The 130,812-nt window shown below is 37.4% G+C and overlaps 2 protein-coding genes and 1 long non-coding RNA gene across 4 annotated transcripts; 2 read left to right on the forward strand and 1 right to left on the reverse strand.

Moving 5' to 3' along the window:
• Positions 1-54,012: 54,012 nt before the first annotated feature.
• LOC149791862 (S-adenosylmethionine synthase-like) lies at positions 54,013-112,602 on the forward strand. The gene is made up of 8 exons (XM_089970363.1): positions 54,013-54,156; positions 84,000-84,200; positions 98,530-98,642; positions 99,701-99,844; positions 102,099-102,317; positions 105,272-105,454; positions 109,635-109,768; positions 111,007-112,602. Exons 1-8 carry the CDS (start codon positions 54,081-54,083, stop codon positions 111,107-111,109), a joined length of 1,173 nt encoding a protein of 390 aa, XP_089826489.1. The 5' UTR covers positions 54,013-54,080; the 3' UTR covers positions 111,110-112,602.
• LOC149791863 (uncharacterized) lies at positions 62,677-67,003 on the forward strand. 2 transcript variants are annotated; one of them, XM_089970362.1, is made up of 3 exons: positions 62,677-65,610; positions 66,296-66,371; positions 66,836-66,967. In XM_089970362.1, the coding sequence occupies exons 1-3, from the start codon at positions 65,448-65,450 to the stop codon at positions 66,840-66,842; spliced, it is 246 nt and encodes an 81-aa protein (XP_089826488.1). In that variant the 5' UTR covers positions 62,677-65,447; the 3' UTR covers positions 66,843-66,967. The 2 variants fall into 2 exon arrangements, with proteins under 2 accessions (XP_089826488.1, XP_089826487.1); XM_089970361.1 differs by having other exon boundaries at positions 62,680-65,610; positions 66,289-66,371; positions 66,836-67,003.
• On the reverse strand, positions 66,381-71,754 carry LOC149791864 (uncharacterized). The gene is made up of 2 exons (XR_016423429.1): positions 69,667-71,754; positions 66,381-68,888 (listed from the first exon to the last, which is right to left on the reverse strand). It is a non-coding gene; the product is annotated as an uncharacterized LOC149791864 (long non-coding RNA).
• Positions 112,603-130,812: the final 18,210 nt, after the last annotated feature.

Raw genomic sequence — 130,812 nt, forward strand, 5'->3', positions numbered from 1 at the left:
AGACTTCATTAGTCTACTTAATGTGTATGTTTAATTGTGATATCAATTTTTTCCCGAAATTTGTAGGTAAAAAATTTGAAAATGTATTTAAAAAAAGTGAAAGATATGGATATTTAAGGATATATGGATGTACAGATATATAACACCAATAGAACATTCCCTTTCTGCTATTTTGGTAGAGGCATACAAAACAATCTCTAAACTTAAATGAGTTGTAATCATATATCAAATCTGGGACCAGATAAATGCAGTGCAAGTGTCCTTGTGCTTTGCTATTTAGACCCAATGCACCATGATTAGGCACCCTTGTTTATGGACGAATGGTGGACTTTTTTAATGTCCTGGGTAAGAAGAAAAAAAAAACTGAAAAGAGATTTGACAATGAAGGAATGTTAAAACATTTTAAAACACTTTATTACTTAATACATAGGAAAATACAGACTTATAAGTGCCGCGAGTGGTCTAAAATGTTCTCCGTTATGGATCACTGACATTTCACCTCTATCTGCGTGGGTTCGAGTCTATGATTCGGCCAGTGTGGGTATGTGAGAAAGCTTGCCATTAGCTTCTCGTGGGTCGGTGGTTGTTCCTGAGGTTTCCCAGGTTCTTTATCCACCATTAATACTGGCCGCCCTGAACAGCCTATCTTGTGGTGAGAAATGGCGTTCAAACCCCACAACAACAAGAACATAATTCTAAATTAAACTTAAAACCGACTTAAAGGAATGAAAAATGTTAATTTTGATTTTGACCCAAACAGTTTATAAAATATTACTATATGTGTAAATCTTGTTCCCAGATATGCAAGGCATTCCTCTTTTGCATACTTTGGTAGAAAGTTAATGTCATTATAACTGTTTACATCCAATACAAAAAGATCTGTGAAACACTTGTTTACCTTTAGTTATCTTTCAGTAAACATCTAGATTGTAATAACAGTAATAATTTTAGGTTTAAAGCATTTCTAGGAGGTTAATCAAAAACAGTGTCTAATGTGACCGATAACTATACATTGCACTGTATTTATACAGTAATAATGCTTGTACTGTATTTTTTAGAATTGCATTTCATGTTCATGTACAGTACTATTGCAAGTTAGTGGATTTTTATTGCAGGATTCTGATTTATGAATAAAGTTGTACTTAGGGTAGGACAAATAAAATTAAACTAGATGAATGATTACCAATTAAGTAACGTAAATATGCCACCTTTTTTCCTGCATCCCAACACTTTCTCATGACGGAGATGAATATATAGTCAAAGTATAAAGTGCACAACTCTTCTCAAAATGTTGCAATTACAAGAGTAGTTACATTCAGTATATTTTATCATAACGTTGCATTCAGCTGTTAGGTGAAAGGGGCATTAACTCAACAAAATTGGTGAGTGATATGTGTAGATATGCACATATTCATGTGATGACCATATTGTTTAGAAAGTTTGATGGCAAACCATCAAAAACTGCAGGACTAGTTGTGTTTACAAGTGGCTTATATACGTTGTGATTTCTGTACATCCCTGGTATAAAGGTATAACAGAATATAATATTGATTACACACTTCAGATTCATATATTGACTGATCGTTATATTGACTTTTGTTAATTCTTAATCCGTGTGCATACACTACTGTAAACTTATTTTTTGTCATTCATGTTTGCATGCAGTACTACAATGACCTTTAATATTATGGCTTATGGAAACTTTCACTCACTGCATTTTTCTGCTTTATAAACTGTTTATATTCAACATAGATATTTAGAAAGATATGCCATCGTATTAATTTTCTTTAATCTTAAATAAAAATTCATTGAATAATAAATGAATATTTTCAACATTCAGGCAACATAACTATAATAAAGTTGTACTGAAAGAACTGGAAATATGAGAATGGTTCAAAATCAGTCGTATTAACTATACATTTGCTTTTTAATAAATGTTGCCGCAGTTATTCTGAATCATTATTATGCTGATGCCATGAAATATAAAAGGGACTTTTTGTTCATTGTTATTTGCTTGTGTTCTTTTTCCTTCATGTAACTGTTGCATTGAATGGAAGTGTTCATGTATATGGCTTTTTGTCTGGCCTGTAAATGTTAAGAAAAATAAATCACATTTCTGCGAGCACCATTGTTATCAACAGTGTTTAAGATATCTTGTTAAAAGTTTTGAATGTTAGATGTGTTTTGCTTGATGTAACTTGATGTATTCAAATAAAACCTTGGAGTGAAGTTTGTACTCTGACTTGCCAGGAGCTTCTGTCTCTCCTACATGAACATAATTCTGATGGCATCAACTTTCTACAAGGATTTTGAATGTCATGTGCCTTTTCCAGCAAAACTTTGGGATATTACTGTATGTCAAATAATGCCTCTCAAAAGTAAGATATTGCATTGCATTCAACCCATTTGTTTGAGATTCTCATTATTTTACATATCTTCACTCATATATTCACTCTATTCTGTTAATATTCACTCTATCATGTTAATATTCACTAGTATGTTATCAAGGATCAGAGCTTGTGGAAAACGGTATATAAAGTTGTAAAGTTGTGTGTATTTTCACCAATCACTACTCTTACAGTTTGATTTCCATTTTAAACTTTATGGACCTAAAATTTGTTGAACTAGGATCTTGTTTAATACATACTGTTATGAGTGGTTATCCAACCCTCAAGGTCACTTGGTCCAGCTTTCATGAATGCTCCAACTGGAAAATTATGTTTCGGTGCCTAACCCATACGTTAGTGAAATAAGTGAAATTCCTGTTTAATTTCAGTATTCTACTGTTTAGGATTGAGTGGTGAAAAATGATATGACAAAATTAAAGGTGTAGTTAATAGTTAAGCCTTGATGTGAGACTACCATAATCCAAATCATGTTGAGAGATTTTATTTTATCAACTTTTTTGTCTGATATGTCAATCAGGTAAAGAATACCACTTTAATAGATTCTGTGCTCGGGTTACATTATTTGTTTCCCGGCAAGGTTCAGTTGTATGGGGAGAGAAATGATGTAACCCTGCGACTGGGATTTCCTTGTCTTGGTACAAACACAGACATAAATAATTTGTCTTGCCCAATTTTTTCCAATAAAATTAAAGTAACCCTGTAATTTTGCAATATAGTTAGAAGATTCAGTGCATATTATTGTTTTTTCAATACTATGCATTGCTATGAATATGTTAATGGTGGAATTGGGGTGACATTTATAGCCTGTATGTCTGGAACAGTGTTTTCTGTTATAGACTGTTCCACACAGCATCTCATATTCTCTCCCGCTTGTAGGTCAGTGCATTTTCTGGCCAGCATCATTAAATGTAGCAAAAAGTACATAATGTGTTTCACATGAAGGATTGAAAATGAATTAGGTACTTTTAGATACATTTAATGATGCTGACCTGAAAATTTACTGAATTACGTATAGGATAAAATTCGCCATGCTGTATGAAATGAATTGTTGTTTATAGCATAATAATGAATAGCTCCACTTTATATGCGTGTGTGTGTCTATTACACTTAAAATGTTTTGTAGCATATATACACCATGACTGAGATGACCAAGCGAAGATTAATAGAATCTGGTTTGGACCGAGACAAGGAAATCCTAGTCATGGGGTTACATTATACAAATAATATAACCCCATGACTGGAATTTCCTTGTCTTCGTATTAACACTGACATGGAATATTTTTCTCACCCAGATTTTTCCAAGTAAATTAAAATAACCCTGCACCCTTGCAATTTAGCTAGAAGAGTCAAAACACAGTATTCATCGGGTACTATTATTGCTCCTCTACATAAATACAATCAGGTTTTGTACTCTTTTATGAAAATCTAAATAATTATCTAAGTTGAATCCAGCTATATATGCCGCCCTTTGAAAAGAAAAAAAAATACTTGAAAAAAGTTAGCGTTGCTATGTGTTGGAAGTGTTGCACAATGAGCATCTCAAGCCACATGCTTTTGTTTATAATCTGCATTAAGACGAATATGTCAATGTAGGAAATGTTGTGACCCGTCTACCTTAAGTACACAAGTTCTGCGCATGAGAAAATAGAAACATAAATTCATTTTATATTATTACTGTATTCTCACATTTATTAGATGGATGTCATATGAAATTGACAATAAATAATTAATGTCTTTTATACGGTCAACTTTTAACTTTCATCAGTTCGAATTTGGAAAACGTTATATTTTAGGCAATGGTACGATTCTGTGCAGTACATTATGAGAATGCCTACAGGGTACAGTTCTGACGAAGTGTATAGTGAGATCAGGAAATTTCTAATTTGTGATTTTATTGGAAATGTACATTTGCTGTCCTGGAAATATGGCAAATGTGGATATCACTTGTGTAATAATACACTGCATGGAAATCTCAATGGAATAGCATGTGGATTGATGAATTAACCGCTGTGGTTAGTAAGCGCATGAGTTTTCATTTGCAATTGCATTATTATATTTAATTCAACTGGGGCATATTGCTGGTGGTCAACAAAGAAGAAACGAGTTTGACATAACACATTTGTGGTGCGTGCGGCTTTGCAGTATCACTTGAGAGAGTATGGTTTTGAGTGGCCAGTGATGTGTATTGCTTGTGTACGGAGCTCTATCAAATAGCTCGACTTTTGTGTATATGTGTGTGTGTGTGTGTGTGTGTGTGTGTCTGTGAAAACGTTTTGTATGGTGTTATCAAAATTGCAGAAACCATAAATTACCTTATGAGTGAATTTCATTTTGTTGTCTATCTGTTATTGTTTTTGTTGGATTTATAACAACTCTATCAGGCACAGCAGAATACATCATAGGTTTCATTTTTTAAAAGTATTACTTAGCGCCTGGACACCATGACTGTGACGACCAGTCTGAGATAACCAGACAAAGATAGAAAAAGTATGGTTCACAAAACTAGTAGATTTCTCTGTCGCATAGGTGAGAAAAGACAGGTGAGTTTAGCAAAACAGATATATATGTCATATGGGTGAGAAATATTTTGATATGCCTACCATAAGGTGGAGCATATTTTGTAAAGATATCTGCCCTTCTGTCTGTCTGTTACCAATTTCATTTCTACACCGTAACGAGTTGTCCACCATCTTCAGTTAATAAACTTTATAGATGACTTACACTTGCGGTAAGAAAGAACACTGTCAATTCTGGGATAAAAACGTCAGAAGTCCAGATTTCTGTGACAAAGGTAAAAATGTGACAAAGGAAAAAAAGGAAAATATGATTTTTGCAGAATAACCTAAGGTTTAAGATCGCAGACTGGACCAAACGTTTTGTAGATGGTTTGCACTTGGGGTAAGGTAGAAGCCTATTTATTCTGGGGTCAAAAGATCCAAGTCACTATCTGAAAGAAGAACAAAGGTGTAATGTTTGTGTTTTGTAATGACAGGCAAATACCTTTTTCTACAGATACACGTTTATTCCAAGACTGCTTGTATTGGTTTTCCAATCGTCTTTATAAACTTTTTTGCTTTGCTATAGGCTTTAGACCATAAAGGTGTGATTTTCCTATTCTTGAATCCCATGTATGCTGCACATTTTGTAAAATCCAGTCTGTTAAACGTGGGTTCCATTATCCAGTTTCACAACTTTGATCTTGAAAACATTGAAAATATCTTTTTAATTTGTCAGACGACAGCTTTTGCTGATGTGAAGTTCATAATTGAAACGACTGGGTATCTTGAGTAGTTGTCAACAAGTACCATTAAGTAGACTCCAAATTGAAGAAGTACACTGATGTCCTTGCTCGCTTGTCGCCAATGGTTGGCGGTTACAACTGTCATTTTTAGCATCTCCGCCATTTACTACGACGTTGATGCAAGGCATGGTATACAACTTTTACAGAAATTCATCTACTTGTATGTCATTACCAGGAAACCACACTTTCTCACAATTTTGTTTTGACTTCGCCAAGATTGCCACCATTGGCTAGTTATGTTACTCTGTCTTGTAGTCTTTTTGGTATTACTAGTTTCCTGAAAAAAAAAAAACAGTAGGACAGCACCATTTGTAACTGGAGCAATCGTGAGTTCATGTCAAAGTCATGACAATTTCTCCAGGATGTTGTTTTGTTTGTATGAATGTTTCCAGTTTCAAGTCTCTATTGATTTGATAATCTGTTTAACATCCTGGTCCTCTCAAATTGTCGAATGTTTACAGCATTTAGTTTCAGCCTCGGTACGTCATCAATGTAATATGCTCCATTTGTTTTACCTGGCATGTAAACTACTTTTAAATTGTATACTTGTAATTGGAATTTCCAACTCTCTATTCTTGTAGGGGTCGTGAGTTTGGAGAACATTGCAACATAAAGATCTACTGTAAATTCCTCTATCCATAGTGTGATGTTTCTTTCACATTGTACCACTTCGTTGAGCAAACAGATATGAATGCGCATCCTAATTAATCAGGATTCTTGGGTTTGGTTGCTACAACAGTTTGAGAAACCAATGAAGTTGGTCTTTCTACCTTCTTGATAATATTCAATTTTGCAAGTCTTTCCAGCTGTATTTCAACTTTTCTTCTGAATTTTTAATGGCGTCTGTTCGTGGGCTTGTGTAACAGGGACTACATTATCATCTGTGTGAAGGTGTATCATTTAATTTTCCAGTTCCTTTGAAGATATATGTGAACTTCTTGCATAGTTCTTAAGATTTGCTATTCAGTTTAGCACATATTCTTTGAATTATGTGTAAGTGCAATTCTTTCATAGGTCAGTAGATTTCCGAAATTTCCTTTTGGTTACGTAGAATGGGGCAGTTGTGAACTTAGTTTTAGTCTCAGTCTTGGCTTGAAATTTGCCAGCTATATCTAATATGGTCACTGATTTATAGGCAAATACATCTGTTTTCTGCAGTTTGAACTCGTGTTTCAGCTTCGCAAAATGTGTGCTCATCTATGACATTATTGATTGATCCTGTGTCAGTCAGTACCCCTATCTCTTGCTTGATCTACTTCTAGCATTGTTTGCAGCTGTTTTGGTTTGAAAGTATTGACTTTGTCCCGAGTTTGCAGGCCAAATGTGCATTCTTTGTCTGAGCTCTCATATTGTTCTTCAATTATCTTGTTGACTTTCTAGTTGATTAACTTTGGGTTCTCTTTTGAGCCGAGATATTCAAACCTTTGCAACATGGTTTTTTATTCTTGTAAAAATGGCATTGTTTCCTTTTCGCAGGGCACTGTCCATCTTTGTGTGGATACTTGCCAGCAGAGTTTCTGCATATTTGGTTTCAGTATTGTTGTTATTTACTGCCTTTTGCTTTCTCCACGAAGCATGTCTTGCTTTCGTAATGACATCTTGTCCATCCATTTATTATTGTGTTGGCATTATCTCTTTCGTGCGCTTTTTATTTATATTGCTTGCCTGTCAAAAAGCTCAAGAGCTCAGGCAAATGTAAGAAGATGCGCCAGGTTCATCTATTCAGGAAGTGTATTACATCAAAGATGTGTTGACAAACACCAGTGAATTGCTTGTGACCTTACTCCTTTATCAACAGTAGCATACCCACTTGTTGTAGCTTGGTGAGGAATTGCTCACTTTGTTGTTTTTCTTGATGAAATTTCTAGATTTCCAATTCGTGGTTCTTCATTGATGCAAAGTAGATCGACAGCTTTTATATTGCATTGGGGTAATTATCCCTTGTCTTGGAGGGTTTGGAAAATATAATGTTCTTTTTCTACAGCATACTGTAAATGTAGCGCACACAAACGTTTTGTGTCTTTTATGTCCATTTCAATCAGAAGGTCATCAGGCCATTTTTACCCACCTCTTCCATTGGAAATCACGTGTGTATTATTGGACTCTAAATGACATGTAATTAGGCAAATTTGCTAGCATTATAAGAGGTGAAGACTTTTTCTTCAAATGTACAACACAGTAGCAAGCCTGTAAATAATCATCTAAGTAGAATGAGACAATGTCATTATGATGTCTGAGGTTTGTAATGAGAGGCAAAACCCTGTTTCTACAGATAAATGTTTACTCCATGCCATTTACATTATGACTGACTCACTTGTCAGATCTACATCTAGCATCATATATATATCCGTCTCATTTCTGGTATCTTGGCTGCTGAACGGGCAAAGGAAAAATTTATATCACCATATAACACTTCTTCTAGAGAACTACAAATGGTTTTTGCATATTAGCTTTAGTTCCAGAAAGAATACCTTGACCAAAGTTTGCGTACATATTGCTCAAGGAGTATATAAGAGGCTTTAATTTCAGTTGATGTCAGACGCTGATTCTGAGACACGGATTTAGGTGAACCACCAGAGAAGCGAACACTACAGACAAACGCGAATGATTGCCTGCTTTATGATAAATTTTATCATAAGGAGGTTCATGTGTTGAAAAGCAATGGATCAAAGGCAGTGGCGTGCTAAGGGTAAATTAACCCCGGGGCGACGATGAAAGCCCAATGGGCTTTGGCGCCCCAGGACCTCAGGCACCACACACCCTATTCTCTCTCCCCCCCCCCCCCCGTTAGTACGCTACTGACCAAAGGGAAATCTTCAAGTGCTTTCATATTCAGAGCTGTTTGCATTCGATGCATTTATTACATTATGCATCCATGACCAATATAGCTGTAGTGAATATGAAATTAGAATACGGGGTCGCCAACCATTGAAGATGAGTCATTCTCAAGTCTGGAATCAAACTAGAACAAAGATTTTATCATTTCACTGCGTTATCACATTTACACGATTTCATTGTGGATCTTCTTTCTTCTCTGAATTAGATGTTGATCTTCGTGCAGACAGCCTGTATGATTTTATTTCGTGATTGGTTGGTAAGAAAGCATTCCAGAACATTTCATGTAATAATGGCCAGATTGCAGTAGCAGGAAACTTACATATATACACAGTTTAATTTGTCACTGAATGTCATATGATGAAGACAGCGTTTGTGTGATTTGGAGTTTTAATGTTGTTTTAACAATTTTCCAGTCATATCGCTACGATGTCTTCATTATGGCAGTTGATGGTGATGTCTAACACTAGGGCAGCAACATGTCCCACCCAGTCCAAACACTAACCTCTTAATGCTGAGCGCCAAACGAGGCAGCTGCTAATAACATTTGTATAAGTCTTTGGTATGACTCAACGGGGGTTCGAACACGGGACCTCCCGCATCCGAAATTGACGCACTGACCATTTAAGCCACAGGAGCGGTCTCATATGATGAAGAAGGACAGTGTTTGACAGGAGTAGCCACCTATCATATGTCACATAATGTGCTGATATAGCGTTCAACACTGGTATTAATTATATCCATCAACCAATGGATTCTCAGGACAACAAATCAACAACACATGGCATGGTCATTGTTTAATTTCTTTGTCATATACTTTACCTTCTTTCCGAATTCTTTCTCTAACCAAATATACTGACCGCCATGTATAGCCTATTTTGTACTAAAGATTTTCGTTAAGCCCATCAAAACAACAACAATTACATTACCTGATCATATGAACACTGGGAAATTACATTCTGCAACCTCTAAATCCAGTCCCCACCCCCAACCCCTCCGGGCGAGAAAATGTATTTCCGTCTAAAAAACCTATAGGTAAAGGTACGTAACTCTTTAATATCTATACTCGGTGGCGGCCCGTATTCCTGCTGTAACCAGTTTAAACTGTCGCTTCCAGCTGTGCTTCTGAAGAATAGATAGCAATTTATATTTAATTTTGACTCTTCAACATTTATTTTCAGCAGCATGGCTAGTTATAAGGTTGATATACCTGGTGTAAATATTTTCCGGTGTCACATACGTTTTTGCTGGTGCAGTTGTATAGCTCTTTTAAATGTCGGTCTATCATCCACAATTGTTTGTTGCATGTACAGTTTCCTTTTCTTTTCACCTTAATTACAGAGCTGTGTGATCAACTACTAATGCTTTAAAGTCGTGGATGACACCCTACTGAAGTGACTGACCGGTACAAAATGTACTTCCTCACGCTAATAGTGCGTGTGAGCAATTTTGGGTAAAGAGGTTTGGCCCATCGTCTTGAAAAAACAATTTAAGCGCCGCTAGATAAAGGGCACACCTTCAAGTCGTTCATGACGTATTAAGCATTTATCAGAGTTCGTAATCGTTGACCTTATTACGGGAATATCGAAATGCTGCACTGCTCCCCCCACGAAGATACATACAACTGCGCAAACTATCACGGTTACGTCAGATCCAGTCGAAGCAGCGCCAAACGATTCCTTTCAAGACATATTGAAATCGCTTATGATACTCATAAACAGCAAACACCGTGATCTAGAATATCGAAGCGCGAGTCGGACGAAACTAGGAATAATTTTATCGCATTCGGTAGACCACTGGAAATAAGTTCCTATCCGGCCCATCCGTATTATTAGGAACCATGAAGCCTGGCGTGCGAGATTACCGTCAGACCGTGCCGGCCGACCCAGCCGGCAGTTATATATCTGCAATATCCCGTCTCGGCTGTCGACCAAATGGTACAGCCGTCCAGACAACCAGTATCCGGTTTCACTGGTCTTGAATTTTAGTCGAACAGTACGTCGCTCGTCATTTCCCATAACTACGACGTCCTATCCGCAACAGAGCAGTCTGACCGACAAGCCGGATAGACCAGTACACGGTGAACTGGCATCGCATTTGGAACCGTCTGGATCAGCCAAAGCGACCGCACCGAGCCCGCATACTGCAGCACGGACCACGCTCCGTGCTGGACACGAGTCGGTCGAAACCAGTCCTGCTATATTCTATTAAAATTCGCCGTCGTTTCCCCTTATCTGAGAAAACAGAGGGTACTGCCATTGCCCTTATGATCTTCGTGCAAGCCCCTATTTCTACGCTATTCCGTCTGGAGGCGTAGCAGAAAAGGGATGTAGGGTAATTCCCAGCAACAACGGCAACCTTCTCGTGGCCGTGCGACTTGTAGGCAGCCATATGCACCTCCTTCCACAAACCTGTAGCCAACCGTCTATAACTTGCCGTCCCTCCCGCCCACTGGCTATCCTCCGTCTGTTAAGCCAAAGATGGGTCGACCAATTTCCAAAAAACTATTGGATTGTCTTAGTCGTTTCATAGAGTTTCTCGTCGTTCATCCAGCAAGCTTCATGAATGAGATCCTAAGCGATCCAACGAAATTGTACTTTTTACAGGAGACCTTTTTCTTGCAAAGAGGACGGTGGAAGTAGTCTGAAAACCGGACTCTCCAAGTTTCTGTTCCAGACTATTTCTGGTTACGAAGACAAACGGAAAATTGAGACCTGTCGTAGACTTTTGCAGACCCAATCAGCTTATATACTGCTCCGAACTTAAAGACTGAGACGATATTCCGTCCATCTGTTTGCGCGACTTGACAAATACGGGATTAGTCTCGACTTACATGACACAATTTATATTGGCCTATTCACAAGATATCCTGGAAATATCTTCGCTTCGGCTACATGATTACATCTGGTCCAGATAATTATGACACATCGATGACGTCAACATCTCCAATGACACCTGTAAATTCATTGATAGAACCAATGATGCAAATTTGACAATTAATTTAAATAAAAGTTAATTTTTTCAAGTTCAATAGAACTTAATATCAAGGCTATCTCTAAATCCCTGTGCCTATCAGTACAACGCAGATGATGCGATTTTTGCGTATAGCTAGATATTATCGGACATCTTGCTCCAGTTTTTAGAAAATTGCTGAACCAGTTACTGATTGGTTGAGTAAAAAAAAAAGTTTTCATTGGTCTAACAATTTCGGAAGGCTTTTGATAAATTAAAGACCGTGCTTGAGAGTGCATCAATTCTTTCATCTTCAAACTTTTAGGACTATCTGGGATTTAATTCAAAATAGTGTATTTCTTTTTATAAACTTTTACTTTGTATTCTATTGAAATAAATTATTTGTTGATTTTAAAAAAGAAACTTGTTGCTCGCTCTTTTCTGTTCCTTAGTTTAAAGAATACGGTTTGGAACAGTGTGTTGATCTAAATAAACTGAATTATCGCCCTTCAAAGGTATGATTATCAACAAATATTGATAGAACAGAATAATGAAATCTTACACGATCTTTATGACTTGCATTATAGTACTGACACATTCGATTCATAATACAATATGGCAAATTTAAACTATTTCATGCTCGTATTTTTTTAATACTTTGTCTGACGTGTAGCCTAGTCGCAAGAAATCTTTCCTTTTTTACAGATAACTTATTGGATTGAGGCTGTTATTTTTATATTGAGACCGCAGCAAAGAATCTCAGCACATGAGTATTGACTATTATCAGAGCCTACCGGAATTGTCCATGCAAGTGCGAAGCGTACTTCTGGTTACTCAACATTATTTACGAACATGCAATCACTATGAAAGACCTGGTACCCCTGATAAAAAGGAGAAACATGCAGTCAAATCATTTCATTGCTTGATCATCCACCATTAAATCTATATAATTTAAAATAAACTAGCGTATGAAGGACGCCATCTTTTCTAGAACATTCGGGAACTCGACTTAATTTGGATCTGTACCAGTAGACTGAATCAAGTGCGCCCAATCAGTCAACTTCATGTTTTTCTAGACACTCACCATTTTGTTTGGAATATCTTTACTTTCTTGTGTAATGAGGAGTCGGGGGATATTTTCCTAAATCAAATAAATGTAGGTTATGGGTATGTATGTACTGTTCTTTTAACAATGGACAGTAGGCATATAGTTGGAAATATGGTGTTTCGGGCTAGTGTTGATCTTAAAATTGATCTGATGCATGTACGCATTTCATAGTATATGGACAAAGAACATAATTAATTTTACTATATACTCTCTACATTTGTTTCTCAGTACTGAACTATCCACTGTGGACGAATCAATTCAAAGTATATGTTAATCTAAAATACATTCAAAGATGACTTCACGGTGAAATTATTGTCATAGGTTCACCAATAGTTTTCGGAGAAGCTGGACTGTAAACAAACCAAAATGCAATGGAATACAGATTTCACTTCCGAAGCATTACCATAACCTTATTACTCAGTGTACGCTGTCGCCGAAACACACACAGGCAACCACACCATAAGTTCATATTCTAAAGAATAAACACTTACCTTGAAATCTATAACAAGAATGCCTAAATCTATATATGGTATCACCACCTAATGGAGAAGGAACAAATGCTCTAAAGATAGACTTGGAATACATTGAGGGGTACTGAACCGGAACTATTAATTGTGGTCTGATTCCTAACAGGCCAATTTGTATAGCCAGTATTAGTCAAACTGTTATAGTTCCATGCCTCCTCCATTTCAACTTTATACATGAAGTATTTTTTGCGTTTCCTTGCAAACAAGACATGTAACATATACTATTAATTGTCTAGAGCTGGTGTTCCACAGGGTGCAAGTTTTAGTCCAAGTGCTTTGGAGAAACCAAAATTTAATTTGCCATATCTTCCTTAATGAGGCCTGTCTGAAAATATGTTTGAAATCTATAAAAAAAATTGATCAATTAAATTTTAATGGAAATTTTAATAAACGTTTAAATTTGGAAAGATACATTTTATTAAAAAATTAAATTTTCATACAAGTTTGAAGATTAAATTTCACAAATTTTAGACAGCAAATTTGACCAATGAATAATATTTCAAACAAATGGTAGCTTGGGTATGTACAAGTTACAATATTGTTCCCAGAGGTAGTGAAGCAAGATAGCTAACATAGATTTTGTGAGCTAATTGCAATATGCCTATCCAGATACATGAAGTACACACTAAAGAAACAATGATAGGTGCTATGTTCCACATGTATCGTGTCATTTACTTAGGCAGTTGTTCTTATAATAATAGCACACTCAAATTTAAAGTTTTGATGGGACCACTACCAAGTTTTGTTGTAAAAATGCATTCAGTTTCAATGTCGATAGCTACTAAAGGCGACAATATGATAAGAAAATACAGTTCCGGGAAGACTCTACCTTAATGGACAATGGTGCCAATTTATCTCATGAAGACCTAAGCCATGTTAGTGCTTTGCTGTATATCAGTGTGGTGATATGAACTAATATTGGTTACTTATGGCAGTACACTGCACGTTTCCTTATGAAACTTGCATTCACCAACGGTCTACTGGAGAGCGTCCTAACTGCTAGAACTTTAACATATTGTTCAAGATACCAGGCTTGACCTGAAATGGTAGAACATTTTGCACTTAATTATATAAACAGTAATATTTAGGTAAATGAAGTTAAAATGTGTTAGATATGGACATTTCAAAATAATCTTAAGGTTGCAAGAACGGGGGAAAATATTTAACTTGCCAGAGTGACACTCTGAAATGTAAAGCAATAGGCATGAATTAAAGCGATGCATTCATCCCAACAATGTATGAGGTCTCTATAGGCATATTTAGCCAGCTACAGGCTAAACAACTCATTAAGTAGACTATATATCATAACGTTTAAGGCAATGTTGGGACATTGCGGTTTGTTCCTTGGTGCAAACATTAATTCATACCAGTACATAGGAAAGTCAAGTGACAATGTACTCAATTAAAATATATTACTATAAGCAATCGTATTCATGAGGGAATTTTGGATACTGCAAGTGAATAGAGCCAAATGTTGCCACACAGATCAGCTATAGGTACCAATATATCCGATATCATCAACTAAATGTGAAATTCTGATCCTCAAAACTTGTAAACAAGGATGGATATTGGCATATGTGGGACATATGCAACGTAATTGTTAAGATGAAATGTGCAAACATACTTCAAAATGATCTGTTTTGAACATATTTAGTGTATTTTTAAGAGTGTTAGTTACCAATTATTAAGTTCAATGATTCAATGGAATCAGACATAAGCTGATGCCACAATACCGGTATCTGTCAAAGTACTAAATTGAAATATGTTACAACAGATAATCATAGTAGTGATGAAAATAACATTTTGGGATATTATAAGTAAACACAACCAGATATGTGCCTTACATATTCATTATAGATACAGTAAGAGCGTATATCATCTATCGAATGTATTTTTTGCATCCCAAACTTTATAAAATATAGGGATATTTGCTCATTTTTAGAGTGTCAGTTAAAAATGTTATTAGTAATTGATAATACATAAAGCAAAATAGCTCGTTAGAATTCCCATAATATCATATAGGCCACAATGCCGCGCTACATCAATGAAAACCTTAACCAAACTGAACAATAAAATGGAATGCATATTGCGTTCAAATTTTATAGTTTGACTGTTTTCTTACATACAAGGGTAGATATAGCTGGGGACAGTATATTTGATCCCTTTGACCTGTATTTCATTATCTGACAGTTTAAAATGATCTAGTAGAGAACTTGAAAATTTTCTAGTATAAATTTTGTATCTCTGTCCTCTCACTAAATACCCTTTGACTATGTTTATAAACAATTACATTACTGAAAGCTATATAAACAGGTATGTGTTACTCAGGAAATTACCTCACCATAAACACATATATTAACTGCTTGGACCCCAACACAATAGTTTGAATGTCCTAAAGGCACAATACCAAATATAATTTTGTCTTCGTGTATTTTGAATAAAGTCCTCATTTTGACTTACAACCATATTTTCTCTACATTTGTTTCTCAGTACTGAACTTTACACTGCGTGGCAATCAATACAAATTATATGTTAATCTAAAATACCTTCAAAGATGACTTTACTGTGAAGTTCATGTCATAGGCTGACCGTAAGTTTTGGAGAGGCTGGACTGTAAAGAAACCAGCGGTGCAATGGAACACATATTTTACTTCCGGACCATCACCAGTACATCATTACTCAGTGTACACTGTCGCCGAAGCAAACACAGACAACCACAGCAAAAACACTCATTTAAAAGAATAAACAATTCCATTTAAATCCATACCAAGAATGCCTTAATCTAACTTTTGTGTCACCACCAAAATGAGAGCGGAAATAAATGCTCTAAAATAGACTGCGACTGCAATTGTGGGTACTGAACTGGAACTATTAAACGCGGTCTGATTCCTAACAGGCCAACTTTTTATAGCCAACTTTAGACAAACTTTTATATTTGAATGACACGCCTATTTCAACATTTTAACTGAAGTCTTTTTGAATGTCTTTGCAAACAAGATATTTGATAGCTATCAGAAAGTGTGTAGTGCTGGTGATCCACGGTGTGTAAGTTTTCGTCCAACTCCAGTTGAGAAACAAAGACAAAATTTGCTACATCTTCCTTAATTATAGGAATATTTCAATGAAATAAAACCCTAATTGTAACACAAGATAAGGTCTGACTGAAAGTTTTCTGAAATTAAGAAATTGGATAAATTAAATCTATTGGAAACTTAAATAAACATTTGAATTGTAAAAACTAAATTTAAAAAAAAAATTTTCATACAAGTTTTAATAGGCAATATAACAAGTTTTAGACAGCAAAGTTGACTAATGAATGATATTTTAAATAAATGGGAGTATGGGTCTGTACACTTGATAACATTTTCCCGAGGGGTAGTGATACAAGATAGTACACAGTGATTTTGGCAGCCAATTACAATATGCCATTCCAGATGGATATAGGTTTACACACTAAAGAAACAACGACGGGTGCTATGTTCCACATTTATTGCCTCAGGTTCTTAGGCATTTGTTTTTATAACTAATAGCGCACTCAGTTTTAAAATTCTAATGCGACCACTACCAAGTTTTATATTTAAAAAAAATGGATTCAATTTCAATGTGGATAGCCACAAAAGGCGACAGTGCGATAGGAAAATATAGTTCCAGGGAGGCTTTACCTTACTGAACAATGGGGCTAATCTCTCTCATGAAGACGTAAGTCATGTCTTTGAGGTGATGTATATCAGTGTAGTGTTATGAACTAATAATCTAGGTCACTTATGGCGGTAGACTGTACATTTCCTTATTAAACCTTGCTATCACGACCGGACTACTGGAGAACTACCAAACTGACCCAACTATGTCACTTTGTTCCCGATACCAGGCTAGACCTAAAAAGATATAAGATGTTTCATTTAATTCTAGAAAACAGTGCAATGTAGGTAAATGAAGTTAAGGTGTGTTGGATTATATGTGCAAGCGTGGGAATAAGTATTAAACTTGCCAGTGTGACGCTCAGAAATTTGAATCAGTGTGCATGCTTTAACATGATACATTCAACCCCAACATATGTAAGGTTTCTAGAAGCAAATTTTGTCATTTGCAGGCTATAGAACTCATCAGGTAACCTATGTATCATACATTTTAAGGCAATGTTGTCACAGTGAGGTTGAACGTGAAATATGTTACCATACATAAGCATATTCAAGATGAAAGTAACATTTTGGGATCTTATAAGTAAACACAGACATAATGTACCTTACAGATTCATTATAGGCACAATGACAGCCTATATGATATACTGAATGTGTTGTGTGGATCCCAAACGTTCTAAAATATATGGACATTTGCCCATGTGGGATATGTAACCATGCTAAGATCAGTTGTATAAATTAAATTCAAATAATCTGTTTGAATATTTCTTGTGTATTTTTAAGAATGTCAGTTAACAAATAACGTATAAATCATAATGGCTCATTAGATTTCCCATAATATCATATAGGCCACAAAGCCGCACTGCATCAATTAATATCTTAACCAAGCAGAACAATGAAATGGAAAGCATTTTGTGTTCAACGTACATCATTTCTCTGTTTTCTTACATCCAAGGGTAGATCTATCTGGGGAAAGTATATTTTATCCCTTTGACCTGTATATCATTCTCTGACAGTTTGAAATGATCTAGCAGATAACGTGAGAATGGTTTATGGGGATTTCAAAAGAATGTCTCAGAAAACTGTATTTCAACTTGTGATATCCCACTGAATCATAATCAAAACATGGTTAGTATGTCATAAAGAAAGTATTAGATGCTTCAGTGATCAAGACTTACTCAGGATATGTTAACATTTTATATCTCTATTGGATCAATGCTCTCACTATGACATAATTATAAACTTGTTAAGTGTATACAGATAATCCGAATATATCCATTCTGCATAATTCATACCGATGAACGTGCATTAATAATAATAATAATTCATAATAATAACATACTTCATACCAACGAATGTTTAATAATAATAATAATTCATAAAAATTGCATAATTCATACCCATGAATGTGCGAAAATAACAAATAATACTGTTTTGAAATGGAGAAATATGATATCGTACAATTTGCTTAAATCTTAACTGTTAGGTGTTCTTTGAATACAACGAAAAAATCTGTAATCATTTTCAATCAATTGATTTTTATAAATTAGGTAAATATGTGGTTTATCAAGAGCTTAGTGGTTTGAATGAATGTCTGACATAAAACACAGAAAAGCATTGAAATCAATACTTGGAAGAACAAAGTTGTTACAACATTATTTTTTTAAAAATGGTTAAAATAGTTCATAAATCTATAGAGCCACCACCTTTTCATCACAATCAGCTAACTGACTGTTCTGGATCTGTCTATAATTGAGCTACAGAGTTTACTTATAACCGAATTTAAAATGTTCACTATTAACACATGAAATCAGAGTAGTGTAAACAATACATTATATGTATGAGCCATATTTAACAGTCCTGTGTATGTACTAGTACAGACTAGTTGACTCACAAGATTATTGACTAGCGGGTATTAAATGACTGGGACCTTTATTCAGGTCTATGTGGTTTTAATCGAAGTATGAAATTACTTTGGAGAAACCATTTTCTTATTAGACTTAACATGACCATTAAGGTCAAGAATAAATATATGTGTTTCCTATGATAATGGTTTTAAAATTAGGGTAGGCAGGTCAGATTTTAATTAAAAAATACATATATATTTAATGCGATTTATAAAAAGAAATATGTTTTACCCTGGATGCAATAAGTGCTAGGGTAGGCAATGAGAAACAAGGACGGTCGGACATGTGATGTGATTTTTGATTTTTAACGTATCTTTAACAATGTTACAGTCATATCGCTACGATGTCTGCAATGTGGCAGTTTATAGTGATGTCTAGCACTGGGGCATCATGCCGCAGACATGTAGCATGATGTCCCACACATTCACATTATCCTGACACCGGGCCGACCAGTCCTAACACTAACCTCTTAATGCTGAGCGGAAAGCGAGGCAGCTGTTAGTACCATTTTTGTAAGTCTTTGGTATGACTCGGCTGGGGATCGAACCCACGAACTCCCGCATCCAAGGCGGACGCTCTAACCACTAGGCCACCGGAGCGGTTCGACAGTCGGACATAACAATGACACATATTTGCTTTTGTTTGGCAATCTTAAAACTACAACATCTAGATGTTTCTTTTTGTGCAATGTACAAGCATTCCACATACTTTGGTCAAGATACGTGGTATAGAACTGAAGTTTTCATGCAATAAGTATTCTTTTTAAAGTCAGTGACCTTGACCTTTGACCTTATTACCCCAAAACCAAAAGGATGTTTTCTTGCCCAAATTGTATATGCTTACATCACTATTTGTGCAAATAATTTGAGATCGTAAGAACTATTTCATTAAAAGCCATATATCTATATGACTCTCCGTTCAGAAAGAGTAGCAATAACAAGACTTGTAAGATGGCTGATGTTGCAGCCATATTGGATGACCCATCAACACTTTCATGTAAGACCAACTCGTCCATGGGATGAACGTGTGTGTATCAAAAAGTTTCATGGCAATCACCCAAGTAGTTTAAAAGAAGATAATCTCATAAACTCTTCCGGTCGAGGGCCTGAAGAGCTAAAACTGATTTGTCAGTGAGTGATCTTGACCTTTGACATTTTGACCACAAAACGATAGACAGTATCTTTACCTAAAGTGTAGACTATCCACAAGCTTGATCCATCTTTGTGATGTTGAACATATATTATTGTATCAGAAACATTTTACTACTTCCAGTCAGTGACTTTTATCTTTAATCCTTTGTCCATGAAATGAATGGGCTTTTTCCTAACCCCAAATGCAAGTCATCAGCAAGGCATGGAAGTAATAGTTGGTATATAATTTGCGTCATTGTGCAGAAACGAAATAGTGAACAGATTGATGGACATCATAACACAGTATGCTCCACATTATGTCTGGCATACAAAAAAGGGCATAAAATCTATTTTGACCCAAACTGATTGACTCGGGAATTATTTCCATTCCCCATCCGCTCAAATTTCTGGTAGGTTTCTTTTAAACTGATATTCATGTGTCATCTAACTTGTCATATTTAATTTCATGTAAACGAAATGTGCTTTCTAATAAAAATATTAATCGAAAGATTCTCAGACACAATACACAATTTTAGTGAAACAATATCATAATTATGTCTAATTAATCTTAATGATCTAGAAGACTGTGGCATTTCGTATGCATCCAATCAATGATCTATCATAACTATATCAGACTTCTAAAGTCTTTAAAACAATAATTAAACATTGATAGCGATGACGTCATCACAGCCACGTCAGGAAAAAATAATACTAATGTCTTAGACTAATCCTTATTTGATCCTTTATAAACCGCCATCAAAACTATATTCTTTTACGTAATTTTGCGTGATAAAAAATAATGAGTCATTTAGACTCACCTGGTTTAGATTAGTTCGAAAATTGGAAGTACACTTTGTACACTAAATTCAAATTGAAATGTGTGAATCAATTAATGAAATTTATTTGACTTAAGGGATTTGGCTAATTGCACAAGTGGCTTACATATTATTGGTACTTTAATTTGTCTATTAGAACAGCTGGATTAAATCTGATTAGAGTACTACCCAGGTTTCAGCACTTCAGTTGGCGCTTGTCGCCTCTTGCCCACTCGGACCACAAAAGGACGAAATGTGGGACCATACCCACTCTTCTGAGCTACAGGTTCCAAGATGAGTGTGTAAGCACGGAGCCGGGGTGGCGCAATGATAGAGTTGACAGCGGATATCATAATATGTAATCAATGGCAGATCAGTGAAAATCCAATAACTAACCTTTAACGAGGAACCAGGATAATAAAAATAATACCATCATCTTGCCTTCTGTCCAGTGTTTATTTCTTGCAAATTTGATAATTTTCTCTTCGAAAATAAAGAAATTATGACGAGTTTGAAACAGGTACGCAGCTGTTTTGTTTTCAGTCACTACGAATGTCCATTGCGGCTGGGTCAGCGACCTGCTAGTGAACAGTATTGATGCTTCGTATTTCTTAGAAAACGGAAATTTGATTTGCTTTGTGCATAGAGGTGTGCTGGTTTTAAAACATGAAATTGGGTTTAACATGGAAATACAAAGAAATTTTAACGTTTATTTCTTTTTACTCCAGTATTGCTGGTTAATTTAAGGAATGCTCTGTCAAATACAGTAGTTAAAACTTTTCTTTCTGCATTGAATGAGCCCAAAATCTTGTCTTTTGCAACGAGTTAATATGCCGGAGCTTGAATTAAAGGTTCCACGATAATCAGTCCCCTTGAGTAAAATTGCAGCTATGGCTCATCTCATGTTTATCAATAGGTTAGTGATAATCGGTTGGTACATTATTTGTTTTCAACGGACAATTAATTCAGGATGCATTAAATGGAAACAATTTGCACAGTTCTTATAAATTATGTTAATAATAACGTTGTTGTTTCTAAAGTTTAATTGGAGATGCAGCTTTTACGTGGAAAATGCAATACGCATTGCACAATAAATAGCCATAAGCATGAATACACAATCTGACCGAAGGTTCTTCTATTTTGTGTTATTTTATTTTGATATTTACTGTCAATTTAATTAATCTAACCAGTTATACATTAGTTTATAGTTTCAAACCCCGGTCTCTATGCCAATTTCAGTATTTAAAGATTGGATGGGCGTTTTGCAGCCCACCACCCCTCTAAATTCATGGTAATAGTCCTTGTTAGTAAGCATTGCTGGTTTATTAATGAATTTGCAGTGAGTATGATATATAGGAAATATAGAATGCCCTTGTCCCAAATAGCTCCTACAAGAGTTAAAATAATATTAAAGCCAAAAAGAAAATGAAGATGTGAATATCGACATGAACAGCATACGTTCACAAATTCATTTATCAACAAAACTCAAATGACACTTTTAACAAGTTTGATAAAAAATAACATTTACTAATTCCATACAATTGCAATAATTTTTGAGCATAAATTGTCTTTCAGATGTGTAGTGTTACTGAAGGTGATATTATGTTTGAAGACTCGAGTCATCCCATTGCAAACTGGCCATTTCAGTCTTTGGAAAGTTTGTACAAACTTGAGCCACCTGTGTCATCTGAAAATTTGGATTATTTTTAGAATCTTGTTTGTCAATTCATGATAGTTTGGTCACGTTTTGTTTTAGGCTTTTTCAGGCACTTTGTTGGGGAAATCATTTCTATGTTTGTAGACCTTGTGTCAGAATGAACAAGACTAGTATCTGAACATTTTTCAATTTTTTTAACTCTTTTTTTGTTGTTGTTGTTTTCTTAATATTTTTTATTCTAGCAAATTGTTTTCCTATTTTTGTAGAGGAACACAAATTAATAATGGTTGCTTTAATACGCATATGTGCATATGTTTAAGATTATAACTGGCAGCCGCAGATTTCATAACCTTGTGAAAACTACAAGATTGTAAATTGATACACACCATGCTGCATTGTACAAAATTTAGCAGACATTTTCTAATTTGAATTTAGTGAACGGGTACATGCATCTTGTTATGCTTTTAATAAGAAAAATATTTATAATGGTTTTTATTATTCAAAGAAAAAAATATTAAATTTCAAGAAAAGTTGGGTCCCGAATTTTGGGGATTAATTCCCTTTAAAATTCTGAGAAAAGTGAAATAATTTTTCAGTTCAATATATAGGAAATGTTACTATTTTTGAAACATGTTTTTGGTGTTTTATTTTTTAGGCAACATCTATATCACGTTGATACAGAGTTTACTTTGATTAAAAGAGTCTTTATATTTCCTGGTGATAGACACTCGGACATAACATAGAAAGAAAAACTCAAACATGGCATTTTTAAAAACATCTTGTCTCTCTGATTGCAATGTTGTACATCATAAAATTAGTATTTCCTTTAGTAGTGTATGCATAGATGAAACTGTGTAAGGATAACATACACATCTGTGACAATAAGTAAAATATTTTGGTTAATAAACTTGAGAAAATGCTGGATGTTTCGTACGATTTTGTTTTTGTTTTGTTCTTCAGAATTTTAACACAGTTTGTATATACAAGTAAAGTTATCAGAGTTGTTCTTGGATATATAATATTGAATGACAAGATTAAACTATGAGAAATATATTAGATTTGGGTAGAAGTACAAAGCTCTGAAAAGCAATAAACATGGAACAAGCTAAATTTGCAATATTCCTGATATGAGTAATAATAAAATATGTCACTTTTAGGAAGCATTATCTTAAAAAGTACAAGAGATAATACTGTGATTTTGTTTAATGCGCTTTAGAATGCTGCATTGTTTGTTTATCTTTCTGAAAGGTCTTCATCAAATAGGTAATTTTTTAAACTTTAAGTAGGCTTTTGCTGTTTTGAATATGGTGTTGGACCACACCAGCTATGCATAGGTTGTTATCCCCAATATACTAAATACAGACTAAGACGATGGGCATGTGTATTTATATTCCAGGAATCGGACAAATTAATCAGCACAAGTTGTCTGCATAAATACGGTGGCAGATAAGGTACTTTTTCCTTCCAAAGTGAGTAATTGAGAAGCCCGCTGTACGGGCATTCAATCGTCGCGCATGCCTGATTACCCAATGCGACGCTAATTTAAGTATCATCATCAACATCATCATCATGTTTGACTCCATAAACAAAGGTCTGCCTGTTACCTGTTAAGCAGTGTAGTATATGTTAACGTTTAAGATCAATTTAACCTTTTTACTTTTTTGGTACACATATATTATGAATAGAAAGACTTAGGAGTAAAATCTGATCGTTGAAGGTTTATGAATTTTTTTTCTTCACGGAAATATTTTGTATGTGCTTTAAAATCGTTCACTCGTTCACTATCAATTCAGTGAAGCCAAATGACCGACCGATGCTGCCATTTCTCATACTCTAGATTCACAAGTTCTTTGTCTGCGTCTACATCAAGAAATCATCTCAATTTGAAAATTTATAAAAGCGAATTGCTGCCTATGTCAGTATCAGAACCTTTACTTAAGTTATTGAAGCTTTACTATTTTTGTTTCTAATATTGAACGAAATCGGCGGCCTCTATTTTGGGAAGTGGATAATACGACCCAGTTACTCTAAATACCATATATTTCGGGCTGATCTCAAACAGCGACCACGTGATCTGACGTAATGATCATTCACACCAATAAATGTAGTATCTAATGGTGGGTCCTCGAAGATGGCGTTAAGAAAGTCCGCTCAAAAGGGCGGATGTAAATGTCGAAAGGAATTTCCATGAGGTGCAGAGGCATCAAAAGGCGCTTCCTTGCGAATTGGATAGAGGTCTCCATAGGAGATTCCATGAGAATGTAGTAGACGCGTCCAAAGGCGCTCACGTGATGTAAACGGTTAAACTATTTAAAATAGTATTTTAATAGACCAATCAACGCATTCCCCAAGTAGATTTGATAGTTATGTCCCTTTGCAATAATTCAACTGTCAACAAGGAAAACATGAATGATTTTTAGAAGCACTTTGTGAGTACATTAACATGATCAGAACATGTTTGTCATAGTTTATGTTTACTCTAAAATGTGACCATATTTTTTGTATATTTTCGCATGTTTCAAAATTATTTTGTTTTGCATCATTGGAATAAACATCCAGGCCTCCTTCCCAAAATCCAGAAAAATTTGCTCACTGTAAAAAAATGTAATTTTGGAGAATTTTTAGCCCCACCAATCGTTAATATGAAACAAATTTAACTGTTTAATAAGCTACAATAATACAAATTAAGTTTACATAATTAAACTATATTCCATTTTCAACATAAGAAGCATGAAATAGAATATCATTAACAAAATATGATTTGATTCATTAGAAGTAAAGCGTTTTTACATAATTCACACATGCTGGAGAATCCCAATACATACAGGGTCTAGGAAAGGAGGTTATCCTGGAGAAATGGTCTCCTTCTAGTCCTCCATTTCACCTAACCTGCCCCAAAAGGTGTTGTTTACATTGCCTTGCATTAATTTCATGACATTATCTGAAACTCATTTTGTTTAAGTGCAATGCAATAATAATAAAAGTAAAATGTTGACTTTTGTGTCAATTTTTCACATCAAATGGGAGAGTATTAAGATAAAAAATGAAGTCTTATGTTCTGTATTTAATTTTAGTGCTAATTTCCTGATCACCAATACCCAGAATCAACATTGTTAACTACAAAATTCCTGTCAAGAATTCATACAGAAAACCAAAGATAGCGAAACTGAATTTTGGTTACCCATTCTGAAGCATTCAGTATAAGTATATAGGTCCATCACTAACAAAATTAACCATTCTGTCAAATAGTTCACTGCATAAACAAATGAAATGAAGACCTCTCCTATGTTAGATAGTGCTAATTTTAGATTATATCCTACTTTCAAGATTCACATTTCATATTATAAAATATGTCATCCTTGGTGAAGTTAAAATTAAAAAGCATTGATATTAAAACAAAAAAAAAATAATATTTCATCATTATTTTAATAATCTCACACGAATATATTCAAAAATAGTAGTAAATTGCGACTATTGTAAACTTTTTATACGACTTCACCCTATTTTCTCCAATTTAAGCAATTCTGGCTTGAGACGTAATTTCATCCAGACATTATGATTAAATACATTACAACCTATTCCAAGCCTTTTTATGAGCAATTTGATTTCTGGTAAGGAAAAGGTAAAATTATGGTTCCAATCTAGTTGTTGTTGTTGTTGTTGTAGGTTTTAACGCCATTTTTCAGCACAAGAGAGGCTATACATGGCGGCCAGTATAAAAGGGCGGAGGAAGAACCCGGGAAAACCTCGAAAAGAAGAACCGACCCACGAGCTGCTACTGGCAAGCTTTCTCAGATACCCACATTGGCCGATACCGAGACACGAACCCACGCAGACTGAGGTGAGATGGCAGTGATCCCTAACTTTAGACCACTCGGCTACTCGGGTCCCCTCCAATCTAGCAACATATGTAACAGATATTAATGAATGTTGAGGAAAACAAGATTTACCAACTTTCCATAGAGATATTTCAAAAGAAAATTCTCGTCTTGGAAATATAATTCAGTACGTTATTATTTATATATATATAGTTTGTTAACAAAATGAACAGTCTGGAAGGATTTTATTCACTATCAAAGACAAAATGATATAAACTAAGTCAATCACGTGCTCAGTTCTATAAATTTAAATATTAGTAGTGAATAGGGGCGATTCAGCGTCAATGGGAATTAGCTTTAAAAAACTACTCCGGACCTGTTTAGCGTCAAGGGAAATTTAACATGGGAAAAAATCGTGGGCCTGATAGCGTCAAGGGAATTTAACATGGGAATAAATCTTGGGCCTGTTTAGCGTCAAGGGGAATTGAACAGGGTCGGGACCCCATTTTAATATGGTCCCGACCTTATGGGTCTATGGAAATTGAACAAGGGAGAGGGATAAAACACACACACACACACACACACACAATAGACAACAGACATTTAAAAAAGGGGTAGGCATGAAAGTCAAGGTCTTTACGAGGCCTATGAAGGGGCCCTGAAAAGGGCCTTTGGTTTTATGTTAACATACCCTTAATATTAACATAGAGGGCATCTGTGAGATCTTCTTCCTCTCAAGCTGCGCCTGACTGCAGGGCCATATACTAATACTCTCTTTAGGCATCCTTCTTCTCCACAGGCTGGTGTCTGTCCTGTGGATAACTGTCCACTTGGATCGGACATACATCGGTATGTCCGTCCGGAACATCATGGATGAAATGATAGTTGATGACTCCACGGTAGTCCACATGTTGGGGTGCGAGAACAGGTGAAGGAATGTAGTGAACTGCGTTTATTTATAGGGAAAGGGAGGATCGAAACGGATTGAGTTAGTTCACCAATCCAAACACGCGTTACAAAATTCAGTCACCCCACGTCCAATCCGATGAGAGCAGTCTGTGGCGTCACATGTCCTATATAGATTCGCTAGCGCCTGTGCGCAGTCAATCCATGCGACAGTTTTTCAACATGACGGAAACTCAGAAAACGAAAAATTGGGGTTCACCAGCCGTGGAGACTACCCAAGGGAACCCGGAATTACTTTCAGAAGAGGTGAATTGGGATTTTGTGGATTTTCTTACCTAGCAAGAATTTGTTCCGGAACCTTCGCCACCTTCTCCTTCATTACCGCACGTGGATAATTTTAGACAGAGACAGAAAGAAGAATTGGAGAAATTTATACAACAGCAAAAGGTGCAGAACAAGCTTTTCTCCTACAGCAACAACAAGAAGAAGAGGTAAGAAAAAAAAAAACAACAAGAAGAAGCAGCAGCAAAGAAACAAAGGTGTGAAAATCAAACGGTCACGGTACTGTTAGACATTTTAGCGGAGTTAAGAAGTCTTAAACAAATGTATCAGACTTCTTTATTACGACCGAAGAGAATACGACCTTCCCGAGCTAAACACTCCAACTCTGTGACTAAGCCTACCGTACCATCCTTAGTGATTTCAACCAAATCATTATCATCAACAGTACGCAGTCCAGAAGTAGGCCTTGGCCGTGGCAAAGGTTTAAGGCAGTTAAAGTTGATTGTTTAAACTCACCCCAACACCAAAAAAGGCCCTTTTCAGGGCCAACCATGTCTCTCGAAAAGAGATAGTCTTTCAATTACCAACATCCATTCAAACTCAAAAAAGCCGCATTTTACCCCTATAGTACGTGTGAATGATGGAGTGTGTAAGTGTAGGTTCTTATTTTAAAATCAAAACCCAAAGTCACTTACCTTTTATACCTAATTTATTCTTTTATAAATATTTACAATCCAATTCACAATTCACAACATAGCACTTTAAAAGGTTCATAGACTTCTTCTGTCTCATTGTTCATTCTCTGTTTTTTGAATTTCTTCACCGTCACAGTCTTTTTCTTCTCTTCATCCTTACTTTCTTCCTTTCCTCTGTTCTTCTCTTGTTTCTTTTTCTTCACCTGTCTGCTTTCTTCCTCCTCTTCTTCCTCTCCATCACTCCCCTCTTCTTCTTGCTCCTGTTGTTTCTTAGGGCAATCTGGAGACCAATGTCCTTTTTCTTGACAATAATAACAGGTATCTTGACTTTTGTCTCTTTTAGCCCCTGTTTTACTTTTTTGACGGTCTCGACACTCTGAAGACCAATGCCCTTTCTTCTGACAGATATAGCAAGTATCTTGACTTTTATCTCTAAAGGAAGGAGAGTAGTCCGACGACTGATCTGAAGAAAATTTTCTAATGATCCCTCACAACGCTCTGATGGAACGTTCGATTTGTGTAGTCTCTTCCATCGTTGTGCTCGGTTTGAGAGTGAAATGAATAGTGAAAGGACAAGACACATACCCTTAATATACGTTGGTCTGCCATGACTATAAAGTAGCCCATGGTGTTTAAATTTTAGTCATTTGACGTTTTGCTATCAAGATGAAACGATCCAATTCATTCAAGAAGAAAGATGAAGAAATGAAGAGGCAGAAAAGTGATCTATCGCCTCGTACCAGGGTTGCAGTCTTGGCACAAATTCATGCCAGTGATTTTGAAGAGGACATGAGTGAACCAGAATCCAAACCCAGAGAGTTTTCCTCCAAACAAAGTTTACCACCCTTAGTCAACCCTGAAAAGTACTATTCCATTCAAGAGACGGAAAAGCGTCCTTCTAGAAAATTTAGAACCACGGCTTACAAATACACGGTGAAGTTTAAAGATTTCAAGTCCGAAGTACCGTTAGAGAAAGCAGAAGGGTTCATCACCGAGATGTGGGATTCTTTGCTCACCTCACTCAAGCGACAATGTCAACCCAAAGAATACGATCGCTTGAGACATTCCATACAACAGGACGGTTTGAAATCCCGTTTGGATCGAGTTTAGCAGCCCTGCAGAATTCACCGCTTCCAAAGTCATGGACAAGATTCAAGACGTGCAACAATCTAATGACCATTTTGACATCACGGATGGAAACGCCACACTGGACATGACCCACGTCTCTCCTCCTCAAGGGACCGGACAACGCAATAAGGTGTTATTAGTGAACGGTCTTCGCAGCACCAAAAACAGCCTCGTCCAAATTCACAATTCTCAAGACCAGATGTGTTATGCCAGGGCTATCGTGGTTGGACGAACCTATGCCGACAAAAACGACACGGTAGAATGGAAAAGAGCCTGGAAAACTATTCAACAATCCGACCGAGCTAAACAACCAAACGAAGCCGAACTCCTGTTACAACAAGCCGGCTTGCCCAAAGACAAACCCTGTGGCATTCCTGAAATGCAAAAAGTGCTAGATGCCCTAGCTCCACGCTACACCTTGAAAGTGCACCCTCAAGAAGTGCGCGGGCCTCTGTTGTTTCGAGGGAAAGACTTTAAGGATGGAAAATACATTCACCTCTATCATCACGATGAACATTTCGATACCATTACCAGTGTCACCGCATTCCTGGGATACAGCTATTACTGTGAGAAATGTGACTATGGCCATAACAATCGAGAGCAACACAAGCATTGTGGATCGAAATGCTCAGGATGTTTGGCCTCTCAACCCTGTCTGAACGAAGGGCAAGAACGAGTGCATTGTCCAGCTTGTCTGCTCACGTTTGTCAGCCCTGCCTGTTATCAACAACATCTGAAGACGCAAGGTTCACAGCAGAAATGTGCTTGTCAACTCCTGAGATTGTGCCCTACGTGTGGACAAGGCATATGTACCAATACTGCCAATGCACACGTATGTCGAGGAAAGAAAAAATGTCACATTTGTCACCACATCGTGGACTTGGAACATCAATGCTACGTGCAAAAATACCAACCCCACCCAGAGAAAGATATTGGTCACAAGAAGAAAGGCAATTTCATCTTTTTCGATTTTGAATGTATGCAAGAGACCGGCATTCACATTCCTAATTTCTGCCTGGCTCATCGAGCGTGCGAGAAGTGCATTCAAAAACCTATTTTCAGTCATTGCCCTCACTGCAGTAAGATTCCTGGAGGGCGTGAAAAAATCTTTCGAGGACCGAACACGCTAGCCGATTTCGCTCAATGGGCCTTAGACCCCATCGACAAGACGTGGAGCCAAGAGGAAATCGAACGTTACGGAGATTGTCATCGTCATGCCATGATGATGGCTCATAATTTCTCCGGATACGGTGGAAAGTTTCTTTTGAGATACTATACGGAACATGGTACCGAGCGTCCTAAAGTGACTTTGAACGGAGCCAAAGTCATTTTCATGCAAGTGGGACAAGTGCAGTTTAAACATTCGATGAGTTACTTGGCCATGCCTTTGAGTCGAATGACTAAAACGTTTGGAATGACAGAAATGGCTAAAGGTTACTTTCCACACTTTTTCAATTCGGAAGCCAATCAACACGCCGTTCTACCCCATTTGCCTGAGGCTCACTATTACGACCCTGACAACATGCGTACCGAACAACGAGAAGCTTTCTACGCTTGGTACCAGGCTCACGCCTCGGACCTTTTCGACTTTCAGGAAGAAATGTTAAAGTATTATCGTTCCGACGTGGACATTTTACGGCGATGCTGTGGAAAATTTCGAGAACTGTTCATGGAACACGGAGGGGTCGATCCTTTGAAAGAAGCTTGCACCATTGCCAAAGCGTGTTCCTTAGTGTACCGGCAACGATTCATGCCTGAAAACATTGTGGCTGTCATCAGTCCTCAAACGACCAACTATGTCAAACGTCAATACTCGGTCAAAGCCCTACGTTGGTTACATCACTTGTGCGACAAGGAAGACAAATGGATTCAGCATGCCAACAAAGGAGGGGGCGAAAAGACCATTGGAACGCATCCGGTCGATGGCTGGGACTTAGAAAACCCCAAGATCGTGTACGAGTTTAACGGTTGCTTATTTCACGGATGCCCCGTCTGTTACCCTGATCGTGGCACTAAAAATCAGTTTTTACAACGAACCATGGAAGACTTGTACCAGGCCACTTGTCAGCGATGCCTAAAGTTAGAACAAGAAGGATACCAAGTGGTGGAAATGTGGGAACACGAGTACGATCACCGTTTGAAAATCGATCCCGAGTTTAAACGCCTCGTGGAAAGTTACCAGTTCACGGACCCCCTGAACCCGAGGGATAGTTTGTACGGAGGAAGGACCAATGCCACCTGTTTGCTGTACCAAGCCGACGAAGAGAAAGGAGAAGAAATCAAATACTTGGACGTGTGTTCGCTGTATCCCTACGTGTGCAAATATTGTCGCTTTCCTGCAGGGCACCCACAATTGTTGACGGATCACATCGACCCGAAAAACATTCGACAATACGAAGGTTTGATCAAGTGCAAAGTTTTGCCTCCCACGGACTTGTACCATCCCGTCTTACCTCACCATTGCCAAGACAAACTGATATTTCCTTTGTGCCGTACTTGTGCTGAAACGTGCAACCAAGACCAACCTTGTCAGCACACCCAGGAATAGCGGGCCTTGACGGGAACCTGGGTCAGCGTAGAATTGTTCAAAGCTCTGGACATGGAATACCAACTGTTAGAAGTATACGAAATTTGCCACTTTCCCAAGACACAACAATACCACAAGGGTGACCCCACGCAGAAAGACATTTTCGCAGACTACGTGGATGCCTTTTTGAAACTAAAGCAAGAAGCCAGTGGCTATCCTTCCTGGTGTCACACTCCATAAGACCAAAAGACATTCAAAGAGAAATACTGGGCACAATAAGGCATTACTTTAGATCACATCGAGAAAAACGAAGGCAGGCGATCGTTTGCCAAAGTGATGTTAAATTGCTTGTGGGGTAAAATGGCACAACGACCGTGTTTACCCAAGACGGAGTATTTGACAGAACCTTCCCGCTACTTTCAGATGATTCACGACAAAACCAAATTTATGAAACACGTGGACGTCGTTCGCGAGGATTTGATCTTAGTGAATTACGAAGAAGATCTGGACTTTGTAGAAGCCGACCGCTTTGGAAATGTCATCATTGCGGCTTACGTGACAGCTCATGCTCGCTTAAAATTGTGCGAAGCTTTAGAACTGTTAGGGGAACGCGTCCTGTACTTTGACACGGACAGTTGCATGTACATCGATCACCCGAGTCAACAGCACCCTGACATCGATGGAGACCGTTTAGGAGCCTGGACAAACGAGCACCCCGACGAGAAAATTTTAAGTTTCGCAAGTGGCGGTCCTAAAATTTACGGCTAAAAATACCGGGACAAACAAGGAGAAGTGCACACGAAGTGTAAAGTGAAAGGATTGACTCTGAATTATCGTACCAGTCGAGTGGTGAACTTTGGCGTATTGAAACAAGCCTTGCAATCTTGAAAAGATGAACTCTTTAAAGTGACCACCTATCAGCCAAACAAGATTGTACGTTTACCCACTCACCACATCGTCAGTCGACCCTTGGAAAAAGTCTATCAAATCGTGTACCAGAAGCGAGTGCGACTTCCCAATCACTTCACTTTACCGTATGGATATGTTGGTATAAAACATTGGTTGTAAGTGGATAGCCACTCACCAGAAGGATGACTTCGCCACAACAAGAATCGAGCGAGAAACCCAATGAGAACTCCAAGTTCAAACCCCACCATTTTCCTGTCTTCTTAGTTGACTATTGTGATTGTGCCCGTCGATTGGACACGTTTCAAAAATGGCCTACGGATAGGGAAGGATTACCTACTTCGCATGTTTTAGCTAGAACAGGATTTGTCTACTTGGGACCTGAGACTGGATTGGGATACGAAGTACAGTGTTTCAGTTGTGGACTGAAGTTACGAATGGATCTATGTATCTATAAAGATTTAGCTATTCTGGAACATACTCGATGGTTTCCGCAATGTCCTTACCTTTATATGGCCTTTCCACCCGTTACACTACGGTACAATTATTACGGTACCTTAGAGACGGTACCATCCAAAACTAGACATAAAAAAGGAACGATATACAAGCTTGAGACTGCATTATAACTAGTATAAAAAGGGGCTATGGTTAAGATCGATAGTTCATTGTGACTACCAAGACCAAGCGAACAAGATGAATACTTTCAGAGAAACACAAAACAAGTTCAGACAGGCACAATTCAAGTTTGGGGCCCCTGAAGTGGAATGTGATTGTGAGCCTTGCGATGGGAACGATGCTGTACGTTGTAACCTTAGCGATGCCGTAAAGCATCATGGGAACTTTGTTCTCACTACACCTATCATGGAAAGTGATGCTGTGCGTGTCAAACCTGAGGGATGCGAAATCGATGCCACTCGTCCTCTTGGACACTTTACTGGATTTCATTTTAAATCTGGATGTCAACCTTCAGGTCTACCCCCCTACGGATGTCATCCAGCCCTGAGCAAACTCCTGTCCATGTCACCCTACCCTCACCGAAACGAACCTGTGAAAGACGAATATTCGTTCCCTGTGCGTTTGTCGGAATACTGTGACTTTGAAAATCGTCTTCAATTGTTCAAAGGAAAATGGCCTAAGTATCTGGGAGGACCTACCCACGAAGAATTAGCCAGAGCCGGATTTTTCTACTTGGGCGAAGGGGAAAAAGTCAAGTGCTTCAGTTGCGGTGTGTCACTTCACCACTGGGAACCGCAAGATTCGGCCTACCTAGAACATGCTCGATGGTCACCGAATCGTCATTACTTACCCTTAGTGGGACCGAGACATTGAAGTAACTTACCATGTCGTTGAAGAAGAAGAAACCAGATTGGCTAGAAGTCAAATGATGGACATCACTGAGACCAGTATTTAAACTCCATTTCAAAAACGATATTGAATCATTACCTAAAGAGCTGCAAGAGAAGATTTACAAGGAAGTTTGGCAGGGACTTGCCAGAGTGAAATCTCAATGGGTAGCTGTAGAACTTTTGTGCCGAGAAATTCACAAAAGGAAAGTGAAAAAAGTCAACCAGTGTGTTAGATTTCTCTGGGTCAAGGGTGCATTTATCCTATTATACCGTTTTAGACCGTTTACATCAAAAGAGTTCAGTGAGATTCTTGGACGTTACCCTGAGTGGCAGTGGTCAGAAATTACTCACTATGTGGATTACTTTTGCTCTAGGAGAAGATTGTGAATTGTACGGACTGACCTATTCATGGATACTTTACAAGAGAACATTCGTGCTTTGCCTGTGGAGTTGAGAGAACGCATTTACCGAGAACTGGTCAAAATACAAGTGAAACGTAAAGAACAGTTGCATCCGTTACATCACCGGTGTTTGAACCACTGGTACCTGAATTCAATACAAGGACTGATTCAGTTGAAAGTGTTCCATTGGACAGACATTGATCAACGACCCCCTGGTTTTCAAAAGGATTGGTTTGCTATTGATGATTCTATATACTACATTGTAAACTTACTGCATCGAATTCCAGAGGAAGAGTTAAAGACTTACCAACATCTTTGCACAATGTCAACTTAGTGAAAGAGGAAACTTCTGAACGAATTGTAATGTGTAAATTAGTGACTAAACGATTTAAATTCGACACTGAAGTAAAACCATGTCTGTTTAAACGGTACATTTCTTGTGTCAGACAAAAGAGGATTTAGTATGACCTATTCATGGATACTTTACAAAAGAACATTCTTGGTTTGCCTGTGGAGTTGAGAGAACGCATTTACCGAGAGCTGGTCAAAATACAAGTGAAACGTAAAGAACAATTGCATCCGTTACGTCACCAGATGTTTAACCACTGGTACCTGAATGGTATAAGAGAACTGATTCGTCAGAAATTGTTTCAGTGGTCAGACCTTGTTCAACACTTCCAGGTCATTGGTGATCGACATGTTTGTGATTTTGGTTACTTCGAGATTCACCTAGAGCAACGCATTGAGGAAGACAAGTTAAAGGATTACCAACATATTTTACGTGGAATCTACTTAGCGGAAGAGGAAACTTCTAATCGAACTCTGAAGTTTAGGTTACAGTTTGGAGCATTTAAAGTTCCAACTGGAGAACGAAGATCTCTGGGTAGAAAGTACGTGCATTGCTTCCGAAACAAAGAGACTATAAAAACAGGCTGCCATGCCACGACTTTTATCACATGTGATTGAACAGATTCCGTGGAAGGAACTCAATGACCATATTCAAACCGTGGATCTTTACCATCAATTATTAAAAGAACTGTTTCCGTTCAATTTGGGTCGACAAGTGGTGTGTGTCTTAGTGACTTGTTTTCTGGGATTTCGTTTACCAGCCGATTTTTTGTGGACTCTTTACTAACAGTACTTACCACCCAAATGGCCTTAAATGGTCACGAAAGACTCCTTTTGCTCAAAGCCTTACGTTTTCATCTGGATACTTCTCGACCTCTACGGGAAAGAAAGATTCGTCAACTTTTAGCTACCGAAGACGTGTAATGACGATGTGTGTGTAGTTTGTGACTTACACCCCCATTGGACAGATGTACGTGCCTGGAAAAAAAAGGGGTTTTGAGGCTTGGACCCAAGAAGTAGCCCAGTATGCACGAGAGTTGTTCAAGGAAAAAAGTCACTTTTCAGCCTGTGTTAGTGACAGTACCAGAAGAAGAACCCGTCGCTCAGGATAGGACTGTCGTGGACATGCCTGAAAGACCCTTTCAGGAGGACACTTGTGTGACCTTATCCCTTATGGAACTGGTCAGAACATTACCCAAAACATGTTGTACAGAAACTTGTTTTTATTCCACGTTAATGGTTTTCATGTGCCTTTTATCGTTGTACTTAAGCCTTTGGTTTTTATGTATTTTTGTCTTTCGTGTTCATGTTCAAAACATTGAATAAACGTGTCCTGAAAAAAGGTATATAAACACTTGTCTGTTTTCGTGTCACAAGTGACATTCCTGACACTATGGCTACCTCTGCTGTCTTTGCTCCCTCGTCTTCCACTGTCAAAGTCATTGACGAACACTTAGATCGTGCCATTTAGGAGGCTTTGTATCTTCGCCATCCCTTTAAAATGCTCATTGCTGGACTTAGCGGTTCAGGCAAAACCGAATTCATCAAAAGTTTGATCGAACATAAACATCATTTGATCGATCGGCCGCCTCAACGCATCGTGTGGTGTTACAAAGAGTGGCAATCGGTGTATAGCCTCTTGCGAGAAAGTCAAGGCGATTCCATCGTGTTTGTGGAAGGCATTCCTAAAGAAGACGACGGAATCGTCTCTGACTCCCGTCAAACCCATTTGGTCATTTTCGACGACATGTTAGGAGAAGACGAAGAAGAAATTAAACTTTGGTTTACACCCAAAGGGCATCATCGTAATGCCAGTGTCGTTTACATCACTAAAATTTGTTTCAACAAAGTAAAGCCCATCGCACCGTCGGTCTCAATGCGCTTTACGTGGTCTTGTTTAAAAGCCCTCGAGATAAATCGCAAGTGCAAGTCTTAGCCAAACAGTTAGGAACGCCTTGGCTGACTCAGGCGTACGACGATGCCACTCAAACTCCACACGCCTATTTACTCGTCGATTTGAAACCTACTACCCGCGATGATTTGAGAGTTCGTACCCAATTGTTTCACCACTGGTGTCAAGACGGAGGGCCTGACCTGTACATGTCTCCGTCCTCGACTTAATTTCACTCAAAAAAAATCTATAAAAACCTCAGACACTTTTCGTCTGTCTCACACAGCTTAAACATGACGTCCCTTCAGTCGCATCTTCCCGTCAAATTGATTCGTTCCTTGTATGGCATCAGTCGAGAAAAAAAAATCCACAAATACGGGCTCGTGTCTTAGAAGCTAGTCTCAAAGAAGTCTTACGATGGTTCACGGTGACAGCACGTCAATTACTGCAAGGGGTCATTCAGATTCCTCATCAAACCAAACGCTTTTTTGATAGAAACAAAGTCGCTTTGACCCAACAAGCTGATCTCCGCATCGACACTCAAACCAAAAAACAAATCATTTTGAAACCTGGAGGGAGCGGTACTCTAGGAGGGATCATCATTCGCTCTCTCTTAAGATGGGATCCTAATGCTCCCAAAGTTCTCCCCAAGTAAAAAGTCAAACGAAGCTCCAAGAAGAAGAAAAAGAGCCACGGTGTCAAGGCTAGGTCCCCAAGGAGACCCGTGTCTCCAAGAACTTCTCCAGTGGCGGGACCCTCCTCTTACCAGTCACCACCCCGGAAAAAGAAAAGCCCCCAGAAAAAGAAACAGAAAAAGTCCCCAGAAAAAGAAAAGCCCACAGAAAACTATTCGCAAGAAAGGCACTTCGGCCTGGACGCAACCTTACACTCGCAAACCACGACCTGCAACGGCGGTGACCGCGTCTCCGGTAGCATCAGGTTCATCCACTTCTCCGTTGATGACACCAAGAACTGAAAAGTACTTGGAGACGTTGACCACACCAAGAACATCTCCGTTGATGACCCCAAGAACTTCCCCAGTGGCAGGACCCTCCAATTTAGCGGCAGTGGCCGCGGTTCACAAAGTACCTTCTCCCAAAATCAAAGTCCAAGAGAGATCGGGCATGTTACAAAGTTTACTGGATTTGTCCAAGCAAGAACTGGCTCGATTTAGTCCCTTGCGTACCCCTGCATGACGTGTCATGCCTGTCCTCAAGTTAATACGCCGTAAAGACAATCAGTGGCGACGCGTTCCAGTATAAAAAAGGCCTGCGACCAAGTAGGGGTATCAGTGAACTTCCAAAAGATGTCACCTCCAAGAAGTGCACACCGTCACTATCGTCAAAAAAGAAAGAGACAAAGACAGACTCGTCATCCGACAAAGTGCTTAGCCAAGCATCGACGTTACCCTAAGAAAAAAATACAATCGTTCAAAGAAAAATAGGCGTCAACAAAGGGGAGGATTCCTTGGCTATTTTGGGAAAAACATTGTCACCTTTTGACAAAGCGATGGTCCCCAAAAAAGATAAAAGGATGTGTGTTAAGTCATCGACGTTAGTGTATGTTTCGTGAATGTCCCGGAACACACAAGCAAAGATGTCACCCTCCAGAAAACATTCCTCTTCTAAAACCCAAGGAAAGAAAAGGAAAGGACTGCCACCACGTTTAGTCAAACATGGGAACATGTTATCTGTCCTGCCCAAAGCTTCTCCACCCCTGCGAAAAAAACTCATTCAATCAGCCTCCAATGAGGTCATCGATACCGTGTGTGAATGTTGTTTGAACGTCTTGAAAGGCACGATCCCTTTGTCCAAACACCAGAAACAATGTTTAGGCAAACATCGTCACGTTCTTCGCCAAATGGTTCAAAAGAAAATCCCCATTCGTCAAAAGAAGAAGATGTTGGTCCAACGTGGAGGAATTTTACCCCTCTTGCTAGGCCCATTGCTGAAAGGAGTCTTGGGAATCGTATTGGGAGGACTGGTGGGAGCAAGATAAAAAGGCCCTTTGAAGTCCCAAGATCTCAGAATTGACCCTTGACATCCCATGGAAGGACGAAAACTAGCTTTAGTGCCTTGCAAACGATGGATGGAATACCATCGTTGGCAGGAACAACACACCCCGCATTTACCTCACAATCCCAATTTGAGCGAGATGTCCCAGTTACAACACGAATTGCAAAGATTTGTCCGAAACAGAAAAATCGCAAATATACGGTCAACTCTTGCAACGACTGCAACTCTTTCACCAGAAAGCTTTAGACGAAACAGCTCTACCCACTCTGAAAGATTTTAAGACCTTGATGAAAAGTCCATCCCCCACACCATCACCATCACCACCACTACCATCCCCAGGGGTCACCAGAGACGCTACCCCACGAAGTCCTGAGGAAGAAGAGATACGAGAAGTCTTTAAAACACCGTCAGGAGCTCCCATGTCTAGTAAGATTGCAGCATCCTTGTTGACCCCGTCCCCAACATACCAACGAGAAGAAATGAAAGCTTGGGTTAAAAAGATGATGTCCACTCCTCCTTCGACAGAAGTGAAAAAGAAAGAAGGGAAACCAGAAGTGAAAAAAGAAAAGAAGACCAAAGCCATTCCATTGCCACCTCCACCACTGCCTTTGACTTCTACTCCCGTAGCCCATCAGACACGTAAATTCTTTTCCAAAGCACCCTTTCGTCCCACCCAAAGTAGCATCCTCGAAGAGTGGGTGCCTTATTAAGAAACTAAAACAATGGAGAAGGTGTTAGCCAGCATTTACTACGATCCCTCCCATCCTGCAGGTTACGCAGGAGTTCAAAAATTGTATCGTGCTGCCAAAATTCGACTGAAAAGTCTCCGTTTACCTCAAGTGCAACGAAGGTTACAAGAACAAGCTACCGACACTTTACACAAACCCCATCGACGCAAGTTTTCCAGAAGTCGCACCCGAGTGGAAGGCATCGATCATCAATGGCAAGCCGATTTAGCCGATGTCTCTCATTTGGCCAGCTACAATCGTGGCTACAAATATTTGTTTTGTGTCATCGATGTCTTTTCCAAATTTGCCTGGGTCGTACCCTTGACTTCCAAATCGAGCCACGAGTTAGTGCGAGCCCTGCAACGAGTGTTGAAACAAAGCGGTCGTCACCCTATTCGATGGCAAATGGACAAATGTACCGAATTTCTGAACCAAGCTTTCCAAAAAGAATTAAAGAAACGTGACATTCATTTTTTTACCACCGAGAATCCTGAAACCAAAGCCAGCATCGTGGAACGTTTTCAACGCACTTTGAAAGAACGCATGTGGTAATATTTTATGCATCACCACACTCTGAAGTATATCAACATCTTACCGCACCTGGTGCAAGCGTACAACCAATCTTACCATCGAAACATCGGACGTGCCCCACAAGAGGTGACTCCCGAGAACGAAGTGTTGGTGTCTGATCGCCTGTTTGGTACGTCCCCGACGAGGCTTGTCCCCAAGAAAAGTGGAATGCTGGAAGTAGGAGATTGGGTACACATTGGCAAAACGAAACGCACTTTCGACAAAGGTTACTTACCTAACTGGACTACCGAATTGTTTCGTGTCACTGGACGAGTGCGTGGCCGTCATCCTGCCGTCTATAAATTAGAAGACATGAACGGAGAAGTGTTCAAACGAACGTTTTATTTGCCCGAGTTACAACGTGTCACCAAAAAAGAAGACGACGTGTACGACATCGAAAGCATTCTCGAACGCAGAACCCGTAAAGTGGGCAAACGACGTGTCAAAGAAGTCAAAGTACGTTGGAAAGGATATCCACCCAGTTTTGATTCTTGGATCGACGGTTCACAAGTCATCGACCATAAAAAGAAGTGACCATCATGCCCTTTCACACAGACTCAGCTACGGCGACCACTCCTTCACCCAGTTCTTCTCTGCAAGATTTACAGAAACAACCCTTGTGGGTGTGGTGTGGAGAACGTGTGCCTAAAACGCAAATCGTCTTTTTCTGCCAAATCTTTGTGGCTTATTGTGTCATCGGTGCAGCCATCGCCAATTTGAGTTTGCAACAAGGAGGCAAACAATTGTGGACCATTTTATTGAGCAGTTGCATCGATTACCTGCTTCCCAGTCCCTTCATGAAATTCTCTTCGAACGGGAACAACGGGAACCTTGTGCCCAGTGCCAGTGTCAGTCACCACTCCAACAACAACAACAAACAACAAACCCATTTTGGGCGGAGACACTCCTCTGACTTCCAGTAATCCCTTGGACAGCCACAGAACTCTGGAATTATGAGTCACCAGAACCAATTTTACTTAACCTTACACAGTGACAGTTCTATGGAGGTGTTTCCCAACAATACTTTGTGCTGTTACACGGCCAAATTACCTCAGACCATCCAATTAGATCACGAAACCCATTGGGAAGTGGCTTTGGTAGAAATGATTTACCCAACACAAATCAAAAACATCACTGAAACTCAAAACACTTTTGACGTCGAAATTCTGGACCAAACAGTGCAGCAAACCATGATTACCACTAATCAACATAAATCACTTCCGAAGGACACAGTACCCCGCAGCAGCAGTGACACTTCTCCTCCTTTTTACATTTATCACTTTAAAATTAACTCAGGCCATTATTTTAGTGGTCAACATCTGGTGGAGGCAATCGCTCACAAATTCCATGCAGCAATTGACAAAGTTCTGACCGGCCTAAAAAAAAACGTGTTACGATTGAGTACCATAAACTGTCTCATCATCTACTAATTAAATTTGAAAGTGTGGAAAAAAGTATACTTATTAAATTTTGTCCTGAATTGTATGATATTTTGGGTGGAGACCTCAATATGGTCACGGATAAGCAGACCAAAAGGATTCACATCGCAGACATTGACAACAACGGGTATTTTGCGAAGTATTTTCGTTTCCCGGTAGAACTGAACCTGGTATTGAATTTGATCTTCGTGTACTCCGATGTGGTGGAGTACAACGTGGTGGGGCATACCTCCGTACCGTTACTGCGTGTCATTCCTTTCAAAGTGAATTCTGTCACGACCAATGACCAGGAAGGTGGAAACACTTATCACGTTCATCGCGAATTTGTACATCCTCATTATTTGCCTGTCAGCAAGTCTTATTTGGACACGGTCAACATTGCTATAAAAGGAGATTTGGGACAAAATATTCATTCACCAAAGGAAAAGTCACGGTGAAACTCCATTTTCGAAAACGGTTCTCTAACGACTCGTAAGTCATGTATCCAGTGTACCGAGGCGTTGCTCGACAGCGAGGACACGGTTTAGGAGATATGTTGAAATCAGCCTTTCGTTCGGTGGCTCCGGTGTTGAAACCGATGGTGACACGCGGATTGCATGCGTTGAGAGATGCCGCGTTGACGCACGGCAAAAGATTTCTCCAAAATGTCATCATCGACAAACAAAACCCCAAAGAAGCCTTCCTGAGAGCAAGCAAGAATGTCTTGTTGCAAACGGGCAAAGACATTTTAGGCCGACGAGAAACACCTATAAATGCCCTGCACGCTACCGAGTCAATCATTCCCGCTTCCCTGAAGCCACAGCAAGGACAAGGCAGAAAGAGACGACGAAGAAAACACCCTTTTACCAGACTTCACACGTCTAAAGCTAGAAAGACTAAGAAAAGAAGAGCCGTTCGAGACTTAGACGTTTTTGGTTATTAAATTATTGAGAAACAGCAAAAATGATGTACCGAGAGTCTTGCGCCGGTTCTAAGTCGGAACTGGATCTGTTTGCCATGCCACCTACCATGATGACGATGCAAGAATCCCAATGGGTGGAACTTCATCCCGTCTCCTCACTGACAGATTCCGCTCCCATCGAGTTTGAAATCAAAGGACAGCCCGAAGATTACATCGATCTGAATAGCAGTTACTTGTACTTGAAAGTCAAAGTTCTAGATAAGACACCTGATGGTGGAATAGAAGACACTGACAATGTAGCTCTCGTCAACAATTTCATGCATTCCTTGTTCAGCTCAGTGGACTTGTACTTGAATAACAAACTGGTCAGTAGCAGCATGGATACTTACCCTTACCTTGCCTACCTGGAAAATCTCTTGACGTACGGAATAGATGCCAAGAATACTCATCTCAATGCCTGCGTGTTATGGGAACCTGACGAAGCGAACAAGTTTGACACAATAGATAAAAGCAATGACGGCTTTGAGGAAAGACGAAGCAAAATCTTAAATAAGAAGAGTTTAGAACTGATTGATCGTTTGCATTTGGACATGTGGTTGCAAGATAAATATTTGCTGAACGGTGTAAATATTCGCTTGAGACTGAATCGTAGCAGTACCGCTTTCCATTTGTTGGCTGATACCGATGCTATTACTGGTGGCAAACCCAAAAGCAAAATCGAGGACGTCAGACTCCACGTTCGACGAGTGGAAGTGTTACCTAAAGTGAGAAATGACATCAGTAACACTTTGAGCAGAACGACCGCCAAGTATCCAATACGACGCATGGAAGTGAAAACGTTCACCATTCCCGCTAGCCATCATTCCATGATCGAAGATCATCTGTTTCAAGGACAGTTACCCATGTGTTTAATCCTTGGTATGGTCGAGAATTCAGCCTTCAACGGAGACTTCACTGAAAATCCTTTCAACTTTCAGCACTTCGACGTGAAGAAAATCGAAGTCAGTCGCGATGGCAAAACCTTGTGTACCAGACCTTTCGAACCTGACTTTGAGAAGATGAATTACTTGAGATCGTACTTGTCCCTGTACGAAGCCACCGGCCAGTTAGGAACCAACACCAGTCACGGCATTACGTACGAAGATTACGCAGGAGGCTATGCTTTGTGGGCTTTCGATTTCACCCCTGACCAGGGCAGTGACGAGGGACATTAACACCCTATAAAATCTGGCCAGATTCGTGTGGAACTTCAGTTTGCAAAAGAGCTGCAAAAGACAGTAAACGTCATCCTGTATGCAGAATTCGATAATACCATAGAAATCAACAGTTTGAGAGAAGTCATTCTACACTGTTAGAAGCTATATAAGACTGTTATCCCTCTTTACCTCGTGGAGAAACTTTAGACATGGAATGTGAGGAGACTGTGGAAGAAGAAGAATCCCAAGACGAAGAAGTCAGCATGATGAAGTCAAGATGGCCAGAACAAGAAGCCCGTTTAGTCTTCTGTTTTTCTACAGTCCTGGCAGAAAAAATGAAGGAATTAATCATGGAAGAGTGCTATGGATGTCACAAGGATCATCCCAGTCAAATTCATCACGATAAATGTTTGATGTTAAGTCAAGAAGAAAAATTGGACGAATATCTGGACAAAGCTTGGGGTCTCATCGAGATAGAATTCGTGTTGAATGAGTGGTATAAAGGCTTGGATAAACAGTCTTCTCCTCCATTAACGTCTCTGGAGTGCCGTCGCATCGAATCTCTCTTTGACCAGAGTAAGAAGTCGGAGCTAAACGCCTTTTACTTGTCAGACATTTTCAAGCAAAAAGTCAGGATCGAATTGATCACTTATTATTACCTGTGAAGAAAAAGAAGAAAACCACACAAATAAATGGATACCTGGGAACTTTATTATCTTTAGAACCACAGTTCGTATACGGCTTCTTGGAATCCTGTCGCTAAAGATGAACTCCCTCATCGCAAACCTCAAGACCATCAAACTTATGTGATCAACAAGGACGACAGTCATCTCCCTGGAACCCACTGGGTAGCCGTCTACTTTCCTCAAGAAGGATGTGTGGAATATTTTGATTCGTATGGATTGCCTCCTTTGGAAGACGATATCATTGACTTTATGAGAAGAAATGCTCAGACCACCCAATTCAATAATGTGAAATTACAAGGCACAGATTCCTTGGTGTGTGGACAATATTGTGTGTATTTTCTGCATCATCGCATTGCATATTCTTTAGAAAATTTAGTGACTCATGTTGATCCTCGTTCTTCTTCTAGAAACGATGTGAAAGTAGATCGATGGTTTTGTGACCATTATACTTATCTTTTGTCTCAAGCTAGGAAACGTAGTGTCCATCAATGGCCTAATGACTTCCAACAGTGGAAATCACAATTTCATTCACAACATTGTCATCCCTGTCCAAAATAATGTGTTGGTTGAAAAAAATGTTTGTGATTTGAAAAAATGTTTGATGATAAATTGAATAGTTATTGTTAAAATGTTATAGTTACTTGTTCGTGTTAAGTGATTTTGAATAAAAATGTTGTGTTTTGAAGAAAAAATGTCTTTTTGGATTGTTTTGCTATAGGAATCTTGATTCATGCTCTTTGATTTCTTACTATCCCTCTCATGACACTAATTGAAAGTTCCGACTCGAAAAAAACGTGAAGGGGATGTTTTCCTTCACGTCCGCGCATAAAACCGGGGGTAGTCTCCAGTCTAACCATCCATTGTCGACTCATCCTCCTACGAAGATGTGCTCCAGACTAGCTACGCTAAACGAAGCCTACGTGAATTTGCATAGGGTCAGACACAGTCTGATACCGAAGCCAGAAGAGATAGAGAAGGTGGGAATGTTAAAAGTCACTGAAGACCTCATAGAAGAGCTCTTCAGAGAAGAAATTAACAGAGAGAAAGAAGAATGAACAGAGAAGTACAGACTTCAGAAACAACAGAGAGAGAGCAGCAACAGCAACAAGAACAGCAGCAGCAGCAACGTGAACCTGACAGAGGCTTTGTCAACTGTCGTATCGATGCCAAAGAGTTCTTCTTCTCTTTCCGAAGAAGCAGACCTTATTGTGGGAGAAAGCCTATCGTCAGAGGAGGCCGCAATCTTAGAACCTAAAAGATTGCCATAGCTTCAAGTTAACATAAAAAACAGCCCTTTTAATGGCTACCCCAACCTCTAGAATAGAAATAGTAATCGATTTGCCAATGTGTGTATGTAGAGTAGTGTAAATATAAACACTCACACTTTTCTGGTGTGATTGTATATGTTTATGAGTGTGATTGTAAGCGCTCACATACGTTTGTGTGGATAGTAGATTATAATAATGTTTGGGTTTTTACTGTTTGACGTGCGTGGATAGTAGATTTTGGGTTTTGATTTAAGTATGTGGATAGTATATTTTTTTATAAGTGATTAATGAAAATTTTTAAATTGGTAATGGGTAGTAAAGAAGTGAGTGAGTGTTTCTTTTAGGTCAGCGCGTTGTTAGGTCATGATCTAGGTAATATAAGTTTTGTCTTAGGAGGATGTTTTCCTTCACGTCCGCGCTTTTCGTATAAATTGAAAACCGCTAGGCAGTCTAGCTACCCTTGTTGATTGATCAACACTACAAAATGAGCAGAAGGCTAGCGAAACTTCTTGAACTTCATGTTCACCTGAAATATGCCAGGTTCATGCTGAATGAGCTGGCTGCAGAGGCTATAGTGGAAGAAGGAAGGATGAAAGAGGAGGAGAGAAGAAAAAAAAAAGAAGAGAAGGAAAAGGAGAGAGGAATGGCTGTACCCCAGCTACAACAAGGAAATTTCAGAATCTCAGAGACAAGATTGGGATTCTGAAGCCACTCATCCCGCCTCTGCACTCCCGGCGAAAAGAGTGAAAGGAGACTGGAGTAGAAGATGCGTTTGCGGTGCCAGGCCGGGAAGGTGCAACCATTAACATTTATCTGTGGAGTTGAAAAACACAGCCCTTTTTAGGGATAGCCCATACTCTAGAAAAGAAATAGTAATCGATTTGCCAATGTGTGTATGTAGAGTAGTGTGAATATAAACACTGACTCTTTTTTCCTAGTGTGAGTGTATGTGTTTGTGTTTGTAAGAACTCACGTACGTTTACGCTTTAACAACCGCAGCTGAGAAATCTGAGAAAGATACACCTGAGAAAGATGCACCTGATGCAGATGCATCGGAAGAATTCATTCTTGATGCACCTGCACCTGTCAGTGTTGTCAATGCAGCTAAGATTTCACCGAAATCTGCGATTTCACCTGAGAAAGTCAAATTTGTCCCAACTAAGATTCCAGCGGAGATTCTACTGAAAGTCAAATCTGCAAAGATTCCACCAGCAACTGCCACAGAAATAGCACTTCAAGCTCGTGTTAAATCACTAGAAGCGCATTTAACACAATCGGAATATCGAGTTATCGATCTCGAGCGGATACAAACACGACTGCCACATGAAAATTCCGATCTGATAAAGAAAAAATCTGATCTGATAAAGAAAAATTCCAATCTGGAAAAATCCAATGCGGATTTATCCGAGCTGAATCGGGCACACGCACAGTGTGCAGAAACTATAATCGATTACCAGCGACGGATACAAAAACTCACCGATGAAAATTCAATGTTGAGTCGAGCAACCCAGGAAAATATTTTGGATTTCATCGACTATAAAAACCGGGAAGTAAATGAAACGATGCTGGTCCTGGAAAACAATATAAAATCTTACAAACAACTGCAACAACAGCAACACGAAATACAGCAAGAACAACGACAACAACAACGAAAGTTCCGTGATAAAAAAACTAAAACAAGAACTGAGAGAAATCGCAAGAGGTGGGGCGGAAATACGATAAATTGATCTGCAATGGAAACAAAGCTGCAATCCAAGCAGAGTTGCAATAAATGAAACAGATCACAGATACATAATGACCAATGATATTATCGCGCTGAAGTTGCTTCATGATGATTATTTTCGTGACAAGATGATCGTTGACGATCACAACAACAGTCACTGGTTGTTACCACCGGGTTGCAATGATGACTTTCACGGTGAGGAATAACGAGATTGTTCCGATTATCGGAGTGAATTCTCCGGACTTAACTGCGTGTTCGTTAATGAAAATCGCGTTAGAATTCCACAAAGAGTTTCAAAGACGAATTTGCAATCCGAGTATGTGTTTCGCCGGGTCAGAGTCAAGGTCAGTTGTGAGGGTTAAATTTTATGATCCTGTCGGTGTGACAGTGGAATCTGATATCACGGAATGTGGTTGTGAGAACTGCAGCGGCTACAATGAGGATTGTCTTGAGACTGTCTGTCCCGATTTGACTGTCTCAATCAGGCAATGGAACCTTAAACACAGCCATGAATAATAATGCTGCAACCCGGAATGACTCTACATGATAAACTAGCGCTACAAAAACTTCATCGCGGTTATTTTCGTGATGTACCAATCGGACACGGTACCTGTAAGTGCTATCTACCACCGCTGGGTCTCATGATGACATTTACATACCAACACGACCGGATTATTCCGATTATCGGTACGGATTCACCTGGTTTGACTTTTTATTCGTTAATTCCGATAGTAGTGGAATTTCGAAGGGAATTTCAGCGCAGATCAGGAAATATTCACGCGAATACCAGCTGCGTATTTAAGGTATTTGACAGTCTTCACAGGGAGAATTTCCACATCAATGACAACAGTGCCGCGCAGTGGTCAAAAATACTTATCAAATTCGGTTATGTCGATTGCGCTTATGACATTTTGTCAGGATTTCCGACGGTCTCGGAGGAACCCTTAGAATGACGAATTCGAATATTTTTTGTGGAAAGTCTCATGTTTGATATATATTTTAGTAAATATGAGAGATTCCACAAACTTTACTGCCAGATTGACGATCTGAGGGTTGTATTATTGTCACATAAGAAAGCTTCAGAACAACAATCTGAGAGAAAAAAAAAATGGCGAAAGTCTCGTGATTGATTATATATTTTAGTAAATATGAGACTTTCGCCAAACTTTACTGTCAGATTGACGATCTGAGGGTTGTATTATTATCATTGTAGGAACCCTCAGAATGACAATCTGAGAAAAAAATGTTAAAAGTTCCAGAATCACTATAAAAAATAAAGTTATTATTGATTCTAGAACTTTCAACAAACAAATACAAGGTCGGAAATAGCAATCTGAAGGCTGTATTGTAACTGTTGTAAGAACCCTCAGAATGACAATCTGAGAAAAATAATGTTGAAAGTTCCAGAATCACTATAAAAATAAAATTATTATTGATTCTGGAACTTTCAACAAACAAATACAGGGTTTAAAATATCGGTCTGAGGGTTGTATTATTATCATTGTAGGAAGCTTCAGAACGACAATCTGAGAAAAAAAATGTTGAAAGTTCCAGAATCACTATAAAAATAAAATTATTATTGATTCTGGAACTTTCAACAAACAAATACAGGGTTTAAAATATCGATCTGAGGGTTGTATTATTATCATTGTAGGAACCCTCAGAACGACAATCTGAGAAAAAAAAATGGCGAAAGTCTCATGATTGATTATATATTTTAGTAAATATGAGACTTTCGCCAAACTTTGGTCTCTGATTAACGATCTGAGGGTTCAATCATATCGGCTAAACCAGTTATTGATGCTCCAAATATGAAATTTCAACAATTTGTTGTGATCGCTCATTCCTGATTGTGTCAAATCTATATCATTACCGCCGGATCCCTGATCGGGAATAAAAGTATTCAACCACGCATCGTTGCTGATAAAATCTGATTTGGGCCATTCAGGATAATATAGCGTGTAATCACTTCGATTAGCATGTTGGTTATCATCTGATTTTAACTCTGCACCAAATCCTTTATAGATCAACTTGATCTTCTCGATGATACTCTTCACGGTTAGTGTTTTTGACCATATTCTCGCTTTAGGAAAGATCTCATTGAAATGTTTCAATAACAAGTTGTATCTTTTCATCTGATCAGGGTTTCGTATCATTGATTCGATATTCATCACGAGCTCGTCGCGGATTTTTTTTGTTGTGATCTGACCCAGATCATCCGGAACTACATCTGGCAGTTTTAACACGTCAAGATTATCTCTGATGATTTTTAGTGCTTGTTGCGGAGATATCTTATCGGATCGAAATACTATCGCAGCTACAGCGCTACCATTATTAAATTTATCTCCGGTAACTCGTTGTGATAGTATCATCGCAGGTGATTTTTTGTATAGACGTTCAACAACATCCCCGTCTAGTTTACCAACACCGCATTGAAACACAACATTGAGATATCTCAATTTCTTCTGATACGGCTTTAACGGTTCTTCAGGGCTGTATTTGTAACACCGAGGAATTTCATCTGCAGGAAGAACTGTTTTAAGAAAATCCTCGAGAGATTCACCTCGTTCAAGGGAGTCCTCGGATTGTATCAATCGAGTGCCGAGTTTGGTTATTAAAAACTCATCCACAGCTGCATTGTTGATCTGTGTGATTTTTTTCTTCCTTTTTTCCAACCACAGTTGATAGTCATCCGGGATGGTCTGTACGATTTCATATCCAGTATTTCTCATCATTGTAACCAACCGCTGGGTGAAATACAACTTGGAATTATTCTCATCGATAATGTTACTGAGAAATGCAAATCCGTAGTCAGATCTAATCTCGCCAGGATCAGGTGCTCGAAACGGTAAAACCTGTTTGGGTAAATTAACTTCATTGTGTACTATCGCTTCGATGATTTCATCGCGAGTCACAGGAAGATCTGCATCGTGATGTGACACCGCAGAATAACTGATCTCATTAGCACATCTGAAACGGTGTAGCGCTTGTTTGGTTGCTTCAACTGATCCCAATTCTTCCGAGAACACAAATAAATGTTTAAAGTGCTCATCAACGATACTGACTCCAGCTTCCAAAGTGAGGTTAAAAATCACAACATCAATGTCGTTGTACGCGCTATTGACATCGGAAAAGTCTCTTTGTTTTTGTGTCAAATCGGTATCCGCGTGATAATACCTTACACGATATCGTTGTTGTTGTACTTGGTTTGCTAAACTCTCAACGGAGTAATTGCTGTTTGATTTGTTGTGTGTGAACACTGCAACGTGATTTGCACCTGCAAGTGTTTTTAATAAATCCTCATAATTGTCCCGGTGAGAGTTTTCACGGTGAGTTTCTTGCCGTGATCGATCTCATAATAGTTAATGATAAATTTCATTGAAACCCTTCCAAGAATATCCCGGAATAGTATCAAATCATCATTGTTAGCATCTGCATCAAGAACAATTACCCGGGGAGATATTGTTGCTAATCTGACAAAGTTGATCCAATATGATCTTGAATGTTGCACTGGGAAGAAAATCTGCCTGCGAATCCCATGCCACTCATCAATGATAACCACGTCGGGAACACCTCTGACGCGATGAAGTGATTCCACTTGCACAATAACCCTTTTGCGGATTCCTGGTTGTAAAATAATATCACCGGTAATATCATTGTAAGACTCAAAGCCGTAATCGGATTTGATTTTCTCTGTAAAAGTTTTTCGATACGAGATAACCAACACTGATTGATTTGGTCGTATCGATCTCCAAGCTGATTCTGATTTTCCCATCCCACATGCTGATCCATCTACATAATCACCGTCAGAAATAACCTTACAACCCAGACCGGATTCATGTACTGGCGCTGCAGTGTATCGATAATCAGGGTTTCTTCCAATAAAGTGTCCTTGATGACCTACACGACGGCATTTTGATCTTGCTAAGTATTTCAGATACTTACGAGGAAGTTTGTTTGTAGTCACATCCTCGCGTGGAATTGTTATTTTTTTACCAGAACGTCGGAGACAGCCAATAACAAACACGTCTGAAAAACGTGTAACGTAACAATCAACATATTTCGATTCAACTGCATCATAAAAACTATCATAACCGTGTCGCCGTTGACAAATACAACAGAAATGTCCTGGTCGCCTTGATATTGTAACGATATTTCCTGGCGTGCCAGTAATCGCAGTAAGTTGATCTGGTTCTCCAGTCAACGCTGTGGAGATTTTAACGATATCTTCGTCGGAAATATCTTCCGTTTCGAAATGATAATTGGTGACCTCATCATCGTAAATTCTGACTGTGCGCGGCTGAATCACAATCGGACAAGTTAGTGTTTCCGCACCATTGAGTTTTCCCTGAATGAGTTTTTTACACACTGATGATGGTTTATTCGATCTTGTTGTTGCCTGCTTGTGGTTTCAAAAACATTAACGGGACAATCAGACAGCTTTGAGAAATAATCAATGATTTCCTTCATGGACGGGATTTTTGAATCAATATCAAACACGGGATATCTTGACCGTAATCTTGGTATTATTTCAACCACTGCAGCTTTTCCTGCAAATTCACTTGCAACTCGATCAAAATCCTCATCGGACACAAACACGTACAAACTATCGTAATGCTGAATTACAATCCCGTGAAGGAGATGCGAATAAACAGTCAAACAATCAAGCGCATCACTCTTCTTTCGAAAAACAATAACATCACTGATAGATTTTACAATCACGCGGGAATAATACTCGCGTAAAAAATTATAATTTGTTCTTGCAAGTTCTTTATACGAACAACGATCATTTTCATCGAACATGTATTTGGTATGATCAGATATGCGGTAAAAAGTCTCATCAAAATCATCAATTAAATCTTTGCTTGAAGTATACAGTCTGTCCGTATCGTTATCACCTGTTTCGTTGTCGTCCATCATTTTTTTTCCATCATGATATTACTTTTATACGCAAGTTAAGTATTTAATTGAAAATTTATGATAGTAATCATATAACATGTCATTCGAAATCGGAACAAACAACTGCAAATGGCTTCCAGCGAGATCAACGGAACTTTGTAACAAGCAGTGTTACAAAGAATACTGCGGAAGACACATGCAAGATGTCAAAAAAGGATCAACAGGCCCCAGAACTTGTTTTGGGATGCAAGCGTGGAGTACGAGGTGATACTGAAATCTGCAATAGATGCGGAGGAAACGCCTACAGATCATTGCTGATTTATTACACAGAAAAGATCTACTAAACACTACATCGCGAAAGAAAACCCTCCAACCGCTGAGGAGTATTTTAATTCCCCCCCCCCAAAAAAAATATAAAAACCCAGAGATGACACACTTACAAGCTTCGGATTGTTAATCTGAGACCAAAGTTTGGCGAAAGTCTCATGATTGATTATATATTTTAGCAAATATGAGACTTTCGCCATTTTTTTTCTTTCAGATTACTGTCCTGAAGCTTTCCTATGTGACAATAATACAAGCTTCAGATCATCAATCCGAGGGTAAAGTTTGTGGAATCTCTCATATTTACTAAAAATATATATCAAACATGAGACTTTCGCCAAACTTTGGTCTGAGATCGTCATTCTGAGACTTTCCTATGTGATAATAATACGAGCATTTTCTGACAGAGCTCGACCCGATACAAGATTCAACCGCTCCCCTGAGACCTCTTTTGGCTCTGATAACAGTTAAAATAATTTAAGTAAACGGATACTATTAATGAATCATTGTGATTGGCTGCCTCAACAAGTACTCGCGAAAATGCCGTGGACGGTGCTGTAAAAAAACATAATTACGCGCTAAAGAAACCCGGTTCTGGTCCCCGTGGTTGTGTTGGATGTGGTAATGGAGTTCGGGGAAAATATCAGATCTGCACTAGATGCGGAGGAAACGAATATCGTGCTTTAATGGACTATTACACACACAGACATGAGTGGCACGAAAGCTTCAGAAATAAAAATCCTCCCACGGAGATCGAATACTTATCCTCGAAACGAATAATCCAACCAAAACCACAGCGTTGCGTTGGATGTGCCCAAAAAAATGTGTACGGGGATATTCAACTTTGTTTTACCTGCGGACGTAACGATTATAGGATTTATAAATCATACAACGAAGAACCGCTCACTGAGAAAGAATTTTACCAGAAGCAGCAGCAGAGGGAGTGAACCCACCATATTATTTTGTGTCTACGACTCAAACTACGCTATTTATCGTGTATGAAACGTCTATTTTAGCAGTAGCAGCGGGGGTGGGGGTTGAACCGACCTTACTCGTTACGTGGCCATCTTCGTAGACAAAATTTCACATAAAAAAAACAATAAAAAAATTAACAAAACAACAAAGTAGTGTTACTCAGACTGGGTCCTTTAAGAGAATCTCTCGATAAGACTCAATTTGGTTAAAGATGCGGGTTCATCTTGTGATTCTTTTTTCTTTTTCTCACCATGAAGAAGTGTCTCGAAGGGTACCTATTCCCTTAGGTCGGTTCGCCCCCCCCCCCCCCCCGCTGCTCGACATATGGGTTAATTTTAATGACTTTTCTGTTATAAAGTCAAGAATGTTTACCACTTTGCAAATATAACATCTAGCAAGTCCCAATGCACTGACAAAGAACAATGTCCACCCTGTAATGACAGTGTAACTCATCTTCTCGTATACCGACAACCCCGTACATGGCCGTATTAACATGGTATGACCCTTATGGGACTGATCGATTATATTCGTAATCATTTAATTTAAAGATAGGCAAGTTTTAATTTATGTTTCTATTAAATATTTTATAATTATGTGAAGCGAAATAATATTAAACTATTCTTGTCATTCATCTGTTTCAATGTGTGAACAAAGATTTCTTTATGAACCAAAATGTGCTCTCCCTCACAGTGGATTATTCCAATCGGCTGTCCAATCAGAAAGTATATGTAATATCATGTGACATACTGAGTATTTATAAGGTGTGACAAGGAAGCTGAACTTTCTCTATTCACTATATACGTGATTCTTGAATAGTACAGTAAAGAGCTATGGCAAATGAATTTGGAAATGAAATGAATGGAGAATTCCTTTTCACATCAGAATCAGTTGGAGAGGGTCACCCAGGTAATGACATACACTTTTAAGCCAGCACATGCTCCTAGATTCTGATGGATATGATGATGTTTCGTCACGTACGTTTGTTTACATGTTACTAAGTGGAGTAGTCGTTCGTTTTAAATAACGTCACAGGCACTGAGGCAGTGCAACTATACCATTGCACATGTTGTAACGACCATGCACAGCTAATTGTTATTATTGTCACCTGCCGAATGTCTAAACATTATTTCTTCTTATTGTAGATATACAAGTGTTATTATAACTTGCTGTTATTATAATTATAAAAGTAAAATTCATACAGGTCTTGTATGTGCACGTCTTAAATCTAAAATATCTTAAAATTTACTACCATGTTTGATTAACCGAAGTCTATCCTAATTTATTGAATGCATTTGTACCTAAACTGTCAAGAAACTTCCAGACGAAAATTGTCGGTCGCTGTCACAGTGGCCAGGTTCTAAACCAGGTCATTAAAAAGAGCACGTCTAGTCTAATCGTCACAATATAGGGTAGTACGAATTTGTTGATCAACATGCGTAGCTTTCATCGTACATCACAGTTCGCGACATTCAATCCGGATTATACTGAAGTACACCTGTAGGTCGATCTCGTCCAAAATGTCCACGTATTTTAAGATCGACTTTAATTTGAAGGTTTCATTGTAAGTTGACTAGCGTAAAACCATGTACTAAAAGTATAAGGCCAGATACGCATGGTTTCGAGGCTACAATTTTGCAGATACTGGCATTTCCATGAAAGAAGTTGTCACATAGTGCAAAAAAAAAAAAAAAATGAAAAAGAAAAACAACCTGTTTTGGACTCTGTGTCCAATGTTACTTTCATAAAGCTGGATAAAGCCCCCTTATCCCCCACTTGAGCATAGCTAGTTGTCATTGTTATTTTTGTATCACCAGATGATAATAATTTGGAGTCCAAGTCCTCTGTATAATTTACTAATTTTTTTCTCGAGGAGTTTACAAGATGTCCAGTTATGCATTATCTGTCCATTAGCACAAATGTCTTCTCACAACTCATTTTAAACTACCTGTATGATTGCCTTGAAATTTCACACACACACACACACATAAGTACGTAACCAACATTAGGGCGAAATATGTCACACAGCAGCATTAGGGTGATAGAATGACATCATGTTGTGTTACGAAACTGCAGCACATATTTGTATATGAATTCATCAAAATAATCTATAATTCCTATTATCAAACTTCAATATTCATGTTTAAAACAGCAAAAAGTATTGTTAAATGATAACACACGTGTCACCTTAATACCGTATCGCCTTAATGCCAACACACAACTGTGATGGTCAAAACATCCTTATAGCGACAGACTCTTCACACACATATTCTGTCTAGTCCAGCATTAAGGCGACATTATTTCTAAGGGCCCTATTGCTATACCACACAAAATATGAAACTAAAACTATATTTTAAGATGATCAGAATCATAAATATATGCCTTTTAAAACTGTAATACGTATGTTCATCCACATCCTTATGGCGATATAATCTTGACACATATTCTGTCTAATCCAGCATTAAGGCGACATTATTCGTAACGGCCCTATTGCTATACCAAACAAAACAATGGAATAAAATTATATTTTAAGATGGTCAAAATCATAAATATATGTCATTTTAAAACTGTATCGCAACCTCTGCTTATCCATTTCCAAATGTATTTATGTTTGAACTTTTTTAAAAATGTCATAGGCAGTCAATCAAATATAAGACAGAAGCTGCACTATTGTTTTCAAGCCATAGTAATTTTTTAAGTCCATCTAAAAGGGTGTGGTCATAATAGTTTTTGCACCAATGAGTAGATGAAAATAATCCCCCGCCCATCCCATATATCGAAGTGTCCTCAATTAGAAATTTGCTTGAAATGAGCTAATAACCGACATGTTTAATCAGATTGATGAAAATATTTTAGTGAAATACATCCATTAATTACTCAAAGCAATCTAATTTTCTTCTTATTTCATGTTCTAAAAGTTTGCCTGCAATATTTATCACAGGCTGAATTAGCACACAAGAATTAGCAGGAAGCTGCATCCCGCGCAATAATGAAAGATGTCTACCATTTATGAGCTGCATGTGTTTGTGTACATTCATATAGAAAATATAACCAAAGTCATACTTCATCTCATTTCAAGTTACAGCAGCACATAAAAAGCTGAACAAAACAAGATTTAAAAAAATTATGTCTATTGTTGGATTTTGACCCAATTCAATAATATGAGTAATGCCATATATAGACCACCAATGTGCTTTGATACAATATGTAAATTTCTTGGTCAAAATATTCTCAATATATATTGACGAGCAGTGAAAATTTATTGTATTCCAGTAGAGTGAATTGTCAAGACTATTATGGCCTATAGTAAAATAAAGATAGGATATTTTCTTGCTCCAAGTGAATAAAAGATATATTTCATTAAGTGTATTTTAACAACTGGCGAAGCTACGAGTGAAACAGTTCATTTCACATTGAATCGCGATTTTTTAAAACTCAGTTATTTTTCAGGTCAGTGTCATCAAATGCATCTAAACGTTACTAATTCGTGTCACGCAAAGTGCTTAAAATGAATTTGGTACTTTTAGTTACATTTAATGACACTAATCTGAAATTTGCCAAGTTACAGATACGAAACATTCATTATGTTGAATGAACTATGAGGTTTTTACCGGAGAGATGAAATATATTGTTTATTCACTTATTCACTCAGACCAAGCAAATTTTCTTTTAATTTTATGCTCAGCTGTATTGGCTAGAAATAGTATAAGATTGATAACAGATTTCTTACTGTATCCCCCGAGCAGCGGGGTTGGGGTGGGGTGGGGGTCGGGTTGGCCGACCTTTGGGAGAGGGTGAGAAGATTCCAACATTAAGACCCCAGTTCCAAATCCGGGCCCTAGTTGATTTATTATTTGCCAAAATCCTCGTTTGCAAGATCTAGTTGGTGTTTTGAACTCCACATGGGCTAGACCCATAAGTTGATTGGGCTTAAAGAGTTAAGGCTAGAACTGGTGGGTCAGCTAACCTTTATTAGCCCACCCCCCCCCCCCCGCCTTCCACCAAGGCCCCGATTCTACAATCGGGCCTTGTAAAAATGCAGATTTCTTTGTTGTCAAAAGCCAACCCGAACCTTGTATATAAGCCTGATTGGCAAGACCCTGGTATTGCTTTGAAATCCTCACAGGTCAAGGGCCACAATGTGCGACAAAAAGGCTCATGTGGTATAGTAGTGCAAACAAAAATTATGTGCACGCATGTCGCTGCGTTTACTGTTTGATGTGCATTTAAGTACATCCACGGTCCGTGATGTATAACTAAATCGTTGTTGTAATATTAATAGCAATAATATGTTTCTGCGCTAACTATGGAATATTGCACAGCTAAAATAGCTCAACATCGACTAGAACTAATTAAGAAATATCTCCCCATCCCTGATTCTATCAAATAGCAGCTATAACACCGTCAGGAAGCTCAGGTGGAATTTTCAGAAGGTAGATAACAGTTATCTAAATTAAATGTATAACCAACCAAAATAAATTGTTACAGCAACTGAGGCAACAAAAATATCTTAATACATTACCCGAGGATATTGCTGGTCATCCTCAACCCGCTCCACCACCTCATTAACCTCTACAACCACAGCCCGGAGTTTGACCGCCGCCACCACCAAAGTTAGAACTAACATGATAGATAAATTTACTGAGGAAGGTGTTGCCGCTATTATAGATTCAGACAAAATACTTGATATTGCCATGTTTGGATACGGGGGTAGACAAACGTATGTAAAACCAGAATATATTAAAACTCTAAAAGCTGTCTATTGGGTTAAATATTTATATTGCGTTGCTTTTAATATTCAGCAGATCACATCTGAGGAAGATATTAATAATTTTGTTATCAATGACCAGACAGCAAAGGAACATACTGCAAGAGTAAAACAGAAAGCTAAAGAAAAACTGGAAGAATTGACACGTAAACTTGAAAAAGCAGCAGGCGAAAGGAGAAAATTAGGTGTAAAAACCAAATCTGAAACAAGGAATGAAAAGGTAGAAGCTGAGTCAGAGGCACTCTCCTTAACCACAACCAGATTCGCGCAATATCTCACGAAAAACTATGGTAAGAGACTTTGCCACTCTTAATAATTTAGTTTTTGGTCCAGTGGAAGTTGTTGAGCAGGCTCTGGCACAGGAACCACCATGCTCGACTCTAGGATATGCAATAACAATTCATTCATTGCAGGGGCTAACAAACTCATATCTATGTTTGGATTGTCGATGATCACGTCGAATGGTAACATTTAGTGTATTTTAGCATTATCTAGAGCTACAAAAATGTGTCAGCTTCTGAAAATTGTCTGCGACAACTCCAGGATGGTTTATAATCAACCTCAGGTGAGATCCACCCATGGGATCCCCTGTATGCCAATCCCAGGCACCGTAGAGAAAAGATTAGAAAATATACGCGAGTTTGATCTTGATGCTGAATTTATCATCATGCTTAAACAACGACAAAATAATTACTGTGCCTGCTGTAACACAATAATGTTGTGGGAATATTTTCCTAATGACGTACGACAATTTACCTTGGACAGAATCAATAGATGTTGTGGTCACACACATGAAACATTCTCGGTGACATGTCTTAAGCGTAACCCACGTAGGGCAATAGTACCAGTACACGCTAGTATATACATCTGACATATTGGACGCTCGTTATTAAATAATAAATTAATTTTGACTGACTTTGTTATGCGGACGGAAACTAAAATACCTTTTATTTTGATATATGGCGTCAAATCCTTCAGAACATTCACTTTCTTGTAATAATCCCTGTCAGAACAGAACACCTATCAATACATCTATTAATGACCTTATTTTTAAATTGCTGATACTTCCAAATACCTTCTCTCCAGTTGACCTTCCGGACATGTTTGCAAATTTCTTCTGTGACAAAGTACAAACTATTAGAGATAAGCTTGACACCACAATTTCAAATGACTCGTTGTCACCATACATTTGGGATACAGATTTTGAGTGGCAACCTATAGCAGCCATTGAACTTGTCTCTATGGATTTCGTATGTACAATCCTGATGAAGAGTGCACCAAAGTCACGTGAACTTCATCCAATTCCAACATCACTGCTGCTTGAGTGCTTAGATCCAGTATTGCCTTCACTAACTGATGTTATTAATACCTCTCTCTCATCAGGGGAATTCCCATCATTTTTCAAAACTGCCATTGTAAAGCCTCTGCTGAAGAAACCAACACTAGACCATAACGATTTAAAGAACTACCAACCAGTTTCTAATCCCCCATTTATATAAAAAATATTAGAAAAGGTTGTTCTATCCCAGCTTGTATCTCATCTGAATTCAAAGTCTTTTCAGCAATGTATAATCTGCATATCACCCTTGCCACAGTACTGAAACTACTCTAAGACTTCTAAAAGTAGTTAATGACATTCTCCCTGCTTTGGATAGTGGAAAGATTACAGTCCTCATCCTCCTTGATTTGTCTGCAGCATTTGACACAATAGACCATGATATATTACTTCACCGTCTCCAGCATGTATTTGGCATTCATAATACAGCCTTACTGTGGTTCAAGTCCTACTTGGTCAACAGGACACAAATTATGTCTGCAAATGGAATACACTCCAGCCCAGTTGATCTATGTTGTGGTGTTCCACAGGGGTTTGTTCTTGGACCTGTTCTCTTCATTCTATACACTCAGCCGCTCTTAAGTGTCATATATCATCATCCAGTGTCTCACCAATTTTACACTGATGACACCCAGATATACAAATCTAGCCACCCAAGTGAAGTTGATGCTACCATCCAAGGTGTAGAGAGGTGCATTTCTGATGTGAAATCATGGATGACATATAACAAGCTGCAGCTGAATGATGATGAAACTGAGACCATTCTTATCACAACACAAAGACTTTCTCAATTCACATCCTTTACCTCAAACAAAAAATATCAGCAACACCAACATTAAATTCACACAATCAGTATGAAACCTAGGTGTTACTCTGGACAGTACTCTTACATTGCACCAACATGTTATGAACATATGCAAGGTTGCATATCTTGAGCTGAGATGCATCAGCTCCATTCGCAAATATCTTTCAGTTGATGCCACTAAAACACTTGTGTGTTCATTAGTACTTTCAAGACTGGACCATTGTAACTCAATTCTGTCTGGTTCATCTCAATATCTACTCCAGAAACTTTCACAATCAGAGCACACCTCTCCACTGCTCTGTACACTACACTGGCTTTCCATTCGATCCAGAATCAAACACAAAATTTGTTCTCGGTGATACATTTCAATGACGGACTCTAGTCCAACATACCTATCCGACCTCACCCATGTGTACAAATCAGCAAGATACTTATGTTCCTCTTCTGACAATCATATACTCATTGTTCCCAATATAAAAACAAAGTCATATTGACAGCGTGTTTTTTTTTTGCATACTAGGGCCCAGCACCGTGGAATGAATTGCCCACTGAGACACAAAGACACAGTGATCCCATTCAAGAGTGCTCTCAAAACTCACTTATTTCGACTGCAAGAACAAACTTAAAGACCTAATAATGTTTCCTACCTTAAATATTCTCAGCACGTTTTTTATGTTTTCTAATTTCATGGTGTTTGTTTTTGTAATCATATCATTATATATGTTTTTTTATCTTATAGGTGTCGTCCAGTGTTGTAAAGCGCTTAGAGCTTCTAAAGATAAAGCACTAAACAAAGTCCTCATTATTATTATTATTATGATTATTATCTAATTTAGGGCATTATGCATTTCCACAGGTCTATGGACTGCTATAATTGATAGCAGGAATTATATTTGCTACAGCCAGCACTGCTGCCACATACTAAAATTACATGTCAGCTGAAACTATATAATATGCTAAATCCATTATTTTCTTCTCCAATGGGATCAGTACCCCAAAACTGTTGTTTTATGGGACAAAAATATATCCATATAATTTTTTGTCAGAAAATTATAAACACAATGGCTTACGATTGTATCACATGACTACATTGTTATGAATTTAAATTTATCATACAAGTAATACAAAATTACATTTCATGACATCACAAATGATATTATCAAGTCATGCAATGGAAAGATATAATAAATATGGCTTCCAAATGAATCTGATAGTCATTTCATGACACACCTGCAGTTTGATGTAACAGTTATCAAAATCAGTATTTTTAATCATGCAGTAAATAAAATCTGCATTTATGCTCATTTCAAAATAAATGAATGAACTTGTCAAATTATTCCAATCAAGGCCTAAAAAAGATGAAATTATTTTACTTATATCATAATTTTCATTTTGAAATGAATACTAGTATCTGATGATCTATTTAAAACTTTTCTTTGCAGTAATTTTTTTTCTCCTAACAATTTCATTGTGGACTTTATATTTTATTCTCCTCCAATTTCCATTGCAGCTCTCTGCTATGTGTGGATTCAAAGCAAAGAACGCATCTACTTGCTTTTATCTGAAAAGAAAAAATAGTTAAAACCACCTGTGTAATTCAATTTATGTTAAAAACACTACAGCTCTTTATCCAAACATTAGAGACAAGGACAGCTTATGTTCATCAACGTTTCACACACACACACACACACAGTTTGACCCCGCTATAACATGGTAGTTGGGAGCATATATATATATATATATATATATATATATATATATATATATATATATATATATATATAAAAAACAAAATTCTCTCTACATGTAGAAAAATACCAAATATTGTAGACGTTTATCATTCTGTGAAATATGCATACTTGTTAAATTTAAGTTGCAAATGACCATTTACAATGATGTTTTACTTACACATCATCTATTACAAGTATTATACCATTATATTATCTAGAATGTGGCGTGTATATGAGTAGAAACAATGGGTTCAATTATATATACTCTAACGTAAATGCTATATTAAAGTATTATTAGCTCAACATATTAATTTCATTTTTCTAGAATGACACCTGATAGTAAAGCGTATATTACTTACTAGGCACCACATCTGTCACGAGGTTTGTGTGAAAGTAATCCATTACCTTAACTTCATCATCAAGCTTCCACATTACTTTCTTGGCTGTAACACAATTATGATAAATATACATGTGTGGTTCCAGTTGTGTTAATTATTTAAGTAACATCAATGGCTTTTTTAAACCATCCAAAATTTGGAAAATTGGATAGATTTATTCAGTTTCTTGCAGCGTTGGAGCGAAAACATTCATAGTTAAATATTATTTAGTCATGATCAACAATGGAAACATGCTCAGATAGTTCCTCATAATGTTAAAACACAAAAAAGTTCATAAGTATCTAGAGACTGTAGCGTTTTGTCTGCCACTTTTTCAAAGAAATCATAGGATACTTTTTAAAAAATATCATTCTTATCCATCTTGGTCTAAAATTTCCTAGTATCACACAATTTTTATACATTTGACTGGTTTAAAAGACACATATCAAACTCGAAGTTAAATCAATTCTATGTACATACCGAATTTGTTTCAAATCCAGTCATTATATTGAAACTGAAATGTGAGATGACTAAATTTAACATTAAGAATGAAATTTTACATTTATTGTTCAATATAGCCCATCTTTCCTCCTATTTTGGTGGAATGGTTGTCTGGGTGGGTATCTAATCGAATGGAGTATCGGAGGAGCAGTTCTTGCCTACGTAATTTTAAGGGTAGTTCTCCTGTCAGTGTTTGTAGTTCTTCTAATGATGCTGAGGGGAGTGTTCCTGTGCATAATAGTACGGCTTTTCTCTGGATAGTGTCAAGTTTTTGTAGTACAGGTTGCTTAGCTGAATTATATGCTTGGCAACCGTAATCCAGTTTTGATCTAATTAGGCTTTTATATATCGTGAGGAGGGTTTCCTGGTTGGATCCCCAGTCAGTCCCTGTGATGTTCCTGAGTAAATTGAGATCTTTGTTACAATTCTGGGCGAGTTGTTCAGTGTGCTGTTTCCATGTGAGGTGGTTGTCAAAGAACATTCCTAGGAACTTTACTACTGTTACATATTTGATTAATTGATTTTGTATATAGAAATTTGGATAGACTAGGTTGTTATTTCCTTTGGGGGTGAATATGATTGCCACAGTTTTTTCATGAGATATTTTGAAACCCCATTTATCCGCCCATCTCCCTATGTTGTCTAGGCTCTACTGGATTTCTTTAACTACTGTGTTATTGGCAGAATTTCCATTCCTCCATATGCCACTATCATCTGCAAATTGTGACAAGTTTATTTTTGTGGAGGCTGCATCGAGGTCAAGGTCATTTACCATTAGGTTAAATAGTAAGGGACTTGTTACACTGAATTGTGGTGTTCCATTTTCAAGTGAAAATTCTTATGAATGGGTGTTGCCTATTCTTGTGGTAATTTTCTGGCCTGTGAGGAAATCGCCAATCCATTTGAACAAGCGTCCAGTTATTCCAAATTGGTTTAGTTTGGCCATTAGTCCATTGGTCCATACTAGGTCAAACACTTTTTCTGGGTCTAAAAAAAAACCTCTATGAGGTTGCGATCGGTTTTCCTATGTGCATTAAAAGTGAGTTTGATGTCTGTTTCCAATCTGAGAAGTTGGTCAGTGGTGGACCGTTTGTTCCAAAAGCCACATTGATTTATGGAGAGTAGGTTATTGGTTTCTAGGTGGTGTTTTAACCTATTTGCGATTATTGTTTCCATTATTTTGCAAATATTGTTTGTAAGGGAGATGGGTCGGTACGAATTTATGTTGTTGGGATCTTTACCTAGCTTGGGGATTGGTACTACTATGGCCTGTTTCCATTTGGTGGGTAGTTGGCCTTTATCCCATATCCTATTAAAGAATTTGATTATGGCTATTGTTATATTGATAGGTAGTTTTTTGTAGATAATGTAACCTAACTGATCCTTACCAGTGGATGTTTCGTTTTTGGATCGTAGGGCTGTCTTCCATTCATGTACTGTGATGTCGCTATTTAGGTGAGATTCTTTTGTTCCTTGGTCTTGAAACATTTGAGGTTGGGTTCCCTCCATTAGTTTTTGTGTTCTTGAAAGTTTCTGGTGTGATTATTGTTGCTACTCATGTTTGAAAAATGCTTCGCTAGGAGGTCTGCCTTATCTTTATTTGTTATGGCATTTTTAATTTTTGGGGCTGAGGTAGTTGCTTTCCCTTTGATGGCTTTTATCTTATCCCATATTTGTTTTGATTTTAGACTCAGTTTAGAGCAAAAGGTTTGCCATAGATTAATTTTAGCAGTTTTTATAGTTTGTTTTAGTGCTTTTTCTTTGTCTTTATATTGCTGGAAGTAGATAGAATTTTTGGTGCGTTTATATTTATTTAAGGCCCTTTTTTTGTCTTTATGTGCTATAGTGCACTGTTTAGTCCACCATGGTACAGGGTTTTTATTTTGGATATTAGTTGTCTTTGGTATGCATCGGTTAGCTGCTTCTATAATTGTGTCTGTTATGTTATCATAATACATGTCAATACTTGGGCTTTCTAAATTATCTGATTTACTCTAGCTAGTAATAATTGGAATTGGTCCCAATGTGCCTGTTGGTACCTCCATTTAGGTGGGGTTTCATTTGGAATGTGTTGAGTTTTTGTTTGAATATTGATTGTGATGGGAAAATGGTCACTTCCTAACATATCTTCCCGATCCACCCACCAATTTGTGATTTGAGCCAATTTGGGGTAATGATGGTTAGGTCTATGGCTGAGAGAGTGCCATCCTCAGGGTTTAATCTAGTGTTCGACCCGTCATTTAAGATGACCAGATTGTTCTCAATTATCCCTTTTTCAACCATTTTCCCTCTTTGATCTTTCTTTTTACCTCCCCATAATTCACTGTGTGCGTTGAAGTCGCCACAGATCATTAGATTGTTGTTATTAGTGATTGCCTTTAGTGAGATTAGGTTGGTAGGGCAGAAGGTACTCCCTGGGTCGTATGCATTTTTTATTTGTGGTTCCTATATTTATCATTACTGACATTATTTCGATGCTATTATTGATGTCTAGGTTAAGGGGTACTTCTGTTACTTCATAGTAGATTAGTGTATCTATTTAAAAAATTGCTAGTCCCCCCACTTTCTGCCCCATGGGTCTGTTTTTAAAGATTCCCTGGGTATAGACCATTCTTAATGAGATCCTCATGAATATTAATGTATCGCGAAAACGAGGCTACGGTAGGCAGACTGAGAAAAAAATATGGCGTCTTACTGTACATCGAGTAACGATCTGAGCTGTTTGCCAGATATTTCTTTTACATTCGTTGAGAATTTCATCACGGGTGTCTCCAGCAGTTCAGGGAATGAACAGATGACAAAAGGATTCAAGTATTACAGTGAGGGATATGTCCATTCTCTTAAAGGTAAGTTGATTTACGTCCTATCTTGAGTGTACTTTTTCTCTACTGCACACAAAACACAAGTTAACGATATAGAAATGAAACTATTTAAAGCATAATTTTTTTTTTTCTGAGTAGGTCTGATTTAAATGTACAGCTGTCAGTCAGTACTGTGGTCAAAACACGCGGTCAAAATAAAACATTTACAAAACGTGCATAGTGACACAAACTGCCCTTTTAACCAACCACGCCCCCTTCCTCACCAACAGAGACTTTGTGGTGCGCTTTAAATAGTTTTGGGTACATACCTTGCATTTTAATATGTATCAAAAGTACACAACCTGACATTTTTATATTTACCCACAAAACAGCAGGATTATTTGTTCAAAGCTGTTTTATATCCATTCATATATATATATATATATATATATTTTTTTTTTTTCAAAGAGCACCCTGCTCCCAAACACACAAATTGGTCCCTTATTTATGTGAACTTCTTCATTGTTCATTGATTATAATTATTATTATTGTTGTGGTGTTGGTAGATGGATGAATTTTAACACCCAGTATGTAACTGCACACATTAGATCAAGTAAACATAATAGGGAATAATCGTGTCTAAACAATATAACATTTTTTCATTTTATGTATGGGATATTATGTTAATCTGTTTATTAAACTGAGTTTCTCTTTTGTTTTCAGTTTATAGAGATGGAAATGAATGCCTTGTCAAGGGACGGTGTTTTAGATCACAAAAGAAGAATGAGTCACCACATGTTGTTGAGGTAAACCTGTCATTTTCATTCATATTTATATTATAAATTATTAAAATTATATTCAACATGCACAGATATTTTTAATATTTCAACACTTAAAATATTATTGAAATTCAGATCTTGCATAAATGCTGTCTACGATACAGTTTGGCCATATCATATTTCTTCAAATAAACTTTCCAGGGCTGTCTATTTTCCTAAATTAGGATTGCTTTTGGAATACAAAATGAGTATGCTGTAAAGAAAAGAAGAAAAGAAAATTATCCGATTTGTATCCTTTTTAAAAGAAATTTCAACAACAAAAATTTGTAAAACCTGCTTAAGAAATCAAGGAAAATAATTTGTATTGCATAAATGACACCCCAGTGTGTAGGAACATTTTATTTGAATAAGAAACAAAACCACCTTTTAAATTATTGCGATTTATGATTTTGGTTTGTTTTTATATAAAAAAAATAACTTTTTTCTTCTAGAGAATGAATGACAATGTCAATCTGTACCCAAGTGGCATAATTGTGAGCCCATTTTGTCATTGGCTTGCTGCAACTCCTGATCATAAAGTCTACAACCCCAACAGGACCCCCCCCCTTATGGTTTGTTGGAGATTAAATGTCCAGTTGCAGACACTTTACTATCTCTGATGTACCTTGCGGTCTCTAATGATGCCTTGAAATTGAAGACAAACTACAACTACTACTACCAAGTTCAAATGCAGTTGGCAGTTACAGGACTGGAATGGTGTGATTTTTGTGTGTGGTTGGAAAATGACTTTCATGTTGAGACTATTCTGTTTGACAGGGAATTTTGGCAAGCTGTCAAGGACAAGCTTGATCTCTTCTGTTATAGATTCTACCTCAATTAGTACGTTCTCCTGTTTGTATATATGCATATGAATGTTTTGTAAGATATATTAAAATGAATTTTCTATGCCTTTACATTATTAAATCATTCTGACAACTCCAAGCAAAATGGCTGCAAGTCATTTGCCAATGTGGACTTTGTTGCACTGCTTTTAAAATCTACTTACATAAATTGTCAATTTTAAATTTAGCGTAGCTGGTTTTGCTTACTATATATGTATATAGGCCGGAACAGTCACCCATAGATGCATTATAGAATTGTGTATCATTTTCACATGAACCCTTTGAGTAATTGTATATATATATATATATATATATATATCGACATACACACATCTTACCAAAGGTATTTGCATGAAATTCAAGATGTCATTGAAATATTACACGATGTTACTAAAGGTGTTTTAAAATAACTTGTATATTACTGAAATGTTAATAAAATGAACAAGATTCACACATCTAAAAGGTATTTGCATGACAAGATGCCAATGAAATGTGGCATGATTTTAAGGTCTAAAAATAAACTACTGAAATGTCAATAAAATGAACCTTATGTGGTACTTTCATAATGTCTCAGTATCTTTGTTTTCATTCACAAGTTCTACATGATACTTCCATGTCACAAAATGCTATTTCTTTTGTTTAATTAGTGGTCATTTGAACAAAGTCAGTACATTTGCTACTGTCCACAACTGATTTATTGACCCAGAAATTGTCAAAGGCACCACAGACTGTAATAACTTTGTATTCTTTCACCCTCTTAATGTATCTTTACACATGTATCCTCAGGCTTGCAATTTTTTGATTGGTTTCCACCTGGGAAGCTGTGAACTACCCATCACTACACCGAAAGTGTGGTGTTGCAATGGAAACACCAGTACCTTCTAAAACTTAATGTAAAACAAAACCTTTATCTGCCATGATTTGGTCCCCTGGTTCTAACAAATCTATAAGCCCTGACAGCTTTGTGATCTCCACATCACTCATGCATCCAGAGTACAAGGAAGACACACGTGATTGCACCGTGTGGGGCTATCCCTACCAAACCTTTTCAGGTGTTGTGAGTTTTGTAGTTTGAATAAGTCTTTGATGCAAGCACTAGAGATGAGGGTCTTTCTGTAAATATTTCTGTGCAGTCAATAATAATTCTAGTTCCTGGGTAGGACAGTTGAAAATCGAGAGGCATATTTGCTTGAACCTGCTCACGACTTGGTAAGAAATACAAATAATTTGTCCACATGATTATTTTCCGACTTACAGTATACCTGTGAATATTAAATCGAACAGACATATCTTCAATCGGAAATCCACATCTCAATCTACACAAAAACATGAAAAGTTCATCCACTGGGTCCATTGCCTTTTGCCGTCCCCTGATGTTGATGTCATTCCCTGTGCTGTAATATAAGCTCTTCATTCTAATTGCAGTAGGTTTGATGCTATTGAAGAAGGTTATAAAAACCTCATATGTGGGAAAACCAGTGTAAAATTCTATCATTTCATCATCATCTGTAAATCTGTTCAATCCAAATTTCTCCATGTTTATTTTTGTTTATTCAAATCTTGAAGTTGCCTTTCCTTCTCTTCCAATTCTGTTACTGCTTTCCTCAGTCTCTTCTCCAGCTCTGTAATTTTACTTTTGCATGCCATATGCAACTCACAGGATCTGAAGAAGATAAAATAATAATGTAGCTTTTCATCAACATTTGTTAACTATAATGGAGACAAAAAAATATAACTAGTAAAGTTACCAGCTTCACTATAATTTAAAATTATACAAGAGTTTTAACAGAGGCTGCTTTCCACTGATTGTCTGCTCTCTCTCTCTCTCTCTCTCTCTCATACACATAAACACACTGTGTCATGCACACACACACCATGAAATAAATGTGTAAAACAAAAGTTACAAAGCTATGGTTTGATTAAATATCAGTGCCATCTGGAGGAGAACAGCAAGCAAAATAAGCCCCACATAAATCAGGTCTTTTCAGAGTAAATAAGAGAAATTATGCAGTGATGTTTTATCAACAGCTTCATTAATTCTTATCCACTCTCTCTCTCTCTCTCTCTCGTAATTTCATTCAACTTGTACTCTCATCATTTTCATTGTACTGGTGCTGTCTCTCTTCTCTATCGTGGTCATTTACATTCTACTTGTTTTTTTAACGAGGTAATAACTTTACTTTTTCTGTACTTACTACTCCTACGCAAAATTCATAATTTCTTATAAAAATGCGCTGCTTGGAGGTACGCCCAGTTTTCGATGACCCCGTTATGTGGAATGGGACTAGGGGTAACATTTTTAGAAACCTGTCATTATAAAACACACATACATACAATCATTTACTTCATTGACAGAATCTATTTTGCATTTGGAATTCTTATTCTTACATCATTCAGTTGCAAGTAAATATAAACACACCAACAAACATCCAGTTTCTTACCTTAAAATTCAGCCCCTCATCACGACGTATTGCAACAATCCATTTTCTACGAAGCTCCATCTTCTTCACTGATGGGATATGGTGGAAGCTTAAATCTATGTGAATTCTAGCATTCCCATTGCACAACGGAACACAACAATAATTGTCACGATTTTTTCTGTTGCCGGTATCAACTGTGGCAGCCATGGTTGCGAGGTAAAATGAAGCTGGTGCCTATATTAGCCTCGTTTTGGATTCGCTGACCCAGGGTCACATGAATATATGAATACATTCTAAGAATGGTCTATAGCCTTGTAGTTTGGGCAGGCGTTTGTGTTCTTGTGTTATGAGGGTTTCCTGTAGGCAGATTACGTCTGGTTTTACGGCCGTATTATTCAGTTTGTTCTGCAGTTCTGATAGGTTTTTAAAGATTCCTCTGCAGTTCCATTGCCAGATGGTGATTTTATTATTTTTTGTACTATTCATTTTTGACGTTGTCTTTATCTGTTAGTTTTGTGGTCCAATCAGCTAGTATGGTGAAAATGGTGTTGAGGGTTCTCATTATGCTACTGAGATCTTGCATTAGGGTTCCTGTTGTTAGGTTCATTACTTCCTGTATTCTGTGTTGGGGTGTGTTAAGTTTGGGGATGTTTGGGGTGACAGTTTTGTTTGTATCTGGAATGTTATCAGGGTGGTCATGGTTTATTGCAATGTGGGTTGTAGTTTTTGGTTCTTTTGTTTCCTGATTCGAGGGTATGTTTTGTGGTGCAATGTTTTCCCTTCTGATTCTGCGTGGAGAGTTTTGGTGCTTATTGATTGTTTCAGAGGTAGATTTTGGTGTGTTGGGGTTGTTTTTACAAATAATGTTTTTGGCAGAATGGTAGGTGAGGTGTTTTTCGTTCATTAAGTCCACCATTTGTTTCTCTTTTATTGCAATTCTGCATTCTGCCTATCTAGGATAATGGTTTTCGTTACATTTAGCACATTTTTGTTTAATTGTGTGGCATTCTCCTTTGTGTTGACCTCCGCAGTACTTACATCTTGGTTTGAATCTACATCTGAGGGCATAGTGTCCCCAGTGCAGGCATTTGGTGCAAAATCTTGGCCTATTTACGTAGTTTTCCAGTTTATGGCACACTCCTGACTGTCCTAGTTTTATTATTGAGGGTATTGGCTCGGCAGCCTCTATAACTGCTTTGTTTGTTCCTTGTCCCTTGTGATTTTTAAGACGATATACTTTGGTGGTCTGTGTTCCATTTGCTGTGAGTTTATGAAGTATGAGTTCATTGCTTATGTCCTTGTTGTATCCGTTTAGTGCTATTACTTTTTTTAAAGATAGTGGTTTTAGTGGGTTCAGCCAGATTAGTTGTGGTTTCACTGTGTTTGGAGTTCGAAGTGACTCGTGTTTTCCTCTGAGTGCTATGGTGTCTCTCTACTTTGATCTTTATTAGGCCTATAGTTTCAATTTGGATGAATTTTTCCACCTGTTGAATTATGCTGCATTGGACAATCAGGTAGTTTCGCCTTGGTCTTATCAGTTTGAATTGTTCAGTGTGAATTTTGGCCAGTGCTGTCATAATACTATTGGTACTTAGACTAGTAATTCTGTTGCACCTGCTGCTTATGTATATGGTGTGTTCGATGGAATGATAATTGTAAATTTTGTTTTGGGGGTTATGTTGTTGCTTTATTTCCTGTTTTTAGTTAACCTTACTTGTGGGTTTTTTTTGGTTGTTTTGGGGTTTTAGCGGGCCCTTGCCATTACCTGGGTATGTGTTTTGGGTGTTTTGGGTTGTTTGGGGTCTTTGGGTTGCCATATTAGTGAGTAGTGGGTAGTTTTGTAGTGTCTAATTCATTGGATTTGTTCCCATAGGTTTGTGGTTCCCTTGCTGTTATTATCCCAGATGATCCAGGAGTTTGGCTTGAGTGTATAGTTTCTTTCCTAATGTTTTATTTATTGTTGTTTGCTTGATTTCCTGTTGTTGGTTTGTTTGCATGTTTCTAGAATTGGTTATTTCATTTTTGGTGAATTTTGGGGTGCTGGTTATGGTTATGTGGTCTAATTGTGGGGAGTTTAAGGCATGTCGGTTACTGTCAAATTCATTTGTTAGGTTTGGAATAGTGGTGTCTATATTTTCATTTGTGTTTGGTTTTTCCGCTTCCTTGAAGAGGATTGGCGATAGTATTGGCATTGTATTTATATTGTTCCCTGGAGTGTAGTTTTGTATTTCTAGTAGTTTCTGTTGGTGGGGTGGGGGTGCGTTAGTTATGTCTGCTGGTTTGTGGTTTGTTTGGTCTGTGTTTGTGACCAGAATTTGGGGTCCCAGTGTGATGTTGGTTGAATTCGAGTTTGCTGTGGTTGGTACGACTTGCATTAATCTTGCTTGTTTTACATGCTTTATTGTTGCTGTTTGGAGTTGTGATACATCCAATATTTTTACCGATTTATTGAGAGGGTTGTTTGGTGGTTTGTGTGTTTGCGTGTTTGGATTGAATAGAGCCATTTGTTTGGACCTAGTTTGCATTCTTCTACTTAAATTGCATATAGCATTGAATGATGACTTATCTTTTGTTTTTGTCCTAACCCAGTCCGCTCCTCTGCTAGAAGTCTCTCCTTTGTTCCTTTGTTTTCTGTTACGTGTTCCTATCGTTCCTTTGTTTGAGAGTTCCTTTGTTCTGTGCAATTCCTTTGTTCACGGCTTGGCGGTTTGCTAATCGTTTCCTCTTCTTGGTATTATTTCTTTGCTCTTGTTTTCCTGTTCCTTTATTCTGTTTTAATTGGTGATGGTGGTGGCCGCACTCAGTAGAACTTTTAAAATTATACACCAAGCCGGTTTTACACAGTAAACAAATCAAGCAAATTGAGAGATAGTTTTCAAACTTGACGTTATGGGAATGACGTCACTAAAATAAACAACGTTAGTTTACATATGACAGTTTGTCATTCTATGTAATTCTGAATATATTTAAAGGATATTGAAACAATTGTCACAAAAACCTCACACAATTTTTTCTTGGCAACATGGTGTAATATTCAATAACAACACTATCCATTTGCGAAGAAACTTCAATAAAATTTGCAACAATATCAGAGCTAAAAATATACGTTTGTTCGCTGTGACGTCAGGAATGAGACTGTGAATATGCAACTAAAATAACCATTTTAAGTGTGCAAATATGAAAGGAAAATAAGTGTGTTAATAGTGCAAATATGCATGGAAAATAAGCATGTTAAGTGTGCAAATATGCATGGAAAATAAGCATGTTAAGTGTGCAATATACATGGAAAATAAGCATGTTAAGAGTGCAAATATGCAATGAAATTAGCATATTAAGGGCCAAATATGCAAGGAAAATAAGCATGGTAAGGGTGTATATATGCAGAGCCAAAAAGGTACACAGGTTGCTGATAAGAAAGAGAAATAATTGTTCAATGAAAGATATGAAAAACATTATTAGCTAACTTAATAAGCTTGCTTTAGGGTCCAAAATATACACCCATTAAAATGATGTTGTCAATATTGTACAATAATGGCCAAAATAGCTTCCACTGAAATTGATGGTATTTTTATTGTGCATTACAGACCAAAATATCTAATCCTTAAATTGATGGTATTAATATTATGCAGGACTTGTTGGCCTAATAAGAATATTTAGCAAAAGGCTCCCACACTAAACATTTTACTATGAAGAAAACCAAAATTCCCAATTCAAGCTATATTATTTATTATAATAGCTCAAAATTATGCCTTACAAATGCTGAGTACAAATATTTTTGTTCCTCTATTATCATACTTGAAACTGATATACTGACAGCAATCAGCACTTGTAGATTGTATGATATACTTGAGCTTGCCTGTTTAGACTTTATCAGTCTTACATATCATTTCATTCCGAGTCTTATGGTAACATCTGATACTAAAATATTTTGGACCCTGTCCATTAAAAGCATTAGTACAATAAGCAGCAAATTACAAGCATGTGTTGTTGTGCATGCAGCATGTGCTTACTTAGATTATCAATGCTTATAGCACACGACCTGAAAAATAAAAATGTAGGAAAAACAAAGCATCATGTCAGAAAAATATATCTTTTTTTTTTTGCTATACTCATCTTTATTAATACAAATGAAATAGTTTAGTTTCAATCCCAACTATTATTAGTGACACATGTGGATATAAGCAAACTGATAATACATTCAGATAAAAAATTAAATACTTTAATAATTATAATAATGATGAAATACAGTTTTGGGGTCAATATTACAAATGGAGGTAGAAAACAGAATTAGTAATTTTAAAAAATGTTGAGCTTTACTATATTTATTTGAATAAAGTATTTCATTTCACAATCATGAAAAGAATCAATCCCGTCCCAGGAAAAAAACCATTTAAATCCAAGATATTGATAGAATAAAGTATAAAAATATTTATCATGATACTTATCTGACAGTGCTATGGATGGAACGACATCTTATTCAATGTTTCTTCAACCAACATTTGCTATAAAGGAGCAAAGATTGTAATTGAATTTAAAAATAACAAAAGGCAGTATGAAATATGCTAATGCGACTGAAACATATAAATAGCCACTAAAGTAAAAACTACATCCTTTCATGTGCAGACAATCTGGAACACTCTATACTGTAAGAAAGACAAATATGTAGATATGACATCTAACATTATATAAAAAAATGAACAGTAAAAGTAATCTTATATTCCAGTAATTATGCACATCATACAAAGTGTGCACAGCATGATTTTTTTTGGTTCATGCTTCATCGAATTTCAAAAAATAAATAGCCAATCCTTTTAATTAAATTCAACTGCATAAATAGTTAAATAGACTCAATTTTGATAACATTCTTTTATTTATTCATATTTTGAATTTCACTCATTAAGGCACAATAATTATAGAACAGTGAATCCCACTGACATATTTACAACTAATCAGAGAAAGTTTTCCAGCTCACTGACTTTTATAAATTATCTAATACTACACCTATCTAGTGACTGCATAGCTCAGATGGTTACAGTTGTGTCAATAATATGAATGTCCTGGATTTGAGTCCCCCTGTGACCAGATTATTATTTTCTTCTTTATTTTAATGTAAAGACTAAATTTTAGATTTCCATATTTTAATGGTATTCAGATTTCAAATAACTGATTATTCCATACATACCAATGAATTTCTCATGGCACCATCATGTCTTAACAAGATATGTAAGCAGATGATGCTTATTTTTTCTTCTAAAGTGTATATTACTTGTAGCATTAGCAAAGATATCTTCTTTTTTAAATTAAGGTCCAGTGCCCATAATTAAAATCTTACGTAAGAAATATGACTTAATCATATCATATTCTAAATATAGTCTTCATTCATCATTATGTACAGAAAAATAGTATAGGCAGGCATGGCTTAAAAAAAGTTAGGTCCATATAGGTATGAAACGAAAAAAATTCAAAAGGGACTTTTTTATTTTTAAAACACTGTATGTAATATAATGGCTAAACCAGCTCAGTTAGATGCAGATTAAATTATTCATGTACTGGACAAAAAACCGGCTCAATAACTATATTACAGTAATGTAATTGCAAATTGATAAAACTGCTGAATCAGCTAGCACTTAAAATACAGTCAAGATTTCTAAACTAATATTTGAGACAATAACTGTAGCATATACATGAAACCACAAACCTTCACACCGTAGTATCTGTCCTAATTTCATTGTTGTTGATAGAACATTACTGCAACTATACGCTGATGGCAAAACTGAAGCATAAAAGTCGATAAATGAATGAGCTAGACCCTTCTTTCCAATCAAATCGGCACAGCCAAGAACAAATATGACGCTATGCATGAAATGTGGATGCATCTATTTTTAGAATGAAGGACTTTCTTAATAATTTTGATATATGCACTACAAAGGCTTGACACATGGTTCTGGCAAACATTATCCTTTATCTTATCGTACAGGTGTCTAATTTTGTCATCATTGTATTTCTCAAAATAAAACTTGGAAACCTTTGGACTACTTTTCAACATGTTTTAGTTATAATATTTAGTTTTAAACGAAAAATAGCAGGCTTTAAGGATTTTTCTTCGCTAGCAAAGACAATGGTCTAAAAGAATAAAAACCAAGTCAATCACCTACTCAGATGAGTCAAATAGTGGTATTTGATTGGTTAATGCTAGGAATGATGCCACTGAGGCATGCATTCGGGTGAAGTGGGTGTCTAAGTTGCCTAAAATATTTCAACTTTGCCTTCTTCTGTTAGGAAAGCAAAAACGACTTCACCTGTGATTTTTTACAGGTTCATTGATGGATCATCCTTTGTGAGATGCTCCCTCCACTTAGCCGGGTTAGTTCCAGTGTTATAGCTCAGTGCAAAATGTAGGCATCAAGCCATCAAATAGCTGGTGTTGATATCAATTGTGCAGACAAACAAACTCTTACAGATTCACAGGCATGTGGGTTTTTTAAGGTGCTTGACCGTTAATCATTTCATGAGTAAATTAGCAACTATTACTGCCCAATTTCCACAAGCTATCATTTGATGATAAAAACATACAAACTTGTGTTGTGCAATTTAAACTTAGGTAAATAGCAATTGGTTTTATAAAAATAAAATCGGTAACTTGAACATTTTAACTGCTGCATATATACATGTAGTATTATCTTCAAAAATCATTTGGTAACTCTAAGGTGGCACTCTACAGTTTCGTATTTTGCAAATGAGTTAGAAATTTAAAGAAAAAGAATTTCCCCGGCTTTCCTCACTGGTTATACTGGCTATTTAAAAAAGACCTTGTAAATCTTAGGAATAATTCAAAGAACCTTTAATACCCTTTATTTTGGTGTATGATTGATGGGTGTAATAATGGATTAGAGAGTATACAGCTTGGCCTTACTCCAGATGTGCACCTTTAAAAAAGTGCTAGCTCCACTTGGTCATTTTCACTTCCTGGACTTCAGAGGCATATTGTATTAAAAAAAAAAAGAGCTGACAACTTTTTTTTACGTTTTATATATTTGGTAATTCATTCATTGCAATTTTCTGGCAAAATTCATTTTCCCTATTTTAATAGCTGCTATGGATAGTGTACTTTAGACTAATTCAGGCTGATTTTTAGCACAAAGGAGTAGTCATTTTAGTTAGCAGTGTCCTTAAGTCATGTACAATTTCCAAAAGTACAATATCCAAAGAAATATCATCCACATTACATTAACGTAGCACAGAGGTATGACAACATTCTCTCCACTGTGCATGTTTTAAATGCAAACAACCTCACCTTACATACATCACTCTCTCAAACTGGTGAGCACCCCATAAGTGAACCTCTCACGTGGAATCAATGGTGGACATCAATGTGTCTGGGAAGTACCACTTTGTTAGATTGTCTCTTTTTGTAAACCACTGGGCAAATATATTGAGGAAAATATACAATACCTAGAAAGCAGTCTAAATATTACTATAGTGAATATTTAGCTTTAAAATGCAATTATGTTGGTCTGAAACACATAGGACAATGCTATATGTTGTGGAATTCAAGAGATGAAGTAAAGGTCAAGCTTGTTTTTTAAGTTCACGAATTTCTGTGAAAATATGAAGAAGAAAAAAAGCAAAGCAAATATTATTGCACTAATTCCTAACATAGACAAATAATTAAACTTTACATTTGCAATCATATCAAAGGACTGTCATAATCATAATGAAGTTATAAAGTGAGCGGTTACATTAAGAAATCCCCTCTTTCTATAGATACTAAAATAGGTGACCTGCATGGCCGGCCGGCTATGATGATTCCTTTGAAAAAAGGATCTATTTCATTCACATACTTAAGTGCATTGTCTATGAACAGTTACAATCAAGTTTTATCAACACAAAGAAATTTGGACGAACAGTATGATCTGAAAGATGTGTGTATTTGCTCTAACGTACATGGTACAGGGGTTGTTTCAAACAAGTTTAGAAATCTTTTCAAATGCCATTTTATAATGAACTTTCAGAAAATAATAGTAAAAAAATCATGATTAAGGGTAGTTGATTAGCATTGGTACTAACTTGAAATTACAATATTGTAATCTAGTTACTCAGTTAAAATTCATTACAATGTATAGCTTCTGTTGTTTTCTTTTTATTAAGTCATATTGCCAAATTATGGTTATAGATGATAGTTTATAAACATGCACCAAATGTATTTATAAAAGTGAAACAGATCTCAAAAAATGTTTTACTTCACAATAAAGTACTGCTTAAAAAAACAATGATAAATGCAAATATGCATACTGGGAAAAAGATGGCACAATTCAAATAAGAGAATGAAAACCCACCCATATATATATATATATATATATATATATATATATATATATATATATATATATATATATATATATATTGTGCATGACTCGCTTTGCTCCCACTTCTCCCTGTTCAGCTCTCACTTATCCTGTTTCTGCCCAAAAGGAGAAGTCCATTCTCTGTAAAATTCAAGTTTAGCTTGACAACTGGAGATAACTCACAAAATGTTATACATGAAAATAAATTATTGCTTAAAACCAATGTTAAATCCAAATATGCATACTGGGAAATAGAGGGCATAATTAACATAAGAGAACGATAACACACAAAAGCAGATACAGTAGAACCTGTCTTGAAAGACAATCCCATCTATCAAACAATAATGGTCTCTCAAAATATGTGGTCTCTCATAACAGGTCAAAACACTATAATCAATAAAACTGCATGGAGATCCTGGTTTCTCAAAACAAATTTTCTCTCATAGCAGCAGTCTCTCAAGACAAGTTTTACTATATAGATATATATATATATATATATATATATATGTATGTCCAAAAGAAGAAGTCACTTCCCCCTAAAATTCAAGTCTACCTTGACCTCTGTGTCATGTTGAAATTATCAATAACCACTCACTTGCTAGTTTTGTTACAATAATCAACTGATAGGATTACAGGATTATGGTTTTAGTATTTATCTACATATTAATAGTAATGTTTTTCATTAAATACTGCATGCTTCACTGCTTTCTTTTGCATTGTATTGTTATCAATGTCAGAAAACAATCTAGACCTTACAGGGCTTCTTGAATTCCAGCTGTAGCATTATCTCCTACATTTCTGACTTACATAATTATATTCTATGTCGAATCTTTATCACATAATATTTTGACAAATGCATTCTATGAATTGTATATTTTTCCTTATCTGCCCATTAGGCAAAAAAGGAATTAAATTAAGTAAAAAAATACCCCAAGACAATCCAATCAAGATGTACTTCCTAGATACAGCTATATCTGTCCTTATTGCAACATGACAGGTTGTTGTTGTATGGTTTAATGCCATTTTTTAGCACACGATAGGCTATACATGGCTGCCAGTATTAATGGTGGAGGAAGATGCTGGGAAAACCCCAGAAACAACCACTGACCCAGGAGAAGCTACTGGCAAGCTTTCTCACATACCCACATTAGCCAAAGCCACATGACAGGTTTATTTACACTGTCAAACTGATTTTATGAAGAACACAGCAGTTAAAATAACTCCAAACAATCTGAGAGCCCTTTGCTAATTTTAAAATAAATTTGTATATACATAATAGATGTTAATTTGGAAACAAAAACTGTTATGTTTTCAGCAAAAACTTGTGGAAATCAGACCATGATAACTTGCTCTAGGTGGGGTTTATGGTCAGTGTATTACAGCACATGCCTGTGATTGTGCCAGTGTTTGATTGTTGGCACAATTGATATCAACACCATTTATCTGATATATGCAATGCTTATTGCCTTGAGCTATAATGCAACAAGACAACTACACAGGAAATACCTGGATAAGTAGAGGGAGCACATCTGCAGTCGGATACTACGGTCACTTGATGTACAGTTAACAATTACAGGGCAAAGTTGCTTTTGCTTGTCTAAAAGAAAAAGCTGAACTCAACATTATTTTTATACTTAGTCACCCACTTCGCCTGGTAGCATGGGTCCTGAATTATACAAAAATCTTCCTAAGGTGGAAGAGGCAACTAATGGAGCCCTAATAAGTTGCTGAATATGAATAATTTAACAGTGTCTTTAAAGAACTTGACAATGAAAATGCAGCATTTTTTATGTGTGATCAAGGTTTTGTCACGGAAATTAAATATCACTTTTTGGGAGACAACCAAGTTGTCAACTTACTTAGAATATGGAATGTGCCGGGTCTAGATTTAAGGTGGTCACAGGCACTAGGTAGTACTAAAAGGTACGATGAATCACCTGATATTTATGTTTTGGTTGCACCAGACCACAAATATCATGTTATATTGTATGTCATGTTTACCCCGACCCAGAGTAACCCAGTTTGAAACGTGTATAATCAAGGCAATTCTTACGGGTCATTGTTTGATGTCGAACATTGCCGAAGGCTAGCACTAATCCGTTACGTAAGATTGTTGTGGCTAGAATCGAGGGACCGGACATTGGAGTTGCAAAGTCACAGACAGCCAATTATCACCTAGGTGTCGAAATGTTTCCAAGATCAAAAGAAATTGCCTGAAGAAGTGGGAGTGTCCTAACTTCTTTCCCCTGCAAACAGACAGACAGGTTGAACTGGCCGCTAAGACGATTGGATAGGGCAACAGCGCCACCCAATCAGAATCGAGATGGGGGGAGACCTTGATTTGAGTAGAATGATATCCCTGCGTTTTCCGGCAAAAGTTAGTTCGCTGAGAGAAATTACCCAGAGAAGAGGTTAGCGTAACTCCGAATAGCCATTCGTTATTGGCGGGAAAATCTTAGAGCGGGAAGGTCTAAGTACAGAAAGCTTCAAACGGTCAGTAGATATTTGTTCGGTCTTTGTGGAATGCGACTGCATTTTAATTGTAGGTCGTATGTATACTTTATTAGTACTAGAATCGTAGTACGAAGAATTACTTTGTTTTGTTAATATGTTTGCATATTTTGAAGAAATGAGTTGATATTTGTAAAGAATTATATAGCTTGCCAGCCGTCGTAAGAGTTAATATTGTAATTTACTATGTGGGTATTTTATAGTAGACTAACACATATGTTCATATGATTATAGATTTTGCCATTGTTGAATATTTGTAATGTACAGACATGCGTCTGATTTTGTCAGATTGTAGTACGATGAGATTAAATATATATGTGTATATACTGACGTGACGCAATGTATTGATGTCTGTATAACAATTCGCTGATACTGTGTTATTACGCCATTGTTTACCCTGCAAGAAGTGTGTGGGAATTTCGATGTGTATGCATGCGTGGCCGAAACAGTGACAGCTCTCTGATGGTTAATTGTCGTTATAGTGTGAGGTGAGGTTCGATTAAACATTTGTTAACGCCTTGTGGTTTTTCACAGGAAGCTTTGAGGGACAGACCAGTTAAAGTTTGGTCCCGTAGTCTCGGATAGAGAGACGGAGGAAAGGAGAGAAGAAAGATGAAGTGAAGTCTGGAGCGAAGTTGGAGGAGGAGATAGTAGAGAGGGAAACAGACAAAGGAGTTAGAGGAACGGAAAGAAGGAAGGAATCAGCGGGAAGAAATAGATGAGTAGATGCAAGGACGGGGGAAAATCGAACTCACACTGTAAATCACGGGATGAATTAGGCTGTCACTTGGTCGAGGGAAAGACGAGTGATTGGAAGTTATCGTTTTTTTTAAATTATCACATTTATTAAATTGTTATTGATTGAATTTCATCTTCGTGTTCTCTATAACTGTCGGCATTGCTGACTGGGGGCTCAGAGCTGTAAATCTACATCATCACTAATTTAACTTTCTAACCTAACGAGCCAGGGTGGAACTTTCAATTTAATTTAATTAAATTATATTGGGAGAACCCCACCCCAAAACGACAGAACGTCACATTGTAGGACTGGGGCACCAGGCTAATTTTTATTTCAAGTACTTGCTGTTTATGTAATAATTGTTACTACACAATTTTTATAATTACTCTATATTAAGATTTTTCCAATAAATTTTACCAAAAGACCATTTTAATGGCAAAAATTCTAAATTCTATGAACCAGGCCCAATTCTCAAAACTGGAAAAATATCTGCTTTTGAAACAAGTTTTTGAACAATCGGACAAGACATGTGGAGGTATGCATGCTACAATCTAATTGTTATTATCTGCAGATACCCAATGGTTGACACAAATACCTTAGTTAAAAAAAGTGCCCATTCCTAGAAAAAGGTACCCCACTACTTATTTAAAAAGCTAAATCATTGACCCTAATGTGAATATTTTTCTTCTCTAGGACAAACAATGATAATGAATATGAGCAAAATATCGAAATTAAAGCCATTTATTTTTTATATATATATATCATGCATATGCTATTATATATCCTATTAAAAATGAGACTTAAAATTATCTTCTGATTGATTTTCGCGAACGCGGATAGCTAAGAGTTTATACCTTATGGCCAAAATTGTGTGCCATAGACAAACCATTCGAAGCATTACGGGAGTACTTTTTGCTTTTATTTTCTCACTAGATCGCTGTTTTAATCTCCAGAAAAGTAAGCCATAATTTGCTTTTGGAAACGTCGTGCTGTTCTTCTTATTTTTGTTTTTAAATAATACCGTAATGTATAACCACAGGAGTCTGACGTTTTATCAATAAAGTATGGCGAAATCTCTGACAATATGAAATCCCCTTATTGGTAATATAAATAAACACAGGGAGTGCAAGCGTGACAACAATCGCTTCAGAATCGCAAGAAGACTGAAAAACTACACATATACATTCAAAAGACAGTAACGTACCAACGAATATCTCTTAAATGACCACGGCCTGAATCCAATCCGGCGAATTAACCTTTATTTTCACCACTAAGGTCAAAATCCCTTTCTAGCAAATTCGGCTAGTCGGAAGTAGCACATTCTACCAGTTTCTACCCTGCAGTAAATATGCTGAATAACATGATGAAAGTAATTTCACAAGATAAAATGTTTGTCATGCTTTGTATTTCAGATTGTATCATTTTATAATTTTATTTAAATTTCCAGAACAGAAATATATAGTCAAAGTTTTGATAGTAGAAATAACGGTTGATGACGTCATCAACCGTCATAAATTTCCCTAATATTCAAAGATAACACAGATTCTGTGCCGTGTTCGGTACAATTATTAGACCCTAACGCATATTTACTGCAGGGTAGAAGCTGGTAGAATGTGCTACTTCCGTCTAGCCGATTTTGCTAGAAAGGGGTTTTGATTCCATGGAATTTATTTTGGCTACTATATCATTGTTTCCTTCAGTGGACTGTTTATATGGTCACAAGCAACTAATTATTTTATTAACTATGAAATTAGCATATGTGGTTCGTATATTAAATGCTTCATTTAAAAAATGAGGAGTCGCTTAGATATCAACAATGGTTTCAGAAATTTTCTGAAATTTGTTGACTGATTTTTAAATGGTTTCAACTCTCTCTGCCTATGGAACAATGATGCAAAAGGACATGTCAATATTTTTTCTTTGGTAATCGATAAAATATTTAACTTGGGATTTCATTAACACCGATAGGAACCAGATTGATATACATACAAGCACCGACTTCCTTTACATGGAGAATATGGTTGGATAATTCTTATTAAATAAAGGACGGACATGGGGAGATATCTAAACATAAACAGCGTCTTCAACCTTTTTTAAGATTTAAAATCCCTTTGGTCCTTTTTAAAGAAAATATTTTTGAAAATTGAAGTCCGTGAAGGTGGATGAGTTAGCTCAAAGATTGACTCCCCTTTTCTATGGTAATCATTGCATACACACACCTTTCGTATAAACATTTGATAGACTTGGTCCTCTAAAAAAGGTGGATGATACTATTTTATGTAAGTAAATTCAATGACAATGAGTTATGTTTTCAGAAATTAGACTTTTACATTTGGTTGAGACATTAATATTAAGTTTGAATCTAGATTCATTTAACTTGAATATACAATCACTAAATAAACACTCAGGAGCCAAAATACTTCTTTTTCGCATGTATTACAAAGCATTATCTTCGATGGAAATTGTTTCAAATTTATCATTGCAGCATGCTTTCAAATTGAAATTCCTCAATATCTTCAATATCGCCTACCGACTCTGCGTTTGCAGAAAATTGGAAATCTTTTCAATATGGAGGGATCTAATAAGCACATTTTTAAGCTCGAAAATATAATCCATATGATTTTTTAGTGCTATACTTTACAAATGCGCATGAATCCCACAATTGTAATCTTGAATAGACCTAGCTTCATGCTACCACTTTCCGTAACTTTTTCCACTCCAATTTGTGTTCTTAACAACTGAAAGTTTCACTTTTTCAGACAAAATCTGTGATCAAATCAGTGATGCAATCCTTGATGCACATCTGAAGCAGGATCCAAATGCTAAGGTCGCTTGTGAGGCGGTGGCCAAAACCGGCATGATTATGGTGTTTGGTGAAATTACCTCCAAAGCTTATGTGGACTATCAATCAGTTATCCGAAATACCATCAAAGAGATTGGATATGATGATTCCAGAAAAGGTGGGTAAAGTTAATAAGAATCGATTGTTGTAACCGGTTTTCATTATACCAGTAATGTTTGAACACAAATACTTTCGGTCTTAAAATATGTTCATGATGCCCAAAGATCTGTGTCAAGTTGTGCTTACCCTTAAATTGTTATGTAGTTATGTAACGAAAGATTCCTTGGTGCTGAATAACTCGCAGAATTATTTTTTAAAAATTTAATAGCAGTAATACACTATATGTCACTACTGCCTTGCTTATATTCTGAGATGTCAAGTCCCTTCATTCAAGTGCAGAATTCCAACCTTCCATTATATGGAATGTTATAGAAATATAGAACATGTTGAACCTAGAACCAGTCTGACTACACGTCATTAGCTCATGCAGGATTCTCTTACTCATGGGAGGTTGTTACTGTAAGCTCAGACAAGGGGACTTTGTATCTTGGAAGGTAAGCAAGGCAGGTGTGACATTATACATGTGAAACTGACCAATCAGAACCCTCTGTGCATGAGTCATGGCTCCACTGGTACTATATACAGGCGTCTGCCTCTTTGATAGCACTCTGTATTAAGACCTCACAGTAGTCACTTGTATATATTAAAGTATTGATAGTTAGAACGTGACGTCTCATCTTATGTTTTAACACAATAACACAACATGGTGTCAGATGTGGGATACTAATTATAATTGGAATAGCACATGGATCGTAAATGGATATTTTGAAACAATAACTTTACAATCCACGGAAGATTTTGCACGAATTTAAAACCTTAAAAACGTTGATATTCTGCATACGAACTTAATACCTTCGAAATGGATCTTTCCGGCGTACCAACCCCTACCATGGACTGGGACAATTCCAACCTTACCAACTCATGGGCTAAATTCCAACAACACTGTGAATTAATATTTAATGGACAGATGAGTAGAAGCAGTGATGCGGTCAAAGCCAGCTACATTCTACTTTGGGTAGGCCACAAAGGTAGAGATATTTTCAACACATGGACTCTGACAGATGAAGATAAAAAGGACACATCAATGCTCTTTGCAAAATTCAAACATCACGTGCAACCAAAATTAAACCCGTTCTTTGCCAGATTCAAGTTTAACAACGAAATTCAAGGCTCCAAGACAATAGACCAATATGTGACTTCATTGAAACTCTTGGCCAAGGAATGTCTCTTCAAAGACGAAGATGACATGATTCGTGACAGAATTGTCTTCGGGGTATCGTCACCAAGGATACGAGAAAAACTTATCAACGAAGGTGAAAAGTTGACCTTGGAAAAGGCTATTAACATCAGTCAAAGCCATGAATATGCCCAGGAGCAGCTCCAGACCATGTCTGCATCAGCCAGACAGGAAGTACATGCGACAATTCAACGACAGGCCAAGACAAAAGAACTACAGCCGAAGAAGAAATTGACCACATCTTCCAGACGGAGCATCAACGCGACCTGTGGACACTGCGGATACAAGTCACATTCAAGCCAGGACAAGTGCCCTGCAAAAGGAAAGACTTGCAATAAGTGTCATAAACTCAATCACTTTGAGAAAGTGTGCAGATCAAAAACGGTCAGTGTGATTAACAATGAACATAAAAACGAGGATTTATATATTGACAGTGTAAAAAGGGATATAATTGCCAATGGCCAGGCGTATGCGGCGATAGAGGTAGGACCAAATTTAGTTTCTATTGATTTTAAATTGGATACTGGCTCTCAAGTTAACATCATACCATTGCATATATTCAAAAAGCTAGACATAAAACATCCACTTCAACCTACATTAAGCACATTATCCGCATATGACGGCAAATTATTGAGTACAATGGGTACAGTCAATCTCACGTGTAAGTGCACTGAACGTACACATGAACTCGAGTTCTACATTGTTAAAACGAAAGCACCACCTATTCTTGGTTTACAATCTTGTATGGAGTTAGGCTTAGTTAAATTTACATACTCTGTTCAGACACAGATGTCAAATTTACAATGTAACAAGAGAACGCCCCTCACTAAGGCAGTTGTTCTCAAGGAATATGCCGAAGTCTTCAATGGCATAGGTCTTTTCCCTGGGGAATGTACCATACACATCGACCCCAAGGCTACACCTGTAGTGCACCCTCCGCGGAGAGTACCTGTCGCACTTAAAGACAGACTCAAAACTGAACTTGATCGCATGGAAAACAAAAATATCATTGCCCCGATTACATCACCTACAGCATGGGTAAATTCTATGGTTGTCGTAGAAAAGCAATCGGGTAAACTAAGGGTATGTCTCGACCCACAAGATCTTAATAAAGCAATTTTGCGTCCCCATTACCGTATGTGCACACTAGACGATATCCTACCCCAATTATCAGGTGCAAAATACTTCACCAAATTGGATGCACGGTCGGGATATTGGGCAATAAAACTGTCATGTGACTCATCATACCTCACAACTTTCAACACTCCTTACGGCCGTTACCGTTTCTTGCGTCTCCCATTTGGTTTGAAATCATCCCAGGATGAATTCCAAAGGCAGATCGATGAGAGCTTTGAAGGTTCAATTGGTATCATTTCGATTTGCGACGATATACTAGTTTTCGGATGCACACGCGACGAACATGATACAAATTTGAGAAATGTTCTCAAACGTTCCCTCGAAAAAGGAATCCGGCTAAATGAGGAAAAACTAGAAGTAGGTGTTACAGAAGTACAGTACTTCGGACACATTCTGTCAGCAGAAGGTCTCAAACCTGACCCTGCCAAAGTATCAGCGGTCAGAGAAATGGAACCCCCTTGTAACCGCGCAGAGTTAGAAACCATTCTTGGCATGGTTAACTACTTGTCCAAATTTGCCCCAAATTTGGCTGGGGTCACCAGTCTGTTAAGACAACTGTTAGCAAAAGACATAGAGTTTTCATGGGACTCTCCGCAAATAGACGCATATCAAAAGGTCAAAGACATAATTACTATAAGCCCGGGACCTGTTCTGTCCTATTTTGACTCTAAGAAACCACTGACTTTGCAAGTTGATGCATCAGAATATGGGCTCGGTGCCGCCCTAATGCAAGATGATAAACCCGTGGCTTATGCATCAAAATCCTTGACTACAAATGAAATTAATTATGCTCAGATAGAGAAAGAAATGTTCGCTATACTGTTCGGATGCAAACGGTTCCATCAATATGCATACGCGAGAAAGGTACACGTTCAAACTGATCACCTTTCACTTGTCGCTATAATGAAAAAGCCCCTCTGTGCAGCCCCACCGCGACTACAACGAATGCTTTTGCAGCTGCAGCGTTATGACCTAGAGGTAAAACATTACCAAGGTAAGAACATACCCGTAGCAGACACACTCTCCCGTAGGTTCTTATCTGATACACACCCCACCTTATCTGAAGGTATAGATATGCATGTGCATATGGTGTTATCAGCATTACCTGTATCTGATCGTAAGAAGGAAGAAATTCAATCTCTCACTGAACAAGACCCCCAGCTGGTCATACTGAAACAGGTCATAATTGAAGGTTGGTCTGAAAAGAGATCAAGCTGTCAATCAGAGATAATTGACTATTGGAATTATAGAGATACACTTTCAGTTGTAGATGGGTTAATCTTGAAAGGTCAAAAAATAGTCATACCACAAGTCCTCAGGCAGAAAATGCTAGAAACTGTACATTCGGGACATTTAGGTATTGAGAAGTGTCTGAAAAGAGCCAGAGATGTCTTGTTCTGGCCAAGAATCTCAGCTGACATTTCCGATTTAGTGTCAAAATGCTCTATCTGCTTGGAGCGCAGAAGTTCTAACCAAAAGGAACCTCTCATCCCCCACGACGTCCCTGAATATCCATGGCAAAAAGTCGCCACAGACCTATTTACATGGGATAATAAAGATTACATTGTTGTAGTAGATTATTTCAGTTGCTACTTTGAAGTTAAGGCACTAGCAAGCTCAAAAAGTTGCATTGTTATTAATCATATGAAAAGCATATTCCCGTGCTTCGGAATACCAGAAGTCATTGTCAGCGACAATCAAACATGCTATTCTTCCCGAGAGTTCGCAAGCTTCGTGAAAGAATGGGACTTTAAGCATGTTACATCGAGTCCCACATACCCTCAGTCGAACGGCCTAGTGGAGAAAACAGTTCAAACTGTAAAGAGAGTCCTCTCAGAAGCAAAAGCCGATGGCAGAGAACCGCTTATAGGCATATTAGAATATCGAGCCACTGCTCTTGATATCAGGTTCTCACCAGCACAATTGTTGATGGGGAGACAACTCAGATCAATTCTCCCAACAACCCGTGAAAAGTTAATTCCCAAAACACCCATCACCGCTGAGGTCAAAAAGAAAATTACACTTCGCAAGAAGAAAACAGAGAATTATTATGATAAAAGTGCAACACCACTAAAACCACTTAAGGAAGGGGAATCAGTCAGAGTTAAATTCAAAGGTCAAAACTGGGAACCTGCCGTTATAATAAGAAAACTCGACGAAAGGTCTTACTCAGTTCGCACCAAAGATGGTACCATTTATCGTCGCAATAAACGTCAGTTCATGAAAACTAATGAAACACACCCCGTACAATGTAATATAAATGCGCCCTTCTCTCAGATTGAAAACACACTGTGTACAGCAGTAACACTTCCCACAAATGCCAGTAAACCAATTTCACAATCAGTGGAATCTCAATGTTTCAGCCGAAGTACGCCTGAGCCTGCCGCAAGAAACCCACAAGATTGTCAGCAAAGCAGATACTACACACGTTCTGGTAGGCTAGTAAAACCAAAGATAATAGAGTCAGTGTAATATCAGTTCCTAAAACCTGTACATATCCTGGATAAGAAACAGTTATGAAATCCTGTAATCACAGATAAGAGAGACTCAGCTAACAGAACAGTCATTAGTGTAGCACAGTGTATGGTTTTGTTGATAAACACAGACAGTGATTCAAGATAAGGACCAGCTGTGTACATTAAATAGCAATCAAACAGGCAGCAGGATATTTAAAAAAAATATACAATGCATTCTCAGTCTGTCACAGACTTTTATTCGTTGATCATTGTAAGCATTGCTATCAAAGAGAACTTGATTTTGATATATTAGTTATAATGGCTCATGATTCATTTAGACAGTTTATTAAAAGTTAATAAAACCTTTTCTTTGTAAGAAGAGAGATGTAACATTATACATGTGTAACTGACCACTCAGAACCCTCTGTGCACGAGTCATGGCTCCACTGGTACTATATACAGGCGTCTGCCTCTTTGATAGCACTCTGTATTAAGACCTCACAGTCGTCACTTGTATATATTAAAGTATTGATAGTTAGAACATGACGTCTCAGCTTAAGTTTTAACACAATAACACAACAGCAGGTAAGTATCACATTATTTAAATTAGTTTTACACCTTTCAGAAATCACATTTCACATGCATCACATTGTCTTTATATTTTAATAACCACCTAATAGAGACACAACACCTATATGAAAAATGATTGCTGAAGTCTGAACTTTTTTTACAAGGATATTGTCACATCTAACTTGATCATATTTATACTGGCAGGTACAAAAACAGGTGAAATTACAAATTATCTTTGTATTTCATTTATTTGTATTCTTTTATAATGAAAATGTTTAAATATGTTTTAAACATGCATCATTGTTGAAGACAATTTCTAATGCAAAATGTTGCAGTTGTCCATGTTTATTTTGGTATATGTTTATCATCTTACATCCAATTATTAGCTCAGACTTGTATAATTGCTTGTTCTGGTGTTTTGCTTAGAATATTAGGAAATGTTTATCTCATAATTGTTGCTGAAGTTTGGGGCTAAATATGTACTAGCCTTTCCCTTTCTTCAGCGAATTAGATTTTATTTTCACCCTTATATGGATGAAATTTTTCCTGTACAATAACAAATAACAATAAAGCAACAAGGTCTCATTGGACAATTGATTGGTGAACTTTCATCCGAGGATGACGTAATGCAGAAAAATGAGAATAATTTTACATTAAAGATGCAAATAAAAAACCTAGTGATGTTTGTTGAAAGCATGCTTGCAAAATTTGATGGAATTATGCACATTAATTCTTTATACAACTGGCTGTTTTTATTCTCTGCCGACACATCCACCAACTATGTTTAATTTTTCTTTTACAGCTTGAGCTATTTTAAATATTTTCCTTTGACAAGGTATTGAAAGGAATCGGTATGTGCCTCATACAAGGTTAATGTTCACTAGTACTATAACAAATCTGCGTACATCCCGTCACACATCAACCATCTTGATGTTTAGATATTTTCCTCTGTAGCAGACATATCTGAATACATACGCCAAATTGACGGTTTACGTGCAGCCAAAGTAATATATTTGATCTCCAATTCTGGTCTGTGACATGCAGTCACCAAATGTCAATCCATTTTCAAGCCTAACTCAGATTAAATATAAACCATATGACAGATGTAGATTATGTATGAATTTATCAAATCTAGGCTTATGATAATTAGGCTCATTACATCTACCTTAAAAAATAAAAGTGTGTCAAAATATGAAACTATCCAGCGTGACCTAAAAGTAGTGTTTTTTTATTTGTCATCTTTATAGTTTCACTGATCATAAAAATTTGAAAATATTTTACAAAGGAAGAAAATTGAGAATATTTTACTTAAGAATAGTATAAGAACTAATTTGTCCATCATAGATCTACATGTACTTTCCTAAGTTTATATTGATAGGAATTGTATATGAACCATTTGCAAGGAAACAGATTGGTTTCTTTAATTTGAAACTTTGCCTTGCAAATTCATTATAGTAATTGTGAAGTTAGGTATCACACAAGTCAGTACCTTTACAGAAAATGGCACAGGATAAGGTTTGACTTTCGGATGAAAATACTTAGAGCAGATGGGTCTTTTTAAACTTCAAGAACTGTCTGATCAGAAAAAAGACAAATCAACACCGCTTTACAAAATTTACAATTTGTTTACAAGAATATGAGAGTGATGCAATAGAAGACTTAGATTGAGTGATTTTTCATGCCCATTGCAGAAATTGTGGACTTCACAATCATTTGATAAAAGTTAGACCTGTAGGCTAGATAACGTAAGTGTTGAATATAATTTTTTTTTAGTGTTTTGTGTTTGTATTTTGGTCCTAATGGAGGAAAATAATGTTGACAGGGTACAGCAGTCCGCCTTTGAACAGATGCGTCATTTGGTCCAGGAAACGACGACACAGCTATTGACATCAGGCCAGATATTACCCTTATTTCCCTCGCTCACTTCCACAGCTTTTTCTGACTCTTTGGGGGAATGTTCCCCCAATTTTAGGCTGCCCAGTGGGCGTAAGTTCCCTCGCATGTCCGAGCATGGCCTTCGGGCCTGTAAGTCAGGACGCATGGGGTTTTTACCGGATCCATTTCATTATACAACCTCTACGTCACCGGCCGTCCAGCTGTCCCAGCATGGGGACCCTATTGCTAAAATGGTCTGACCAAATATGATTTACGGGGTTCTTAGTGATAAATCCATCCGTCAAGCTGTACCGCCGGCAACATACCGATATTATGGCGGAGATTTTAGTGAGAAATCTGTCCGTCCAGCCAGGCCATTGGAGCAGCCGGTACCGGTGATAGCAGGACCGTTGCCAACATTCAGGCCGACCGCAAGCCAGACAAACCAACCGGCAGGGCCGGCCGTCCATATGTTCACAGCTTATCCACAAGGGAGAGTTAGTGACAGTGTCAAGGCTGACGGAATCGCATCATCTATGCCACCTGGTATGCTCTATCCAGAAATGCAAGCTATTCCAGAACACAACTCGGCACACAGTGAGGGTGACAAAACTCCTGCAAATCAGCCGTACACAGATCCAACCATGGAACGACTGAGTTTGGCTTCAAGGCGGCAGTGGAAGAAATTTATAGGGTGTTGGCAACTTCAGAATACCCTCCACCTCCTACCGCCACTCAAGACTACAAAGTTAAGGTGTCTGTAGATCTTTACGAGGAGGAAGAGACGCCGTCCTTCCGGCATCTTCCCCAGTCGGCAAAAATTAAGGAGATCAATGATCGTCTATCAGGACGAATAGGTGATCCGGGGAATGCTAAGGCGTTCTTTTCAAGAAGCCAAGTACCAGCGACGTTCTCGTGTCGCTGGTACAAAACTATTCAGACGCCTTCAGTACGGATCTTCCGGCCCTGGACAAAAATATGGCAGCAGTTCACATGTCCGCTCCACTGTTTTACAAAGTGGACAAAAATGTGGTCCATGCCACGTCAAAGCTAGTCCAGAACCTAGTCGCTACGTCTTCAATGTTAGACTTGGCTTCATTAGCCATTTTCCGACTCACAGAAAAATCCGAGTTATTAACAGGGCAGCTCACCGTTCCATGACTAATGCATTGACTGCTTCTGCCAACTTAGACCTGATACGACGTGACGCATGTCTGCGGTCCACGTCGCTCAAGCCCCATCATACTCTGGCTTTATGGATGACTCCGTTTGGGTCGCCTTTACTCTTTGGAGGAAAAATTGAAGAAGTTCGGAAGCAGGCAGCTCAGGAACTGCCCCTCCAACTCGTTGCCCAACCCTCGCAGGCGTTTAGAAAAAATCAGCCCCTGCCACAGAGGAGGGATGATTGGCGGACCAGGGACAAGGGATCCTTACAATCAAATGTGCATTATAGATCCCAACCCAATGCCAGGAGACAACAGTCTAATCAAGCTAGGAGGCAACCATACAGAGGCGGTAAGAAACAAAGTTTCTCCGTCTTCAAGCCTCCTAACTCTAAAAGTTGACATACCCTCCCCACCACCTGCGGACAGCCAACCTGTGGGCGGCCGCCTCCTGCAATTTCAGGACCACTGGACCACCTTTTTTCCTCAGAACGATTGGGTGATCCAGGTCATTTCGGAGGGGCTTCGGATTTCATTTATCCAACCCCCTCCCCTGTCCTCCTCTCCCCTCTTCACGGACGTACCGTCCGATCAGGAGAAGGATATCTTTCTACAACAGGAGATACGGTCGCTCATAGAAAAAAAACGCAATTGCCGGGGTTTTATTCCAGGCTATTTCTTATCCAGAAGGCAATCGGCAAGTTGAGGCCGATCATCGACCGGAGTCGCCTCAACCAATACATTTTACCACCGAAATTCAAGATGGAAACGGTGAGATCAATTCTGAATCTGGTACGGCTTACTCATGCTCGTGTAATCCGGATCGTCGAACTCGTCGGGTCCATTTCCAACAGGACGTGGATTTCAGCGAGAGAATTCTTGCAACTCCTCGGATTATTCAATGCGGCGTTGGACTTGATCCCACTTGGCCGTTTTTTATGTGTCCCTTACAAATGACTGGCACAATGGCGCCCCTTTTCAAGTCCCCTCAGTCAAACAATAATGATCACGCCCGAGATACGATCATTCCTGTGTCAGTGGCACAACCCCGGTTGGCTGTCCACGGGGATTCCTCTGGAGATGCCCCAAGTGGAGATAATGGTATGTACCGACGCCAGTACCTACGGTTAGGGTGCCCACCTGTTGCCGGACTTTGCTACAGTCAGCGGCACGTGGGAGCCAGGGGAGAGGCCTCTCCACATCAGCCTTTTAGAAATGAGGGCTGTCATCAATGCCTTTCATTTCTGGAAGGATCAACTCTCAGGAAAGACTCCTCATTATGTCAGACAACTCTGTGGTGGTGACTTACCTCCTCAAACAAGGGGGCACCAAATCACCAGACCTGTGCATTCTGATCTGGCAGTTTCTACGTTGGTACGACAACCTCCACATCAACGTACAAATAAGACACATTCCCGGCAGACTCAATGTCTTGGCCAACACTCTATCTAGGAAAGGTCAAGTCATTCACACGGAATGGTCACTCCATCAATCAGTCTTTCTTTGGATTTGCACACTTTAGGGGCGTCCGATGATCGATCTTTTTGCAAAAAGGTGGAATCGCAAGTTGCCCACCTTCATCTCTCCAGTTCCAGACCCAGAGGCTTGGGCCGTGGATGCTCTGTCAATCAGCTGGGAGGGGTTGTGGGCATTCGCCTACCCTCCCACGGTTTTGGTACTGAAAATAATCCAGAGGTTAAGGGGTCAGAACTGTCGGATGATTCTGATTGCCCCTCCCAGATGGAACAAGTCCTGGGTCACCGATCTACTCGATCTAGCGATTAATCTACCCAGGAAGATTCCAACCAGCCCAAATCTTCTCAAACAACCGCGGTCACGGGTGTTCAACCCTGCTGGACTGTCTTCTTCTTCACGCTTGGCTCTTGTCCGGACAGCCTTGCGAGACAAACAATTTAAACCTTCGATTGTGGAGAGAATCTCAAGAGCAAGAAGGCCCTCCACTCTGAAGGCTTACGAGGGAAAGTGGCGTGTTTTCAGGGACTGGTGCCATATCAATAACATCGTCCTTTGAGTGTCTCAATCCCTCAACTGGCCGACTTTTTTCTCTGGCTTTTCAAGGAGAAACAGTTGGCCCCAATTGCTATCAAAGGCTACCGCTCCATGATATCAGACACATTCCGTCATCATGGTAGATGTGATATTGGGCATAACAAAGATCTATCAGATCTTTTAGCCAATTTTGATTTCAATCGACCAAAATTCCTCACCCTGTTTCCAAAATGGAATCTGTCCTGGGTTTTAACATGGCTCAATTCAGACAAATTTGAACCTTTAGCCCACACTTCATTAAAGCTACTATCATACAAAACATGTTTCTTGATAGCCTTAGCTTCAGCATGCAGGGTGAGTGACTTACATGCCCTTTCCAGTGACCCGAACTTTCTTCAGTTCAGATCAGATGGTTCGGTGGTCCTCCTGACGCAACCAGGCTTTGTAGCCAAAAATAGGTTACCATCCATTGGCAATCAAAGAATCGTCATTCACTCGCTCTCTTCCATAGATAAGTCAAGAGCAACAGCCATGCAAGATCCTGTTCATGCCCTCAAGCACTATTTAAAACGCACAGATGCGTGTCGGGACACACATAAGCGCCTCTTTCTTCCGGTCAAAGCTGGTAAACGGGATATCACCCCTCAAGCCCTTGCTTCATGGCTGAAGTGGGTTATACGCTCAGCGTGCTCTGAGGTCTCACAAGATCAGAGTCGCCTCATGAAGGTTACAGCTCATGAGATTAGAGCAGTCTCGGCAAGCCTTGTATTCGAACGCAATGTTTCTATCTGAGATATAATAGAAGCTGTTGGCTGGCATGCAGAATCAACCTTCTCCAGTTTTTATCTCAGAGATTTGGCTTCGCAGAGGCAAACCATGAATCTGGTAGGTCCGGTGTCGGTAGCCCAGATGACCACCAGACCCATTTTAAACAATCAGCACAGCCTATCAGCTTCGCTGGATTCGCCAGTGAAATTTTGTAGGTAAGAAGATTTCAATAACTATCTTCTTAACTGTATGTAGGGGTCACATATCACGGGACCCTAGGCTGTGTTGCTGATGAAATTAGGAGAATGGGTTATCGTTCAAATGGGGAATCCAGCCATCATTCCCTAGAAGGTACCCGGGGTGGAGGTAGGATGCTCAGCATTCCCTCCTCCTATTACCTATTCTCCTAACGTTAATGTGATCGGGGAACGTATTTGAAGGAGAAAGCAAATTTTTAGTAAATTATGTTTCTCCGAGAATACTTACCCGATCACATTACTTAAAAACCCTCCCAACCACCCCGCTATGCGAGCATCCTTGTATAATATATATCACTCAGCTTAAAAAAACTAGTGACACCTGGCGGTGGCATGGGGAGGTAAGGGGCAAGAGTTATTGCCCTTTGGTCTATATGAGATAGACAGAAAAGACAAATTTTCGTCTTTTAGTAGGGCTGGATTCGAGAGGTAGCAGGCTTATATCCTAACGTTAATGTGATTGGGTAAGTATTCTCAGAGAAACATAATTTACTAAAAATTTGCTTTCTTTTGTGTTGGGCTTCCCGTTTATCATGCAGCTGTTGTGAATCTAATCACAACAGTAGTTTTAAAAATCTCCCAAAACAATGTTAGACGTTTGTGAATTCAAAACATCTTTATCAAATCCTCTTCTTTTACAGAGTAAAATCAACAAAATCTTTGACTTTTGTCAAAGTTGTATGTCACTGTGTACATATAGTTTGAAAGATGGAGACTAAGATGTACTAAATTATAGCTGCAGTTGCAACACCTTATGGGATCATCGCAAGCCTGTTGCCAGATAAAGCATCCATTTGTGCTGTCCACAGATCTTATAATTGCATTAAAACGTTTCCCTTGGAAAACAAAATATTTCATTTTTTATGATTTCCTTTCCACATTGAAAGCCATACTAAATATTAAATCCAGTAACCCATTAAAATAACATATTACTGAAACCTGCTATTCTCATACAATCTGGGCAAAAATATGCTGTGCTGTTGACGGCCTAATCACAATGACATAAAGGATATTGAAAGGGTCGATAAAGCAGCCAACGCTGACCTACATCCACCCATTTTGGAATGGAAAATAACATATATTGAATTATAATATTGTATCAATCAGCATGTGCCATGCTTGTCAAAATATGTGGAATGAAAACTCCACCCACAAACTTCAAAACATGTCTCGTATAGTCAGTAGGAGAGGTGAGGTAGTATTGTCAGTTGCATTTCAGACTTGCATACCCGACTCATAAACGATGAACCTTGACCACAATATTTCCTGCCAGCATGCCAACTGACAGTGGATCACATTCTCATTTAGTATAAATTTTCATCATGTGAGAAATATGTATTTTGACATGAACCGAGTGCAGAAACCATTTTAAAGATTATTCATCTTGTACCTATTTATATTAATTTTATATGCTTTATACAGAATTTGAATATCTTCATTTTATTTGTGTATCTTGTACATAACTTGAAATTTACTTGGAAGGCTGTATCGTCCAAAATGTTTGTCTAGTTTGTATTGTTACATTTTTCAAATTCAACCTTTTGCTGGATATACATGTCCACTTTTGTGCTAATATACCATAAAACACCTACTACATACATATATGTACGTTGTGTTGTCAGTCAAGTCTGTCCCATTTTGTTTCTGTTCTGCATATACATTTATTTGATCCTTGATCAGGTGCAAGAAATCTCTAAAAAGTAATTACCTTAAATAGGCTTGGCTTGGTATTATCCATGGGGCTAAATAGAGGGATATTCAGCCAACTGTCTGCATGCACATAGTACTTGTATTTAAAACACTTTATGAGTGAGAAGTCTCTCATTGGAATTTCCATTAACCTTTTACCAGTTCATATTATCTTATTGTCTTAAAAGCTTTAAAGTTAGTATCATCATCACTATCATCAACCAGTGTCTGCCAAATTAAATCATAGTTGAGTTGCGAGCTTGTCATTTTGTTGTTCAGATATCATTGATTTAATCATCCTTTATAAAACTTTGCTTGATGCATGGTAAAATTGTGACGAATAGTTGTTCTAGGGTCCAATTTACCAGTCGAGTTATGTTTTACAACCAATTATGAAAAGATTAAGTATTTGGATGTGTAAATAGTTGCTTGCCTGAAAAACAGCATGCCTCAACAAGCACCTTAACTCATTCGGCCCCAGAGGTTTTTGTCATTTTTGTCTGAAATGTGCATAGGAACGAGATTTGGGGTGCTATTTCTGAACACATCGTAATACAGCGGTTTTCAACAGATTATCCATGAGAATAATGCCCAGTTGTATTAGAAACATCAATTTCCATTGGTTATTTTGCTTGCGCATGAGCAGAAGGGTAAAAGTTGGAGTTTTTTTTTTTTTTTTTTTTTTTTGCTTAATAGACCCATCATTTTCATATGGAGACCGCAATTTATTCCAAATGCCCACCTTATCCTAGTTTTTGCAAAGGTTCACCTGTCTGTGTTCAGTTAAGACCGGTATGCCTTAGATCTGAGGCCAAAAGGTCTTAAATCCGGACACAAAATCGCATTCCGATCTCGAGCGAATTTTGGGTGAAAAAAAACCGGGTCCAAAAAATGAGCTTTTTCTCTCTGTATTTTGTAGTGCAACTAGAACTTCCAGATTATTTGATACCATTTTAGAGCTATATCTGTCTGCTTTTTTTTAATACCACCCACGTTGGTCTATCTTAAATGGCCTCGATGCTGCAGGGCTTTGAAGTAGGGTACAGCCTCATCACGCCTACAGACGGGATCGGGGCTGAATCGGTTAAGAATGAAAGCAATCAGTTACCATTTATGATATATGACATATGTAAGTTGCATGATGTTGCATTTCCTGTGCATTGAAGTTTTTAGTTTTTAAAAAAAAAAAACAAACAAACGAAATCATTTATTTTACCTTATACAGGATTTGACTATAAAACATGCAATGTTCTTGTTGGCCTTGGGGAGCAAAGTCCAGATATAGCCCAGGGTGTTCATGTTGATAAAAAGGACGAGGAAATTGGTGCTGGAGATCAGGTAAGAACCACATTATCAATAATATGTAAAGCAATTGGATGTACTGAATACTGATGTAGAGGAAAATTGTGTGCTAGTACATACATTATTAATCTAAATTGATGTGCTGCCAGGGTTCTTAGGATGCCAGAAGTCTTATGTGCGGACGCGAGTAAAGAGAAAAGTACTTGAGCAGCTGTATCTTAGACTTGTACCAATACTGTATTTTTTTAATGCGAACATTCTGGGAAGACTTTACCATTTGGAAGTACATTGAGCAGGTAGAGCATGGAAAGACATTAGAATGTATGAATGTGCCAAACCTGAATTATCAGAGAAAAGTTTGTAGATGACTTTTACGTTTTTAGTCTTCCAAATTATATGCAGATTAAAATGAGGTAACATTTATGCAGTGCTGATGAACGTTTGAAGTCAAAAACAGGTCAGAGGTTGTTAAATAAAATTTGTTCAAGCTGGAATAGAATAGCAGTTCCCTAGTTTGATTATTGACTCCATGCAATGACTTTCAGAGTTAGGGAGGAGGAGAATTTGTGTTGTGGTAACATACACCTGTAACAGAGAGTGTCTTGTAAACACATCTTGATACCACATATTGATTTCAGTGAATATTATTTCTTTCTTAGACTTGTACCAATAATGTATTTTTCTAGTGCAAAAAATCCGGGAAGACTTTACAGTTCGAAAGTACATTGAGCAGGTAGAGCATGGAATGACATCAGAATGTATGAATGCACCAAACCTTAATTATCAGAGAAACGTTTGTAGATGACGTTTACGTTTTTAGTCTTCCAAATTATATGCAGATTAAAATGAGGTAAAATGTATGCAGTGCAGATGAAAGTTTGAAGTCAGAAACAGATTAAAGTTTGCTAAATAAGATTTTTTCAAGCTGGAATAGAATAGCAGTTCCCTAATTTGATTATTGACTCCATGCAATGACTTTCAGAGTTGGAGAGGAGGAGAATTTGTGTTGTGGTAACATACACCTGTAACAGAGAGTTTCTTGTAAACACATCTTGATTTCACTGAATATTATTTCTTTCTTGGTGATATGGCAGGGTTTGATGTTCGGGTATGCCACAGATGAGACTGAGGAATGCATGCCTCTCACAGTGGTTCTGTCTCACCAGCTGAATGCCAAGATTGCCCAGTTGAGAAGGAGTGGAGAGTTGCTTTGGGCCAGACCTGACTCCAAAACACAGGTACTAAAGACATTACATTGACAAACATAGATCCATGATGATATAATTCAGTGTTTATGTATTTCGTTGTTTTGGATTTTAAAGAGAGCAGGTTCCAATATTTAATTGTAAAACCAATTAGATAGTAATGCACATATTGCAAAAGCATCACGGCACAAGATTAGCACATATTCTAGTAACACCTAACCATGTTACAGTTTTACTAACACCAACGCAACAACATTGCAGTGTATATCATGTGTTGCCTATGTCACACAATGTTAACAATAAACTATATACCATGCCACATTTACCAGACATTAGTGTTGGCAGTAATGGAAATAATGATATTTAAATTCATGATATTAGCTGTTGATATTCCACTTGTAAATGTCATAAGTTGCATCAGTTACTGTTGAGCAACCACAATCAGGTAATATATTGTTTCAGAATTGTTTAAAAAAGTGTTGTATTTGGTGTTTGCATCGTTTTATCAGTTGATATGCAGAGATCATTAACAAATTGTATCCATTGCTTAGTCTCTCTCTCCAATATTTTTTTCAGGCCTTGGTGTAATTTGCATGAACCGTAATCTGTTGATCTGTTGACACTAATAATTAGCATAGCTCTGCAACCATTGCACTCACTTAGAGCCTATTTTGTATGTAAATTGACTGTTACATCTGCATTGTAATGATTTAAACTGTTTGGGTCCAATTCTGTTAGATTTCCTGCCCTTTCTCCATTTGTATTAAATCTCCACTACATCAGCTCCTTGTAACCTTTCATAGCTCACAAACCATACAGTATATTCTGATGCAAATTGGCGTGTACATAGTTTCCTATCCAAATGTTGGTTTTCCAGTACAGTTCTATTTTGTTGAGCTGGGAAATACTGTATATACTTTCAGAAATCGGTAAAAAAAATGTATATTACATATGGTTGTTACAGTTGCTTCTTTATTCCAAAAGGCAACTTCTGGGCTGGAACATTCCACATTCCCAATGCCCAGAACAGTCGAATTGGGGCTCAACAAGTTGGAGTTTGCAAGGTGCTTGCCCAATGACAAAATGACAAACCAGTAAAATTGCAATAGTTTTAATGCTTTTTGTTTGGCAAGTTATAGACTCTGCAGATTTGACCACTGAGTTTATATATTGACAGATAGATAGATAGAAAGATATATAGATACACATGAAATGGTCCAGAAAAAAAAGATGTTTGCAATGAATATCCATTTTTAAACAATCTAGAAATTAAAACATTCAAGGTGGATGGTAGTCAATCAAGTTGCAGTGTCAATGTTTGACAGCTGTTAGTGTAAAATTGTTATGTCACCCTGTGATGAGAAAGATCTAAGTTGTTTTGGGGTAAAATGATGACGAGAGATTACAGTGATACAAATATACAGTTCGTCATTTAATAGTACGAAATATTTCGTCACTAATTCTTGTAATTCGATGGCTATAGCTGCATGGTGTCCGGTTGGTACTAAATAACAAAGATGCCAGTCTGACATACAATATGGCCAGCTTGTTGGCCATCCAGACATTCTTGTTCTTGCAATACGGACCTCAAACAAAGTTACCATGGTTGCCATTTTAAAGCATGGTCATGTTGATGTGGTTTTAATAAAAACTTTGTTAACATGTTAAGTTGGTACTTGATGAAATGATGCCAATGTTGTCTTAGAATTTAATAAACCTTGTAAAAGCTACTGCTTTGGAATGGATGACATTGCCAACAATTTGTAAAAATTACTTCTTTCTTCCGGTATGTATTTTTTCTTGAAATAAAAATAATGTTTTTTGAACCTCCAACATGGCAGCTTTGCTGACGATACTGAAAATATTTGTGGACAGCTCCTTCAGAACAGATGGTTGAAACAGCTTTAGTTTTTCATTAAAACACTACAGCAATATGTAAGAAGTTCTAATGAAACCTCTGACCACCATCATGGCACTGTAGCCATCTTAGAAAGTCTTGTTACCACTGAATTAATGTATTTTTCAAAGCCTATTTTGTGGATATATGTAAATGTATGTTCAACAAAAGTTGCCCAGTTGGAATGTATGAATCATTGGCCCAAACACGCAGAATGACATTGGAGGTTAGAATGCAGTGGGGTTCATACAGAAATAAAACATGGAGTAAATATTGCTCACAACATGCATTTTAGGTTCGGTTGTTTTGCAAAATGACTTTAAAACATCTCAGTTGTACACCATATCACACACGGCCACGTAAACAACAATTTATTTGCCTCCTTTTCAGGTGACAGTTGAATACAGATGTATGAATGGAGCATGCATTCCCATTCGTGTCCACACTGTAGTGATATCTGTTCAGCATGATGAGAACATCACTTTAGAAGACTTGCGCGGTGAATTGATGGAGAAAGTTGTTAAACCAGTAATCCCAGAGAAGTACAGAGATGAAAACACCATCTACCATCTTCAGCCTTCTGGGAAATTTGTCATTGGTGGACCACAGGTAGATTTATGCTCATACACATGCATGTGATAATTCAATTCATGCATTTGTAACAGAACGATGCAGTTGCAAGAGTTCAGCTTATGTATTAGAAAAAATTATCAGTTCCTTTGGAAATGAATTGAATCCCATGGTATACCAGTTTTTTTTAAAATATGTATTCTTCATTTTACATCTTATGAATGCAATATATGCATGTGGTGGAGCCTGGAAGGGTTACAGCTAAGGAATAATGGCTGGTAAGTGTTATCAGAGCAGTTGTTTAATTTCAAGCGGGCATGATCCCCAATGTACCTTTAAAAAATGTAGTTTTTTTTTCCAAAGAATTGTTTGGAAAAATTGTTATCAAATGTATTTATTTTCGAAATTTGAGTTGTATGATATCAATGTTGACAAATATATCAACCAAATGCGCAGTTTTTTCCACTATTCTCTCCAATAATGGTCATCATCTTGAATCCCTCTGAGAGGTCGGTCAGTGACTGTTGGTAATTGGTGTAGCACCAGTCAGTTTAATTTTGTCAATTCCCACAAAATTAATGTTCATTTCATAACCTGTGCTAAAACTCCTACACTATAATCGTTTTAGTATAAAATTCTTTTTACAGAAATGCACCAGCACCAGTGTTCGTGTAGGCTTTACTTTATGATGGAATTGTTAGCAAGCAATGCTTACAAAATTATAATGACAAAGACTTGTTTTCTTGTGTGGGAAATGCACAACTAAGTTTAAACGGGGGCTTTTATATTTAACCTTAAATATCTTGGACAAATTGGATAATGAGGAATATTCAGGCATATTAATAAGGTGATTGTATACCTGGTTTGCTGAGGTTATTACAGATCTTGAGGCTCTATTTTTAATCTGATTTTGATCAAACTTGAAATATCTGTTTATGTTATCAAGATCTTATACAAGTGTGATAATAAGCAATATCCATGCATATTGATACAGTGATCTTGCAACTGACTGGCTGAGCTTATTACTACTCTGGAAGACATTTGTGATCCAAAATGTTGTCAAATTTGGGATGCAATCGTCCCCATCTTAGACGGCTACCCACTTTTTACGGCCAGAATCTTATGGCACCAACAAGTTTGTGTCCAAATAACCCCTCAAGAAAAGCCACCTCTTTAATTTGACCAGCAGCCAGCATATTGGTGAAAAATGTTAAATGTACGCTCAGTAGTGGTCACATTTTATTTTAATACATATCCAGAACCAGTAGTCACATGGTTATGTATGTAGTCCGATTATCGTTACCAATGTCTATTTCCCGATGAAAGGCTTTTGTTACTGAAAGAAGTGTTGGCTAAAGTATACATGTACCCCAAAGGTTAATATTGTATAATGAACACCGAAATTTGCGGGAAATGGGGACAACAGTGTTGTGATATAGCTATGGGCTTCTCATGGATTGAGCTGTTGTCTTTGATTACGAAATTATGTAACTGTCAAGATCATGACATGGTTAGCATAGGTAATATATAGATTTTGTGGATTAACACAGAGAGAGAAATTAACCTTGAACAAAACATAATACCAGACAAAAACCGAAAAATCGTGCGGTAGTACATGTCTCACTTCACTTATAAACAAGTCATTTTGTCGACTCTACAAATGTTTCATCTGTATAATTAAATTGTATTACTGTACAATTAGCAGCTTAGGAATAAACTGTTACACAATTTTAACATAGCATCACATCATCAGAGAATTAATACTTGAGAAGAAAAAGTCAAAGTTATTAAGTTGACAACAACAGAAAGAGTTCAAGAGTTATTGCCAGACAATCTTCTGTCGGGAAGACTAGAATAAACAACATTGTCACAGATAAGGATAATATTCTACAGCAATAAAAAAAAATGGAGTAAATGGAAAGAGATTTATTGTAAATGATAAGCAGCAATGTATGTACCAAGATTTCAATGTTTTTTAATGGTTTTGCAATCTGCATATCAAAAATATCCCTCTCGCATTTCACGTGTAAGAATTGGAACTATCTATGTATTTTTACTTGAAATAAGTCTGTTCATAAGACAAGAAGAACCATTTTATTATTTACACTACTTTTAAATTATGATTTAAATTCTTTGAATTTGTAGCTTTCTTACTGCAAACACGTACATCAACCACATACATGTACTTTTCACAAACACAGTCCACTCTGGAAAGGCCACGTCTTATACGGCCACTTTCCCAGTGCAGAATGGGTGGCCGTATAAGAGGTGGACCACTGTATATATTTGTAACACAATGTTCTTGGACAGTTTCATTAATATGCCTGAGCCATAAATTATTGTGAGATGATCATTCACGTGATTGGTCGAACTTGTTACCAGACTGGAAGATATAAGTTTTGATTGTTGACAAACTGTGAATATGTTGTTTTGTCTTGATCATGGGCAGTTTCGAAAGTAGGCAGGATCAATAAGATTTGAAGTGATTGATTTTTGACCTGTTCAGTTGTTAACAAGATAGTACATAGATCTCATATCCAATTGCTCTCATGTTTGGTTTTCAGATGGCTGTTTGTCAGATGAATTCTCTCGCTTGCTGGAGGATTATTTTGAAACTTCGCACACATTATGCTTTTCACTAGAATTTATCCCTTTTGACCAAACATTTTATGACCTCTTTTTTCAAGTATAGAATCGTCTCTTTGATCGATATAGGTGGCATGCAATGGAAGAAGGCGTGTATTTGTGAACTTATTGTTTATCATTAATCTTGTCACATGTATGCAGTTTAATAAACCTTGTAGGGAATACATAACTCAGCAGGGTTTATTCTGATAAACTGATAAACCCTACACATGCATGAGATAGCATAACTACGATTGCACTTTCCAACACTTACAGCAGAGTCGACATCAAAATTTCTTGTACAGATTTCCAGAGAAGCACTTTTTTGAAGGTGAGTGGAACAATGATGCATTTAATTTGTCTTATAGGGTGATGCTGGTTTGACTGGTAGGAAAATCATTGTTGATACATATGGAGGCTGGGGAGCACATGGTGGTGGTGCTTTCTCTGGAAAAGATTACACCAAAGTGGACCGTTCTGCAGGGTATGCAGCTCGCTGGGTTGCCAAGTCACTGGTCAAGGCTGGACTATGCAAGAGGGTCCTCATTCAGGTAGATCAACTTAAATATAATTTCAAATAGATCATCCACATCACATTTGATAGCACGATAGAAAGGGTTGATCGTGATACTACAACCAAAATAGTTCATTAAAACAGATTTACTGACATAACTAATTTCTTGTTTAAGGAAACTATTCTTGTCAAACCAAACTGGACGAATATTGGTTTTAAAATTCTACATATGATGTCCTACCACGACTGGATGTTAATCATGTTTTTATATTTACCTGTCTGCATGCCACACCTTGAAGTCAGTCATCTTTAAACTAATGTTATAACTACTCCTCCAGAGGAGAAATTCATATGACAAAGTGGTTTCACTAGTATTCTTATAATTTGTATAATGGCTTGTTGGTTGTAAATGAACAATATAGCAGCCATCTTGAAAGTTTTGTTGTCGCTACACCACATGCATGGGTGAGCATATCATCATGTGGTTTTCACGAAAAATTTCTAGTTGATCCTGAATGAAGCTAATATTCCATGGCAGCCCCATAGAATTCTGGAAAATTCCATTATCACTACTCTTGAATGGATGTTCATATCAGCGTGGGGTTTTGACTAAAAGACCTTGTAATGATGCCTAATTGGTTCGAAATAAAAATGGTGCCAATTTGATGTCCATTATGGCCTACAGCAGCCAACTTAAATATCTTCTAATTAGTGTTACTCCTAAATAGTCACATTGCCATGGGGTTTTAATTAGAAAACTTCTTAAAATGTGTAGTTGGTCCAAAATGAAAAGGCTGCCACATGCACATCTAATATCACTCCCATTGCTGCCATGTTCAAGAATTTTGTATTGCTACCCCCTGAATGGATGGTCATGTTAACATGGGGTTACGGGTAAAAGACTTATTGTGCCTTGTTGGTCCTAAATAAAAATGGTGCCACTCAGACAGCCAAAATAGCCACCACAGTGACCACCTTGAAAATAGTCACTATATTTTCTTAAAGGAGACCAGAAACCAATGGAAATATAGAATAATAATAAAAGTACTATAGCAGAAAACCTTATTCTGAAGTATCATCTGCGACTGTAATGCCAATATTTAAATATTGGCCTATCTTCTAGGAGCTGAATTTCCGTGACCTCGTATGCAAAATTTCCGCGCCTATTCGGTTACTTTCGGGATGTGACGTCATAGTAGCGACTCCAGCAACCCAAGTGGGAGTTGCCAGAGTAAAAGACAATACCGTTTTGCGTTGCTTACGGGTGTAATAGAACATTAAGAAAAGCCTGTGAACATATTTTTTTTTCTTTTCCGAAAGATAAAGGCATCATGAAAGAATGGGTACATTATTACAAACGAGTCGATTTCAAAGCAACACCATACAGCACTATGTGCACGTTACATTTCTCAAAGGAATGTTACGAGAGGGATCATGAAAAAATAGCAGCTCAAAGATACGCAAATGCTAGGCCTAGACTAAAAGTTGGCGCTGTTCCAGACATACCTTTGAACATTTTAAATCCTGGGAAAAGAGTTAAACGTGTGAGTTACGAAAATGGGCAGAAGGACGAGTAAGTGACCACAAAATGCAACAATCAATCCACATATCTTTTATCTAAAACAGCAGTGCTAAAAACAAATCTGATAGCCCGCCACCCTGGGCCCCTTCTGGTTTTAGTTCCGGCCCATCCTGTATTCAAAGTGAGGTGCCCGTCAGGCTTGTCGAAACAAAAAGTGTTTGCCTGAGGAAACTTTGATCGCGCTGGTGAAATGAGTAAATGTATTTTCAAGATGTTGACATACGTGCCGTGTTAACACGGCACAATCTAAATCAAATCACCACTGTCGTAGGTGAAATTTAGATTTGATTTTAATCAAATCGAAGCTTTGCTAAAAATAAGATTCTAAACCTGTCGTGTTTCAAGAAAACACAATTTTCAGTAATCTTATAAAAATTAAATTTAAAAAAAAAATGCATTGTATACATGTAGTATGCATAAACAGTAATCTGTATTAATTGGAACTGATATAAAACTATTCCTTGGGCAGTTTAAAAAGGAGCGATTAAAAAAAAGGTCAAAGTTTCACATTAACTGTCTGACAATAGAACGGGGGAGGGACTATTGACCCCCCCCCCTTGCCCCAATGTGCGACCGCCCATTTGACATGCCTTTTCTCGCTGTGATACGCCTTATTATTCCCCCATGACAAGCCCCTTTTGCATACTCTGGTCAGTTCTGGCTAAATTGCAAAATAGCTAAAGTTTTGATTTAAGTACGTAAACAATAAAGCCTGTGTGACTAATGAACAGAATCCTTATCCATACATTGATCTTGTGAAAAGGACTGCCCTTCGGACATACTTCCAAGAAACCATGTTCGACAGTATGTGTATGTAAAAGCACCAGCAATTGATTACCAAATAAACGATGCCTATTTTGTTGTTACTTACGATGCCATGGACTTCATTTTAACAGTTCAAATCTGCAGTCACAAGTTACTGTACATCTGGCAACTGTTTTTCTCAAGTTTTATGCCCCACCTTATTTTCTTAGGTTTAAGTCTTAATGCATGTAACACTGTTTGCTGAATAAAATATTTATTCAGAATTAGTTCTTTAGGGCCACATATACTGCATGGTATATTTTGTTTTATTCCTTGTAATTTAATCATGGTAATTAAACTTTTCATATACGGTAGAGGAATGTCAGGTGTTAACTGGCCGAGTTTCTTTGGCGGAAATGGAGATGCGATTTTGTTTGCAGAGAAAATTTCAAAGTGATCATTCATTTAAGCTAATTGGTGACAATTTTATTCTTTTAATTATTTTTTTTACTATAGTACTGTTGTAGTTGTTTAAAAAATCTGAAATTTACTTGAATAATGTTTAATCTTCACGTTCTATTTACTGAAGAAGAAAAAAAGAAGAAAAAAACTGTTGTATGATATTAATTATTTCGTCCAGTGCCGGGTTTAGACATGTGCGCGTGTGATTTGAATTTTTAACGTAGCTTTAACAATTTTTCAGTCATATCGCTACGATGTCAGCAGTGTGGCAGTTTAGACTGTGGATTGCATACGTTATATTTAAAAATGGTTTGGGGTTGGGTTTTTTCTTCTGACAAATGAAAATTGACAGACATAATGTAATAATCGGGACTTCGCTGCGCAAAATTGAGAGATATTACGAGATCGGGATGTAGATGAGGAAATACCCCCAAAATCGGGAGGTTTTTCTCCCGGCTTGAGAGTTGACAGGTATGAACTGTCCGGGCTTGTGGAATTTCATTCAGGACTTTAGTTTATTTAAGTCACCAGCCCGGGGCCTGTGCCTAACAAATTTCTTTTAGTACTTATCAGTACAGTACATAAACTATTATATCAGACTGCAGATTCAACTTTTGAATGTGCAACCCAAATGTGGTCTCCTGTCTGCCTCGCTCGCCAATGTTTATGTTTGTATTCGAGGACTCGCTAGTATAGCGTCACGGTACCACGTGATCTGTCGTCTCATTAAAATTCGGGAAAACTCGGCAATTTACGGAATCGTGGTATCTTCCACGCAATGTAATCACTACCCGCTTACGATATTTCATTTATAAACATTGCAGTCGAATTAAAATCTGTAGAGAATTACATACGTAAAAGGAAAATTTTGATTTCTAGTCTCCTTTAAGAAAAATGATTTTATCAGCAAGGGTTTTCATGAAAAAATTGCTATGGTGTCTGTTTATTGTAAATGAATCGTACAAATATGGCCACCATCTGGAAAATGTTGTTGATATTTCTAGATTTCTGGTTAATACCATTCTGTTGATCTGATGTCCAATACGGCCACAATGGCATCAGTCTAGAAAATCATGTCATTACTCCTTCATAACAGAATGTAATGTGATTAGAATTCTAAATTAAAATGGTGCTATCTAAGAAGAAGAAAATCCGAATTTGAATTTTAAAGGTCATGTTGTTGCGGTTGGATAATAAATATTTAACCCTGCAAAATTCCCGACTACCTGACTTTCTATAAACCAAGTGGAGAGCTTCCCATCTCCAGCTTTCCTATCATCATTGCAGGAAAGAAAACAATATATTAAAGAAATTTGTTCCTCTTGAGTCACTCTGCATTAATAAACTCTTTTTAAAGTCATATTCCTTTATTTGGTGCACCTAGCCGCTCTTCAAATATCAAAAAGTACACCGCCGGTTTCATTTGCAGCTTTCCTATGCCATTGGAATTGCTGAACCACTGTCGATAACTGTGTTCAGCTATGGTACGTCAAAGAAGTCAGAGAAAGAACTGCTTGACATAGTGAAAGCAAACTTCAATTTGAGACCTGGGAAAATTATCAAGTAAGTTTGAAATACATACATACTTTTCATGGGTTAGTATGTTTGTTGTACTTCTTTAAAATTGGAATGAGCATTCTGTGCATGGTATGTACTGATATTTCTTAATCGTCCTCGTACAAGTGCCGAATGTTATGTCATTAGAAACCAATACACCTGGGTTTTTTTTAGGTCTTGTGTCTTTTGCCAATGGTATCAAGCTGCTCTGATGTGAATACGTTTTTAGGGCTGCTGTATCAGTATGATAGAAATAAGTGTTGAAAGATGTTAACATCAGTGACTATATTTTGAAGGGCGTTACATCAGTGTGATGTGAATATGTGTTGAAGGGCGTTACATCAGTGTGATTAAATATGTCTTAAAGAGTGTTACATTTGTGTGATGTGAACATGTTTTAAAAGGCGTTAACATCAGTACGATGTGGTTGTTTTGAAGAGTGTTTTATCAGTGTGATGTGAATGTTTTTAAGGGCACTGTATCAGCGCGATGTGAATATGTTTTGAAGGGTTTTGTGTCAGTGTGATGTGAATATGTTTTGAAGGGTTTTATCTATATTTGATTTGCATTGTTTGGGATTTATTGACCGTTAAGTAGGTATTGAACTATAGCTCTTTCCTTTCTCCCCTTCATTTTATTTTCTCTTCCACCCCCCGCCTTATTTTTGTTGCAAGGGAGGACTCCTGCCTTTAGATAAAATCCTACAAGCGTGTCTGCAGTGGAACTCAAGGGTCAAAAATTAGAGGAATGCATACGCCATGTTGATGAATCTTAATTGTTACCATCTGTAGACGGGTGCTAGGAAAATTAAATATGGTTGTAGTTTAATACTTTTAATGAAAGTAGTATCCATTGTGATGGGCAGACTAGCAGAATTCCTGAAACCCACGTATATGGGCTGGCATCAACTGCAATGGTCTCGTGGCACTGTATTAACAAGACCTGGAAGTAGTTCAATTTCTAGTTTTTCAAAATGCTATTTAGAAACGCTGCAGCTGTCTGGATATTGAGTCAATTGAACATGACGTTTTTATTGAGAAGACATCAAACAAGCTTAATTTTTAGCATTCTGAATATCCATCTTCCTTTAATTTTAGTTTTCAAAGGCTAGTTCCTCGGTATAAAGCCGTGGCATGTGAAATAGAGTTGGCAGGATTCATTAAACGAATCATAGTGTGCAAATTGGCTTCGATCATGCCAACATTTATCTGACTTTCCATGGCATTACTTTTTTAAATTTACAGGGAATTGAACCTGAAGAATCCGATCTACCAGAAGACCGCCTGTTATGGACATTTTGGAAGACCTGAATTCAAATGGGAAGAACCCAAGAAACTGATCTTCTGAATGAGGGGACTGAATTAATATACAGTGAAACCCCTCAAAACCAAAACCCTGAAGGAGTTTGGATTTAAGTTTCAATTTCGAGAGGTTGTCAATGTAGTGGTGGTATCACATTCATAAAAATATATCACATTCATAAATATATATATATATATATATATATATATATATATATATATATATATATATATATATATAGGTACAAGTACGGCATCATTAGTACAAGCTATCAATTTTGAGGCAACAAAATGAGAAACTTTTTAAAACTGTCTCTTTGAGATTGTACAAGTTCAAACAACTAAAAAAGCTGTAGTTTTATTATTTTTATGATATTTAATGAAACAGTAGCTTAGCAATGTATTCCTTACAAATCCAGTTTTGGTGGTCTCCATTGGTAAAGTATTGAAAGTGATGGCCAAAAGCAAGGTTGTTGAAGCTGAAGTATTGAATTTTTCTGTTTTTTTTTATAAAAAGTTATTTTGATCATGTATGCAAAGAAACATGAGATATGAGTCGGAAATGAGCTTTCAAATAATACAAATTATTCACTTATCTCCAAACATTTTGTTATTTTTAATTTGTCTTGAAAGCTGGCCTTTTGAAAGATACAAAGATACAAAAACTTGACATTGGTTTATTTTCGGCAATATTCTGTCTGTGCTTATCAAGGATTGTTTTTACCTGGCAAGCGTATGTGACAGTTCTCAGTGATTGACTTGCTGATAAGCATACTGCAGTATTTGCCAACAGTAAATAATCTGGCCCAGGATGTGACAGGTATATTTTACTTGACCCATGGCCAGTCTTTTTCAGGACCATAAATATCAACATTTTCTTATCTTAGCAGCTAAGATATATTTACAGATTTGAAGTGTTTTGGTTTTATATGGGCAGATTTAGTGTAAATTAAAATTTGGGACAAAATTATTTTGGTTTTCTAAGTAGTGGGATTTTCAGTTGCGGGTTTCTGTATAGCAAGGGTTTTGATGTGTTTCATTATATATTACATTTACCACTATTTTTGTGGCAGAGAAAATGGTTTCACACATGTTATGGAAAGAGCAATACAATATTCATCACAAATCGGCTACACTAGTTATAGAGATAGATTGACACGGAGCTGTGCCATGACACGTGATAGACTATATTGAAAACGTGTCTACTTCAGGGAGGAGATTCATGTCATATCTTGTCTTAATCTGCCCACCCTTTAGCTAGTGCAAGTACGTGCATCTTTAAAATGGTGTTCTTGTCTTGTGTTTATAAAAATTAATTGCAAAAGAGCACTATTTATAAACACTCAGGCCTACTTTTTCCATAACATGTTTTTCAAAGCAAGACCTTATATACGTTTTATTGTGACATGTTTTTGGTGTTGTATATATTTCATGGATTAATGATAAACTTAGAGGATTCTTCTATATTTTACATTGATACATGTTTGATTTTGCTCTTATATTTACCACATGGTGCTATAAATAAAGTTTTTTATATTACTTACTGTATTTGAAATATTTACGAGAGAATACTGAGAGATATATATAGATATTACACATTCATGACAAATGCACTTTATAATGAATTCCATTTATACTATATATCCAAGGGAACAACTAGTAAAATGGTCAATAAAGTCAATAATGATCCAATGGTTCATATTATTATATATATTTAAAGTTATCTTTAGGGTTGGTACTCTTCTCTTTCTCGGGCCTGTCTCTTTTTTCATGTAATGGCATGCATACACACAAAAATATTCTTAGATCACAAGATAATTGATTCACATGCATTGACAGACGTTGTAGTTATGCTTGAAGGATTCATATTTCATTGGAAGATGAAAACTTAGAGGATTGGTGGCCTGTCCAGAGTATACTCCAAGTATGCGTTATCCTTTCATTTTCATGTATTCACACCCTCTCTAGACTACCTGATTGGCCTAAGGGTTAGAGCGTCTCTCTGGGATGCAGGAGGTTGTGGGTTCGAATAGCAGCCAAATCATACCAAAGACTTATGAAAATGGTACTCTCAATTGCCTCAATTAGCACTCAGAACTAGTCAGACTGGTATAAGGATAGTGTGGCTGGGTGGGGCATGATGCTACATGTCTGTGGCATGATGCCCCAGTGCTAGTAATCACTATAAACTGCCACACTGCACACATCGTAAGAGGATGACTGAAAAATTGTTAAAGCTATGTTAAAAGTCCCAGTCACAGAAAGTCCCACCCTCTCTGGCAAGTTCAAGATCAATTAAAAATTTTCATCAAGTTTCCAGTTTTATGGTGGCGTTTGCAATTATCATGTACTTGATCCGATTAAAACATTTCAAAAAATATTTTAACAGGAAATACTGCAATAAAAATAGATGTTTGTGAGCATCGTAATTAGTTTAATTAAGATATGGTATCTTATTTGGTGCTTTTTCACAACCTCTTTTTATACCTGTCACACGTCAAGTGTTATGCTGTGGCATTGTCAGTCTTTCCACATGTCCATCCATTATTGTAATACTGTGAACCACTGAAGATATTTTAATGCAACTTTGCCCATGAAAATATCGTGATTAACTGTGGTTTCAATATTCCATACGTATACACCTGTCTCACTGTCAAGGTTGCATCAAGGGACCCATGTTGTACAAGGGCTGAAGTTTGCTTGCCCTTAAAGATCACTGACATCTCACCTCAGTATGCGAAGGTTCCAATCTTGGCTCAAGTAACTTCTTGTTGGTGTATGGTTGTTGGCAGTCTTCCCTTTGTTCTGCACCAGTTCTTGGCTACCGTATATATTATAAGGACAAATTTAAATTTGTGAGCAAGAATACATAACAGTATGTGGGATCCAGCAGTTTACCACTTGATCATTAAAGATGTAATTTATGTGGCAAATCAGAACATTTGAAAGATGGGAACAAAATTGAATGCATTTAAGAAAAGAAAATAAAGATATTTGTGTAGAAAGCAAGGAATGAAGTAGATGTAAAAGAGCTTTCTGCTTCCACTCCTCGGGAGACTAGATGCAAAGCAGGTTGGAGGTTATGGCCGACAGTAGGTTGTGGGTAGAGGTCACGTAAATATAATAACGGTTGGTTGGTGCTTGTTATAGCCATGTCAGTGGAAAAGTAGAGGTTATTAGTCTGGCTCAAATGGGAAGTTTTGATTTGATATAATGCCTGCATATTTAAAATGGTGCAAGAAACAATAAGTGTGCTTGGCTTACACTATGCATCAAAGAGATATTTGGGAAAAGCTGGAATGAGTCTTGTGGTGCACATGCAGAAAAGCTTTAAAGAGAATGTAGGGTTTATCCATGTTGGAAGTGCAGTACCTGAACAGATACCAATTACATAATATGTGCCAGTTGCAGTTGTAACCATGCAGCAATAAAAAAGAGGCTAGATATTTGGACACATAATTCTTACAATAAAGTTATTTCTGAAATGTAAGGAAATCAAACTCCATAGAGTTAAGATGAACATAGATGTTAGATCATAATGTCTACTATCATGCATTTGAATAAGCTGTTTACCCAAAGTGAGTATGTTGATGCATTGTTGCCTGGTTGAACAGTTGGTCCATGTAGGAAACCGTTGTACCTGTCAGGCAAAAAGTATATGATGATGATGTAGATCTTAGCGTCATTAAAGCAGAAGCGAATTTTGTAAATGAGGCTGTTGATTTATTGCGAACCAGCAAAATAAAGAGGCTGATTAATACAGCTAATGTCATTAAACACTTGCATTTAAGAAACCATGAAGGGTCAGGATAGGCATTAGATCGATACAAAGTGCTTGACCTACAAGGGTTGCAGTAATACCATTTTTGTAGCCAAAACTTCATCCCAATACCAAAGTGCGTACAACTATTGTCCATTATTAATTTGAAGAACAAGGACAACCAATGTTTGGAGTGTGTCAATCTGTCTTCTCTATACCTAGCAGATGATCAATTCAGAGGAGGACTGTTGGATAAACTACAGATGTAGAAATTCAAGATGCATCAGTGCCCTGATTGATTATCTCCAGATGGTCCATGCAAACCATGCAAAGGTGACCTTGTTATTGAAGATAGTGAACATCCTAGTCAATATATCCAGTGTAAAATCTCTAAACCTAGCATCTAGCCAAACCAGATCAAATCACATCACGAAGTTCGGACAAATGACAGCAGCAAAAATTGAAGTTCAGTTTCTTTCCGCCCTACACACAATATGAATATGGAACAAATTACTGGCTACTGGCCATAGTTGCAGAACCTAAAATCTTGGTATGTCACAAACAGGAGCTTTTCAGCATCAATCGGTAGTTACAAGTAGGACATACTGATTCACAGGGCGATGATAGTTGAGGTACATTTATCTCCTTGCCACCACAATAGCGAGATTGGACAGAATATAAAGAATCGATAACTTAGATTGCCACTTTCACTTATTTGTATGTTTCAGACTGTTACTCCTGTTTATGTCCTTTCGATACTGTTTTCATATTATCTTGATAAAGTACCCATTGTTTAATAGTCAATTGTGGCTGCATGAACATAGAGATAGATATATAGACAATGTTATAAAACAGGCAGCTAGGCAAGCTCAACTTTGCTGGTATTGAATTTTCTGTGAAGGTTAACGATATTTAACAATCTGATCACTTAACGAAACTGTCACAGTTAATGTCTTTGACTGGAAAAAGGGCATATACTCACTATGCACAAATGAGTCTCAAAACACAGGGCAACATTCGAGACAACTAAATAGAGCTGCTATATTTTGACACAGAAACTAAGCTGCCTAGTATGACATTACAACCACAATTAGTAAAAGCATGTCTGCCGCTAGTGCCTCAACGTCTTCGTTCAAGCATACCTACTGGAAGCTCACACCAAAGACTACAGTGTTATAAGCAAAAATCACCAGCGTATATCCTTAGACATCATAAAACTTCTTTCCAGAAAGCCAAAGAAGGCATTTTGATCACAACAAGGCCCATTGAGCGCCGTCTCGGAACAACCGATATATGAAACACAAATGTATTATCATTTCTATAGCAGTTGTAAAGATCGAACTTAGTCACAATCACTACCTAGATTGCCTTCAAGAGAAAATATCTGGACACTCCATGACTGCCATACGCAGCGACCACCACAAAATGGGGATGCACTGCATAAAGATAAGCCTTATTCCGCTGAACACCAAAATGTGGATTGCCCCAGATAATATTACAATGAGGGCATATGGCCACTACCACACCTGACCAGACCAACCTGTATGGACGGAGGAGTACCTCAACTAACTCTTCAGCTATGGCTATGGATAAGAATAAATTGTTGGTGGGAACTGAGTGCCTTCAGGCACAATCTGTTGTTTCTTACAACTGAAGGCTTTACGTGGAGAACCACTACACGAACAATGCTAAATATATGGCTGACCTGGGATGTCAAACTGTTAGCAAGGGTGAACACAATGAGCTAGTACAGAAAGGTTGGTAACACAGTGCACACAGATACCGTACTAAAGTATTTAAGAGATGGAGTAACCGACGTAACTCACGCCGCATTTTAAGAAATGGCATCGAAGAGGTTGTTTTACCTCTGAGCTGCGTTTCCTGGCAGCCACAACGGTTGCACTTGAGGTTTTTATCATCTCTAATATTTCTTGGGCGTGCTGGTACCAAAAGTACCACTTGTCTAGACTATGGATAACCCGCTCCACAATGCCATGTGCATGATGATAGCATGCGTTTCACCGCTCACACAAAAGCTGTATTTTGCCAAGAGTTGCGACAAGCGCTCATAAATTCCAAGATATAACCAAAGGTAATTCGCTAATACTCAAATAGGGTAATTCTCTTCTGCTGGAATATCGTTCATGGTCCTTGGAATGTGCGCTTCTCATGGCATGTCGCAGACATGGACTGTCACGAGTTTCGTCTTACCTTTTAAAAGGCAATGTCCACAACCCACAACACATCGCGTCTCTATCATAGACCTGACCAGCACAGGGCCAGTAAAATGTCGAGCTGGCCCTGATAAGGTGTGGATTGTGTCAAAATCAAGTCTCTCTTCGTCTTACTAAAACTATCCACTTACCAAATGTTGAAGTGCGAAAGAGAAGACATGGATAATTCAGGTGTACACGGCCCGTTGCAATGAGCTGCAAGATTTGCTAATCGACCATCAGCTTGCAAAGGCTGATACGCAAGTTCGAGAACGGCTTTTCATCTTTAAGCCATGGGCACCGAAGAAGCCATTGCCAGTGGCAAAATAGTCCGTTGGTGAAACAATTGAGGTCAGAAGCGTCAAGTAGCTGATCAGATATAGAGGGGTTGAAACCTCATCTGCTTTGAAAAGGCTGTCCAAACACCTATTACGGTCATGCAAAAGCGGTCTCCCTCCAAAGAACTGGTCAAGAATGCTCTCCGAGCTTTGGAGGCTTACAGAGGAGAGACGCAATTTTATCAAAGAAAGCGGCGTTGGTTTTGCTGCGGATGAGATATCTAAAAGCTAACAAACTCTGCTGTTGTTGCCCAAAGAAAGAAAAAGCAACCTACAATTACTTCGAATTCGGTTGACCAAAGTGGGTATTTAGAGATTTAGAGAAGCATCTTGAGAAAAGCAGGCAAGTGGTTTAGATTTTGAGCACTTTATGAAAAAGATATCGACAGCAGGTGTAATATTATTAAATGCCAAAGAGAAGAGGCTCAATAGGTGAAGGTCTGTCAGCTAGCATCTGAAGAAACCGAGGTATGCTTGCTTACAAGCGATAAACAAAGACAAGTTGGAGCAAACATACATATAAAATGAATCATATGTGCGGCCTTGAGTAACTGGACTGGAATATTGGTACAGCTCAGCTCAAACAAAAAGTATGTGACATCGACATGGAATATAAACCATTGGTGAGAGGGCATGCATCAACCTGAGAGGCATAGCCTCCCCCTCTCTTTTCACAACACGCAAAAGAGCTCAGCAAACCAGTTTACCCATCACACACACAAACACATTCTGACACACGCCCATTAAACGATATTTCTCTATCTGGCACTAATTTAAGTTCAAGATTTTCAGCTACACAATTATAATATTGGTGTGGAAAGAGTTATATCATCAGGATACTGTTCTTACACTACTGACATTCCTAAAAAAATGCTCGACTATTGTCTGTCCGATGTCAATATTTTACGTTGTTTTGTTGCAAAATGTCAAACATTTACTGAGCACAGTGATATCGATATTTTGAAAGAAACATCTTATACTGCCAACGCTTGAACAAGGAGAGAGAGGGGAGAGGGAAATAGAGTGAGAGAGTTTTCTTAATACGCATCTTTTCTAAACAACAAAAGCTTGCCACAACGTATAGAAGGCGTCGAATAGACGTTTCAGTTGTCGGCGTGATGTTGTCTTTATGATGGGGGACACAGGAGACCGCAAATAAACAAACAACTTACTCTTGTACATATCACAAAGGTTCACTGAGGAACAATGCGATCGCATTGGCTTTTAATGTCCAGCTGGATATATCTTGATGGCATCTACATATCCTTCCATGTGTCTGTTAGAAAGATAACAGTGATTAGATCCAATCTTGTAATATATTTGGATTGCATACTATTTTAATGGTGAAAGCAGGTTTTAGTTTTCAACATATTATCGTATTTAGCCATGCCAGTGATAAACAAAATTTCAAAGAAACTTGGTGTCTTGTTTATTTTAACGTTAGAAATGCATATATATAAATTTTACAGCAAATCTAAACTAATCATCTATCATTCTAAAATAAATATATGCAGTAATGTTTGTATCAATTTTGTTTATACTGTGGTTTCCTTGGCATTTTTGAGACGGGTAGGACATGGTTAGTGTGTTACAGAATTAAGTGATAAAGCACTCTGATACAATATTGGCAAACGTTAATCACTGATTGAAATTAAAGCACTGATATAAGAGAGGTTATAAAATTCCCTTTGAAGGGACTAGCTGTCTCCCGTCAAATTACTGAATTAACACATAGCCGGCCATCCACTGTGGGTCTCACAAAGCCTTCAGTGCACTGACATAAATCTTACGTAACCTAAGCCAACAAAAAAGTTAAAACCACAGCCGTAAGATGGAGATTACAATATTACACGTAATCTTAAGCAAAAAGTAAGAACTTTTAATGAACTATCCACAGAAAACAAACCACAGGCTTCTAGCTTAATTACCTTTAATTGCACACAAGGCATGGTCGAAGGTTAAGTACCTTCGCTGGTGTATTGCCCTCCCTGTCCTCTTGAACTGGCCAGTGTCTTGAGACCATAAACTTCAGGCAACAACTTTTAGCAAAGAGTCTAGTCCAGCTTCTGAGATTTCTTTGCAGCTGAAACAGCCTTTCTTAGCCCATCTTTGTGAACGGTCAAATCATAGGCCTAAAGTAACTTAACCTGCTGAACAAAACTAAAACAAAGGAGTAAAATTAGCTGGAGAGTTCCAGGTAAGATAGTTTCGTATGTGTAGCATTGCAATCTCTCGTTCTCTCTCTGTATCTCTCTCTCTCGGAGATCAAAAACTGTTATATATTAAAACATGATCAAAATTAAATTAAAGCAGTTCTATTATTGTTTAATTTTTCAGTTCAAGGTAGGTTATATGCCCCTTCCTCCTTAAAAATCTAGCTGAATACAAATCCGTTTCTGCCTATTCATGGGGGGGAGCAGGTTACAATCTCCAATTCGTTTTCAATTTTCCAAACAGCTTGCCCTGGACAAGCTAATTTTTATAAAAATGTAAATCTCTGATATATATCCAACAAAATTTAATGACTAGTAGCAGCAGAGAGGGTGAACAGACCATAAAATTCCGACAAAACAAATAAAACAAACAAATAAATCATCTCGTAGAAAGGTCAAGATTTTACAAATAAACTTTTCCTTGAGATGTTTTATTTCTGTAATGGACGATTGTACTAATGAAACCTCAGTTCGAAATAGTAGCTGAAAAAATAAAGTACTCTACGTGTTTATTTATTTCTTCTTTATTTTTTTGACGACCAACGTTGGTAGGTACCCTCTCTGCTGCTATTAATTTGCCACCATACCAAGTTTGATGAATATTTTTCAATGCGTTCTCGCTGTCGTTTTTCCTCATCTGTTTCATCTTCATCTGAATCTTCGGAATTTGTTCTATGTTTCAAGTAATATTCAAGTTCTGATGGTGGTTTTTCTATTTTGGGATTTATGTTCTTTCTTTTTCTGTAATAGTTCATCAAACTTCGATATCGATCTCCACCGCAATTTTTGCAAATCTGATATAATCCTCATGCCGTTGTTTTCAACACAACTTCGTGGACCAGCATGAAGGTTTTTCTTTATAAGATAATTATGTTTCTTGCAATATTCTCCACGGCATTTTTTATTACATTTATCTGTTGTTCCTTGACGTAACCACGCACAGTTGTTCATTATCTATTTAATTAAATTTAATTTTATCATCACCCCTGTTACCCAAATATTTTATCAATACCCACACGATATCTTGTTCTTGGATCATGTAAATTTATTGTTATAAATCCATGTGGGGTAGCTTGCGCTCGTGAGAAGAAATTTTTGAATTTAATTATATCCATGTCACCACCACACCAGGTTTGATGAATATTTCGCAACGTGTGTGTGTCTACGCCATTAAACACAACTAAAATGTTGCAGTTGTCTCTGATCACCTTCGGAATTTGTGTATATCGTTGAGTAACATAGATCACGTCTGTATTTTTGTGTCTACCTCGGGAAAATATTCTGGCTGGATTTGATTGTTTATCTAGCATCACATCGTCGTATACAACTAAATTATTAATAAATCCGTCTATGGAATCTACGGATGGTGCTTCATCAATATCGGTTATAAACTCTATAACATCATTATCTTCATCCAGTAATCGTGCGTTTTCATTGAAATCTTTAAGTACATCATAACATCGCTGATCATCAACGGATGGTGCTACTAAATATAATTTATCCCATTTCAACCATCTCATTATCAGATTAAGTAATAATTGCGTCTTACCCGATCCAGATGGTCCTATGATAATCATTCTGATGGAGTTCGGTAGCGCAGGATGATGCTTAACTGGCTCTCGTTGCCGAGTTGCTGAGAAATCAATTATATCCATATATATTATAACATGAATTTATATTGTTTACGCTGTAGAGTTAAAACTCCAACTATTGATTTAGCTACAGTTATAACAAAAAATAAAAAAATAGCGTACGGTGGAAAATGTTCTATATGCGGTAGAAAGAAATTTTCGTTTTTACCTAATAAGCGCGGTGGTGATATTGCTAATTTGATGTCAAAGTTTCCAGGTGCTCCATGGGCTAAATACAGTGGAGAAAAACATCTACCAGGATATAATTATTGCGGTCCTGGTACTCGACTCGATATCAGGCTCGATAATCAAGATCAACCAAAACCAGGCGAGGAACCAATAAACGCTATTGATCGAGCTTGTCATGCTCATGATGTAGCTTATAAAAGTCAAAATCTACAAGATAGGCATATTGCAGATGTAAAATTAATTCATTCATTAAATTCTATAAAAAATAAAAATATTAGAGAATCATTAGCTAATTGGTTAGTAAGATCCTCGATGAAAGGTAAATTAGCGATTGGGGCTGGTAATTAATAATGGAATCAATTTATTATTCACCGAGAGGATACTGGAGAGGCAAAGCAGCAATTGGTAAACTCGCTGATGCAGCGGCGGTTAAACATTCTACTGCTAAAACGTGGTTGTCCAGGCAGGCAATATGGCAAATTTATCTACCACGTCCTAAACAAATTCAGTACGCGTATTTCGATGTCAGTGTTCCTAATGAAGTTCATCAAGCTGATATTCTGTTTTTACCGCATGATACTGTGCGTGGAAAAACGTACAAGTACGCGTTAACCGTAGTTGATGTTGCAAGTAGATATAAAGAAGCAGAGCCGCTATCAGCGAAAACATCATCTGAAGTAGCCGATGCGTTTGAACGAATTTATCAACGAGGTGGTGGACCACGAGGTGGTCTGCGATGGCCGCAGCTACTACAGGTTGATCCTAGCAAGGAATTTCTTGGTCCAGTATCATCGTTGATGAAACAACATAATACCAAAATACGACGAGGTCATACTGCAATTCACCGTGATCAGGCAATTGTTGAGCGATTTAATCGAACACTTGCTGAGCGGTTATTTGGATATCAATACGCGAGGGAATTTATTCAGGATAAAAGATCTCGCGAATGGGTGGCAAGATTACCAGGCGTGATAGCTGCATTAAATAATGAGATCACACGAACAACCAACATGAAACCCATTAGCGCGGTCACAAAAAAAAATATACCAACACAACGAAAAGATGTTGGAAAACAAAAAATATTAGGTGATGTTACAGTCAGATATTTATATGAGCCTGGTGAACTTGAAGGTGGTAAAGCGAGAGCAACTGATCCTATTTGGAGTGTTACCACACACAAAATATCTACCGTGACAAGATCCACTGGGAGAAACGTAGGCGTTTCCAGACCTGCAATCTACAGATTAGATTCGGCCGCTCCTCAACGTGGATTTACACGTGAACAACTACAAATAATTCCCGCGGATACACAACTACCACCAAAATCACTCCGGTGATTTCGATCACTTAACTAGCACTAGCGCCAAGGGTGCCAGCACCCAAGGTGCCAGCGCCAAGGGTGCCTGCACCCCGACGTCGATTACACTCAAGACAGGTTAACATGGTATTTTCTCGTGTATGACCGCGACTATTATCTTTTCTATCTACGGTAAATTGTCTTGAATCATTACTCGAATACCGCCATAACATTATACAATTACAACTGGTGCAATGATTGTTCTGCTGCTGTTTTAACTCAATAATAAATTCAACATCAAGATCAAAGTCACGTTTATTTTTTTTTATCAGATTGTTTGTATCCGATTAATTTTTTTCTTATTATATCATCATCGATGATGTTAAATTTATCAACGATTTCAGGAATTATAATTCTACGTAATTGAGATATATTTCTGACCCTCGATAAAGCCAAATAAACTAAATTTGACCACTCGATGCGATCGTCTACAATCCAGACTCGTGTGTCAGAAATAGTTAATCCCTGAGACGAGTGGATTGTCATAGCGTATCCCAACACCCATGGAGATTTGTCAGCGTGTATTGCATCTTCAACCACACTGATATCAACGGCGACAATATCATTTAATACGAGATTCTGTTTCCTTGACTCTGTCAAGGGTCCTGGAATATCAACATTAATATTCTGTTTTCGTGTATCTGATGGTCTATAACACAACGGTACGGGTAGTTCTGAATATTTTTCTTTATGTAGTTGAAATAACTGTTGTTGTAAAGCGTCTCTGATTATTTTTCTACTTGCTACGATCAAATCGGTGGGTCTCCATAATTTCAAAAAATCACTCATTGATGTCTCTGAGATCACTCTACGTATTATTTCACACTGAATTTTGTTTGATTGTAATCTGATTAATTTTTTAAACTCCTTCAAATTTGCATCAAGAGCTCTATGATCATCATCTATTTCTTCGTAATAATCAACGAAATTTTTTAACCAATCATGTGGAGATGGTCCAACAAAAGGCGGAGGTTGACCATGATCGCCACACATTATTATGGCGGTATTTTTCGTCAACAACCAATCAAGAAACGTTTTTAATGTATCCAATGACACCGTACATATCTCGTCCCAAATAATTATTTTAGGTATATATTTTTCTCCCATCCGTTCAGGAGTCCATGTATCTCCGCGCCACCGAAAGAAACTATGATACGTACACGATTGTACTTGCCGTTGTTTCATCTCGCGTGCAAGTCTATGTGTGGGTGTCAGCACGATTATATCTGAATTTCTCAAAACATTAATCGTTCGAGTTATTTTGCCGCATCCACCAGGTCCATTGAGATATACTGTCTCATATCTGGTTATTGGATCACTCAACGATGGTGCTTTCGACATTTCTGATATTTTATTACTCTCGCGATAAAAATCTCTCACTGGAACATCTGCTGATTCTACATAATTGTGTAATAGTTCCTTTTTTATTCTCCACGAACCCCATCGTTCATCATTACTTGTAAATTTCTTAACAGGTTCTAAATATTTACTTGAAATATAAAATGAGTCTGTTGCGACTCTGACTGCGGTCTCAGGAAATCTATTAATCATCGATAATAAATTTATAGAAACATAAGCCAACATGGAAGATCTTAGATGAGTATATTGTGGGGATACGTCATTTATGTAACTAACGATCGTACCTAATTTTGTTCCGTCGGATAAATAAACACTTTCTCGATTTACAAATATATTTTTCGCTGTTGTGTCAGCGATTATAAAATCGTACTCGGCATCATCTAAAATTAATCGTGCGTGATGTCTTTTATAATCATATGCACCACCTTGAGTAAATTTACCTATAATTTTTCTACCGAGATCTTTTGCGGTTTTGAGTTTATTAGGAATATCATCTTCGGAAACATCCTTAAACTCGCTGATAACTTCAGAATCTGACATGGGCAACCAAACTTTGGTCTGTGCATAATATGATATAATTGCCTCACTGACCACCAACGATGTCAGTATCATACAATCTAGCATATATCGCAACAAAACTATAGGTGCCCAACGTTTTTCACAAAAATGTCTACCAAACCAAACATAACAAATCTTGTGAAGATTTTCGTTAAACTCGAACGATTCAATACAGGCGAATCCAGTCAGATCAAAATCAGGTAATGGTCCATTAATTGCCACTCGCGTCATCTCGTTTGTTGGGTGACCAAATCTTTCAAAGTACACAGAACAATCTCCGTATCCCAGAAAACTTCCTGGATAACATGCAACCATATCAACCGAAATAACATCATTGTAATTGTATTTGGTATTCCATAATCCGCCATGTCCATATTCGACGCAACTTGCGCGTACGTCCTCGAGTAAATCAAATCGTGTTGGTTTCCATGAATTTCTTTCTCTGGCGAAATGAGCCGCAACAGATGGAACGGTAAAACAATTAGTTAGTAATTTGTCAGTATTTTCCGCGTGCTTGCACTGTAAAAACGTCGCAAGATTTTTCATCTCGTCATGGAGGGATTCTGTTCGATATATTTCACCGTTCGGTTTGACAAACTGATCAAATTCACCCTCCTCATTACTTTTAAATAACCATACCGATACAGGATCGGTTTTACTTATTTCTTTAATAAAATCAAACATATCTGCCCCAGAATTATCTGGGGAGTAAAATCTAACAGTTCGATCACGTGGAAATATTGTTACCGCGTTAGTCCATGCGTGCGCGTTATGATCGATACTATTTATTGGAGCTCCCTTCGATTTATATTTCGACTGGTACAGTACTTCTCCCGTTATTGTCGCCACAGTTATTGGAAATTTTAATATTTTTCCTAACTCAGCAACATCTTTTATTGTAGCACCGGTATCCTTAACTGAATCAGCCCACGAGTTTTTTTTTTCACGCCTTAAATCAGTTAATCCATTTCCACGCATCGCGTTTGTAAAGTGTTCTATTACTCGTTCAGCCACACAATTTAACCTTGAAAATTTCATCGGCGCTAGTTTATCAACGTTGGGTTTTTTATTTATCTCATAAATTCCATAAATAACCGCCGTTACAGGATACGCTCGTTCATAATACGGTTTGTCAATACCTGTCAGTAGACCCGGTCTGGAATTTTTACTTAATATGATAGTTTTATTATTGCCAAGGACAGGATCATATTTGTCACGGATAATCCAACTACCTGTTTCTGTTAATACAATAAATTTTACTCTGAAGAAATATTTTTGATTGCCCTCGTATTCAGCGATGTAGTTAATGATAGTTGCCGCTCGCTTGTCGTTCATTGTGGCGTCCGTGACAGCGTCCTTGACTCCGTCAGTGCGTATGATCTTGAACGTTGACCATGTATGAGATGCACCATCCGTGTAAAATTCTTTCTTGGCGTCGTGAATTTTCGAGATCAAACTTTTATTTTTCGGATCAACCAGATCTCGTACTGGCAAGTCAGAAGATAATCTGTCAAGGTTGAATTTATATTTAACAGGCCTAGTTTGGGATAATCTCTCAAACTCGTTCATATAATTAAAACAAATATTTAAATAAAGAAAATTATATATATATATACAATGTCCCAATGCAGATGGTTGATGATCGGCTCAGTAAATCGATGCAACAAATCCTGTAGAAAGGAATTTTGTTGGATGCACTCACAAAACATACGACGAGGAAGTCTAGGACCAATACCATGTCTACGGTGTGGTATTGGAGTGCGAGGAAAAACAGAATTATGTGGAAAGTGCGGGGGGAAACGGTTCAGAGAACTTAAAAGATATTATGACAAAAAAAAATAATAGCGGTGAAAACGCTATAAAATCCGTGAGGGATTATATATCAAGATTTCAGACAAACAATGATTTAAACGCATAATATTATTATAATGGAGCAAAATATATTTGTCCCACATCCTGTCATAACAAACTATGAATCGAATATTAATGGTATCATCAGACACTGCAAGTTGAAGAGACAAGTTGGTTGTATTAATAATCATGGTTATCTAAGGTTCACATGCGAGGGGGGAAAGAAACATTATCTATGTCATAGATTTACATACGAGTGTCACAAGGGTTTGATCAAAGACGGTCTTGTTATTGATCATATTGACGGGGATACTCAAAACAATAATTTATCCAATTTACAAGCTATCTCTCACAGCGAGAATAATACACGTGGAAATACAGGAAGATATAAGACAATCGGAAAGAGGGCGGTAATTTCCACAAACATAGAAACCGGCAAAGAAATTATGTTTCAGTCTATGAACGCGGCTGAGACATATTTTGATATTAACTCGCGTGTGGTAAAATACGTCGCAGATAATATAACCAGATCTACTTTCTCGAAAAAATATAAGCAGAAAATTACATTTCAGTATCAATAACTATCATCACCACATTATTAACTATCATCACCACATTGAATTAATTTTTTTAATTTATGTCACAGTAGGTCCTCCATACACTACTGAATTTTGATTATATAAAAGGGAGATTACTTTGTAATATATAGTTTTCTTCGTAGATTTTTGGTTTTTTATGATCGTAATTAGTCAGTTTAACTAATTACATCGTAATTAATTGCATCGTAATTAATTACTCGTAGAAGTATTATTTGTGTTTTTTAAATATTTCCCCATCATACAACATTACGAGAGATCATGACAATGTTATTGATCCGTAGGAAGCTGTGTGTAGAACAGAAACCGTTGTCATGGTAATCGACCTGCAGGTGTGTGTTCATGCCACTGTTATTATTGATTCTCAGTCTGCTTAGGAAAACCGCTGTTATAAATACAGAAACTGTTGTTATTCAGAAACTGTTATTATTCAGAAACTGTTATTATTCAGAAACTGTTATAAATACAGAAACTGTTATTATTCAGAAACTGTTTATAAATACAGAAACTGTTATTATTCAGAAACTGTTTATAAATACAGAAACTGTTATTATTCAGAAACTGTTATAAATACAGAAACTGTTATTATTCAGAAACTGTTATTATTCAGAAACTGTTATAAATACAGAAACTGTTATTATTCAGAAACTGTTATTATTCAGAAACTGTTATAAATACAGAAACTGTTATTATTCAGAAACCGCTGTTTACTGTAAATATTGGTTCCTTAGCTATATAGCTAACTATATATTAACTTCCAAAACATATGTTCGTAACAAGGTTTGATAGCTCAATCAGTATGGTATTGGACTGTGACGCTCGCGGTCCAGGATCAAACCCCCATGGCTGACAATTTGTCGGTGGTGTACGCATAATTGCGATTTTTATAATGGGGGGGAACCGCAAAAACTCCCCCGCTCAGCAAAATTCCCACCCACAATATTGACTTGTGGGTGATACATATTTTCGTATCACCCGCTGGATTAATTATTGTGGGTGGGTTTTTGCTGAGCGTACATGTTTGTACTGTCCTTAGTTAGTTATATGTTTGTACTGTCCATGCATAATCTGAGCTCGCTAATACACTCGATAGGGGCTCTTCATTCATTGTATATAACCATTTCATTGTATATATGTTATGTGTATATCCTCTAAACTTGGTAGATTGCGGTGGCAAGCTACGAGTTTAATGAGGACTGTGCTGTCCTTAGTTAGTTATATGTTATGTGTATATCCTCTAAACTTGGTAGATTGCGGTGGCAAGCTACGAGTTTAATGAGGACTGTGCTGTCCTTGTGCCGTCCTTAGTTAGTTATATGTTATGTGTATATCCTCTAAACTTGGTAGATTGCGGTGGCAAGCTACGAGTTTAATGAGGATTGTGCCGTCCCCCCTCTTGGGCCTCTAGACCGTTGTTTGGCGGGTTAGGGGCTCTCGTAGAGGGAATATTTGCCTAATGAACTTGGTAGATTGCGGTGGCAAGCTACGAGTTCTTGGTTGTGCTGTCCCTGAAACATCCCGACGAACTCGCTAATACACTCGATAGGTGTTCTAGGGATATTTTTTTTTTTATTTTAAAGATTCATATATTATATAATGAACCATGAAAATATCAATGATGTAATTGTTGCTATTAAAAAATTAAAAAAAGATGGAATTAATATATCTGATGAACTTAATCCTGAAAAAATAGTTTCTGACTTTGAGATTTTACAAGAACGTAAAACCCAGGGGACACACACACTATCATCTGAATACAGGCTCATGAAACGGATTCAGGCGGCAATGTTTCAGTCGCTAGCTACCGTAGAAGATGATCATGTGAAGGAGTTCGTTCCTCTCTCTGCCGCCGTAGAAAGAATTAAATCGTTATTATCCCACGAGTATGAGGCAAAGAAAACGATTAGTACCCGTATAAGACTATTAAGAAAAATAATGTTAGATCGTGAAACGATCCAGAGTAACTTCGTTACTGGTGAAACGATCCAAAGTAACTTCGTTACTGGTGAAACGATCCAGAGTAACTTCGTTACTGGTGAAACGATCCAAAGTAACTTCGTTACTGGTGATAATGAAAATGAAAGTTTTGGTAACTGGGGTCCATGTCAACGCTGACCACGTGTATTGGTAGTCAAAATCAAGAAAGTTCTAACTTTGTCAAATTGTTCCTAATAAATTTTATTTATTATAAATTTTATTTATTATAAATTAATTTTATTTATTAATAATATTATTTTTACTGAGGATTTATTTGTTTTTTTACTGAAATTTAACAAAATTGTACAAATTTCTTAATTTTGACTACCATTTACCCCATCAAAAACATAAAATTGTACAAATTTCTTAATTTGAGTGCCATTTACCCCATCAAAAACATAAAATTGTACAAATTTCTTAATTTTGACTACCATTTACCCCATCAAAAACATAAAATTGTACAAATTTCTTAATTTTACAAATTATTTATTCACCGAATTAATTTATTTATTTCTGAATTAATTTATTTATTTACTGAATTAATTTGTTTTTTTTACTGAAATTTAACAAAATTGTACAAATTTCTTAATTTTGACTACCATTTACCCCATCAAAAACATAAAATTGTACATATTTCTTAATTTGACTACCATTTACCCCATCAAATTTACAAAATTGTACAAATTTCTTAATTTGAGTACCATTTACCCCATCAAAAACATAAAATTGTACAAATTTCCTAATTTTACAAATTATTTATTTCTGAATTATTATTTTATTTCTGAATTATTATTTATTTATAACTCTGATGGGTGAGTTGGTAAACCCTCCATTACATAAAGATCTACGACAAAAGTCTTACGACAAAAGTCTTACGACAAAAGTCTTACGACTTTACATACAGATTTATTACAAGTTCTTCTTCACGTATGTCAATTAAGCGATTAAGGTGGTCTGTGAGTTTAAAATTGATTCGTGTTAACATATTAATGTGACACCGCAAATACACAGGATTAGTTGGTTCTTGCACGATTAAACTTCCAGGGGGAACTTGTGGTGTGAACGTGTACAGGATGTATCCTTGTTGAGCTTGATTTGATCTTCCGAGATCTATTTGATAGCTGCCATCGATTACGTCACAAACCAGATTGACCGCGACCGTCGGTGTTATATTAACGATCCCCGGAGATACGTGTCTTCCACCGCCATGTGGATCATTATCAGGTCTAAGAACAGCTGCTGGTGGAATTAATTTTCTCCATGCATCGAGTATTTTAGGAAAAAACTCATCAATGACATCACTGACAGATTTTCTTAACTCGGTTACACTATACCCGGGAAATTTAAAATTTGGTACATCGGCTTCTGTTAATTTATATTTTTCTAACCATCTTTTTGCATCATATCCTTCAAATGATTCTAAACTAACCATCGCTTGAACTATTCGGTTATTAAAATATTCCATATCTGATATAAGCTGATTTAATATTTCCACACGCGTGATGATTTTTTCACGCGATGACGCTGATATGTCAAAAATATGTTCGTTAAAATATTGATTTAGTTGATCTAGTTGTTTTTTACATTCTTGATTGATTTCCTGAAAATATTTAATAATATCACTCCGATGAAGACTAAAACTATTTGCTTTTTCCCCGGAATTGTTAAAAGCCCATAACTCATCATAACTGAAAACGAAAAACCTGC

The sequence above is a fragment of the Sinohyriopsis cumingii genome, chromosome 9 (genome assembly GCF_028554795.1).
Source record: "Sinohyriopsis cumingii isolate HCF-2022 chromosome 9, ASM2855479v2, whole genome shotgun sequence".
Classification (NCBI taxonomy): Eukaryota; Metazoa; Mollusca; class Bivalvia; order Unionida; family Unionidae; genus Sinohyriopsis; species Sinohyriopsis cumingii.

Coding starts and splice junctions, on each gene's coding strand:
- LOC149791862 (XM_089970363.1), top strand. CDS start 54,081: ATGGCAAATGAATTTGGAAATGAAATGAATGGAGAATTCCTTTTCACA. Junction 84,201..98,529: donor ATATGATGATTCCAGAAAAG/GTGGGTAAAGTT, acceptor TACCTTATACAG/GATTTGACTATAAAACATGC. Junction 98,643..99,700: donor AAATTGGTGCTGGAGATCAG/GTAAGAACCACA, acceptor GTGATATGGCAG/GGTTTGATGTTCGGGTATGC.
- LOC149791863 (XM_089970361.1), top strand. CDS start 65,448: ATGGCGTCTTACTGTACATCGAGTAACGATCTGAGCTGTTTGCCAGAT. Junction 65,611..66,288: donor ATATGTCCATTCTCTTAAAG/GTAAGTTGATTT, acceptor TTTTGTTTTCAG/TTTATAGAGATGGAAATGAA. Junction 66,372..66,835: donor AGTCACCACATGTTGTTGAG/GTAAACCTGTCA, acceptor TTTTTCTTCTAG/AGAATGAATGACAATGTCAA.